Here is a 108,783-nt window from a genome sequence, read left to right on the forward strand (position 1 = left end):
CTAAAAATCTTCCCTTTCTAAAAGAAAACTGGGGGGCTCATCTCTGGCCTATGTATGAACTCTGTTGGCCAAGGGTCCTGCACCCAGCCCATGGGGGTAACAGGTTTTTCAGTGCTGCCCCGATACCTGTTATTCCCTCTGCCCATGGGTGAATCTGCAGGTGGGAGAAGGTGTGTGCAGGTATGGGGAGTGGTGGGATGTGGGTGCGGAGGTGGGGGTGGTGCAGATAAAGTACAGAAAAGTGAGCTGAGAAATGGCAAGGTGGAGGGAACATTCACGGAGGTGGGTTCTCATTGGTTTAGGCTCTTGTTTCCCGTTCTCATCCCTGAGAATATATATATATATATAATATATATATATATATAATATATATATATATATATATTTTTTTTTTTTTAATGGAGGTACTGGGGATTGAACCACCACTGAGCTATACCCACCACAAACCCACACCCCCTGCACCCCCCATCCCCACGCCCCCATCGGCTCACCCCACCCTCCCTCCAACCCCTGCCAAGAACATATCTTTGACCTTCCTACCCAAACAACAGAAACCAGTAGGCTGAGAGAGAAGACACAGGAAGGGTGGGAGGGGAGAGAAGAAGTAAGAGGAAGACGGGGAGGAGATGCTTGACTGCAGTGGCCTCAGGGCAGGAGTGGCCTTGACTATTTTCTGCAGTATCTTTGAGGGGAAAGGGCAAGTTTAAGCACTGCTGATAGCCATGTCAGTTGGGACAGCTTATTTCAGTAATTTTGTAGAGAGGTCAAAATTAACCCAGCACTCCCATTTACAGGAGTTTATCAGAAGGAAACATGAGCACAAGGCCACAGGGAATGAACACAAAGATGTTCTCTGCAGCCGTGTTAGAATTATCGTGGAACTGGTAATAGGTTAAATGTCCATCCACAAAGGAACAGTGAACAGGGAATAAGAATGGGGCAATTTATCCCACGGGGTACATACAATGTGATGCAAGTGTTTTTAACAAGTTGAATCTCTAGGTGTTGACACGGAAAACCGTGTGTGAGAAAAAAAAAGTGAGTTGCTAAACAATATGTAGAGTGGAGGAAGAAATGTCTGAGATACGGAGATTAGGGTGTAGACAAAAGTCTGGAAGGAGAGTCACTGTTTAGGTAACAGCAGTTACCTCTGGAAATGAGATTGAAGATGGGCTGGAGGAGACGCTTTCACTTTTATTTCCCTTTCTTCCCTGTGTTGGAATTCTTCCATACAGTTTGTGCAATACCAATATGTGGGCTTTTTTTTTTTTTTTTTTTTTTTTTCCTTTGGCTTTGGGAGCGTAGGGGAGAAGGAATGTAGAGGAGGAGGAGCTTGGTGGAACCAGAGCAGCTCAGCTGGGGAAAGGGTCAGGACGGGGGCTCTGCCCTGATTTGCTTGGTGCGCTGGGGCCAGCCAACGCCCCTCTCTGGGTGGGAGCCAGACACCTGCTGCTGAGTGTGCTGCTGGAGGCGGAGAGTGGGGCAGGCTGGGCTCCTCCAAAGCACATTAGAGCAGCAGGTTTCTAAGGCACTAGAATGACTGGGAAGTTGTTGACATCTTACTGGAAAGGCCACAAAGAAAGAAGCGCAGTAGTCAGACTTTGAGTTGCCTGCTAAGAAGGGAGGCACTGGGCAGAGCTTTTCTCACCTGTCCAGCAGGCCAGGCCCTGAGTTAGGACCCTCGGTCTGGGCACTTCAGATCAAGTAGGAGAAAGCTTGGAGTGAGCTGAGCCCTGGTTCCTGAGCCTCAGTTCTCTGAAGGGCAGAGTGGGGCATGGGTCTCCTCTCAGGTCAGTGCCCAGGCAGTGCCAGAGCAGGGGAGCTCTGGGCCCAACCTTTGGCTCAACACAAGAGAATGCTAGATGTGTCAGGCTGGCTCCAGAGGGAGTGCACTGCCCCTCCCCAGATGTGTCCACGAATGGACTAATCACAGAGGCTGGTGGTCCCCATCTGGGAGAGTTTTGCAAGACAAGCCCTTTTCATGGTCGGTTCTCCCTGCTCTAGGAGATAGGGAAAGTGAGTCTGCTGATGGAGTCAGGAAAGGGTCTGTGGGAGAGCCAGCATTTGAGCTGGACTTGGAGAAGGGGGCTGGGTCAGGGGAGAAGATTTCAGAGAATGAAATGTGACAGTGTTGCAAGGGACTTCAGGGACCCTCCCTGTAAGGCAGAACACACACCATCATCACCGATTCACATGAGGCTCAGGGAGCTGGAGTCACTTGCCCAAGGTCACACAACTTAAGTTGTGCTGTCGCTTTTAAAAAAGGGTCCCCAGGGCAGGGCCCTGTGGAGGAGCCAGTGGGTGCAGACAGCATTGTGATTCAGGTCCAGCGGTTAATTAGTAACTGGAAGGTCCTGCAGCCAGTTCCCAGCCAGCAGCACTGGAAGGTTGAACTGTAGCTGGTTCGGGCGCCTGAGCGAGTGGGTGACAGGTCGCTCCTGACTTGGAAGGTTGTCCGGCAAGTCAGGATTGGGCTTCAGGCAGAGGGACCATGCAGAGAAACAAGAAGGCAGAGCTGTGCACGGGGCTGCTCCCCAGGACCTGAGCTGCGACCCAGAGCTTTCAGGTGAGAGGCTGAGCCGTGAGCAGGACACCTGCCTTCCAGCCTGGTGATCTGCCAAATTTAGGAATTAGTTACCCAGCTAATTTCCTTCCTAACTACCCTATTGACTTCCTTCCCTCCCCAACACCCTCCTTCCTAATTCCTCCCTTTCTTTTTGATTCTTAACTCTCCCCTCCCTCCCTTCTTCCTGTTTTCCCTCCTTCCCTCTCAACTAACTTTCCACCTTCTCAGCTGCCTAGTTTTCTTCCTTCCTAACTAACCCATTTAATCCTCACTTCCTTCCCACTAACTTCCTTCCTTCTTTTTCTAAATTCCTAACTTCCTGCTGAAATTCTAGGCCATGGGCTCTGGAGTCAGACTGCCTGGTTCAAATCCCAGTCATATCATTTACTACCTGGATGCCGCGATCAAGTCACTTCACCTCTCTGTGCCTCAGTCTCATCCTCCTTAAAACAGGAATGAAGCGTTCCTCACCCATGGCACTGTGGGAACAAAATAAGATCAGTTGGCACTTGGTACGCACTGTCATTGGTGGGCACTGGGCAGGCAGGCGTGTGTGAATGAATTACAGTAGGGTGAAGACAGGTGTGATAACAGAAGTGGGCACAAGGAAGGGAGCTAGGGTTCATGGGGTTGGGGGTGGTCTGGGGAGGCTTCTGGGGAAGACAAGTGAGGACAGGTGCCAAGGGTTAGCTGAGCAGATCAGATTGGGCAGGGGGTTGTTCCAGGAAGAGGGCACTGTGTGATCCCCATTCCCACCGCATTCAGCAGATCCATGTAGTGATGGGGGAAGAGGGATCCAAATCTAGGCTGGGGCAAGTTTGGGGGAGGATTGGGGGAGGGCTGACGGAGGAGCTAGGACCACCCCCTGGGAGTGGTCTGAATTCTTGTTGGGAGAAAGTACTGATGTTCAGTCTCTGGCCAAAAAATCAGAGAGCAGTGGTGCAAGAAAGAAAGATGCCTTAGGAGCTGAGAGTTGCTCAGGTGTGGGAGTCACAGTCAAGGCGATGGGAGAATGTGGTAGTTGGCAATGAACACGTCCAAGTTCCCACCAGGACTTAGTACCGAAGTATTAAGTGAACAGCAACACTTTGAGAATTTTTATGCAATGGTACAAAGATAAAAAATAACCTAACCCACTATCACCTTGGATTGTAGCCCTCCAGGCTTTTTTTGGTGGCTATGTGTATTCACATCTTTATTTTCTTTACAAAGATGGTATTCTTGGTCACCTATCATTTTGAAACCTGCTTTTTTTGCTTGACATTGTATCACATATATGTTCCCATTTCAATTTATGTAGGCTTGTAAATGGTTTTTTAGTTAATTTTCCATTTTATATATGTAATATAATTTATCTTATATGAATCAATTCATTCTTTGATTCAGAAATCAAATAGGTACTGAACACCAACCATATTCCAAGCTTTAATCTAGGTGCTGGAGATTGAACACTGAACCAGAAAAGTCTTTGCCCTTGCAGAGTTGATGTTCCAGTTGGAGGCAGAAAATGAACAATGAAAAGAGTTCCATGATAAAGTACCAGAGAGTGATAAGTGTTACAAAAGTAAAACATAAAGCAGAAAATGTGGATGGGGAACAGGTGGGAGTGGCCAACCATCCTGGTTTGCCCAGGACTGTACTGGTTTAAGCACTGAAAATCTCATATCCCAGGAAACCCTTACGTCCAGGACAAACTGGGACCATCAGTCATACGTAATCAGAAAAGACCTCTCTGAGAGGTGACATCTGAGCAGAGACCTCTGTGATGATAGCAGAAGCCAGCCCTGCAGCAGACGTCCAGGGGAAGAGTCTTCTAAGCAGAGGGAAAGGAAGTAAAAGAGGCGGGAAGCCAGAGTGCACTCTGTGTGTTCAAGGCGCAGCAAGAAAGCCACAGGGGCTGCAGTGTAGTAAGACCCAGAGCCCAGAGACCAAGGTAGAGATGGAGTCAGGAGCCAGGGCATGTGGAATCTTTTAGACCGTGGTAAAGACTGGATTTTAATCCTAAGTGTGATGGGAAGCGACTGGAGTTTTTTGGCAACAAAGTCACATGATCTGACTTACATTTTAAAAGAATCATTCTGGTTTTTGGTGAAGGAAGAGTATAGAGGGTAAAGGGAATAGGGCCACAGTAGGGAAGCTATTGCAATAATCCATGCACATGATGATGGTGGCTCGGGCGGGGTGGTTGGAGCAGTGGTTTCTGGATATATTTTGAAGGTTGAGTCTAATGGAGATTTCACGGTCAAGTGGGAGTGGGGTGAGGGTGCAAAGTTTCTGGCATAAATTCCAAGTTGCTGGCTTGGACTTTTCAGTAGGTGGTAGTGCCACTGGCATGTTGGAATGATAGCCTCTTTGGAATGGCTTCAAGAGAGAAAAGGAGAAGGAGTGGAGACTGAGTCCGGACAACTCTCTCAGGGAGTTTACCTGAAAAGGGGAACAGAGAAATGGGACAGTATCTCAAGAGGGATGTAAGGTCCAGAGAGGAGCTGTTAGAGTCTGCGGGTATTCTGAAGTGCCCTACAGTGGGACCTGGAGATTATTTTTATTATCACCATTGTTTTCCAGTTCTAAGTAGTGCTGCCAAATGAAGGTCACATCAGGGTCTTGTCATTGAAAAGAGATGCCCTTGTTCTGGGCATTTGTTTTGTCAACATGATATCATACTCATCTGTGTATTGGTTCAACAATTCTATTTCCTTGAAAGGTTGGAAGGCTCTGATACTGTTCACTTGGGTTTTCCTTGTATGACACCCTCACTTTCAAGTCGACAGAGAACATCTGAGGCCACTGGGCTCAGGTCCCTCTCTGACCAACCCACTCCGACCCTAACCGCACAGGTCCCCCCGCTGTGGTGAATTACAGAAGTCTGGGTGTGGTATGTGGTAGCCACACAGAAAGTTCCAGAAGGGCAGAGGCTGTGTCAGGCCCTGTCAACTCCTTCATTCCCTAGAATACTCCTCATTACCTCCAGGAGAGAGGAAGGGAACCTGTGAGTACTTCATTATCCCACCAGGCAGCAAGGTTATGAGCCAGGGTGCTGGCTGGGATGCTGCTTCCTGGCTCTTCCATAGCCAACCAGCCCTGCCCCGGAGACAGTGGTACAGCCCTGGAGGGCCAGCAGGGAAAGGCCCAAAGGGCCAAGTGTTCAGCAAAGACCAAAGCCAGGGGGACTGAGCCAGACACCTGGCCTCTGAAACACCTGCAGTTTCTTGGGAGGCAAACTCCTCTCAGCTGCCATGATTGAGGTCTCTGGAACCTCATCTTCAGCCCTAGATGGTCTGTACCAGGCCTCGGTAGGCCCTGGGGAATGTATCTTCTCACAGGCCGGAGCCCTACACACACACACACACACACACACACACACACACACACACACACACACACAGATATACTGACATACACCAATATGAACACACACACACAATGACTACTGTCACACACATATTCATAGACCTCACACTCATACACACAACACATTAACATATAGAGGTAACACACTGACGTGTCCACACACTACACAGAGACTCACTGAAGCACATCTCTACACACACACATGCAGAGTGAGAACACACAGTCATAGATGCACAGAAACACCTACAAAATTATACAAACGTAGTCACACTGAGGCACAAATACCTTGACATCCAGAGAGACACTGATACAGCAGACAGACAGACACACTGAAGTGCATCTCTGCGTGAACCACCTGCACACACACCCCTGCCCCCTCACGCGCACGCATTCTAACGAGCCCCCCGTGTCTCCAGGGCTCTCCTGCAGCTGTGCTCACCCCCTTCCACCCACACGCCCAGGGGGAGGCGATGTCCCCGAGGGAACAGAGGTCTTCGGTCCCATCTTAAGCCCTGCTGGCTCCCGCGTGACACAGCAGTCCCCTCGCTGCTGCCGGGAGTCGCAGGCTGGGTGCTGGGGCCGGGCCGGCGCCAGGCACAGACACTTCGGCCCTTGTTGGGAGAACAGAGAGAGACTCTCTTGTCCGCTGCCCATCCTCCGGCTCCAACTGCTGCTTCTCCCGGCGGCCTCTCCTCAGGCTGTGCAGGTACGAGGGGCCAGGGAGGTCAGAGCCAGGCCAGGAGAGGGTGTGGGTTCTCTGCGGGAGCGCAGACCATGGGGTGCTGGCTGAAGCCAGGCTGCAGTGCCTGTTTGGGAAATTCTGCGGCTCACTCTCTCAGGGCTCAGCAGGGCTGGGCCCACGGAGCAGCCTGGGCAGGGCGATCCCCTCACTTGCCCCGTGGTCACTTTCTCAGCTCCCAGGAAGGCTGTGGGGTGGTCGCTCCAGGACCTCCCTTGTAAGGGTGAGTGGTCTGTGCTGCTGTGAGCAGGTGAAGGCTGTGGTCTTAGGATGCACAGTACCCAGCAGCCCCGAGAACAGTTCAGTTCTCAGATGAGATCTTGATTTTTGGCCTTGACCTTCCAAGCAGGAGTGGGGTTGTGGGTCCCTGGGCATCCTGAGCCAGGGCTCAGATACACCAGCCTCCTCCACCCTGCAGGCTGAGGGCAGGGAAGGTATATGCTCCTGGTCACACTCTCCACTGTTTCATCTCAAATAGACATAGACCAGTGGGTCTGTCCATGGCTCTGGCCCAAGGTCCCCAGGGCAGCTGCCCTTCCAGGGCATTTTAGACGGAAGTCCTTGTGGCAGAGAGGTAAGAGCCAACACAGAGCCCAGCCTTGGGCTGTCAGCAGGAATCCAGGGTTGCAACATGCCCATTTGGGGGCCTGCCCCTCACAAGCTGTGGGACCCTAGGCAAGCCCCATTCTAGGCCTCAGGTTTCCCACTTGAGAAATGGGGGGACAGGTTCAGACTTCATGCTCTGCAAGGGTCCTTCCAGCCCTAGCCATCCCAGACATTCCAAGCTGCCTTGGCCATTCCCAACCCTTGAAAAGACTCAGCCTGGAAGGGGCCACCTCTGATCATCCTTCTTCTGTCCCTCTTGAGATGTTTGGAGAGGCTGGGTCCAGGGAATATACCTTGCTGGCCTCGGGTGGGAGATGCTTGGACTATGGAAGGTGCCTGGGGTTGGGGAGGGGTGGAGAGGACAGCGGTGTTTAAAACCCTAGACAAGTGACAGTAATTCTCAACAATAGCTCTCCCATCCCACTCTTCCTTGTGCCCCCAGAACCCACCTGATCACCGTTACAGGATGGACTCTAGCCCAGCTGGGACCCCCAGTCCGCAGGTGAGTGGGTCTTGGTTCCCCCGCCCACCACTAGGAGGCTCACCTCCCAAGGCTGAGGAAATCCATGGAAGCCCCAGTCAGTTGGGCGGGAAGCCCAGGACTGGGGAGCCAACAGGGGTCACTGGGAGCTCATAGAACTGGGCCATTTGTAGGGCAAAGAGAGAAGAGATTTGGGCAGAGGAATCATGAAGTAAATGGGGTGGGAAAACCATGGGGTTGGCCCTGAGGACACCTGGGTTCCGATGCTGCTGGGGCTGCCTGTCAGTCCTTGGTCAGCTCTTCTCTGGGCCTCAGTTTCCTCACCCTCACAATTGGTACCACAGCCAGCAGCCTCCCAGGGCTGCTGTGAGAAGCAGGTGAAATGGTGGATCAGTGGGTGGGTTGGTGGATGGGTGGAAGAAAGGCAGGCAGGCAGGCTAGTAGAGATGTTGGAGAAGGAGCAGGGCTTGGACCAGGGGAAAGGGTAGGGGCCGAGGAGTAAGGAACTGTTGATCTTAATCACTTCTTTCTTTAAATGTCTTTAGCCCCCAAGGGCCAATGGGAATATCAACCTGGGGCCTTCTGCCAACCCAAAGTGAGTTCTGGTCTCTCAAATAACTTTCCTCCTTGGCTCCCCTCACACCTGACACCCCTTGCCTGGGGAATATAATCCAAGTTCTCTGATCTAACGTCAAGAACCTCTGCCACCTGGACCCAGGACCGGCTCCCATTCTTTATCTCCCACAAATTCCCCAGCCTCTGCCCATGCTGAGCCCCATGGCTGGGATATCCCCCCAGAATCTGCATTATTAGCAGCCCCCCACCCTCCAGGCCCTTCTCAGTCTTTGGAGGCCAGATTCCTTGCCTTCTATACAGTTGTGCCTGGTTTTCTCCCTTCCTTGCCTGTTGCTTACTTGATTATGAGAGCTCCAGACACAGGATCCAGTTTTATAAGCCCCGTCTTGGCTGGGAGAACATGGCATTCTCCAGGGGCAAGGGGGCTTAGCTCTTAGAAAGCTTCCTGCCTTTTCCAGCTTCAAAATTAAAAAGGAGCTGTGATTTCCAGCTTCAAAATTAAGAAGAAACTCAGATATCAGTTTCCCCAGGCTTGCAAATGCTGACCCTCGTTCCTCCCTCTTCCCCCAGTGCCCGGCCCACCGACTTCGATTTCCTCAAAATCATTGGCAAAGGAAACTACGGGAAGGTAAGTGATCAGTGAGTGTGGGAGGCCTGGGTCTCTCCTTCTTTGGTCTCCTCCACCCTCTGCTGTCTCTTGACTTGCAGAGAGGGAGCTTACAACCTGCAGAATCATGGTTGCAGGGCCAGGGCTGGAGGCCTGAACTGCTGTGGAGAAATCAAAGCTCAGGGGAGTGGTCACCTGTGGGCTCTGTGTTTGTCCTTCTGCTCAGGTCCTACTGGCCAAGCGCAAGTCTGACGGGACGTTCTATGCAGTGAAGGTGCTGCAGAAAAAATCCATCTTAAAGAAGAAAGAGGTACCAGAGCTCAGGGACAGCCATCTCCTCTCCTGCTTCTCAACCCCCAGTCAGATGGCCTCCCTTCCGAAAATGGGTCCCAACTCTGGGTGCAGAGGTGGTCCAGCCAGAGGCGGAGGGCTGGATGGATCCCAGAATGCTGACCCTTCTCCAGGAAGGCAGGCTAACTGCCTTCCAGTTCTCACCCTCTGTGCTCCCCTAAAGAGTCAGGGCTCCGTGGTGGACAAGTCCTCCACCCTGTCGAGGTTCCTGCTTCTTCATCTGTGCAATGTAGGGGTCACACTTTAGACTCTCCAAAGCCCCTACAAGCCACAGCCCTCCTGGAGTTCTAGATGCTTCTGCTGACTTGGGTCTCTTTAATGCCAGCTCCATAAGGAGGTCATAGCAGGCCCTAAGACTCAGGAGAAGGAATTAATGTTAACAAGGCATCATGGGGCAGGTCTTTCTGAAAGAGGTAGCCTTGAAGATAGGAATTTGAAGGTCTGAAAGGCAGGTATCCAGGCAGGGAAACAGCAGCAAAGGCCTGAATGTGAATAATGCATAGCTTTTTTTCTCTCAGAGATTTATCCTTGGGACTCGTTTGTGAAGTAATCATGTATAATTTTCTTATCACCCTGGGGTGGGGGGCCAGGGATTTGGATCCAGGGCCAGAGCTGCACCCATGTGGACTGGCAGGGGAGGAGGTGGACCATGCAGAGTCCTGAATACTAGGCAAGGCGCCTCAGCTTGGCTCTGAGGGCAATGAGGAGCCACAGTGAGTGTTTGAGCAGGGGCATGAGAAGGTCCCAGGCCAGGCAAGTCCCACTGGTGAGGCCCTGTGGGCTGTGCCAGGGTGAGAGGGGCTGCGGTGGGCTGTGACACGGCCCCCCGTCTGTGTGACTCCACAGCAAAGCCACATCATGGCGGAGCGCAGCGTGCTCCTGAAGAACGTGCGGCACCCCTTCCTCGTGGGCCTGCGCTACTCCTTCCAGACGCCCGAGAAGCTCTACTTTGTGCTCGACTATGTCAACGGGGGAGAGGTGGGTGGGCCCACAGAGTCTCTGACTGGCCCTCACTGGGAGCCACCTGTCCCACATGCCCACTGTGTACCAGGTTCTAGAACCATCTCCTCTCATCCCTGTAACAGACTCATTTGCAGCTGAAGAAACCGAGGCTTAGAGCAAGAAAGTCACTTGCTCAAGGCCCCCCAGCCTGTACCTTTGAAGGCAGGTCTGTCTAACTCCCAGCCATTATCATTTCCTGACTTCCTCACACAAAGCAGCCCAGAATCCCTTCAGTGGACCTGGGAAAGGTCAATGTTAAAGGAGCTCCGTGGTCAGTATTTCCAGGGCCACTGCGTGGGAGTGATCAGTCCCTGCAGAAAAGATCTGAGGCCACCTGTTGACCCAGAAGCTCAGCCAGGATAAGCTGGACTCCCTCCTTTGTCTCTTTGGGCAAGATGACAAAATGTAGTGGGGCACTTCTCAGTGACCCAGATTTAATCAGTGGGGCCTCATGCTGTTTGCCCTGATGCTAAGAGGGGAGTTTTTGTCCTATATGCTTAAATTCCTTGGTGGAAGTGAAAGGCTTTCTTTGCCAGCAAAATAGACCAAAGCAATTGGCCCAAGGGCAGAACTAACCTGGGCTCAATTCAACCATCATAATCATTTTATTACTTGGGTTGGAGGAAGAGCACATCTTTGACCCATCTGGATTCAAATCACAGCTCTGCCAGTTACAGCTCCATGACCTTGGGCAAGTCACCTGACTGCTCTGACTCTCACAGTTTCCTTTTCTATGAAACTGGCCTCATATTTAATACCTGGAGGGTAGTCAGGAGGATTAAAGGAGGTAAGAGACATGAAAGGGTCTGTCTGGAGCCTGGGACACAGTAGGTGCTCCATCCCTGCGTATTCAGCTGTCCTGCTAACACTGCCAGCTCTGTGGGGGTGGGGGCTGGCTGCCCTTCCTTGTATGTGTACATTGCATCTTAGAGAGGGGGTGATTTGGCCAGCCGCCCCCACCCCGCACTCGAGGAGCTCCCCTAGAACCCTCTCACACGCCTCCTCCCCCTCCAGCTCTTCTTCCACCTGCAGCGGGAGCACCGGTTCCTGGAGCCCCGGGCTCGGTTCTACGCCGCCGAGGTGGCCAGCGCCATTGGCTACCTGCATTCTCTCAACATCATTTACAGGTGAGGCCTGCCAGTGGCTCAGAGCCAGGCCTGGCCCTTCTGCCTCAATAGCCAGGGGGTGTATGGACCCCTAAATCCTGATAATATTCCAGGGAACTTGGTCCTTTGTCTGAGGAGGAGGGCCCACCAGTGGGTGGGAGCCTCCTCCTTTGCAGGATTGAATGCCCGTCTTCCTTGGGCTCTCCCTGTACATCTCCGTGAGCCTCCATGAACAGTCCTTCTGCAGGACCCCAGGTCCCCAGCTCTCCTCACTTGGTGGCTGAGACATCACAACACCCTTTTCTCTCATTTTCTGCAGGGACCTGAAACCAGAGAACATTCTCTTGGACTGCCAGGTTGGTGTGTGTGTGTGTGCACATAGCTGCGCATGTGTGCTGTGTGCCTACGAGTGTGTGTTCATGCATTGTACATGCACCATATGCGTAGGGACGCATCCAAGTATGTGTGCACATGCATGCCCATGCCTGTGTGCATGCATGTAAATGTGCACCATGTGTACATGTGACCGTGTGTACCTGCCCACCCATGTTCATGTGTGTGTGTGCAAGGTCTGTGGAGGGGGGCAGGGGTGGAGCCAGGTGGACGCTTGAGGATTTTGTAGTCCTTCCATGTCTTAGACTGGATTCCCTGGAAACAGATGCTGAGATGGAGCACTGGGTGCAGAATGTTATTGGGGTGAAGAGACCCAACTTTAAGGGGGTGAGGAGGCAGGATTGGACAGAAGCAGAAGCTCACCTGCACTGTGGTTGCAAGTGAGGCCGTGGCTGATCTCACAGGGGTGGAGTGGACCTGAGCTAGGATGGCTGTTTAGAACTGTTCCAAACTGAGGCATGGAGGCTGGGCATTTGTGCCCCTGCATTGACCAGTCATTGGATGGGGACTGCCCCTTGAGAGGAGCATGACCTTGGATGAGGGCAGTGGCCCAGCATGGAAGGATGGGCACGATGGCTGGTAAGAGGGGACCTGGGCAGAGCCCGTGGTGTCCACCCACTCCACGACCACCACCAGCCACCCTCTCGCCCCACTGTCACAAGGAATGGCTGCTTTCTGGTTCTCAGCCCTCCGTTAAGGGGGCTGCTTCCACCAGGCCCCTCCAGTGAGGACATTCTGGAACTGCTGCTGTTTAGGGTGTGGATCTGAGCCTGTGACGAGCTGGGGGCAGACAGTGGAACATCCTCCTCTCCCCGCCTGGCCCCCTGTGCTGCTCTAGGCATCCAGGCTAGAAGCACTGAGTCTCTGAGTGGAGCCTCCAGCCTGTGCCTGTGCCTGGGGCATCAGACCCCACAGCCACTGCCCCGGATGTGGCATCTGGGCTTTGGGGATAGACCCAGCCATACTTTTGGCTCAGGCAACCTTCCCACCCCTGCCCTCCCTCCTCTACAGGGACACGTGGTGCTGACAGATTTTGGCCTCTGCAAGGAAGGTGTAGAGCCCGAGGAGACCACGTCCACGTTTTGTGGCACCCCTGAGGTAAGCGAAAGCTCCTAGGACGGGTGAGACCACAGCTGCTGATTAGAGCCACCAGGTTGCACTGGAGGGGCTCACTCCTCCCACCCAAGCACATCCCCTGAGCTGGCTGGGTGCTTAGCCTTGGTTTCCTCATCTATGTCATGGGGGCACCAGCTCGAGGGGCTGCTGGGACCCAGCTGGTGAAGCTCTGCAGCAGTGCTGTCTAGCAGAAACAGAAAGAGAAATGCAAACCATTTATGCAATTAAAAAATCTCCAGCAACCACATTTAAAAAGTAAAAAGAAAGATGAAATCAGTTTTTATAATCTGTTTTATTTAGCCCAGTATAGACAAAATATTATCATGTCAACATATAATAAATGTAAAATTGTTGAAATATTTTACCCTTTTTATTACTAACTAAATCTTTGAAGTCCAGTGTGCATTTTACACTTACAGTCCATGTCAGCTCAGATCAGTCACGTTTCAAATGTTCAGTAGCCACACATGACTAGTGCCTACTGTATTGGACAGCACTGTCCTACAGGGTGAAGTCCATGTGCCACAGGAGGGCCTGGCCTGACAGTTAAGTTCAAGGTTTGCAAGCATAAAAACACTGATCTATCTACCTCTTTCTTCCCGACACCAAGAGCCTGGAGGGTTAAAATTTGTGGGTCTCAGCAGTAATTCACATGTGTCTCTGTCCTGCAGGCCTCCCTGTAGCTTTGGGGTTTAAAACTTTTCCTTAAACTCCTCCCAATGTTGAAACCTGGCCCTTAGCCCTTGGACCCAAAGGGGTTCCTAGCCCCTTGGACAGGTGTCTGGGTAGGGGGTGGGGGCGCTGAGGCTATAGGGCAGGCAGGTCCTTCCAACCTGGCATGAGACAGGATGTTAGCTGCTATTTTTCTCCATATGCTTGAGAATCTGGGTTTCAGATTCAGCTGAGCCTCCTCAGTTTGGTTTTAGAGGAGCCAATGGACAGATGACCTCTGTAGGCAGCAGCCACTGTCTGTGTTTGTGTATTGGAGGGTGCCCGCTGGACACAGCTGGCCTCGCAAAGCCTGCCAGCCTAGCCATCCCTTCCTTGGATACTGCCAGGGGCGAGGAGCAGGAGACATGTGGCCCTAACTCATCATCTCTTCCATGACTCAGCCACTGCTGGGGAGCACAGATGAGAGTAACCACAGTTGCTCCCATTGTTCACAGGCCAACACATATATTAGCCCCTGTCCTGAACACACCCTGTAGGGGGGCGATTCTGCGACCTCATTATGTGGATGAGGAAACCAAGGTTCTGGGAGGTTCAATGACCTGCTTGTGACCACACCCCCAGTAGGGCTCAGGTCTGTGTAACTCCCTGCCTCTCTCCACACCCACACAGTCTCTCACAGTGGCTTTGTCTGTTGCTGAGACCCCTTTTCTCACTGGCAGAAACACCAGGTTAAGGGGTCACCAAGCCCTTGAGTTTGGCAGGAAGCACAGCTCTGGCCCACGTTCTCTCCTTGTGCGAGGCACAGACACATGGCATGTATTCGGCTGTCAGTAGGAACTCCAGTGTTGCTTCCTATTTCCTGACTCCTCTCCATCCCTCCGTTACTAAGATTTCTAGTGCAAGTACCTGCCACATTGATTTACGCTTTATCGTTAGTCTTCCCACTGCACTGTGAGTATTCCCGGGGCTTTCCTAGCCTCAAGACACTGATTGGATGCTTTTGAGCAAATTAGATGAGGGCACCGGCTCTGGACAGACTAATTAGAAAAAGTTTCCCCTTTAAACACATGTGAGATGCTAGATACAGCCCTATACTAGGGTTCTGGCTTGCTGAATTGATCACAGCCAGGCTTGCATCCCTCTTTACCCCTTTGACTGGTACTTCTGTGTGGTGTACAACATACACAACTGTACAGGGCAGTTGTGTGATCTCCTCTATGTCCCTAGCACATTGGCAAAGGGCCCTGCACAAAGCAAGCCTATGGCAAATGGATGCTGATTGGATATATGCACAGCCAAGTAAATATCACAGCAGGATCAACCCCTGGTGATTTTTTTCCTCCAAGCGCCTTGTTCACCAATGGGGAGAGGCCGAATGTCTTTCGTATAAGTGTGTTTCCCCTTAACAGTACTTGGCTCCAGAAGTGCTTCGGAAAGAGCCTTATGATCGGGCAGTGGACTGGTGGTGCTTGGGGGCGGTTCTCTACGAGATGCTGCATGGCCTGGTGAGTGGGGACACAGCTGTCTGCAAGGGACTTCTGACTCAAGGAGAGATGGGGATGGATCTCTCTCTTGTGTGGCTCGCTCATGCTCCTCAAGGAACTGAATGAGCCATCTCTTCTCTAAGCTATAAAAGATGCTGCCGGTGGGGAGAGAAATAGCTCAGTGGTTAGCATGCACTAGGTCCTCGGTTCAATTCCCAGTACCTCCATTAAAAAGAATAAATAAAAATTTAAAAGATGATGCCAAAGTGAACACAAGGATTAGACGTATTTTTTCAATAATGTTCAGCACTTCGTAATATACTGTCTCACACGTTACTCCTTTGGTGCCTCAAAACAGCCTTTGGAGGCTGGCACTGCAGAAAATGGAGTTGTTCTTATTTTACCGAGAGGGAAACTGACACCCAGAAAGGTCACAGTGCTGGGAGGTTGTGAAACCAGCTCCTGGACGCAGTCCTTGGCTGCCTGCTTAGGTGGAGACTTGTGTAGACTTGCTCAAGCCTAGACTTTACTCTGGGGGGTCTTTGCTGCACAGCTGGGTGGATATGAAGGAAGAGACTCTGTGGAGTCGGGAGAAGGAAGAGCCAGCAAAGGAGGTGGGGGAGATCATCAGGAAAGAGCAGTGGGCTCAGGATACGGTTTGGGGCCTGGCTTTCTTTTCTTCTCTCTTCATCTCTCTGAGCCTCTTCTCATCTGAAAAGTGACAACCTGTCTCAAAAGATGTGTGTGAGACTGGGATGAAAGATGACACAAACAGTGTTAACTTTGCAAAGTGCAAAACTGGTGCATAAGCTGGATTAAGAGAGGTGGGAGAGAGGAGGCACCTGGGGGGTCCATACGCCTCACACTGGTGGGGAGAGACTTGGCCTTCTCAGCAGGCTCGCCACCATGCTGGAAGCACAGGGATCTCTGTCTCCCTCCAGTCTGCCACGTGACACAAGACAAGGCAACCTGCCATTGCACCAGACACAGGTCTGGCTGAATCTTTCCAGCTACTCAGTGTTGCTCCAAGTGTCCCTGAGAACTGTGCCCGCTGTAGCAGGGATGACCCTCCCATCTCTCTCCCTCTCTCACCAGCCACCCTTCTACAGCCAAGACCTGTCCCAGATGTACGAGAACATTCTGCACCAGCCGCTGCAGATCCCTGGGGGCCGGACGGTGGCCGCCTGTGACCTCCTGCAAGCCCTTCTCCACAAGGACCAGAGGCAGCGGCTGGGCTCTAAGACAGACTTTGTAGGTGACCTGCCAACAGAGCACTGGCCCCTCGTGGGGCTCTCTGAAACTAGGAACTGCTAATTCACTCATTTGGAGATTCACAGCTGCTGCTGCTTATTTACTTCCTTCAGTCGAATGCTTTTATTCAGTCAGTATTTATTTATTGAACACCTACTATGTGCCAGACATTGAGCTAAGTGCTGGGGATTCAGTAGACTGGGTCTCTGGCCCTATTAAGTCTATGGGGGAGGTACAGGGAGGCAGACAAATAAACACATACAACTATTACAGAGTGTGACAGGATAAGAGGCCAGATGAGAAATTCAGGCAAGGCTTTACTGGGACTTGCATTGCAGCACCAGGGGGTAAAAACAAGTAACAGGTGCCCTTGCTCGCTCCTGAGGTGGGGAGTGTGAACTGGTTCCTTAAATGGGGTGAGTGGAGGGGCGGACCAGTGGGTCGGGCAGGAGGGGTGGCTGGGGTGGTCTGCCCACCCCCTTGGTGGTGCTGTGTGCAGGGATCATGTGCAGTCCTCTGCTTTTGTTCCCTGTGCCTCAGAAATGGCAGTTGGTTTTTGGCCTTTTTGTATCTTATTGTTCATAATTTGTCCCAACTGTGCATAGGTAAAGTTATTTTTAGTCCCTTATAATGTCTTTGTATTCTGTTACTTGAGGAAATATTTATCTAGTGCAAGCATTCCAGTAAATGGTCTCAGGTCTCAGAAAGTCATGAACAATGAGTGGAGATAGACAATAATGGGAGGAAGTCACACTGGCATGGTCAGGGAGGTCCTCTGTGAGGAGGTGACAATTAAGATGACATTTGAAGGATGTGAAGGAGCCACCCACAGAGAAGGCAGGGAGGAGGCATCCCAGAAACAGGGGCACAGCATATGCAAAAGTTCTGCAGTAGGAACAAGGTGGACAGGGGTCGTTCATCAGGTAATTAATTAGGGTACGTTGAGCAGGGGAGTCACAAGACCCAATCTAAGTTTTAAGAAATTCCTCTGGCTTCTGTGCAGAGAGTGAACTAGACTTGCTTTTCACAAGCATCTGAGCCCTTCCTCCTTGCCAGTTGCCCAGGGTTGGGCATCTGAATAGAGGGATGGATAATTCACAGTCTGTTCTCTTAGCAAGTCCATGGCATTTTTAAAATTAAAGCAAAACCTTAACAATAAAAACACATTCTTTACTAAAGAATTCTTTACTATAAATCCAAAAGAGCATTTGGATTTATAAAAAGACCACAGAAGTTTGTTTTACTCCTGGAATTTTGTTCTTTCTTCTAGTGTAGTGGTTGATATGCATGGACCATGAGACAGACTTACTGGGTTCAGATTCCTCCTCCATTAGTTACTAGCTGCAGGACCCTGGGCAAATTGCTTAACTTCTCTCAGTTTCCCCATCTGTAATAAGAGCACTCAGTTCATAGCTCTTATGATCTAGTATATTCAACCACTTAGGCCAGTGTCTGACACATACTAAAGGCTTTTTATGTGTTTGTACAAACTGCCCCACATGCCAGAGACTGTGAAGTGTAACAACATTTAGGGCACTTGCCTACGCATCCCTGCACAGTTTAAAGATCAGGGCTTTCATGAAGATTGGCCCCCTCCTTCCCATTTGCATTTTAAAAATATGTATTGTTTTAAAAATAAGGTATACATTCCCATAGATCAAAATTCAAAGGATATTCAGAAGAAGTCCCTCCAGCCACTCAGTTTTGTTTTGTTTTAATTTGGAGGCAACCAGTGTTAGTTTCTTGGATAGTCTTCTGGAAATAGTTTGGATCTGACTTTTTAACAACCCCCCAGGGGGTTCTGATATAAGGGCCAGAGAAATCAGTCTTCAAGAAACACAGATAGAGGGAAGGGTCTGCTGGATCAGGAGGAAATTGGTGCCAACATTGGCTTGAATTAGGAAAGATGTGGTGAATCATGCCTAGGGCTGAATCCTAAATTCTGGATCTCTGGGAACCTGCAGCTTTTCTTGGGGCTTTATTTCCCAAATCTTCCTTTGTGAATTGATTTGGTCTATTTCTCTGATTAGATTTCTGGAAGAGTCAGGATGCGCTGATGCAAAGTGTGGGGGAAGAGGGTCCCCAAGGTCCCCGGGGACCCCCAAGAGCAGGTTCTGCAGTCTTATTCACTGACATACCTCCACAGCCTAGTATGCTGCTGGCACAGAGCAGGTGCTCAGTAAATAGCAGTGGAATAAACAAATGCTATAGGGGAGAAAGTTTGGGTTCTAGATAATGGCGAAGGGGAGAGGTCTGACTGCAGATGAGACTTTGTTCCAGGAAACCAGCCAGAATGGCAAGTTACTTTCCCAGTAAAGATGTTAGGTCTTGATGGCCAGTTGCCAGGAGAGTTGGAGCTCCAAGGCACGTCAGGATGGGATGGGAGCGCCTATGGAGAGGGTGACTTCTCATCTGCACCTTCTTCCTGCAGCTTGAGATAAAGAGCCATGTATTCTTCAGCCCCATAAACTGGGATGACTTGTACCACAAGAGGCTGACTCCACCCTTCAACCCAAATGTGGTAAGAGGTCATCACATTCTAGATTCTCGGTTCCCAGGGCTGGTGGAAACTTGGAGGGTATCTGGGCCAGCTCTCTTTTCACAGATGGGAGAACCGAGGGTCCCAGAGGCTCAGTGATTTGTCCAAGGCCACCCCTAAATTAGAGGCAGCATGGATCTAGAACCCGGAAGTCCTGACTGCCAGTTCAGCTCTGTGTGGGCAGCCAGGTTGCCGCTCCTTGACACTTAGCACCGATAACCCTCGTTACTGAGCCCTTTAGTTTTCAAAGTGCACTATGTCATGTGACACACCCAGACAGAGCCAAGCCCTGCTAAGATTTGTTTTCTATGTTTAGCTTTCTTCCTGATAATAAAAATGACACGTATTTATTGTAAAAGGTGTGTAAAACAGAGGTTTAAATTATCAAGGAGAAAAAGCTTATTATCTCACCCCAGAGAAAGCACCGCTGGCAAGTTTCCTTCAAGTCTTTTTCTACATGTTTTTATATAGCTCGTCATTTATATATCTCACCCTCCCCCCAAGAACCCTAAACTTTTTGCTAAAAACTATGCCATTATTCCCCTAAGTCGTACAAGACTTTGTAAGTATGATTTAAAGTGGCTGCATAGTATTTCAATCCTATTTAGATAGCATAATTTATTCAGCCATGCTCCTAATGGTGAACTTTTTAGGTTATTACCATTTTTTTATTATAATGGACTGATGAACATCTTTAAGTGTACATCTTCGTCCAAAGTAGTTCTGATTATTTTCCTTAAGATGGATTCCAGATGTGGAATTACCAAGTCAAAGAATGTGAACGTGTATTTTTTTATTAAGGTATAGTTGACTTATTAGTTTCAGGTGTACAACATAGTAATTTGATATTTTTTATAGATTATACACCAGTTACTATAAAATATTGACTATATTCCCATATATAATGTGCTGTACATTACATCCTTGCAACTTATTTATTTTATACCTAGTAGGTTGTAACTCTTAATCCCCACCTATTTTGCCCTTCCCTCCCACCCTCTCCCCTCTGGTACCTCTCATGTTTTCTGTATCTGTTGTGCATGTATTTTTAGGTTCTTGACTCACACTGCCTTCACTGCGTGCTAGGGAGTACAGTTTACTTCCAGCAGTGTCTGGAGTGTTGAAGTGGAGCAGGCAGGGTGCCAGGTAGTGGAGGAATTGATAGGTAGTTATTGGACCTACTGGAATACAATGACTAATGTAAATGCATGAATAAGTGACAGTTAAGTAAGGGTGTCTGGGGGGGGGACTCGGGGGGGGGGGCCCTAACATCCCTCTCAGGGCTTGTGGGCTCCTTTGGCAGCTCTGAGTGTTCCCTTCTCATTATTGGCTTATATTCATAGGCAGGACCTGCTGACTTGAAACACTTTGACCCAGAGTTCACCCAAGAAGCTGTGTCAAAGTCCATTGGCTGCACTCCCGACACTGTGGCCAGCAGCTCTGGGGCCTCAAGTGCCTTCCTGGGATTTTCCTATGCGCCGGAGGATGATGCCATCCTGGATTGCTAGAAGTGAAGCATCGTGAAACCACTGAAGCCAGCTGGTTTCTGTAAGGAATTATCCTCAGCTGCTAGTCACAGAGACCCAAAGTAACAATGGCTTAAATAAGAGCTTTTTTTCCAGCACATAAAAGGAGGATGGTGTTAGGTGGTCCAGGACTGGTACAACAGGTCATCAGATACTCAGAGGTTTTCTGCTCTGCCATCCTTGGCAAGTGGCTTCTACTGTTAGGATTATGATCCTATCACAAGATGGTACTGGTGCTCTAGTCACTGCTGCTGTGTCCTGGGCAGGGAAAATGGAGGAAAGAGCAAAACGGCACCTTCAGAACTTCCCCAGAAGCCACACCCAGTGACTTCTGCTTGCCTCACTAGCCATCCACTCTACCTGTAATGGAGGTTGGGCTATGTGTCTAATTAGCTGGGCACATTACTCCCCCTAATAACACAGGGGTTCTGACACTAAGGGAGAAGGGGAGGCAACAGGCTCCTCTTTACCAGAGGGTCACTTGGTGTTTGGATTTTCATCTCAATGTGTAAAATGAGAGATGCAACAAGCCAATAGGGTACCACCCAACATCCTCTTATTTTCCTATGTCAATGGTGTCTTTCTAGGGTGGTTGGTATTGGACATTTAAGTTTGTCCTCCTGGCATGTGAACCCCTTCAGGTAATCTACTTTATGAGCCATGATGAGAGGGAAAAAGTACCTCCACTTACAGTAGCTGAAAATGCTAGATACTGACTTTCCCAGCCTCCCCTGCAGTTTGGGCCAGGCATGTGGCCCCAGGATGCACCTGTGCCAGATTTTTGACTCAAAGAAGGAATGGTGAGCTCTCTTTCATGTGGTAAGTGTGGTGACAAAACCCACAAAAATGAGTTCCTGGTGTGGAAGTGGCAACAGTGCAAACTGTAGCAATTGGTATATATTGGCAGTATCAGTTTCCCCATCAGATCAGTACTGCAGCAGCATTCCTGGGAAGCCTTCAGTTTCTTTCTCTAGCTTTCCTAACGATTTTGAGCTTCTGATTCTGTTAACATACTCTTTTTTTGCATAACTGGTCAAAGCCAACTTCAGAACACCTGCCTATGCTGAATCAGTTTCTGTACTAAACTCTTTCAAGTCTATTATCAGTTTTCATCCAAACAACTCTAAGGTAGGAACTATTACTATTCCCTTTACCAATGAAGAAATAGAGGTAGAGAAGTTATTTCTTGCCTGGAGGTCACAGAGCTAATATGGGCCAGAGCTGGGACTTGGAGCCATATAAACTGACTGCAGGGCTCTCACATGTAACCTTTGTGCTAGTCTACCCTTCACTCTGGCTGTCAGGTCTAAGAATGACTCAAAGTCAAAATCTCAAAGGAGAGCCAAGCCAGGAGTTGGCTGGAACAAGCCAGGTGATGGGAAATAGGGTCTTGAAGAGGAGGCATTCGACTAGATGCTTGTGGTCTGGGCCTGGCTTCCCAGCTCATGCTATGCTCCACCTCACATGCCCCTGTATGCTTGGTAGGTACAAGGCCATAGGGAGCCCAGGCCTTGGACAGAGCTGGAGGCTTGTGCGGGCCTGGTGACCAAAGCTTCCCAGCCACATATAGAGACCTCCATATATTCAAGATTAGCCATTTCTGAAAGTAATTCTGACTAGACAGAACGTGAGGATATAACACCTTGGGTCCAGGACATGCTGCACTTGTCGGATGAATCATGCTAACTTACTTCAGTGAAAGTCTCTTTTTCACAAACCTGTGGTTCATGGTCTACTTCAGGGTGGTCTTATTAACTTTTTGGTTTGTGGACAAGAGGGGAACTTTCTGAACATCAGTGTGTGCTGGTGACTTTATTGCCTTTTCCTCTTAACTCAGTCCCATTCTTTGCCTTACATTTTTGTTTACCCAGCCCCCTGCCCCAGAAATTATGGGGGATGAAGCTGGAAGACCATGGAAAACACACCAATGACACTGACACTGACCTACTGGGGATCACAGCTGGGTCAAGAAGAGCTACAGCTACCCTTTGACATGTGCTGAGAATTCTGAAAGAAACACTCTGATTTCATTTCCGTGTTAATGGCATCTGCTAATAGACAATGGTGGAACACGATGAGGGGGAGGCCAAAATCCCAACTTCCCAAAGCAAAAAGCAAGAGTGTGTAATTGTCAGAAATGTGATAGTGCTCTCAAAAGCACACAACCCACTAGGGGTTGTGAAACACATAATAGTTCTATCTGTTCCAAGACTGTAAAACCACAAAATTTTCACCAGGCTAGAAAATAAAAATGAAAAAATACAATATTGAATTGATCATGCAAGACCTCCATTTATTGAGCACATTCTGAGCTTCATATGCATTATCTACAATCCTCACAATAAGCAAGCATTTTGAAGTTACTAACCTCACTTCACAGATAAACAGAGATAGTAAGCAACTTGCCCAAGGTCACCTAAACTGGTACAAGGCACAAGTGGGAACTGAACTTGGTGGTAGCTGATTCTAAGGCCCTTGCTATTTCTACAACTTCTAACAGTGGAAGAAGTGCTATGGGAAGTAGTTTTTTTGGTCTTCTAGCAAACACTGACTGCAAACTGTACTCATCCAATTTTGCATCAAAAGACAGCATCCCGAAGAAGAGAAATCACAATCATCCTCTTTTCGGCTTTTTAGCTTTGCAGTGACAGTAGCTATGAAAAGGCAACAAAAGTGGTGTGTGTTTTTTAAGACCCTAGAACGCCAACTATGCTGTACATGCTGCAGACTGTCATAGACATAAGTCAAAAAGTCTCTGCTCTCATTGGTTTGAGGCAGCAGCATTGCACACATGGCCACACTCCCTTGGGGGAGGCACTGAGCGCCCCCTCGAGAAGGTGGCCTGTTTGTGATTACCGGCGTCTGGTTTCTCATTTTCACAGCGACTGCAGGGCAACCGGAACGTGGCGATGGTTCTTTCGCATAAACAGTTCCTTCTGCACGTCACCAGACCCTGCCTTAATGAACCATTCTTCTTTCACTTCTCTACTCAACAGGGACCCCTGTCTGCCCAGCCCCAGCCCTTCACAGCTCCCTTAAAGCAGTTCACATTTTTTACTTTTTGGTTGTATCTGACCAGGTCTAATTCCCCGCCTAGGGATGCTCACAGGGCGGGTCCACCGCCTCATCCCGGGCCTGGCACCGTGGCGCTCAGAGATGCGGGGCTAATCAAACAGAAAGATCTATCTCGTGTTCCCATTCTCACCACTAAACCTGCCCGCCCTCTTCCGCGAGGTTCTCCTCGGCCTTCCAGGGCACCGAAACCCTCCCAAGGCACGCCTCGAACCGCTCAGTCCTGCATTCCCATTGCTGCGACCCACCAGACAACATCGCAGCCGCAAGGCTCCGCCCTCCTCCGGGCCGCCGCTCTGCGCCTGCGCTCTTGGGATCGCGGCTGGGCCTTCTGCACTCCCCCTCGAAAGCCTTCACTGTTCTCCTCGCTCGAGGTGAAGCGAAGTTTGAGACCTTGGAGCCTCTAACTTTTATAATTATTAAATAAGACTTGATATTAAAGGATAAAATTAAGTGGGTTTATCTTTGGCCTAAAGTTAATCCACGCTCTATTTGGATTTACCCCTCATCCAAAATAATGGTACAGTCCTACATTAGCCCTGCCCCCCCCGCCCCCACCCATACTTCCTCCGTGACGCGGTAGGTGAACTTGCGTCATCACGTTGCCCCGGAAGTAGATCCACGCCCCGGTCCACGCCTTCTTAGCGCTCCTCTTGCGGTTGCTAAGCGGCCTTGGATACCTGGCCGCGGGATGCTGGGCGGCGTCAGGTGAAGATGGTGGTCAGTGGGCCTCAGGTAAGACAGACTTCGACTGGGGTGGGCCGACCGGGGCGTTGAGGCGGCCTGGGAGCTGGCGAGGGCCTCGCCTGACTGCCCTCGAGGCCTCTGGCCCTGTCGGGAAAAATCGAGGTCTGCTAGGATAAAGTAAAAGGAGGGCGCAGATATAGGCCCGGATCCCAGACCTCAGACTGCACTCGAATCTGAGTCGCCTCCAGCTGGAAGATTTTTAGTCATCCTGTTGACTGTGTAAAAATCATTAGACAAGAAACCGTAACTTAACATCCTAGTCTCATTCTCTTTTTCTAGGAATCTTGCTATTAGGAATCTGTCCTATGGTAAAAAACTATTAACGGCAGAAGTAGAAATGTGTAAATTTCAGGAGTATCTATGATGGCAAAAAATTGAAAAGTATAAAGGCGGCGATTGAACTTATTATGGCATAACCATGCAACCACTAACCTAATCAGAAGGCAGAGTACATTGTTGTATATACACACTGTGAAGATAAGCATGGGCCTGCATGGAATGGAACATGAACGGACAGAATCATGGGGGTATTTTTTTTAACCTGACAAAATGATTTTAAAGATCAACCTGAAGAAAATACCTGGGACCAACCTGGAAAATTCTAAAAATTAAGAGTAGTAAGAGGGATTAACTCTATCAGCACCACCAAATATTATAACATACATATTATAAAGCTATAGTACTTAAAGTAGTGTAAAACTGAGCTGTGACTTACAGACAGATAGAATATGTAGAGTTCATAATAAAATTTAATTTTTAGGGATTTATTGTATAGGCAAGGTGGTATTTTAAATCAGTATTGAAAAGATGGAATGGTTTCAGGTGGCTTCCTAGTAATTAAAAAAATAACAAATTAATTTTAAACAACAAAATAAATTCCAAATGGACTAAAATTTAAATCTTAAAAATTATGACATCATAAAACTACTAGAAGGAAGCATTGTCAGATGTATCTATAATCTTAGCATGGCAAAAACTCTTCTAAATATGTCACGCAATCTAGAAGCCGGAAAGGAAAAGATTTAATACTTTTGACTCTATAAAACTTAAAACATTCTGTATGGCCTGCAAAATTCAAACAAATTAAACCCAAAAAGCTACCAGTAGCTAAGTCTAAAAACAAAAAAACTTATGAAAATACTTGTGTCATGATCAGTTAAGAAAAATATTAAACTCAGTAGAAAATTGAGCAGACTATATGAACAAGAAAATTAGAAGATATACAAGTGGCTAATGTACACAGTGAAAGATGGCCATCTCACTAATTTCAAAGTGCAAATTAAAATAATAAAGGGTTTTTCTTATCTATCATATTAACAAAGATGAAAAAATTAAAAATAGATAGGATTGTATGGAAACAGAAATGTATTAGAGTTAGTGGAAGTAAAAATTAGTACAATTTTTTTGGAGGGCAATTCAACAGGTAGGAATCTATTCTACAGACATGCAAAGTACACAAAAATATCGTGTTCAAACATGATGTTTGTAGTACTTTACTAGCAAAAATTTGGGGGGAATAGCAGATATCAATCAGTATATGACTGGTTACATAAATTATGGTACATCTATAAAATGGAATGCTGTGCAGCCGTTTAAAAAGTGGTAGATCCATGTATAGTGACATGGAAAGATGTGAAAGATACAGGTTAGGTGAAAAAACTGTGTTGCAGAATAGTGTATGTGGTCCTATTTCATAAATAAAACTGTAAGTTTAACATATGTATAAAGAAATTTAGAAAACTATACCCCACATTTAACAGTAGTTAGCAGTGAGGAATCAGGTTGGATACATGGTTCCCCACATGGTAGGGTGGTGGCAGCCATGGAAGTGGGCTGGTGGGAAGGCTAGGGTTTGCCTGGGGTTTCTGCAGCTGTCATTTCACTCTCAGCCTTTGGGAATTGTAGGGAAATTGTAGGTTAATTGCAGCTGTATACCTTTTTTTAATCAATTAGAGGAAGTAGACTATTTTAGGGTTTTCCTTTTGGAATGTTGTTTCCCTTTTTCTGATCCCTTCTTTTTTCTATAAGGTAACCATGGAGAAAGAGCTTCGGAGCACCATTCTTTTCAATGCATACAAAAAGGAATTATTTACCACCAGCAATGGGTATAAATCCATGCAGAAAAGACTTCGGAGTAATTGGAAGATTCAGAGGTGACCATGTGTATTGTTTTCCCTTCTAAGTGATGGTAACAGCCTGCTGGTAACACTGAAAAGTCTTTATTTTCTTACATAAGATAGATTGTTTTGGTGAGTGGAGTTCCGTTTAAAGATCGTTCAGAGATAAATTATTATTAAAACATCTCTTTTGAAATTGGTAATTAGCATATTATTAAGTTGTCCCCAAATCACAAATCAAAAAAGTATTCTAATTATAAATATACAGGTTTTTAAGAGGTTAGAGACTTCCTCCATATTTTAACTTGGGTCAGTACTTCAGTTTAGGGAAAGGAAAGATGAGAGTAACTGTGTGTGTGTGCAGTTTTTCTTAATGGGTAAGGATATGTAATCATATAAGCTAATTGTAGGACCGATTGAATTAGTAATTCGAGGACTTCTTTATGCTCTAGTATGGTTTAATTTGGTCACCTTGGCTTATAGGTAGTATTTGACCAGTGGCTGATGACACTGGGGCAGGCCTATTAGAGGGGATCTCACTTTGGAAGAGAGGCTTGACCAGGTACCTCTAAATCTCTTCATCTCTGGGACTCTGTAGCCTCTGGTTCCATACAGTCTAGATGCTAAAATAGCTCGTAAATTGATTTAAATAATGGATCTAACACTTGCTTTTCAAATCATGTTTCTAGCTTAAAAGATGAAATCACATCTGAGAAGCTAATTGGGGTGAAACTGTGGATTACAGCTGGGCCAAGGGAAAAATTTACTGCAGCTGAGGTAAGAATTGTTCATAAAGAAGAAATGTAGTAAGAGAGTGAGGAGCATGGGCTCTGAAACCCTGGATTTAAAATCCTCCTTCACCACTTACTGTGTCGCCTTAAGGTGGTACTTTCATCTCTCTTCATCACAGAGTTGTGATGATTAACTGAGTTAATGCCTGTGAAGTGCCAGACACATAGTGCAGGCTAGTTAAATATTAGCCATACTTCTTTGCCATTTTTTTTCTTTAAAAATAGGAAAATTCCAGTTAAAATTAAACTTTTTTATTCTATTTCATGGATAGACAGTTATTCCAAGCATAAATAACAAGTGTTAGCAAAGATGTGGAAAAATTGGAACCCATGTGTACTTCTGGTGGAAAGGTAGATGGTACAACCACTATGGAAAACAGTACAGCGGTTCCTTAGAAAATTAAAAATAGAAATTTATATGCTTTAGCAATCCAACTTTTGGATATATAATTCCAAAAGAATTGAAAGCAGGATCTCAAAAAAGAGGAATTTGTTCATCGCAGCATTATTCACAGTAGCCAAAAGGTGGAAGCAACCCAGATGTCCACTAGCAGAGGAGTGGATAAACAAAATGTGGTCTATACATGCAATGAATTATTATTCAATCTTTTTTTTTTTTATGGAGGTACTGGGAATTGAACCCAGGACCTTGTGCATGTTAAGCATGCGCTCTACTGCTGAATTACCCACCCCCTCAAGCTGCCTCAGTCTTAAGTAGGCAGTTCTGATGCTTGCTACAATATGGATGAAAATTGAGGACATCATAAGTGAAATAAGCCAGTTACAAAAAGATAAATGCTGTATGATACCATTTATATCATGTACCTAGAGTAGTCATATTCATGGAGAGAAAGTTAGACAGTTGGTTGCCAGGAGCTCGGGGGAGGAGGGAAATGGGTAGTTTTTTTTTAATGGATATGAAATTTAGTTTTGCAACTTGAAGAGTTCTGTAGAATCACTATGAACAGGACAGCCTATTGTGTGGAGTCCAGAATCTGTGAAATTCTGTCTCATTTGTGAGCAGACCCCCTTGGAAATGTTAATTGTTGCACTATACTTTCTATATTTAGGGGGTTGGAGGAGTGAAAAGAATCCAGGTTGTATGCAAGAGCAAGAGGGTCGTGCATAGCAGAGCTGGTCTGGGCCAGTGGTTTCCAAAGTGGGGTGCATGTGATGACCCACTGGGTGCCAGAAGGAAATTATATTTATTCTTCGTATTTCTTTATCCTTAAAAATTTCCTTTGAGGAGTATGTTTTATAACTATATAAATATACACACTTTATATACATATTGGAGTGCACATTCGAATTTTTTTCTAATGGTGTCTGATTGGAGAAGACCTATGAGCTTCCTTTAACTAATAGTTTTCCACTTTTGTCTGTTGTCTAGATAGCTTGGAAAATGGCATTTCAGTTTGAGTATTTTAGAGCTTTATGCTTAAAGACAAGCATGGAAATCCTATGTAGAGAGTAAATTTTATATTATCTTAAATACATTTATATTTAAGTGCCTTTATAGTTTTGAAGTGTTTCTTTTTCAGCTATTTAAGGTCTTATTCATTATTATTTTGCACAGAAGTCTTTTGTACATATTTATAGGTTGTTTTTTTCCTTTGCATAGTTTGAAGTCCTGAAGAAATACCTTGATGGTGGTGGAGATATCCTTGTGATGCTAGGAGAGGGTGGGGAATCCAGATTTGACACCAATATTAACTTTCTCCTAGAAGAATATGGAATCATGGTTAATAATGGTAATTATTATAATTACTTTAATAGAAGCAGTGATTTCCTATTTATTATTCATACTGTAGCCCTCTGGCCTAATAGTACAATTGGAAAAGCCCTGGGCTGTGAGGGTGCATGGTTCAGCATTCTGGCCTGACCAGCAGTCTGAATTTTCTGATTCTAGGCTTCTTCCATTTATAAAATGAGAGGGACTGGAGTATAGTTCCAGGTTTCCTTTCAGGTCAAAATTTGTATGTATCTATAATATCTAACTTACTTCTGATCTAAGATATATCTTCCTTTCTTTTCCCCTTAAAGATGCTGTGGTTAGAAATGTGTATTATAAGTATTTCCATCCTAAAGAAGCTCTTGTCTCCAATGGAGTCTTGAATAGGTAAGCATGGAAAGCAGAAATGACTTCGCGAATGACTCTCATCTTTCCTGCAAGAATCTTCCCTTCTCTCTTCTCACACATTCTTTTCTTTGGCCCCTTTTCCTTTCTCGCCTTTCTGTTTTATTTTATTACATCATAGCTTATTTTATTATAATACTTCTCATCCATCAGATTATGTTCCTCCCATCTTTTGAAACCTTACTCCACATCAACTTTAGGTCAGTTAGAATACATTCAGTTGCAAGTAACAGAAAACCCTATTCAAATGGGATTAAATAATAAAGAGACTTTGTTGATTCATGTAACTGAAAACCCGAGAAATACGGCAGACTTTGGATATAGATTGACTGAAAGATTCATAATCTCATCAGGGCTCCAGTTCCATTTCTCTGCAGTTCTCTTGGCTCTGTTCTCCTCTGTGTGTGGGCTGAATAGTTTTGACAGTTCCCAAATTTGTATCCTCATGTGATACCATTTAGGGCAAGAGCACATGCCTTGGTCCCAGCTTTCCCAGAAATAATAGAACTGACATTTGCTCTGTTTGAGCTGGCCTACACCACCTGCCCATCACGCCTGGTCACTGTGGCAGAGGGCATAGAGTGCCATGATGGCACAGCTGGGTCATATTATTCTCCACCCCTGGAGCCCGGGATAAAGTCAGTTTTTTCTCACCCACTGGATCCTAAAACATAAATTAGGGGCTTTGAGAAAGTGGGAAATGAATGCCTGAGGGAGCAACGTCAGGTGCCCTCTGGGAGCTTTTCCCTATATTCACAGCGGTTCATTCCACACTTGAACTTGCTATATGCCAGGCACTCTGCTGGGTCTGAAGATACAGAGTCTAGAACACAGGCCTAGAGGTATAAGTCTAGTAAGTCTATGGACCCTTCCCTCAGGACTCAAGAAAGAGCAACTGATTCTTACATTTTAATGTTACTTTTATAGGCTTCCCGAAAGAGGTGTAGGTGTATAGGTGTACCTTTATTTAATTTTTAAGAATTGTATTTTGAACAAGTCTGCATAGTTCTTGTGTCTAGTTCATACTTAACTGTTAATGAAAGGATTGTGAAATTTCTAAATTTTTTTGTTTACTGGATTTTTAATTTTTGTCTTCAAGGGAAATCAGCCGAGCTGCAGGGAAGGCCGTACCTGGAATCATTGATGAAGAGAGCAGTGGAAACAATGCCCAGTGAGTGTGTTTTCTGAGGCCACCTGAAAAGAATGTATTTGTCATTTTGAAGAGTTTTCTTTTTCAAAATGAAGAGTTTTCATTTCTTATTACAAAAGTAATTCTCACCAGAAAACCAATTTGAATGGTTCAAAAGGAAGAAAACAGAAATTCTCCAGTGTAACTCCATGCCTCTCTCCCCAAAGATGATCTTTCTTAACAGTATTTAGACATTTTATTTTTTTTAATTTATAAAATAAAGATAGGTACCTTATTCTTTTAATGACTGAGTTAAGTTGGATATGTCCTAATTTAACCAATCTCCTATTATTGAACACTTAGGTCATTTATAATATTTCGCTTTAATAATGCCACCTAACGTTTATTGAGCATTTACTATGTCACAGGCAGGTTTTATTACCTCATTTAATCCTCACAACAACCTGTAAGTTTATTGATGAGATAACAGGTTAGTTTTCAAGCTCACTTGACTAGTAGTAAGTGTCAGACCTGAGTTTCAAACCTCAGTCTGCTCCAGGGCGTATCTGTTATATAAACAGTTTTGTATTTGTTATTGTAAATAACAAAGCACAAAGTGATCATCTTTGTACATACAACTCTTGTGCACTTATGCTAATATCTTAGTAAGCCAGATTCTTAGCATTCAGATGTCTAGGTCAGAGGTCTTCTAAGTGATGCATTGCCACGTTGCCCTCCAGGCATTTGTAACATTTACAGTCCCTATGAACACGCCCCTTCTTCCTCTCTCGCCAGCATGGAATACTCTATTGAAAATGGTACCACTTTATTTTAACTTTCAGTTCTTTGATTATTAGTGAGTGGGGTGACCTTTAAAGTCTGTTGGCTGATGATGTTTCTTCTGTGAATTTCCTGCTTACTGCTTTTTGCTATTTTTCTATTGATGGTTTGTCTTTTTTTTATTCATTTATAAGACCTCCATGTGTTGCAAATATTTTTTCTGGTTTACCTTTTTACTTTGGGGTATTATGCCCCATAGAAGTTGAATGTTTTTATATAATTAAAGCCTATTACAAAGTTCTAGTAATTAAAATAATGTGGTATTAATGCAGAAATAGTGAAAAATAAATTTAAAAAATTAGAATCAGACCCAGAATATATATAGAAGATAGGGGTTATTAGTTTGTAGTAAAAGTGACATTTCAAATTATTGGGGAATGGATAGCATAATTTTGGCTAACCGTTTGGAAAAATGGTTTCATTTTTATGCCACAAAATACATTACAGATGAATTAAAATTTTAAATATTAAAAATGAAACCATGAAAGGACTAAAAAAACTATAGATGGGTATTTTATAATCTTAGGGTAAGAAAGACCTTCTTAGTATGAAACCAAGGTAAAGTCATAAAGGAGAAAAATATATAACAACATATATCATAAGTTAACATTTTTGACATTCAAGAAATCACAATCTAATTCTTGGTAAATAAATGAAAGAACTGTGGACTTGGAATTAGAAGGATTTAGAAGTTCCTGATTTCATGTCTCACTTTCAGGGTGACCCAGGGCAAAGTAATTGTTACCTTTGGTTGCTCTATCTGTGTAATGGGAACAATATTAATCTCACAAACTTGTTGAGAAACTCCAATGAGGCAATACTTGTGGAACTGCTCTGTAAGGTGTAAGGCATTGCTGTTGAATTATTGCTTCCTGGTAGTTGTAGTGAAGGGCAAATGGCTGGTTGTTTGTTTTCTGGGTTATCCCGGAAGCAGCAGTGTCTTGGGAGGCTTTGAGGTGTGGATAAACAGTCCTGTTTTGTGCTTTGAAGTATCTTGACCTGTTGGAGTCTCAGGCTCTCATTTAGCCTCATTTTTTATCATGTCCCCTTTTCCTTCTCTCACTCTGCTGTAGCCATACTGATTTTGTTTGAATTCCTTAAGTACGCTAAGCTCGTTCTCACCTTTGGATCTTTACATTCCTGTTCCTCTTTCAGGAATACGCTTTCCCAAACTTTCCACCCAGCTAATCTTACTCATTCACAGGTGGTTAGGAAAAGTCTTGTATTTGTTTTGGGCATGGGTGTTTTTAGGGGTGGGTGTTTAGCCTTATGCTTAATGTCAGTCTGATTGATTTCTTAATAATAATAAAATAAACAGAGGAGTGTAAATACTAGCTGACAACTTTCATTATATAACTCAAGTGTTCATTCTCCCTTCCTTCCTAAGAATTACCTCCCTTGAGTGCACTGGAGAGAGTGTGGGGAAGGATGTGCCCTGATATCCACAGAACTATTTCTCCCACTTACCGTCTCTTCCTCCTTGACAACTGCTCATTTCTTTCTGCTCTTGCCCTAGAAATCATGGGCTGAAGCCCCGCTTACTGGGGTACTCCTGGGCTAGGGGTGGAAAGGGGAGAGTGGGGAACGTGGGGCAGGCATCACTTCTCAACCACAATGTGACACCAAGTCATACGGGTGGATGAGACTTTACTGAAGGAACGGGGGAACTAACAGTGGAAGGAAATAATTTAAAACTTAAGCTAAAAAGAATTGTCTCATGGTCTAAGAGCAAGGAAAATTAAAATCTTTATAGGAAATTCTTCATGGGTGCTCTCTCTGCCCATCCCCCCAGTCTTCTAATTTTATGCTTTGTTTTTAAGATTCTTGTTTCTCTGCTTTCTGAGGACACTTCCTTCAAACAGCTACTTTTCAGAGCTACATCTTTCTTTCAGTAAAACTGTTCCCTCGTGCAGGGATTGGCTTCATCCTAGGGTCTGCAACCCACCTTTACCTGCCTCCATCCCACACCCTTTCCGGAAGTATATTGCCCCATGTCAAGCTGTGTCACTCTAGATACTCAAAAGTCTTGGCTAGGACAGTGGAAAGTAGAGGAAGGACTCCAAGGCAGGTCTGTGTGGAAGTGTCCAGTGTCGGATAAATATATGCTGCTCTTCATGTAAGCACTCAGCCACTAACTGGCCCTTCTAATGACAGATACTCATTCTTGGAGGTAACACCAGTCAAATCTGTAAGGCAGAGGAAACTAGCTCCCTCTAAGACGTTGTTACATAGAGCAGGCTCATGTGTAGCGTTTGTTCAGTTCTTAGATGAGGCCCCTCTTCCTCCTCCTCCATAGGGGCTACTTTAGTTCTTCCAGTTACAGTCATTTATAGGTATGATTGTAAATTGTTAATTTAGATTCATATTTCTTAAAATGCTTTATTAAACTTGTAGCTAGAGTTATACTAATTTTTTGAGTTAACATACCATAGCTTATAGTAGATTTTGTGTTTGATTGTGAATTGCTCAAGAAACACTGAGATTGTCCTTAAAATTTTTTCACTTTTAAAAAGACTGGAATGCTTCTTTAATTTCTTACAGGGCTCTCACCTTCGTCTATCCTTTTGGTGCCACATTGAGTGTCATGAAGCCAGCAGTGGCTGTTCTGTCCACAGGCTCTGTCTGTTTCCCGCTTAACAGACCCATCCTGGCTTTCTATCACTCGAAGGTACAGCCTTTCTTAGATATGGGTGGATATGTTATTTTTATTATTGAAATAGTAAAAACGACTTTACTATTTCTGTAGTGGTTTCATATATTTTCTCATTGGTCTTCACAACAGTCCTGTGAGGTAGTATTTCAACTATCTGCATTTTACTTATGGGGAAAGAGTGGATTGCCCAGTAATTGATGGAGTCAAGACCTGTACCCAGCTCTTATTCTAACATGAGGCTATCTATAGTATAACTGTCTCTGACTACGAGCTCTTACCCTCAGTGTAAGGAAATCCATTCAAGGAAAGGTTGAGTTAACAAAATGCATGGAATTGTGCAGCTAGTATTTTAGTTTATCGCAGGAAAACATATCAGAAGACTACTTGTCTGGTTCTCATCCTGGAGACCCCACAACATGTGGGAACAGGTGTTCCCAAAGGACACAGCCCTCCTCATCATCACCCCACATATCCACTGCCTTTTAATTCATGTTGGCTGAATTCACCTTCACCTGTCTACCAAGACTTAGAATTCACCACTGACCTCCCAGTTTTTCTCCAGAGACCTAGATGTCTCTTGCTCCTCATGATCCTGTTTTTCTTTGTGGGACCTACGTATTACTTTTCCCTCTCATATTTATAAGCTCTGACATCATTTTATTAGAAGTAAATAAACGTCTATGCTGTGTTTGAAAGATGATATTTATACGAAATTCATGTATCTATTACGGTAGTTAGTCTCTCCTAAACAGTTGGAAATACTGTTTTAAAATTAAAGAGTTGTTGAATGATTCAAGATGTGGAAATAATTGGGTGAAATGTCAGTTTGTAGGCACAAAAGTAATGCGACACCATCTGAAAGGGGCCTCTAGAGTATAATACTGGAATTATAATTACTTGATTTTTCAACTGTGCACAGAGATTTTACCTGGCTTAATCAGTGGATTTTGATGGAGCATCTGTTGGGTACAGAATTCTGTGCTAAGTGTGGTGGTTCTTCTAGAACTCTTGAGAGTATTGTCTGCTCATTACCTGGCTATTTAAAGCCCATTTTCTCCTCCTAATAGGCTTTTGGTCCTGCCTTATAAACAGTTTTTCAGAGAGGTTGTTGCCTGTCACTCTTGTTTATAAGAGACCAAGCAGTGATCCCATAGAGGAGGCCGCTCTCTGTCAGGAACCCATGAAAGGGCCAGGCTGGCACTAGGAGTTCTACATCCTTGCCCAGGGCCATTGCCTTCACTGAGCTTTATCATGAGCCTTTCTAGGTCTTTGGTTTGCTGGGATAGACTCAACATTGAAGGTGCAGAGTGGTTGTTGAGTAGACATACTCTTATTTAATTGAAACAAATTATAGACAAATGCTGGAATAAGAAGCTGAAGACAATGGTGAAATCTCAGTCAGGACAGAACAGAAGGACTAAAAGAGGATCTATAATCTATTTGAAATAAATGAGATGGGGAAAAGGAAATACAGCTGACCCTTGAATGATGCAGGGATGAGGGTACCGATCTCCTGTGCAGTCGAAGATGGTGTGTAACACACAGTCGGGCCTCCGTATATGCAGTTCTGCACCTGCACATTTAACCAGCTGCAGATCATGTGGTCCTGGAGTATGTACTATTGAAAAAGTTTTCTTATAAGTGGAACTGTGCAGGTCAAACCTCTGCTGTTCAAAGATCAACTGCATTTTAAGGAAAAAAACAGAAGTCTAACTGGGAGTAGAAGTATAGGTATTTACCTACCTACAAGGTTTCAAATCGCAGCCCAGTTCATCCAGTCCCTTCCCTGGTCTTTCTGTAGAGTTCCACCAGGTTCACTTCCTGTTCTCAGTAACTGATCTGTTTGCAGTGGCTATGGTATACTAGTCCTGTTATTTTTCCTCTGAAGCGTTTGCTTTTCAGGTGGGACAAGTCAGTTTGGTTTGTAAATTTTATTTATGGACTTTGTGTATTTGTATCTCTTAACATCTCTGGCTTAGATGTCATTCTTTCCCGGTGCCAGTATGACTGTGCCTGTTCCCTGTATGTGTTGTTGCTAGAAAAATCTGATTTCATTTTGTATTTTTAATATTGCATTGTTTTCCTCATTACAAAAATAATATATGCTCATTATAGAAAAATTTTAAAATACAAAAATGGAGGAAAAAAGAATGCCACCCATTTTCACTGCTGTGAGGCAGCCCAGGCTGGTGATTTGATCATTTTCTCCCACTTTCGCTTGTGCCTCGTTTTTGTTTATTTGCTTCATAGGCTTTAAGCTCTGATAACTGTACAATTTGATGGTATACATTTTTTTTAATCTAATGTTGTGATAGAAGCATTCTTGCACATTGCTGAAAACCCTTTCTAATATATAATTTAACAACTGGAGGAGGTTCCATTATTCTTAACCATTTTCCTATAGTTGAACATTTGGATTTATTTCTAATCTTTTGTGTTTGTGACTATAAAATTGTGCAGAGTTTTTGGTATATTTCTGCAACTGCTTTCTTGCATATGTTGACAGTTTCAGGAACAGTATGTAAAAGAACTTAACTAAAACTTGACCAACATTAATAGTCATTTTTTCCTTATTTATTAATCTGATAGGAAAATACTTTGTTTTTGTTTGTTTGTTTCAACCAAAGTCCATAGTTTACATTAGGGTTTACTCTTAATGTTTTGCATTCTATGGGTTTTGACAAATGCATAATGACTTGTAGCCACTATAGTATCATACAGAATAATTTTATTGCCCTAAAAATCCCTTGTGCTCCATCTATTCATACCTCCCTCTGTCATTCTCCCCAAACCCCTGGAAATGACCATCTTTTTATTGTTTCTGATGCTGTGCCTGGAAAATACTTTGTTTTGATTTTTCTAAATTGCTAATACTGACTAACAATGGGAAAATACTGTTGAACCAATTCACATTGCTTTTTGTTAAAGTCAAATAGAAGTGTCTAAATTGAGAGGCAGGTTGGAATATAGTTGTTATCATAGTTTATATTTCTAGACTGTTAAAATACTCATGAATTGGCACTTCTTAGTATATGAGACATTTGCTCACATGATTCTGATGAGTTTGGAGACTAGGATACATGTGGCACATTTTGGTATCTGAATTTCTTACGCAGCTTTGTCACCAACAGAACCAAGGTGGGAAACTGGCAGTGCTTGGTTCCTGTCACATGTTCAGTGACCAATATTTGGATAAAGAAGAAAATGGCAAAATCATGGTAAGCTCTTCTTTTTTATCATACTAATGAATATTGTTTGTGATTTTCATGTCTTTTAAAAAAATACTGCTGCATTTATCTATTCATTTAAAACCAGCTATTCAGAGCCCATTATATGCCAGGCACTAAGGATACAAAGTTGAGTCAGGTGTAGTCTCTGCCCTGAAAAAGCCTGTAGTACATTGAAGAGCGAGCATGAGAGACACAGAAGTAAATCCAGAAGGATGCGGCGAGCGTTTGTAAGCGTGCCACCTTGGGGTGGGAACTACCCTGGAGAAGTGGGGAGGAGCGAGCCCAACTAGGGTCTCATATATAAAGCCGAAGATCTTAAACTTTCTTCAGAAAGCCTCAGGGAGCCCTTGTAGAGTGTCCAGCAGCCTTGGGCACAGTCAGATCTGTGTTTTAGGAAAACTCCGTCAGTTGTCTGGAAAATGGGAGGGAGAGATCAACCTGGAGCCAGTTAGGAGGCTGGTAGAGTCAGCCATGCAAGAAGTGACAGTGACCTGAATAGAGGCAGTGAAGGTGTGAGTGCGGGGAGGGGCTGGCCAGCACGAGTGGGATGTAGGAGGGTTATGATAGGACACATTCTGGGGGGAGCTAGATATATTCTACTTTTTAAGTTCCGACTGTCATCAGCACATTAAGCAGGGGTTGTTTCAGGACTGTGAATAAATTTTAATAAATTCTGGCTTGTGCTTAGAGAGGTTAGAGTGCCCTAAGATAAATTATAAATTTTCTGTGAGAAAAAGGGCACTAGGGTGAGGAAAACTTTTAAGTTTTCATGTGATTTCACCAAGAGAGACAGATGGCTATTCTTTTTCCAATCACTGGTGTAGTCTCTTTCCCTTAATCATGTTTTCTTGGTTGATTTAATTCTCTAGTCCTACCCTCAGCTTTCTCAAATAACCAAGTGTCTAATTTTGTGTTTATTTTTTAAAATCCAGGATGTTGTTTTCCAGTGGCTCACGACAGGAGACATCCACCTAAACCAGATTGATGCTGAGGACCCAGAGGTAGGAGGTTGTGAATCATTAAAAAACTTTGAAATGAAAAGTGGGTCCAAGTTCTCAGCACCACTTCTGCCAGTTCCAGGGGAATATCTATCTTTTACTTTATTTGTAAGACAGATGGAAAGAAGTGATGCTCTTTAGGGAGATGAAGGCCACGTTGTAAAAAATAACAAATCAATAAATTACATAATTTGTTACAGTATTCAATGGGACAGGAACCTCTGTAGATGTAATAATTGGAATTTAATATATGCTCTCTGGCCCAAACTTTCAAAATCAGTACCTGTAGAGAAATATGTTTTTCAAAAATATGTAAGATATAAAAATAATTTTATCATGAAGAAACAAAGATCACCAGAATTTGTTTTAAACTATAATTTCGTTGCCTTTAGGAAAAACCATCCTAAAGACATTGTGATAATAGTTATCAGAGAAGGGATAATGGTGAGACCAGCACTGGAATGGGAACCAGTAACTATATTCTAGGTCCTGTTTCATCACCAGTCCTGGGACCTTAAGCAGTTTATTTCGGATCTTTTTTTGTCTTAGTTTTCTCATCTGTGAAGTGGGGGTGCTAATATACCTGTGTTCTCTGTCTCACAGAATAGCTGTGAGGCCTAAATTAGATGTAAATGTACTTATTAAACTAAAAGGTGTAAAACGTGCTGTATATCTAGCAAGATTTTTTTAAATTCTTGTATTATATACCAGGCACTGTGTCCACATAAATCATCTTCTTTAAACCTCATGACAGCCCCAGAAGGTAGATGGTCTTATTCTTGTTTTATAGAGGAGGAAACCAAATTCTGCAAGATTGCAGCTTGCTCAAAGAGCAAGAAATTGCAGGGCCAGGACCCATAACCCAGCTCTCCTGATTCAAAGTCTGCTCATTCTACAGTTACTTCTCAGTTTCTTAAACTCTGAAATGTCAGGATAATAATTTCTTGGCTGTAGACAGCAGGAGGTGGTCAAGAGGTGATCAGAAATGGCTGTCCACTGACTACTGCCCTCGACTGGAAAGCCCTATGTCTAAAATATCCCCTTATGTGGAAACATTAAGAGTGTGGCTGTTTAGCTTAAATTCCTCCTGAAAAGTGATGTAAGCCCCCAAAATGAAAGAACTGGGGTACAGCTAGGAATACACTTTTCAGCTCTCACAGGACCCAACTCTGAGTGGATGGCATCTTTGGCAGCTGCCAAGCTGAGTTAGTGTTGTGGGTCAAGGGAAGCAGCACTAAGATGCTGCATCTGCTTCTGTTCTGTGTGGCCACCTTGCTTCTGCTAAGTGTCTGTCATTCCTGTTTTCTAGTTGAAGAAGTTGAAGTAAGAAAATTCTTCAAGGTGCCTGCTTAGATTTAATACCTGGCCATGCCATTATCAACGCCTATTTCAGGCTGATTCTGGAGCCTGTGCCTTTTCTGCTGCCCTGTTGTTCACTCTCTTAATACACGTGACGCTGGGCTGGTTCTGAAGGGAAGCATCAGTAGAAAGCCAGAGGAGGGGGATGTTGTTAAGACCTTTCTCTAAGACCATGCAGTTTTGTGTATCTTCCAGATGTGAGACCTGGTGAAAACTGTCCTTTGTATTGCAAGGCTTTGGAAAGTAAAATACTGGATCCAGGAACATTTCACAGTAAGAAATTCCAAAAATCTGAACTGCCTAACTATGGTTTCAGATTAAATCTTGTTAGGTTGGAATGGGTTTCAAACCCAGAAATAGATCAGTTTCAAATGATAGTTAATAAAATAAAATGATAGCTTGATAAAGGGCTGAAGGAATTTATGTAACAAGTTTTAACCTCAGCATTTGCTAAGAAGTCATGAAAACCAGTGGTTCTGGTAGCACTCTTTTAATGTTTCTGTCTGGATGTCTAAGGCCTTGTTAGTTGTCTGAACTAGGATTTTGTAGCAGGCTTCTGTGCAGAGCCGAGAATCAGCCGCAGGACCTTTGGGATTGCTGGCCTGTTACTGATCTCCATGCCACGTCCCAGGTGTGTGTCCTGCCCCAGTCAGGGCCCTTGCTACTGCTCTCACCTCCATCCCTGTCCTATTAGAGGGTTTAAGCCTCTGCAGCAGCCAGATAGTGCCAGGAAGGGCATCTGTTTGTTGATCCTTCTGCCTTGTTTCTTGTCTGAAAAAGAGTTTGAGGACTGGGGAAGTTTTTGACCCTTGGGATATAAAAAGAAGTGAGCCTGCTTGTCTGGACTTATTTCTGTAATGCTTAGGTGTCTTCTCAAGTGCTAGTGCCGGAGAATGTGCACGTTGTAGGTGACTTCAGAGGACCAGTTTTTAAAACGAGCACCAAGTTGGCCTTGTTGGAAGTCAAGCCTAAATGAGTTCAAAGGGAGATTAGGAATAAACAAGCCTCTTGTTGCCAGCATGCGTTCATTTAAATTTAAATTTATTGCTGGACTAGGTAGTGCATTCACATAGTTTGGAATTCAGAACCCTGCACAATGAAGTCTTCCTTCTGTCTTTGCCCAGCTGCTTGTCTCCCTAGTGACAACAATCTTAGCAGTCTCTCTTTTGTTCTTCCAGAGATGTTTTATACATAGATAAGCAAATTTGTGTGTGTGTGTGCGTGTGCTCTCCTTCCCCGTTTTACTTAAAACGGCGCTGTGTATGCACACTGTCTAGCACCTTACTTTTCAAAATTACCAAATATGTCTTGGAGGTTTTTCCATATTTATACAAAAAGAGCTTTCTTTTGACTGTTTTTGTTTTGTTTGTTTTATTTTTTGAAAGCTGTATTTTCCATTTCTTCTTACTGTAGTACATTTAACCAGCCTCCTAACAATAGGCATTTAGGTTTTCCCTGTCTTTTGCTGTTACCAGAGTGTCATCATCAAGCTCTTGTCATCATTAAGCACATGACATAATTAAGGGCGCCTCAGCAGTGCTGGAGGCATGTCCTCAGTTAGATGAGAGGGGCTGGAGTCTGGTGTCTGAGGAGGGGTTGTCTGTTCTGGGGTCACAGGCGGTTTGTACACAGGACAGAAGAGAAAGCACTGTGTGCAGCCCAGGTGCTGGTGGCTGGAGAGAGGATAGAAAGGACAGAGGTTGAAATGGGAGATGGAGACTTCCTTTTATGATTGCTTCTGTTTTCTCACTGAAGTAAAAAAATAAGGTCATCACCTAAAATTAAGAAAGGGAAAATCATTTTAGATGGTTGAAGTGACGGAAGGAAGGTGTTGCTGAGGAGAATAGGAGAAGGGAATGAACTTGAGAATTTAGCTGATGGCTGAGCACCCAAGATCAATGATCATGAGATAAAAAGGAGGCCAGTCAGCAGGGTTGTGCATTTCTCTGGCCATGTTCAGCTGTGTGCACACTGGTATGAGTAATTGCAGAACTGGATTTTGCCAGTGTTCAGGTTTAGCCAGGTGACCTCTGTCCTTCTTTCCTCCCAAAGTGGCTTATTTAAGATTTAGTTGTCAGTGATCGTGCATAGTGAAATCTCTTGGCAAGAGAGTAGAAATATTGCAGATTTAGACCTGAGTCGTCAGAGACCAGGCAGAGTAAATTCTTGCCCCTGATCTGCTGAAAGGAACCCTCTTGTGGCTTTCAGATTTCCGACTACATGATGCTGCCTGACATGGCCACTCTGTCCGAGCGGCTGCGAGTGTGTCTCCAGGAGGGCGATGAGAACCCGCGGGACTTCACCACCCTCTTCGACCTGTCCATTTACCAGCTGGACACCACTTCCCTCCCCAAGGTCATCAAGTCAGTACCACAGTTCTCTGCTGCTCTGCATTCCATTCTGAGTGTTCGGTCTGAAAACACGAGCCTGGGGATGGGAGTTAGGGTTACAGCAAGTGTGGTGTGCAAAACATGTTCTCAGCTCTGTGATGAGGTTGGCTGAGATCGCTGGGAGACTGGGGTGGGGGCTTGATGCAGAGAAAACCGCCAAGAGTTATCAGCCCCTGCTGTGTTCCAGGTTCTGTATCAGGCATATGGAGGAGCCAACTTGTCCTGGTTTGCCCGGGACTTTCCTGGTCTTAGCACAGAGCATCCCATATCCCAGAAACTGACTCAGTAAATCAAGACGGTTAGTCACCCTATAAGCACTCCAAATTGTTCCTTCATTTAATACTTTCAGTAGTCCTCTGAGTTACCTGCTTCATTTGGTACTTTCAGTAGCCCTCTGAGTTACCTATCCTCTGAGCTGAGGAAACTGAGGCTTAGAGAGGGTAGGGATTCTTCCAAGGTGGGAGCAGGGATTTCAAGCCAGGCCTGAGTGACTTTCAAGCTGGTGCTTGACCCTATTTCGTTGCCTGCTTTGTTATTGTTTTCCATCCCTAATGACAGGCACAGGGACTAACATTTTTGAGCATCTTTGGTCTGGCACAGGATGTACATCTGGATAAATCAAAGGCTGAAGGTGCAGCTACAGACGATTGTCTAACTTCCTGCCTCTGTACTTGTGTTCAGGGTCAGCAAGTACTTATAGAGCTCAGACTGTGCCAACAAGCACTGTAGCTAAAGTGTATGGTCTTTGGAGGAGCCATACAGAGGAGACAGACAAAAGCTGTGACGCGAAGTTATTATACTAATGCTAAATGTGGAAAAATAAAACTGGACGCCATGGGCATAATGAAGAAAGAGAATTCAGTTCTGACTGGGGTGAGTGGGGAAGGCTTTATGAAAGAGGGGTCCTTGTGGCCAGGCATTGATTATTTCAACAAACATTTCTTGGTGACTTGTGTCTGCTTGGCACTCTGCTGGGAGCTGCACTTTAAGGGGTGAGAGGAAATTTCAGGAGATAGTTGGGGCACTGGGAGAGAGCACTCTGCAGTGAGGTCCTTCATGAGCAAAGACAAGGTGAGTCCAGGCAAGGAAGTTTATTCCTAATTGCCCTTTGAACTGCATTTAGCTTTGACTTCTAACAAGTACCGTGTTAAGTTTTTTTAATGTATGTTGCTTTGTCATGTGATAATCATAATGCAGTTATTATCCCCTTTTTACATATGAGGACATTGAAGCACAGAGAAGTTAAGTGACTTGCCTAAGGTCACACAGTTAGTTTTCAGTGGGGCCTGAATTTGAATCCAGCCAATCTTAACTCTGAACCTGGGGAGAAATTATCTGGAGATTTGTTACCATAGGAGGTCACAGTGTTTCTAAAAAGCAGAACAGCACTGATGCCCCAGAGCTGCCAGGGCATCTCTGTTATCCACTCACCACCTGCAGCCTGCAGGTGACAGCCAGGTCATAAATCCTGGCTGCATGTTTGGCTCTTTGTTTGCCTGGTTTTGATCTCTGTTCTCCTTCTCATGCAGGGCTTTTCTTAGAATAACAAAAGCTTCATCAGGCTGCTCCACTAACTCCTGCCAGTCCAAACAGCTTCTGCCATTTTGGCTGCTTCATTCCTGATGTGGTAACAGGCCATTAAGACCCCTCCTCAGTGTTGAATGAGGGACTGATTGGAACTCTGTATGATTTTAGTGTCAGCAGAGTCAAGCAGCAGATGTTTTAGAGGCTCTTTTGGTTGTATTTGTCTTTCATACCACAGCAAAGGGCAGGAGTTTCTGGCTTACAGTTTCTGTATGGTGCTTTTGAGTAGTGTTATTTGCATGTAACATCTTTTGAATGCAATTTCTCTTTTTGACTGAAAATTCCATTAGTCTTTAAATATTTATGTCAACTGTAGGGTATTGCTCTAAAGTACCTTCATTTGTCCATCTAGTACTTCTTAATGCCTGTGGGACTTGAGGTGGAGACAAATGGTGTGGCGTCCCTGCCCTCAGAGTTCATGGTGGGTTTAGGAGTGAGACACCAGTGGTGAAAATGCAATGCTGAAGTTCAGGCCGGGGTATGTTGGCATATGTAGCAGCCCCATTCACAGATTTGTGTATAGTCATGACAGTCATTCTCCCCCTCTTCCTATACTGATCGTCTTTCTGAACTAGGTTTGGCTTAGTTTTAAGATTAGCCGTTTCCCACCCCCACCAAGTACATGTTGACTACTGGTAGGAGGAAGATTTGGGCAGGTGGTGAGCTGAGTAGAGAAAGGGAAGAGTTAATGGCATTTGTTTTATTATTAACATAGGCCTTCAGCACAGTCAGCTCTGTCTAGGGACAGAAAACAGAATCTCATGGTTGGAACGACCAAGGGCAGGACTCGGCAACAGGGTTCTTCATGTATGGGTAGTAGGACCTCTAGCTTAGAACTGCCTCTAACGTCATTCTGCCTTCTGGGTGGACTGAGTCGTGGGGCTTCTGGTTGGCAGGGATTGGCCAGGTCTGAGTTCTGATCTTGCCTTTGTTGCTTCCTAACCATGTGACCTTGAGAAGCTGCTTCATCTCTATACCTCTGTTTCCTGTTCCATAAAAGATTACACCCACTTCTCAGGGTTGTTTTGAGGATTAAATGGAATAAGTACCTAGCACAAGGTCAGGCACAGCGTGTGGCATGCGGCAGATACTCAAGAAAAGACTTCTCTCTCTGTGGGGATCTTCTCATTGCTGGGAAAGATGCTCTCCACACACCTGAGAAATGTAGAGGGGGTGACAGTGGTAAGGTCAGCTACCTGCTCTTCTGTAGTCACAGACCTCTCTCCTTTCTGAAAGCACCCGTACGTGGAAGGAGGCATGAATTTTGTCCACACCTCTTGGCATTTGCTTATTCAGATGCATTTTGAAAGGCCACCGTTGTGTGTACAATTTAAATTGAGTGAGTGTATTTTAATTTGCCTCATTCCCAGAGGAGGTCAGCCACCTTGCACAATTCTGTACAATAATGCAAAAAAGGTCAAATGAATATTTGAGAGAAGGGAGGCAAAGGGGAAGCCACAATAAAAAAAAATACCATGGGGGGAGGTCAGCAGTAGACTGGAAACTTGTTGCTACTGCTCTCCCTCCGTCGCAGCCACTCCGGCTGCCCTGCTGTTCTGTGCAAGTGCCTGGCACTCCTTTCCCTGTTCTCCTTGCTCTTGCCTCTGGCTGAGACACTTCTAAGGATGACTGCATGGCCTGTCCCTCCCTTCACTCAGGGCTGCTTGGACAAGCCATACTTCCTGCCCCTTCCCAGTCTCCGTCCCCCTCTCCTGATCCGCTTTTCTTTGTAATGCCTATTCATAGCTGGCGTCTTGGCTTTAGTTTATCATGTGCCTCTATTCCGCTGGAATATAAGTTCCACGAGGGCCTGCCTTGGACTCTTTTTTTCCCCTGCTACTGTACTCCCAGTAGATAAAGCTGCCTGGTACATAGTAGGTGTTCAGCGAATATTTGTGGAGTGAATGAGCACACAGCAGTGCCTAATCCTCCTGATCTGCACAGTTGCCAGAAGCTTACTTCAAATTTGACTCGTCTCTTGATGGTGAAAACAAATAAGGAAACACAGTGAGTTACAAGGTTCCCAGTGTCCAGTGGGTAAACATTAAAAGTCTGTTTAGGAGAAGCCTGATACGAAACTTGAAAGAACCTTTCCTTTCTGTTCTCAATAAAGTCACTCTGTCTGATACAGGAGAGAAGATTCTTGAAAGGATCACTGCATTCCATATAACAACTTTTTTGTGTGTGTTTCTGCCAAAGGGCTGAACCTCCTGACTTGGTGGAGAAGAGCACCATGTGATCAGTTCAATGTGCTTTGCCCCAGTGTCTCGTCTTGATTCCTTCCTTTTATCTTCTTGTTAACACAGGGCTCATGAACAGCTGAACGTGAAACATGAACCTCTCCAGCTCATCCAACCTCAATTTGAGACGCCGCTGCCAGCCCTTCAACCAGCGGTGAGTAGGTATGCAGGGGACAGCCCACTGCAGGGCCCTGCCACTTGCCCTTCCCTGGCCAGCTGGCCCCTCGTATGTAGGTCTCCATGTCTCTCTGGCTCTACACATGCACAGAGACCAAACCTGTTAGTTTTTTGTAGGAACTTGCATTTGGTGTCATTCCCAACTGAGAAATCAAGGTCATGGACCTTCCTGGCTGTTAAATACTCCCCATCTTCTGGGGTTGGAGGGCAGATATGAGAACTCCTCAGGGAAAAGGATGAAGAGCTTTGTGCTAGAAAACTTTGAGCTTTCTAGGCAGCAGGCACTCAGATTTATAGCACAGTTCTAACAGCCCTCGTGTGTCTAGAGGTTATTTTTCCACATCCCAGTCCAGCATGAACTCCACTGCCTTCCAAATTGTCTTATCCCACCACATTCCTAGAATGTTATGAGCCAGTTGGCTTCATCTTGGTAGCTTGAAGCTGGCCATGGTGAAAGTATTTACAAGACAAAATGACAAATGCTACAGATCAGGCCTTTTGTTTTGAGTGATAGTCAAACATTTATCAGCACACCACTGGTTCATTCCTGCGAATTCTGGCTCTAAGTTCAGCACTTTCTACATTAACCCACAGCTGTTTCCCCAATTTCTTCCCTAAAGAACTCATGATTAGATGAGAAACAACTTGTACAATCAAATGTTCAACACTAATAAACCTAATAAGCCCCAAGCTCTGTGTCCTTGCACGAGTTAATGGGCACTGGTACGTCAGCTTGGTCAGGTCAGTGGTCTGGTTAGAGCCGGTTCCACTGAGTTGCTTATAATGGACTGTTGTCTTGTTTGCTGTGGTCTAATGGGTCAGGGCAGGAGATGCTGGCGCTGGGTGGTTCATCCCAGGGAAGGGCTGAGTTGGCCTCTCATACTCCTTTCGTCTCATCACTGTTAGTTATGGCTTTGGATATGCTCTTTCATGAAAGACCTTATTGCCTTTTAGGTTTTCCCTCCGAGTTTCAGGGAATTACCACCTCCTCCGCTAGAGCTGTTTGATTTAGATGAGACATTCTCCTCTGAGAAGGCTCGGCTTGCTCAGATTACCAATAAGTGTGAGTCTTGTTTGTTTCCTTTTGTGAGTTTTATTGTGAATTTCTGAGATTAGCTGTGAGACAAAGCTTAGAGATTGTTTAGGAAGAACAAAATGTGAATGGGCATATAAAATTAGTTTTTATTTCATGTAAATGATGTTGATTATTTCTCTAGAGGCCAGTTAGCTCAGTGAGTTAGAACATGATGCCAAGCAGAAGCCAAGGTCTCAGCCTTAATTCCTGTGGGTGTTTAGTTCTGACCTATTGAGTGACTCTAGGATGAATTCTGACCTTGGCTTCCAGTTATCAAATCTAGGCCTTTGGTCATAGGAGCAGTTGAGTAAGAAAATTCAGTCACAGCCAATAAAATTACAGAAACTTCACATTGGAAGGGATCCTAGAGTCATATGTGCCCACCCTGAGCTGTGGATGAGGAAATGAGGCCCCAGGCCACTTGGATGCATGGTGAGTGGTGCTCCTGACTTTTAGTCCAATACCTCTCCTGTCAAGCCCTGTCTCACACAGCAGGTGGGCCTGCACATGTGTGCTCAGACACAGAACATTAACTATACGTTTTGAGGCAGTGATCCCACTCCTGGGAAACTAATCTAAGGAGTTGGTAAATGAAGGTACACAAATGATTACTACATTATTTAAAAAATAAAATACAATTGGGAATAGTCTTAATGTTCACTAGCAGGGGAACAGTAGTAAATTGTACCACGTTCAATCAGTGGGACAATACATAGTCACTGTAAAAGAGATTTACAAGCCCAGGGAGTGACACTGATACAATTTAAGCAAGATTCCTTAATGAAGAAGACATGATATAAAACTCTACTTACAGTAGGATCCCAACTATGGGAGTATCTGTATGATCTGTCTGTGTTCAAGGACTGGAAAGGAATATGCAAAAATGAAAATGGTTCAGTATAAGACACCTTTACTGCATCTCTTTTCTGTGCTAGGCATTGTGGTAGGTGCTGTCCAATCAGAAATTAGCAAGATCCAATAATTAGTCCAGTAGGAATAATAGACCTGTGAGGGACCAGATGCTTTGACCTAGCATTTCTGTTTCTAGCAATTTATCCTTCAGAAATCCTTGTAGAAATACAAAACAAAAAAAGATTAGCTACAGAGGTATTAATCATCGCATTCAAAAAATTGGCATCAGTCTAATGGTCCATCAATAGGATTGGTTAAAAAATATATCAAAGTGGAATATTATACATCTGTTAAAAGATGTGGAGCATAAGCTTTGACATGGAATGTCCGTGTTCTGTCGATAAATGATGAAGGCAACTTACACAACTATTGTAGTTTGATCCCATTTTTTACACATGTAAATATGTAGGCATACATGGCAGTAATTACCCTAAGTGGTGGTGGTGGGGATAGAGCTGGGGTGAGAGATCATAGCTATGATAACTATAAAAACGCAAATCAGAGGGGAAACAAAAAGAAATGACAATGTTATGTTGGAAAGGCAGTAATGGCTGTCCATCCTTGATACAGGCCTGGGGTGGTGTCACAGAGATACGCTATTGGTGGAATTGTGGGTGATATTTTTTATTTTTTCTTCATTTCCTATAATAAATGCTATTTAAAACACCCACATGTCCTTCTCATAATGGTCCTTGTGGCATTCGGAGAATGGTAATTTAATTTCCTACTGGTTTTTCCTGTTCTTTGTAACGTAGGAGTGTGGGATCTGGGAGTAGGCGAGCCAGAACCAGTCCAGCCTTATTCTCACTAGGTGTCACACTTTTGTCCTAACTTACAAAAGCAGCACACAGAGATCTCTACAGTTTGTCATTGTTTAAGTCCCTTAGTCACGTTACCCTAGGGAGAGGTGGGTGATCTTGAGACAACTCAACAGGGGTACCTCAACCACAAAAGTCTGTAGTTGGGAAAGGGCAGAGTTAAGGGTGAATCTAACTGCCCTCACTGTGCTTAGGTACTGAAGAAGACCTGGAATTCTACGTCAGGAAGTGTGGTGACATTCTTGGTGTCACCAGTAAACTACCAAAGGACCAGCAAGATGCCAAACATATCCTTGAGCACATCTTCTTCCAGGTGGTGGAGTTCAAGAAATTGAACCAGGTATAGCATCTGGAAGGCCCAGTGAAGTGGGAGCCCTTCGGATGGTGGTATCATCCAGAAACTGGACTTCTTGTGTTTAATGCCATTCATTCATTCTGCAAGTATTTTGGTATCTATTGGTGAACAAAACAGATAACAGTCCCTGCATTTATGGAGGGATTTAGCTGGAGGAGACTGTAAACAACAAACAATACATAAGTAAATCACAGGATATTCTAGGGGATGATAAATGCTATGGTAGAGAAAAGTAGAGCAGGGTGAGAGGGAAGTGTGGTGAAGGTGGCAGTGTGGATATTCAGAATAGGCTCCACTGGAGCAAAGACTTGAAGGCATTGAGGGATTTGGGGACTAGTGTCCGACAGAGGGAAGACCCATGCGGAGTCCCTAAGGCTGGGCTCTGCCAGGCATGTTTGAGGGACAGCAGTGATGCCTGTGTGGCTGGAGAGGACTGAGCTAAGGGTGGAGCAGTACAGGACGTAAGGTCAGCACCTTATATTAAGGATCATTTTGCCCTAGACTGAGGTCCAGGAGCTTAAAATTTTGCCTGGCCTTCATTTTGTCTATCCCTGGACAGGATTTCTAAAATTAAAAGCCCAACCGCTATTGTTAAAGGGGCATTCATTTATATACTACTGATGGGAGAATAAGTTAGTCCGACTTTTCTGGAGCTATTTTTTGTAATATCGTTCAGAAGCCTGAAAAATATATATACCTTTGACCCAGCAATTCTAATCCTCAAAATTTGTCTTGAGAATATAATACTGAATGTGTGTAGATTTACAGTCAAAATGCTCAGTGCAGCATTGTTTTAATGGAAGAAAAGTCTTCATCAGTGGGGAACTGGTTAAGTACCTAGGGTGTATCCTGTAAGATTAAGAATGTTTAGAAGAATGTTTAAGGACTTGGGAGGACATTTATGATACAGTAAATGGGGTGAGGTGGGAGGAAGGGCTATAAAACAGTATAAAGAGGGAGAGTCCGTTTTTCTTTAATATATGTACGTTATGCTGAGTAGAAAGACTAATTAGGATCTGAGCCACTACTGGCAGGGGGCTGGATCTGCTGGGTATTCATAGTATACACCTCACTTGTGCTTATGGTGCTAGATGTCGGGGCTACAGCAGTGAACGGGATGAATGCAGTCCTTGCTGTCTGCCTCTGAGCTCCGTGCAGTGGGGGAGACAGGAGTATACGGGCGAGGACGGTGCTCTGAGATAAATGCCAGGAAGGGAACTCAGGGGCAAAGTACTGATATACTTGCTCAGCACTGAAATACGGGATGGGGCTCAGGTAGATTCCCACCAGTACTTACCTGGGTGGCAAGGCAAGGAATGGCCCCCAAAGCCAAGGTAAGAAGTTTTGTGTGGTCTTTGCATCAGTATCTCCAACTGTGTTTGCTTCCCACTCATCATGAGGGGTGGTGGGCTGTGGTCAGAGCCCTGTCCTGATCATGAAAATTTGATTCTTGGTCTGGATTTAGCCTTAAAGCCAGAGATTACCTGTGTGTCCCAATTAAAGAGGATTTAGACTCTCTAATCAAAGCCAAAACAACAAAGAATTCACATTTCAGGCTTTGTACTGAAACACTAAAATTCTATGTCTTATTCCCTCATCCAGGAACATGATATTGATACAAGTGAAACGGCATTCCAGAACAACTTATGAGGACCAAGCCTCTTGAAGCATTTTCTGCCTCCTGATTCTCTCTGTAAACTTTTTGAATTACTCCTTTTCAAAATTGTCTATACAGTTTTTCCTCTGTGAGCTGTGGAAGGTCCGTGCATCTTCTGTAGTGCCCGGAGAGGGATAACGTTTCTAACTTACAAGATCCTTATGTAAGATATGTTCCATTTTTTAAATTAAATCTGTTTGAATCTGTACTTTTATAATTTATGAATCAGTCTTTCATTGAAGTCTTTTCTTTTGACTCCAGTTCTAGATGTGAGTCTCTTTTATCAAAAGCATAAATAACTCTCAAGCTTCTGAATCCTTATAGCTTTTGGACTATCAAAAGGATAGAAAACAAACAACCCACAATCTGTTTGCCCCACTGTACCTAATGAAAAAGATTAAATAGTAGATAGGTACCTTCCTTACATAGACCGCTCACTCCTTCTCCCAGCTGTCCACAGGCACAACCATTTGGAGGCTGTTGTCTCCATCCTCACTTTCATCCCCCTCCTCTGAGCTCCTGAACCGCTGTATTCTATCATCATTTTCGGTTATGATGCAGGGCAGAATGTGATCATCCGTCCCAAGGACAATGGGAGAGATTGTACCTGCTTGAATGGGGCAGTTGGCATTAAAATGTACAGCTGGGTACTGGATACATTGAGAACCACCTTTGGCGAATGCTGAAAGCCAGACAGAAGATTGAACACCACTGCCAGTGTGTAAGAGATGTGGTACAGTGGGAATAACCTAGCTGGTGGTTCTCTGAAGATGGGAACTGTGGAAGGAAGGTCCTTTGTGGGAGATTGTGAAATAACTCCAAGAAAAAGTAATGAGGATGTGGACTTAAGGTGCTGTTGTAGGAGAGGTGGCATTCTGAAATAGATTTGGTCTGGGGGTTGAAGGTCAGGTTGGCAAGATTTTTGAGCCTGATTGCTTGGGACAGTGGTGGAACAATTGGAAGATGGCGATTCCGAAGGGTGAGCTATTTTGGAGCAAAAGAATCTAATTGAGACAATGGCAATTCATGCAAGTGGTAATAACCAATAAATAGCATAGCAAGACATCCCTAACTGAGGGTTAGAAAAGATCCAGTCTCAAGATACAAGTTGTTCACATGGAGTTGATAATTGAAGCCAGGAGAATAGCTTGTCAAGGAATTCACATTTTTGGAAATTTAAAACCTTGGGGAGAAAGGCTCAAATTACATCCTGAATTTCAAATGATTTATTTGTATTAAAGCTCTGTTCATAGGCTTCCATTCTCTCACTCTCAACCCTAGTGCAGGGCTTATACAGAGTAGCCAAACCAGAGCACAGAGTTGGGGATGGGAGAAGCCACTTTGCTCAACGCACAGAATCTCGGAACCAGCTGAGAAACAAGCAGCTATGGAACAGCAGGGGAGTGTTGTGGAAATGTATTTGGAATACATTCTAAAAATGTACTCAACAATTAGCTCCCAACCCCTGTGCTCTTCTCTTACACTGGGTTTGGTGCTCCTGCCATTAAGAGGTGAGGTCTGTGTTCCCTCTCTCTGAATCTGGCATTTATGGAAGTGACACTCTGTTGACTTCTGAGGCTGTGTCATAAAAGGCTGTACAGCCTCTGCCTTGTCTTCTTGGGACACTCACCTTTAGAACCACAAGCCTCCTTGGAAGAAGTCTGAGGCCACTTGGATAGACTACGTGGATAGGCCATGCATAAATGTTCAGGCAAACAGGCAGAGGTCCCAATCTTTACCAGCATCACCTACTAAACATGTGAAGAAACATGCCTCCAAATGATTCTTGCCCCCAGCATCAAGTCACCCCTAGTTGTCATAGCGGAGGTTCAAGGCATCATGGAGCAAAGACAAGCAGTCCCTGCTCTGAACTCTCTGAATTCCTAACCCACAGAATCTTCACTTTCCCTCAACTTCACTTCCAAAGGGGATAGAGGCCTAGGGAGACCTAGGGGCAGAGAACTGACAGCCCGCCTGCTTATCTGGGCTTCCCCCACCACAGTCCTGAATTGAGAAGTTACCTTGGAGGGGACAAGGCTTCTGCCTGGGTCAGTGGGCTTTCCCCCTTCATCTATGAATGACTTGTGGCAAGGATATATGTTTTTGTCCAACGTCTTATGAAAATTTTGAAACAGAAAAGTGGAAATAGTAAAACAAACACCAGTACCCACCATCTACTTTCAAGTTAGCATTTCCATATGCTTTATGTATGTATAATTTTTCTTACTGGGTATCTGAAGTTAAATTTCAGACATTACAACACTTTACCCCTTAATGTATATCACCATATATCCGTAATATACTATTATCATACCTAGTTTTTAATGCTTAATCAGATGCTCCCTAAATGTGTTTTATTTATGTTTTTAATAGATCGAGCTCCTGCAGCTCAATCTAATCGGGGAGAGAATTTAACCTCGTAAGAGTAGCAAATGGTGACAAATAGCATAAGGGAAACTTGCAGTGTTAGGATCCTGTCCAGGGCTGAGCCACACCGGGAGTCAGGGAAGGCTCGAGACAAGCGGGTCAACCGGACTCTGGGTCATGACCGCCGTAGCGTCGAAGGTTGGTGATGTACCCGCTCTGATCCCTCTCCTCCGCTGGGCCTTTCTTTCACCCGTCTTCCCACAACCCGAAACGGCACGCTCCCAGTGACCACTTCTCCGACGGCGCGGGACCGGCGAGATCTGCGGGCTAGGCAAGGGCGCGGGGAAAGGATGCAGGAACACCAGAACCCAGCAGCGACGCTCCAAGCTAACACCAAGCGCCCGCGCCCTCTACTGACGTCAGGCGCCGCGACTCCCGCGATGCCTCGTGCGACGCTCTAACGTGCACGCGCGCAGAAAAGTGGACGCGCTGTGAACTGAAGCGTCAGCCCCGCGGTCGGACATCCTGGGGCCTTCCGCCTCTGTTGACTAGGGGGGCGCCACGAAACAGGTCATGTCTCTTGTCCCTGGTCACCGCGGGCGGCCAGGTGGATTCCAAGGCCGGATTTTGCCTGTTCATCTTCACAGAGGAGTGTGATGTTGCCTCCAAGTGCGGCCGCGGAGTCTGGCCAGGCTGCGCTGTCCAGGTGGTTTCCACTGGCCTCTGGACAAGGCCTTGGCGTTGGCACTGGCGGTACCCTCCCTGACTTTGTGCCCTCCCTGACTTTGTGCCCTAACTCCTTAATCTGCGACTCTTTTCCTGCTTGATTGCTGAACTGCAAGTGGCGACGTGACAAAAGGAAGAACTAAGTGTTTGCGAAAGCTGATGTCCCAGAAAGCCCAGGGTAAGAAGTCAGAGATATGGGCTGGACGTGGTCTGTGTATAAAGCAGCCCATATATAAAGGGTCCTGGCCTTATAAATGGAATCACACAATGCTTAATCTTTGGCTTCTTTCAACGTAATTATTTTGAGATTCATATTGTAGGAATAATTCCCTTTTATTGTCAGAGTAGTATTTCACAGTGTGGGTATATTTGTTTTATATCTGGAATTTGTTTATCCAGTCACCTGTTGATGGATATTTGTTTTTTTTTTTTTTTTTCCCCAGTTTGGGGCTGTTACAAATAAAGCTATGTAAAAGTCTCTGTGTGGACAAATGCATTCATTTTTCTTGGCTCCATATGGCTGGGTCATGTGGTAGGTGTTTATGTTTTTAAGAAATTGCTGAGCTGTTTCCAAAGTGGTTGTACAGTTTCACATTCCCACCAACACTGTTTGAGAAGTCTGATTACTCCCCATCTTCACCAACATTTGATGTGATTCATCTTTTTAGTCAGTCATTCTAATAGGTGTGTAAATCTCATTGTGGTTTTAATTTGCGTTTCCCTAATGACACGGTAGTGAGCATCTTTTCATTTGCTTTGCCACTGGATATACTTTAATCTAGTGTTTGCGGGTAGAGCCAATAGGGTTTGCAGATGGATCAGGTAAGTGATATGAGAGAAGAGTCAAAAGTGACTTCAACTCTGGTCAGTCCCTGAGTACTTCCTAATATTTTTCTCCCTGACATGCACTGGCTATTCCCTCTGGCTGCCTTGCTAATTCTTAAATCAGCTCTGAAGAGCCACTTTTGTCGATACCCGGAGCCCCTGCCTTTATCTTCACCCTTATAGGTCTAATTTTCTGTTTATTCATTGTCAGTCCCCTATCAGCTGATGAGCTTCTGAGAAAGTATGGATGGTTGGATTGTCTCCTGATGATTAGCCCCTGGTGCAGCCCAGCCTCAATCATTTCAGCATATTTTCACAAACTGTACTCTCAAAATTTACATTTCAAAGCATGGGTGCTTTGCTTCAAGCTACTTGCCCGTTTGCTGTGTGATCATGGCATCTTAACATCTGTTTGCCTCAGTTTTCTTATCTTTAAAATGGAGAGCCTATTGATACTTGCCTCCTATATTGATGAGCATTAAATGCAATGCTTAATATGGTGCCTGGCACATGGTGTCTTTCCCAGTAAAATCCAGCTATTATTTTCTGACCTGAATATTTTGCTAGTCCTTTGCTGGAACTCAAATATAGGTGCTTTGCAAATAGTTATCCATAAAATCTCAATCTTTGGCAAAGTAGGTGGGGAAATTTCTCTGTTGAGGTCTGATTACTTGAACCAGATAATTGAATTGCTCTCCTGCTTTGGGATCCACCCTGTTGTCAAAAGCGTCCCATTTCCAGACCTGGTTCTGGACATCTCATCCCTCTGGCCATTTAACTTCTGCCATGACTGTGTCCTCTATACTGATGCCCCTGAAAGTGAGGCAGAAGTACCTGAAAAACATTACTTTGTTTCAAAATCTCTTGATGGTCCTTATCTCTTAGCATTCCAAGTTCTTTCAGTTCTGTTCTGTGCCCTCCTAACTCTCCAGCCCAAATGTTAGCTTTAACATTTCATTCCTTCAGTTAAAAAACGTGTAAAATCCTTTCTTTGAGTACCTTCCAGGAACCAAATATTATAGTAAACATCTGAAGCTAAATTTGAACATGGGGCTGGCCCTGCTCTTGAGAGAGCTGTAAAATTATGGGCAGAGGAAGTACGGTGGGAGGACAGGGTGATACAGAAGGTGCTCAGTAGGTAGAGGGGAAGATGTCAGGCAGAGGGACATGTGACCCTATTTTTCATTTGCTTGTTATCAATCAGTGTTTTGTGTCCAGCCTGATGCTGCATCTTGAGCTTTTAATAAGTAGATTTGTATTCCCAAGATGGGGGCAGGCCCTGGGTCTGGAGCCTGGGGTGGGGCAGATTGTGGAATGACCAAATGACTGGATTCTCCCTGTCCAAGCAGGGCATGTGCAGGAAAAGGTCCCCGGTAGAGTGCAGTCTGTATATTATCAGTCCTGGGCTCAGGGACCACTCCCAGCTGTGGCTCCACCAGGACACTTGGAGTCCTCTCTCCAGGGATGTCTGTTGGTGTGATGATAACTGGAGAAGAAATGCTTGTGCAGATAACGAGATTCCATCTGGTACCAGGGTGATCTTTCTGCTCCCTGACTCATAGAACTGACTCCAGGCTTCTTAGGGTCTAGAGTGGACCAGGAAAGTCTCCTGTCTTTTCAGTAAACAAAGGATGTTGGGGCCATCAACCCAACAGCCATTGCAGCTGCCCCTGACAGTGCACTCTGAGGGGAATTCAGGATGGAAAAAGAGGATACTGGCCCTAGATAGTTAAGGTACATATCAAAGGAATAATTTCAATAAGTCCAGACTCTTGCATCTTCTTATACATAGAAAAAGGCTAAATTCATTAACTTGAGATGTCTGGTTTTCTTTAATTAGCAGTAATCTTTTGATGTTCCAATTACTTGTTTTTCTTTTCTTTTTTTCCCCTCCAAACTCCTATATATCCTGGCTTCTCTTCAGAACAGTTCCTCAGAGCTATCTAAGTGGCTGAATCCCAGGCTTAAGTCCTCAGTAAGTCCACCGAATAAAACATAATGCTCAACTTTTAGGTTCTGCATTTTTTTTTAAATTGATAAGTGAATTGGTCAACTGGCTCCAGCAACTGGAGACAGCTGTTCCTCATTTCTTGCCTTGGGCAAATACCTTGCCTGAGCTGTAAGGTCCTGTCTCTCTCCTAAAATGGGACTAAAAATCCACGTGAGAGTGTGTCCAAAGCAGCTTCCTAGACCTCAAAAGACAAGCATAAGAGCAGCTGCAGTTACAATAATAACGACTATGATATTAACAATAACAAAAAAAACCAATAACTCAATTTAATGATTATGCCAGGGATTGTTCTCAGTGGTTTACATATATTTATTTAGTCCTACAACCACCCCACAAAGTAGGTATCAGTGTAGTGATTAAGAGCACAGACTTTAGAACTAGACAGCCCAGGTTTGAATCCCATTTACTAGCATTGTGACCTGGGGGAGGCCTGTGTATCAGTGCCCCCATCTGCTAAAAGAAGATCATACGAATACTACGTCATAGGGTTGTTATGAGAATTAAATGAATCAAAATTTATAAAGCATACAGACCAGTGTCTGGAAAAAGGTCTAAATTTGATAAATCTCATTTTTATAGGTGAGAAAACTGAGGCACAGAGAAGTAATTTGCCTATGGTCACATGACTAGTAAATGATGGAGTTGGGAAACAAACCCTAGGCGGTCTGGCTTCAGAGCCTGCACTCTTAAATATGATGCTCCAGCAATGAAAAGGGGATGTCCACATGAATTACTTTATGAAGGAGGTGGGTGGGGGAAGACCTGAATTAATTGATGTGGAAGCTTCTATCACGTAAGATGTACGTGCTCCTTCCGCTGTGGTAAATGAAGTTTGCAGCAGTTGGTAGACTGTCCCCAGGTGACCAAGTTTCTGGAAGAAGGATCTGAGGCATAAGCAGGGGCTAAGAGGCTGAGAGGCTGAGCCAGGTCTCCCCAGGCTTCTACCTCATAATTCACTTACCTTCCTTTTAGCATTCCTTCCAGGATGTGGCATGAAACTCAGGCGGGGTACTTGGTGAATGGCAACTTAAAATGCAAAAATCCTTGCTAAGCTTCTAGGATTTTAAGTATGTGGTAAACAGAATTCAAAGCAACAGTTGAATTCTGGGCCCTGGGGATACTGCTGTGAGTTGAGGGGCCATTTGGACCTAAGCCTGTAGTTCAAATGGGGAAATGCACAAGTCAACAAGCATATTGTGGGTTGTGGACCCTAAGGATAAACAGGAACTAGTCTAAGATGGGAGGGGTGGGAAGTGTTCCAGGCCCAAGTAAAGGCCAGGAGACTAGCAAGTTACCTTTGGCTAGGGGCAGGATGGTGATCTGGCAGAATCCTATTAATCTGATTATAGAATATTTTACCCTGAGGGAGATAACAGAGGTTTTAAGTTCTGAAAAGGAAAGATCAGGTTAGCATTTTAGGAGGCTCACTTTGGGTCATCAGGAGTCGAGCTCAGGACCTGAAGCCATTCAGTTCGAGGCTGGAGGGGAAGCAGGGAGCTGGTTCGAAGGTGCAGCCATGGTCTAGGTAGTGGTAGGGGGCAGCTTTGGGGTTGGGGCTGTAGGGACACAGGAGCGGCTTGGAATAGCGCTGGGATTTTTGCACAGGCGGTTTCTCCAGCCTGACTTCCATCCTTGCGCCTCGCTCCCTTTCCTCAGTCTTTCTTCCTGGGCCGCCCGGGATCACCCTCGAAGGGGAACAGGCCTTAGTCACCTGGCGGCCGCTTCAGAACAGCACCCAAGACCTCCCTGCCCTGCGGCTTCAAGGGTCTGCGCGGGTGCGGCGCCCTCCCGCCCTCTGGCCCCGCCCCCGCGCAGCCCACGGGCCCCGCCCACCCGTTGACCCCGCCCCACGCGCACGCCAGCCCGCCGGCGCGCCAGGCCCGGGCGGCGCCGACGCGCTTGGCGGGAGATAGAAAAGTGCTTCTGTGAGCGCCGGCGGCGGCCGCAACCCCTGCGAACAGCGGCGGGACCTGCGGCCACGCTGACGCCTCCTAGCGCGGCCCCGAGGCCGGGAGCGGCCGGAGCAGCCCGCACTTTGACCCCGGCCCGGCTCCCGCTCCGGGCTCAGCCGGCTCGCGGGCGAGCGCGGCGCGGCCCGGGCCGGGGGGATGTCTCGGCGGACGCGCGGGTGAGCGGACCCGGGCGGCTGAGGGGCCCTCCCCACTTCCCCATCCTCAAACCCCATTCCCTCCACCTCGATCTCTACCCCAACCCCATACTCGCCTTGGCCCCTCTGAGCGGGGCGGGGGTGGCGTCCGCAGAAAATTCAATGTCCTGGGTCGCCTGACGCGGGGGACGCGCGCGAACCCAGGGGCTCTCGGGGCCCCTCATTCGGCTCCCCGGGCCTGCTGGGCCTCGGAGTTGAGGCGGGCGGGTCTCTTGGGACCCGGGCCAAGCCCTGCATGATGTCATTTTGTCTCCCGCCTAATTGTGGGGTGGGGGTGGGACGGCGGTGTCAGCTGGAAGGGCCTTTACCGGGGAGGGAGGCGACCCATGCAGAAAGAGATTCTCCAGGTCACAGCGAGCGGGAGGCCGAAGCCTGGAAGACACTTGTTCAAGCCCTTTTGGATTCAGGTTTGCCGGTGGGCATTTCTTAACATCGTGGGAAGCACAGAGCACCCCAAACCCTCTCGCCCGACCTAGGAAGGGTGCTGGGGCGGGGAGGGACTCTTTTGTGACCCACCAGCTGGGTTCCGGGCCCCAGCTCGGTTTAGTTTCGGAGACCTGTCTTCCTGTTCCACATGACGAGTTTGGGGCAGCTGGGGTTGAAGGCGAGGGGAAGAGAGACCGCTGTGTATGAAGACCGCTCTGTCAGCACCCCTGGGGCGGAGGCAGGAACTGCGGTCTCCATTTTATTTATTCCCCCAGAGAATTAATGACAGAGTCGTGCCAGGAACCAGGTCTGTGGGCTCCAGGTCCCTGCCTTACACTTTTGCACCTGGTGCCTGAACTCGGGTTTTCAGCCAGCCTGGGAGTCACGGAGGGCAATGGGTTTCTGCCGTGTGCCCTCTGGATTCATGAGACCCAGATAATCTTAAACTCTCCATCAGGTGGTTTTTGCCTCCTCAGGCCCAGCATATAGACCTGAGAAGCAATCGTTGCTGGCTTTCCCTAGATAGAGTTCTCTCAGCGAGGAAGCATCTTATCCCAGGACAATGCTTAGGCACAGGGTGTGTCTTCCCAGGGCAGCTCCAATTCCCAGGAGTTGTTTTCTGGTCAGGCATTTGTCAAACCTTTTCCTGATTTCTGGTTCAGGAAGTATTACTCCAGGCAACAACCAAAGCCCCAGACAGCCCCTAGGTCCTCTGCCACTTCTCCCCTGGGGCTTAGTGGAGGAACCCTCCCCCTACCAGGTGAGGAACAGGTTCTGCCCCCTGGAACCCCATAACATTCAGTTTGATTTTTGACCACTTGCTGCACCAGTGCCCTACTTCCTGCTCAGCTTCTGACTCACCCCACCTGGAGCAGAGCCCAGCACATGGAAGGGCATAGAAAGGGTGTGTTGGACCTATATGTGGTTGCCACCACTGACTTAACCTCTGCTTTTCCATCTGAGATTATGAGATGAGGACTTGAAGGTGCAGGTTTGGAGCCTGGCTCTGTGGACTTGGCAAGTGTCATAACCCCCATGAGCCTCAATTTCCACATCTAGTAAATGGGGATAATGAGAATGTGTGGGAAGCAGACAGCACGTTGGTGATAGAAGAATATTATCTCACAGAATTCTCCCAGCTGTCTGGGTTGCTGTCCTCATTAAATAGAGTATTGGAGCACCAGAGAGTGTTCCCACAGAATCTGTTTCATTCTGAAGGAACATTTGCTGAACTTCTATTAGGAGCTGGGTACTGAAGAACCAAAGATAGTTTCTGTCAGAATGGAGTCTGGGGGCAGTTGATTTTTAAAACTAGCTTCCTTTTATTAGTATCTTGTAGAATTTTTGCCTCCCACTTTGCGATGGTGGAGGAACCCATGAACTGGGTTGGAAATGGCAGGACAAGGCTGAATTCCAGTTCCTTCTGTGACTGTGTGTATTGCTGGGTTTAGACACCATCCGCCCCTTTCCGACTTCTAAAAAATTTACTTATATTAGCATTTGTTATCGACTAATAGGCAGCAGCTTTGCTTGGTTAGTCATTCATTCCTGTAGCCATTCATTCCCGGAACAAACATTTCTTAAGGTATTTTGGTGCCACCCCCAAAAGGTCCTACAGATTCGGAGGTGGAGCTGACCTCTGTCCATGTTGTCAAGGAGACGGGCAGTTGCAGCCTAAGGGCCTATGTTATGAGACAGGATTTCCAAGGTGCTGTGGGAGTGTAGGAGTGACTAGGAAGATGCTGAGAAGGGGACAGGAACATGGACACAGAAGGAGGACCTCTTTCTTCTTTTGGCACACGGCCTGTGCTTGCCTTCCTTGTTTGGAGATGTGTAGGCTTTTTTCACTTACAAATGCCTGACTTAGGTATGTACCTGACAGAGGTGACCTGATGGATTTGGCGAAAGTGCTTCTGTGAGCACCTGACATCCCTGAGAGTGAACAGCATGATCTCCATTTCTGTAACCACTAAACCTGATAAATAGGAAGGTTTTGGAGCAACTTGGAAAATTACTTGTTGGAAAATAAAAGCATCCAGAATTTTAAGCTTGCTTGTACTTTGATTTTTCCCTCTGTAAACTAGGCTTGTCTGTTGGCAAGGATTGACAGGGGTTATGCAAAAACGGACATAGTTACTGAGATAATGTTTTAAAAATATTTTTCTCAAGTAACCAATATTTCTTAAAATCCTGGTGCTTAATAATTACATACTTTTATCATCAGCTTAATCCTTAAAATATCCATGCAAGTTTAAAAAATTTTGTTACGGAAAAGAAAATATTAACTTGGTGTCTGGTACTGAATATTATAATGTTCTTGATAAAGTCTTAACTTTTTTTCTTGTAGCTTTTGAAATCATTAGGGTGTTACTGAAAATAAAAGAATAAAGAAAAAAATAGCCCATAACCCCATTTCATTAAATTTTTTTTTTAAAAGGAAGAGATGGAAATACCTACATTTTACCTACAATAAAAGCCTGCCTCTCCAAAACCTTTGGCTGCTGCCTCCACTGTCCATCCATTGTGTAGCATCAGGTGGAGACACATGTGCGTGACCTTTAGCTTGTTCTTCCTGCAGTGAGGAGCTGGATGAGCTACACTACCAGGACACAGATTCAGATGTACCAGAGCAGAGGGACAGCAAGTGCAAGGTCAAATGGACCCACGAGGAGGTGAGTGACACTGAGGGGCACTTGTGGGGCGTGGGGGTGATGGCAGCGGAGGGGCTGGACTGCGACTGAGCCTGGGTTGTGTCTGCCTGATGCCCAAATGGTGCGATGAAGAGGAGGAGGCGGTGAAAGAAGCAGATGGGCCCTCTGGTTCTCCCTGATGCATCTCAGAGCATTCCTGGGCACTCCCAATATTGAGGACTCTTGAGGGTATGTGCCTCTCAGACCTCAGGGCCAGCAATTAATGTTGTGTCTGTTGGAAGCTGGCATGTTCTGCATCATGGACATTAATTGTGCTTCGTGTCCTTTAACTGCTAGGAGGTTTAGCAAAATCTGCAACCCTTCTTCATTATTATTTTTAAAAAAGTAATTGTATTGTGTCTGTGATACCGAGCTCTGTTCTTTAATCAAGTTTATGGAAATATAATTTATATACAATCAAATGCACCTTTTAAAAGTGAACAGTTCCAGCAGTTTTGACAAATGTATATCACCCATGTAAGCATCACCCTGATTATCCCCATAAGTTCCCTTTATGGTCCATCTTTCCCAACTCCAGGCAGTCACTGATCCAATGTCTCTTCGATTCGTTTTTCCTGTTTTTGAATGTGCTATAAATGAAATCACACAACTGTACTTTATTTTTGTCTAATAAAGCTACTTTTTTGGCTAAAGAAGTAGAACCAGAGAAAGGTTTAGAGATGTGTTCAAGATTGCCCAAGAAAGCCAGCAGTCAAGACCAGAAAGCCAGGTTCCCTGGATCCTAATACAGGGCACTTGCTACGATGACCTGCTGCCTTTGTTTCACCTCATAAACACTTCGAAAATTATTGTGGAAATTATTATGAAAATGGAACAGAGAAAACCTAAGAGAATACAAAGTATGTTCCTACAATTTCTGTTCTTTTCCCATTGATGTTATCAGAATATTAAAAAAAACTTGGAGGTGTGTGCATAGATAAGGAAGAAGGGAGGCTTATAGTTAATGGATATTGTAGGGAAATTGCCTTTTCCTCAGGCTGTAATTATTCACATTATGTTTGAATGTATGACAGCTGTATTTTTATCTGACTTCTTTTGTTCAAGCATAATGTCGCATGATTCAGTAATTTGTTCATTTTTTATTGCTGAATATATGGATAGACCATAGTATGTTTCACTTGTTGATGAGCATTTGGGCTGTTTCCAGTTTTTTTGGCTATTGTGGATAGAGCTGTCTGTGTCTTTTTTGAGGATTATGTTTTCATTTCTCTAGAGAGGGTATTTAGGTATGCTCATGGGGTAGGTACATGTTTAGTTTTGTAGATACTGCCAGATCTTTTTCTAATTTTGTTGTACCATTTTAGACTCCTACTAGCCTTCTCTTTTTATTCTGCCTCTGTTTTCATGGATGTGTTTAGTCTTTTTCTTCTCCTTTTTTTTTTCTCCTTACTGTATGAGTTGTAAAACCCTCTTAAATCAGAAAAGCTGTTTCTTCAGAGGACTGCCAAGCTAGACTTTTCTGTTCATCCCACTGTGGACCAGAGACTGTATTTCACTCTTGCAGGCTTAGAAGAACAATCAAGACGGAGTCTCTACTCCAGAGCATCCCTTTGCTTGGGATGGAGAGATAAGACCCGGCACAGGCCGTGGACGTGCCAATGGCCGTCACGGTGCTGGCAGGATTGGCATCCTTTGTGCCCACTATGTTGTCTCTTCTGTCTTACACTAAGCCTCCCAACACGTAGGAGGCACATAAACTTGTCAAAATGCCTTTAGACGTTAAGGTTACTGTTGTCTGAGAGGTTAGGGAAGTTTCATGGGTGAGGATTTGGGAATTCAGTCAGGGAGGTATGCAAAACTATGGATAAGTCAGAATAGGAAACGGGTTGTAGGTGGAGAAAAGCAAGTAGAGGAGCCCCAGTTTGGCTGGAGGGAAATGTCCTTAAAGAGGAAGAATGGTTGGTGTAGATGGAAAGATTGATTAGGGTCTAGTCCCAGAAGACCTTGAATGTTGGGCTCAGAAGGTAGCATGGTTTGGCTGGTATTGTGGAGCCACTGAAGGTTTTTAAAGCAGTTGAGTGACGGTAGCCAGGCTTCAGGGAGCTAATCTGCTGTGGGTAGGGTGGATTTGGAGTAGAGATTTGGGGGCAGCCTGAGCCCGAGGGAGTGGGGAAGGGGGCCATGCTGGGCAGGCAACAAAAGATGGCTGTGAAGGGAACAGGACCAGGACAGTGCGGGAAGGAGGTGACAGGTGGAGGAAGCCCATGGGGTCCAGGAGGAGTTGGAGACGTAACATCAAGTGTCCTCGTCAGTTGTCAGGGAGGACAGTGGTGCTGGAGGGGGACCTGGGGGACATGGGCAGAAGGCAGGGGTTGGCCTCGCCAGGTTGGGTGAGCAGCAGAGGAACGCAGGGTGTCCGGGGCTGGCTGTGTCGGTGTGGGCTGGCTCAGCTACAGGATTTATGGGAACTTTGTCCAGCTGGTGCTGGGCTGTGGCCAGGCTGCAGTTGAGGGTCTGGATTTCTGTGGTGGCCTTTTTTTCTAACTAGGAGAGAGAGAGAGAAAGAGAGAGAGAGAGAGAGAGAGAGAGTGTGTGTGTGTGTGTGTGTGTGTGTGTTAACACCTAACATTAAATTTACCATCATAACCATTTTTAAGTCTACAGTTCAGTAGCATAAAGTATATTGTCATTGTGCAACAGATCTCTAGAACTTTTTCATCTTGCAGTACTGAATCTCTATACCCATTAAATGCTGATTTCCCCTTCTTCTCTCCCCCTAACTCTTGGCAGCCACCTTTTTTACTTTCTGTTTCTATGATTTTGACTGCTTTAGGTTCTTTATGTGAGTGGAATCATACACTGTCCTTTTGTGCCTGGCTTATTTTGCTTAGCATAATGTCCTCAAGGTTCATCCATGTTATATTTTGTAACAGAATTTCCTTCTGTTTTAAGGCTCAATAATATTCCACTGTATAGATATACTACATTTTCTTTATATATATAAAATTAAAAAAATTAATTTGAGGAATACTTTATGAACAGTCAACTACAACGATTAAAGTACAATTCGATGAGTTTCCATGGGCGTATACCATGAAACTACCAGCATCATCACCTTAAAGAACATTTCCATTACCGCAGGCATTTCTTGCTCCCCTTTGCTGTCCATTTCTCCCTCCCCTAACCCCTGACCTCAGATACCACTGACTGTCTTTTTGCCCTTATACCTTAGTTTACGTATTCTAGAAATTCCTATGCGTGGACTCATGCCATGTATGTTTTTTTTATGTCTGGTTTCTTGTCCACATCATAAGTATATTGAGATTTTGTGTTGCGTGAATCAGTAGTTCATATTCAGGGGAACATTTTAACAGTTGTTTTCCCTTCTAAGTGCTCTTGATTCTGCCCATGATCCCCCATCTCCAGTGCTGAGTCACTGTCATCTCTGGCCTGGGTGCCTGTAATGGCCTTCTCTCATCCATTCTGCCCTCCTGTAGCCCCTCTTCCTGCAGCTGCCAAAGTGAGGTTCATAACAAGCACGTTGTCGGACCGTGACCACCTAGTGCTCTAACGCATTAGTGGATTTGCATGATGTAGGAGGCCGATCTAACCCTGTGTGTGGTCTGGCCCCTTCCGTCCCCTCCAAAATCCTCTTGCATCCTTCTCACTTCCTTCATGCATTCTAGCCTTCCTAGACTTCCTTAGAGCCTGTCTCTTAGTCCCCTGAATAGGCCTCACCATCGACCTCGCCATACCCCCAGCACAGGGCGGCTTTCCTTTTGTTTGCAGGAGTCTTTGACGAGCATCTGCTTCCCTCTGCGCCCATCATAAGTCGGGGCAGCTCTGTTGCAGCCTGCTGCCATGCTTAGCACATAGTAGGCGCTCACTTTGTGGCTGAATGGATGAGTGAGGCTGCTCCTTTTAGCAGCTGCTTTCTTATTATACATGTGTGAGCTGAGCCCTCTGTCTTTCTGGCTTTGGCAGGACGAGCAGCTGAGGGCCCTGGTGAGGCAATTTGGACAGCAAGACTGGAAGTTCCTGGCTAGCCACTTTCCCGTGAGTACAGCCCCTCTGTGGCACCCTCCCTGAGAATAGTGGGCCTGGGACAGACTTTCAAGGAGAAGAAAGGGGAGTTCCTTACCAACCCTACCCCCCACACCACCCGCCAGCTCCCTCAACAAAGCAGCCTTCCAGCCTTCCTAGACCCTTTTTTCCCAAACTGGAATCTGAGGCACCCTGGTACAAGCATCTCCACATGGCAGCTTCTGTGTGCCTGTGGGTCTTAGGCTCTGTGATCATGCGAGCAGATCAGTGGCTTATTTGCATTTCTTCCTGCAAGTCAGGAGTGAGTTGGTGCTCGGTTTCTCAACCGTGAGACTGAAACTGAGCGGGCTTCATGATGAGGCCCATGCAGAACTAGCTGGTGCCACCCCATCTGGCATTTAGAGCCTCCTGGTGATGTGGGTCCCCCGTCCGATCCCCCACCCCTAGCACTGCAGGCATCTACCCTGGCAGGAGCTGCTGTCTGGCTTACTTCCTGGGTCACTCAGGCAGCCTAGGGCCCAAGTCACCAGACCCTTCTGCCCAATTCCTCATCTTTCCCTCCTTCATGTGATTTGAAACCTTCAGGGAAATAACCACTCTCCCAGAAGCAGGCAAGGATCCCTGACATAGTCCGCAGGCTGGTATGGGGCAGCCCCCTTGTGGCAGGGGTGGCAGACAGTGGCTTCCCCCCAGGTCCTGAGTTTTCCTGGTCCCATCGTGCCCTCTTGTAGCAAACGGAAACCATGCTGTTCTGGCATGTGGGTGTGTAGTGTGTGATGGTGCAGGGGACAGAACAGAACCCCTCTGAGGTGTCCCCTGAGCTGCAGTCCCCAGAGCCCAGTCCAGGGTCACCATCCTAGGAGTTCTCACAGATGCCTGTTCTCTTCCCAGAACCGCACTGACCAGCAGTGCCAGTACCGGTGGCTGAGGGTCTTGAATCCAGACCTCGTCAAGGGGCCATGGACCAAAGAGGAGGACCAGAAGGTAGCTCCCGGGACAGTGCCTCAGGGTCTGAGGCTGCCCTTGGGGTTGGCTGGGTTGTCCAGTTGAACCTTGGATGTGTGACATCCCACTGGTCAGTTGGTCGGCCGTACCTCCCAGGGTGTGGTGAGGCACCGCCCAGTGAAGCTGCTGGGATGGGGGAGGGGCAGGTCCTGCTGGCCTCATAGCAGCTTTTCTCCCAAGGTCATCGAGCTGGTCAAGAAGTATGGCACGAAGCAGTGGACACTGATCGCCAAGCACCTGAAGGGCCGGCTGGGGAAGCAGTGCCGTGAGCGCTGGCACAACCACCTCAACCCTGAGGTGAAGAAGTCCTGCTGGACGGAGGAGGAGGACCGCATCATCTGCGAGGCCCACAAGGTGCTGGGCAACCGCTGGGCCGAGATCGCCAAGATGCTGCCAGGGAGGTGAGCCGCCTTCTGGGGCCAGGGCGGGCAGGTGAGGGCACCCACTGGCCTTTAGGGGGGTGTTCCAAGGCCCAGTCTGAGTTCTCTGGAGTTGTTCACTTTTCACAGAAGCAAATGAATCCTTCAGATTCTTGTCTTTGGGGGCATGGGTCTCAGCTGCCGGGAGTCTGAGCAGGGTAGGGAGGGGGTCCTGGGAGCCCCCCATTCACTGTGCAGATTCTCATCTGGTCCCCGTTTCAGCTCTGTGTGCCATCCTCCCTCTGCTGTGGCCAGGATTGCCTGGTCATTTTTTTAAAGAGAATAGGTGTCTTTCTTCCTGCCTGTGAGATCAGGGCCAGGATCTGGATGTCTGAACCACTGCTGTTTTTTCACCCTGCTCCTCAGAGGGCCTGATCCTTCCAAGCTCTCGGCCTCTTGGGGTTCTTCAGGGAGCGTCTGGATGACTTGGCTCCATTCTTGCTGGAATCTTCCCCCAGGGTCACCTTCCAGTCTCCTGAGTTGCTTACTGCTCTCCTAACTGCTTTCCATTTTCTGGCAACTTACAGAAATTTCTCACATGCTGCTATCTTCTACCCTGCTATCTTTGTCCACGTGCATTTTTACCGTATTTTATTTTTAATCCTTTCTTTGCCATGGCAGTGCAGTCCTGAGAGGGAGCAGGATAAAATGCCAGATGGTCTTTCCCTTAGAGTCTGGAATCATCTACTTCCAAAACTCAAACCAGAATGTGTTATCCTTTGGGTGTTTCTTCTCACACTTGGGTTGGAGACTCAGCCCTCTTCCCATGTGGCCAGTCTGGCCCAGCTAATTCCACCTGCCTTGCCTTGATCCACTGTCACCCTTGCTGACCCTTTTGGCTTTAGCTGCTCCACCCTCCTGTCTCAGACATGGTGAACTCACTTCTGAGAGCATCCCTGTGCTTCCGTCAGCCTGGACGCCTCTGCCTTGTGCCCGTCATGTAGTCAACATGCTCTCATCCTTCAGTCCTCGGTGGGGGTGTTACTTCCTCAGGGAAGGTTTCTCTGTTCTTCCCGACTGTGGTCGGTCCCTGGCCATCTCCCAGTAGTGCCCAGGCCCCTGCCAGGTCAGTGCTGTATCCTGACGGCCTGCAGTGGGAGTGATCAGAGTTATAGACCCTCCCTTTAGACTGGGATAAAGTCAAACTGTTATTTTCTGTTCATAGTTCAAGAGAAAAGCACTCTGCTCAGATCCCCAAAGAAGGCAGTGCCTTTGTGTGTTGGCACTTCTCCGCTGCTGTAGACCGCTGTGCTCTGGCACAGCTGTGCCCACCCGTGCTGCTCACTGCTCTGCTGCTCTGTCATTCCTTCTGCACTACTCTGCTTCACACTCCGGTGCCTTCCTACTGCTCTGCTATCCCGTCCTTCTGTCCTGCTATACCAGTCTGCCTCCACCTCCACACTTCTCTGCACTTCTCTACCCCTGTGCTCAACTCTGCTTCTATAGTGTTATACTGCTCTGTGCTTTATGTGACTATGTATGTTTTCTCTTTAATATTCAGCAAGTGATGGAGGATGAAGTAGTCTGCTTCTCCAGATAAACCAAGGTTTAGAGTGGACAGTAGTGGACCCTCTGCCTCTAGCTCTGCCCTCTTCGGCCATTTGTCTCCCTTAGGAGGTGATCAGGGCTTCTGTTCTAGGTCACTGAGCCTCAGGACTGGGGCTGGCAGCCAGCAGCTTGCTTATGGTTTCTACAGATGCAAAATGAGCAGGAAAGGGCATGAGAGTTCCCAGAACATGTCAGTGTTATGCTTTTTACCCTGTAGACTGAATAAAACCTTTGCTTATTTCTCAGACATGTATAGAAATGCTCAGAAAATTGTTCTGGGTTAGAAGCATGTCACACTTCATCTTACAGCTGAGAGACCTTAGAGTTCCTCAGGTTGAACCCTTATTTACGGAAGTGAGAACTCAGGGAGGCTAGTGATGTGCTTGGTGGTGCACGGGCCACCGGGCTGGGGTCAGAGCTCTCCTGTTGGCCCCTGCAGGACGGACAATGCTGTGAAGAATCACTGGAACTCCACTATCAAGAGGAAGGTGGACACCGGAGGCTTCCTGAGTGAGTCCAGAGACTGCAAGCCCCCCATGTACTTGCTGCTGGAGCTGGAAGACAAGGATGGCTGCCAGAGTGTCCCCTCCGCGGAAGGCCAGGTGAGCTGGGCTGGGCGTGGCTGGCTTGTTTTCACATATATCCGACACCATCTCATCAACACTGCTTCTCTCTTTTCACCTGTTCCACAGCTGTTCATTAGCCCTGTCACAGGATCTCTGTGTGGCCACGTGTCTCTCACGAGGGTCTCTCCCTGTGACACCCGTGCCCACGCCTGGCGCTCATATGCCCACAGGTGAAGGTTGCCAGAGGTGACATCAGATTGAGGGTTAGGTGAGGAGGTCTCAGCCTCCTCCTGTCTGCGTCTACAGCTTCCTTCCTACCTGTTGCTCTTTCCAGCCTTTTCATACTGAAAGCATGTTTGCAATTAAAAAAAGAAATCAGATTTATTGAGGTACAATTCACACACAGTAAAATTCATTATTTTGTGTACAGGTCTGAGTCATTACAGAAACGGTCATGTAACCACCACCACCATCAAGACACAGAGCATTTCCATCACCCCCCAGATTCTCATGCCTTCTCCCATCCTTAGCCCCTGGCACCCTCATCTGTTTTCTGTCTCTGTAGTTCCAGACAGTCACATAAATGAGTCATATGGTGTTAGGTTCATAATTGTCGACATCTTCCACCCCACACCCTGGAGCACACTTTTCAAAAAAACTGAAGTATAGTCGATTACAGTATAATATTATTGTCAGGTATTTATTGCTATTTTTAAACTATGTCTTATGATTCATTCTTAAGAAATGAAGGGGGGATTGAATAGCTCAGTGGTAGCATGCCTGTTTAGCATGCATGAGGTCCTGCATTCAATCCCCAGTATGGATTGGAGATTAACGAATAAATAAATAAATAAACCTAATTGCCACCCCCACCCCCCAAAATGAAGATTTGGAGCCCATGGGTCAGTGTGAAGATATGATAGTGCTGGGTACATGGCTGGTGACAAGCTTCGTCTACACTGTTTTCCAAGGTTTTCTGTACTTGTGAACTACTGAATAATCCTTTTTAACACTACCCCTTCCCTTTCGAATGAGCTAGATAATAACTTGTTCACTGCTCCAGTTCTTTTACAGCACCCTGCTGGAGCATTATATAATGTTTTTGCCTCTATTTCCTGATTTTTCAATTTCAGAGACTATCGCTTGATTCCCAGATATGAAAGCATCTGTAGGGTGACGGTTGAGAAAGGTATAAAGTGTAAAGTAGGATGACTTCTTCCTCCCGTCTGGACTCCCCACGCATCCCCTCACCAGAGTTCACTTCTCACGGTTTCTCATGTGCTTAAGTAAGATATTTTCCAGGCTTTTACTTCTGATTGAAGAAAAAGCACCCATGCCAGAAGGAGGAAACAGTGGGCAGCAGCAAACACGGAGAAGTGGTCTTTCAGGATAGGGCAGAGTGGACAGTAGTCTCTGAAAACCCTTTCTGCTGAAAGTCATTTTCTTGACTCTTGTTCTCACCCCTCTGACACTTAGTGTCTGGAAATTTGGCCCTGCTGGGTCAGGAGGAGCCCCAGAGGGGGATCCTGAGCAAACTCTGGTCAGCCTAATGTGGGTTTCAGATTCACCCATTCCTCTCCAGTGTCATTTTAATGGTTTTATTGTGCTGTTAATTTATTTAATTAAGGTTTTATCCGACTTTTTGTTGTTAGAAACAAAACTTTAATGATTGTCCTTGTAGCTCAGAAGATCCTTTGCTCAGTTATTTCTTGAGAAATTCTTCGAGATGGATAGATACATTCTTTAAAAATTTTAATAGACTTTTTTTGCTAGATTTTGCTAGTTTTTTTTTTTTTTTTTGATTGCCTGCCAGAAAATATTTGTCTCTTTTGTATCTATGGGACTACCTCATTGGTCAGGGCTTGCAATTATTAATTTTATCCTGTGCTTCAGAAGTAATACACAGTCATTGTGGGATTAGAAACTTTAACAGAATTGAACAGTGCTGAAGGCCAAGTCTGTAAATCTCAACTTCCAGAGAGAACTGATATATTATTTAATATATTTGCCAATATTTATTACCAAGGGTAATAAGTGTAAAATGAAATTATATCTTACCGTCTTATAAATTTCTTTTTCTACTTAAATCTTCCACGTTGTTATGTGCATGCAGATTTTTACACCATTCCTGAATCTGTCGTATCTTATCTTGTCATTATCACCTATTGATGAATGACTGTCACCATTTCCATCAGTATGACTGTCACCATTTCCATCAGCATGCTGCAGTGATCATAGTTCAAATTCTTTGTACATATACCTATTTATGTGGTTAATTTTACAAGTGTGGAATGCTTGTGCTGTAGGAAAGGGAAATGTCATGGCAATAATGGCTACTAATTGGGCTGAGTGGTTTTCACATAGTCGTTGATCTGTGTAACCTCCCTGCTCAGTGTCCTCATTTTATAGGCAAGGAAACTGACCCTCATCAGACCGCTGGCCTGAGCTGGGAAATGGCAAAGCTCTGTCTGCATCTAGAGCCCGTGTCCTCTCACCTATTCCCTGGTGCCCTGCCATTAACATGGGACCCTGCTCCTGGATCTCGACCAGGCCTTTGTTAGTCACATGTACTGTTTTCAAGGGTCTGTCGGGTTAACATGTCAAGCTTGTTTCCAAGGTTCTGCCTGGAGAGCTATTGCCACAAATGATCTCTGTTTTTTTCTGTCACAAAATTAGTATCCACTCATTTTTCAAACTTTCATTTTGAAATAATAGTAAGCATTAGGAAAAGTTGCAGGAAGAGTATTCCCATATACACTTTATTGTCTTCACTAATTTTGAATATTTTCCAGATTTGCTTTTATCTTTCTCTATATACGTATTTTTTTAATCTGAGCTATTTGAAAGTTGGTTCCATGTATTGTACCTTTTATGCTTTAATATTTGAATGTGTTTTTTCCAAAAATAAGGACATTCACCTATGTAACCAAGGAATGTAGTTGGAATTTAGCATTGGTTCCGGACTTTTAACTAATCTGCCATCCAGATTCCATTTTTTCTGCCAACGATCCAATCCAGGATTAGACATTGTGTTCGTTGTCATATCTCTTCCATCCACTTTTATCTGGAATGGGTCGTCAGCCTTTCTTAGCCTTCCATAATCCTGATTTTTTTGAAGTATACACTAAGGCCAGTTATGTTATAAACTGTGTCTCAGTTTGGGTTCACTGGAGTTTCCTTATTATTAGATTTGGGTTGTGCATTTTTAGCTAGAATATGGCATAGTTTACATCTCTTAAGGAAAAAGCCAAGCCTTGTGCCCTGTGTCCCCCAGGGAAGTCTTGTGACCAACTGGCCCCCAGCATTCCCGGCCATGAAGGAAGAGGAGAGCAGTGAGGAGGAGGCCGCGGCAGCTGCCCCTTCCCAGGAGCAGGATCCTGTCCCCGCAGAGCTGGATGGAGTGCGGACACCAGAGCCCCTGGAGGACTTCCCCAAGCGTGAGGACCAGGAGGGCTCCCCACCAGAGACCAGCCTGCCCTACAAGTGGGTGGTGGAGGCCGCAAACCTCCTCATCCCTGCTGTGGGGTCCAGCCTCTCTGAAGCCCTGGACTTGATCGAGTCGGTAATGTTGGTCACAGCGCGTCCCAGTGGGCCCAGAGCACCCCCAGCAGGGAGTGCTTTTCTCCATAGGCAGACGTCCTTCTGCTCACTCCTTGTCTCTCTGACATGGCCGAGGCAATCCGAGTGCCTGGCCCAAAGCCTGGGCCTGGCGACACCAAGATAGTTGCCATGCAGTCCCTGCCCTCGGGGAGCTTCTGACTCACCTGTACAGCACGGATGGGCTTGGAGGGCTCCCCGGCAGAAGTGGCGCTACAGAGTCCTCAAGGGTGTTTGGGAAGGGTATTTGAGACCAAAAACAGCAGAGGAGAGGGTGGTGTTTGCAGCAGCACAGATGATTGGGTGTCCCTGGTGAGGGCCCTGGGAAGTGCCAGGGTTTGGGCCTGGGGATGGAGAGGTGAGTGGGGATTACGCACTCTACCTGCTGCTCTATCTGCATACCTTGGGGGCTGCTCCAGCTGTGGGTTGTGCCCTTTGGGGAAAAGTACCCTGATGGAGGTTGCACCTCTGGGTATGACCACCCAGCTCTGTCAGCCAGCCCTGTGATGTGGAGTGGGTTTCAGGAAGTGGTGAGCAAGAAGCCAGCATGGAGGGCAGTGAGGTTCAGTGGGCGGTGTCCACACTCTCCTTCCCACTTGTGCTTCTCCTGACTGGCTGAGAATAATGACACTGTTTATTGAACATCTGCTAAATGCCAGGCTGTGGCTTAACGTATCCCACATGGTATCCTGTGAGGGGTGTCCTTTCTGTGTTTTGTAGATGAGACTGGGGCTCAGAGAGATCAAGTAGTGTACCCAGGGTCACACAGTGAGTAAGGTACAGTGGTCTTAACTAACCGTCGTGCTGTGCTCCACTGTCCTGCCCAGTGAGGAGTTGGATGGTAGAGTCAGTCTCGGGAGGGCCTCTGCTCAGATCCTCTGGCTCTGGGTCTCACCTCTTGTCCCTGGTGGCTGGGACTATGGTGTCCCCTCCATTCCATGGGATGCCAGGGTGGTGATGTGTTCCTCAACCTGTTCAGCAAGTAGCCCCAAGGCCACCATGGGCTGTCCTTCCTTTGGGCTCTGGTGGGAGGGTTGAGGTGAGAGTGGGCCCACTCTGTGTCCCGCACTTCATTGTTGCCTCCCTCCATCCTCAGACTGTTCTCTGGAGCACCCTCTGGCTGCCAGGCCCAGTGCTTCTTTAGTAATAGTAGTATCTAACTTCTGAGTGCCTGCCACATGCCAGGCTTATTACTTGGTACCTCTCTGTATGCTCTCAGTCCTTTAACAGCCTGTGAAGTGGGTGGTGGACTCATCTCAAGCTCAGAGCATCACACAGCCGGTGAGTGCCGGGGCCAGGAGTCAGGCCCTGCTGTCTGGGTCTAAGCTCTGGTTCTCTTGACAGTGACCTTCAGTAGCTGACAGGAAATTCCAGTATTTGCAGAAACGCTGCCGACTGCCTTTCCAGCAGGCAGTCCTTGTCACATGTGCTCTGGTCTGTTAGATGCCATCAATTTTGGGGCCTTTTCGATGTCAGGGTTGGCTTCTGGAAGGTGGGCCTGGATTCAGCACTGCTGAGCTGGCCTTCACCCTTAGGAATTGACTTGCCAGGTTTCTGGGAGCCCCAAGGACCAAAAATCACCACTAGGAACTGGGTCTATTCAGGGGACCAAAGTGGAAACTTCCATCTCCAGAAGCCCTTTGACTGGGTTGTAATTTACTGGGCAAAGGCAGAAAGACCTGGGCGCCTCTCAGAATTGCTCTTAGAAGCTTAGTGCCCTCGGGCTGATGACACCTCCTCTGGTCTGGCTCCCTCAGTGTGAGAGGGGACAGCAGTGCTTCTCTGGCAGGGTGACTAGGGGGCTGGAAACAATTCAGGTGAAGCACCCAAAGAGGCACCGTGATTGACAGGGTTGTGGAGCACAGAGGGGCCTCCTCTCTGGGAGCATGGCTGGCAAATGAAGGCCCATGACTTCTACTTCCAGCTCTCTTTTAAGGAAGTAGCTATAAATGCAGGAGATTCATGTCCAAGATGTTTATAAAGATGTTTTCTTCCTTTTTCTTTAATGGAGGTACTGGGGATTGAACCCAGCACCTCGTACATGCTAAGCATGCACTCTACCACTGAGCTATTACCTACCCCCTAAAGATACTATTTTTAATTTTTGAGAATTAGTGGGGGAAACCTAGTGTCCTACAGAAGGGGAATAATTAAGTAACATATTCAAATGAAGGAATATTTTGCAGCCATGACAATTATTATAAGTGACTTTTTTCCACTATAACAACAACTAATATTTAATGATAGTAAACATTAAACTCATGGATAATAGAAGGAGGTACTATCGTTATTCTAGCTTTAGAGAAATTTTAAGTGGAAAAAGAAATGATACAGAAATGATTTGCACTAAAGTTAAAAACATTGAAAATATTAAATATTTAGAGACGTGGTAATTTTTAAAGATATGCATTAGGATGGTAAATAACCAAATTCAGGTAGTGGTTTTCTGTGTGCGGGAGACGATGTATCAAGTGGACCTGGAGCTTTAGTGATAAGGTTTTATTTCTCATGCTTACTGGTGGGTATCCGAATATTCTCTGTATTTTTCTTTGTACTTTTTGTATGTCCTAAAAATAGACAGAACAGTTTTGTAAAGAACAGTAAGAGGCCATGCGCACAATATGACTTCAGTTAGGTTTACAAATAGAGACACACAGACTTAGAAGAATCCTTGGAAAGCCAGGACAGTATTAACGATGATCATTCCTGGGCTGTGGGATCACAGTTGATGTTCGTGTGTTTTCCTTTAATGAATGAGTCCTGTCATATGGACTGGTAGAAAAGCAGAGTCATGGCAGTTATTCCTAACCCCCATCTCTGGGCAGGACCCTGATGCCTGGTGTGACCTGAGTAAATTTGACCTACCTGAGGAGCCGTCTGCAGAAGGCAGCATCACCAACAGCCCAGTGCAGTCACAACCATCCCAGGAGCAGCAGGAGCAGCAGGCCCCACCGCCCGGCCAGCCTGCCGCTCCAGTGCCCAGCGTGACCGAGTACCGACTGGACGGCCACACCATCTCAGACCTGAGCCGGAGCAGCCGGGGCGAGCTGATCCCCATCTCCCCTAGCACTGAAGTAGGGGGCTCCGGCATTGGCACACCACCCTCAGTGCTCAAGAGGCAGAAGAAGCGGCGTGTTGCCTTGTCCCCCGTCACTGAGAACGGCGCCAGCCTGTCCTTCCTGGACTCCTGCAACAGCCTTACCCCGAAGAGCACGCCCGTCAAGACCCTGCCTTTCTCGCCCTCCCAGGTGTGTGGACCCCACCCCACCTGCTCTCTGGGCACAGATGACAGCCCCCAAGTGCTCGGTACTGTCCGTTCATTGAGTGTCTGCTGTGCACGAGGCCCTGTCCCAAGTGCTGTGGACGCTGGTGAGCAAAACCAGGCCTGACTCTGCCCTCATGAAGCTTATGCACTGATAGGAAGACCAGTTAATTTAAAAATGACCCAAATGTGATAAATGGAGTGAAGGAGAAGGCTCGTGGTACTTCAGGTGCGTCACCTTGATGGACTTGCTCAGTGGATCCCTGCTGATCTGCCCTGGCCTTTACTCTCTGGCACCTGCGGGTGGGGAGCTCCTAGGTCAGGGTGGACCTCTGTCAGAGAGCAGCCATGTCAGGGGAAGGTCTCAAGGATCTTGCCCCATCCCCACCCCCACAGGTCATCACTTTGTCTTGTTTCCTTTGTCTTCCTGGCAGTTTCTGAACTTTTGGAACAAACAGGACACACTGGAGCTGGAGAGCCCCTCGCTGACATCTACCCCCGTGTGCAGCCAGAAGGTGGTGGTCACCACGCCGCTGCACCGGGACAAGACGCCCCTGCACCAGAAACACGCTGCGTGAGTGCTGTACCCCCTGCCCCGCCTGCACTGGGCCTGCCCCTCCCCCAGCAGTGGCCAGTCTGGCGGGGACAGGATCTCTGGGGAGGGGCACCTTGGAAGAACACCCAAGGCTCTGTTTCAAGAAGGTAGCCTCCTTCTGGTCACCACACCTCTTCCCTTTTTTTCCGTGGAGTCTGGTGCTTCACCTTGGTTCTAACTCTTTTATTTTTTAATTGGATGGTTTTCTAACCTCAGAAGTGGAGAGTCCACATTGCCATGAAAAATTTAATCTCTGCATCTTGTATGAGGTTCAAGTGCAGATCCACTGTGATTGAGTAGCCCGACATGAAGGACGAAAGGGCCCCCGGTTCTCTCCGTCTCTCTGGTGCTTGGTCAGGAGGGATAGCTGTGTCCCTGCCTTTGAGCTTATACAGCACAGTGTGTCACCTTCAAGCCTGTAGGGTTGCTTACCTGCATGCTTCTGTGGGGGTGCTTTCATGTTAAGTTTACTTCCTTGTGTCATCATGAGTCTTCAATTCGAGGTAGAGAGAGTTGCTTAACTGGCCTTCTGCTTATTAAGTACATTTGCTGGGGGAGAAGCATTGCTATTTGTATTTCACGAGTTAAGCTGTAATTCAGGAATCAGTTCAGGAATCTTACCTCTTGTAATGATACATGGTTTTAGGAAAGATGTATGAATCCCTTGGTCAGAAATCAGTCTCTCAATGGTTGATCTAAAATTTAACATAGATAGGTTTCATACAAAATGATTCTCCTTTCAAGCTGAAATCTTGGACTTCAAATCAAAGCTCTTAAACCTATCCTGGAACCAAAAAAAAAAAATTGATACTTGAATACGTTTCATGAGAAATGATTCTCTATTCAAGCCAAAATCCTAGACTTTAAGCTCTTAAAGAGATGGCTGAGACCACGAAAGGAGTCAATACTTCTCTTTCTTTTACCTTCTCATCTGTGTTCCTAATGCGCTGCTGCCGGCTCAGATGTCTCTGTTTTCTTCCACACAAAGAAGCATTTCCAGTGCTCTTTCTTCGTCTGTAGATCCCCATTTCCCTCTGGCAGTATGTATGTTCCTTCTGTCTGAAGATCATCCTTTAATGTTTTAGTGTGGGCCTGAAGGTCATGAGTTCTTCCATGAGTTCTTTTGTGTGTCTGAAAAGTTACCTTAATTTTTGTGAGAGACTTTTGCTGGGTATAGAACTCTAGTTTGGCAGTTTTCTTTCAGTGCTTTAAAGATGTTGCTCTCCTGCCTTGGGGCTCTTGTACTGTTTTATCATCAGTGTTGAACAATTTGACTATGATGTGCTATGATACATTTTTCTTTGTTTCTTATCCTTGGTGTTCACAGAACTGCTTGGATCTGTGGTTTATAATTTTCATGAAATTCAGAAACATTTCAGCCATTATTTCTTTGAATAACTTGTCTGGGCCCTCCACCCTGGGTCCTCTTCAGAGGCTCCACAGTTACACACATTAGGCCACTTGAAGTTGGTCCCACAGCTTACTGATGTTATGCTTATTTTAATTGTTCATTCTTTTTTCCTCTCTATTTCATTTTGGGTAGTTTCTGTTGCTTTGCTTCAAGTATACTGAGCATTTTTCCTTGAGCATATCTAATCTTCCAGTAACCCCATTTCAGGCATTGTTTTCCATCCCTAGAAGTTCAAGTGGATCTATTAAAAGAGCATCCCTGTCTCAAACTTTTCAAACATACGAAATACAACACAGTGGATTGTCTCCTGACTCGCCCACCTGCTGAGTCAGTCCTCTGGCTTACACAGTGACGTTTTTCTCATCTCCATGCAATCTTGTATGTTCCCTTACCGAGTTGGCCTCCCTTAGTTTTTCAATGTTTGTCCTCAGTTCTTACTGACGCTGTGAATTAGAGACGTTTTGGGCGTTTTTCTCACGTTCACGGCAGAAGCTCCGTGTCCCACAGAGATGTTGGATCCCAAGGCTCAGTTCATCCCTTTGAACTGTGGTTCGAACTGTGAGCTGCTCACTTCTGACCAGCGCTAACCTGTCTTTGCTCATCCTTACAGAGGGGACCCCTGTGTCCTGTGTGGGAGATAAGGATTTGGGAAGAGGTTGTGGATCCCTGTGTAATCTCTCAGGCCCCAGGAAGGAAAGAAAGAATGGTCTGCACTTGTCCTAGCTTTTTATCTCCCATGGGGTGGACAGCAGGCTGAGCAAGTGGCTGGAGTGACGGCCCCAGGCAGCAGGTCCAGTTATTGGCCGCTGCACCCAAGCTCCTGGCTACCTGAGGCCTTTCCTGGGTTTCTCTCTGCCAAAGCTTTCCTTCCACATTTCTGCCCCCACTGTGATCATTTTGAGGAGACTTGGGAAAAGGGTAAGTTAAGCACGTGGTTTGGCCTGACTGTCTCGCTGCACGAGAGAGGTTTGGGAGGGGCGTGGTCTTCTGGATTCCCATCTCCCTCCCCTGCCCCTCTCCCCGGGCCTGAAGTATGGCCACAGGCTGGCCTTGTTTTCTGGGAAATCCTGGTAACAGCAGCATTCTTAGCCGTTCTTCCACCTGCTTGGGTCTCTTGGACCCTCTCTGACTCTTACTGAGGATGGCACTTCCTCTCAGCCCCTTGGTAACTCCCCTTGCGGGTGGGGAGGTGGGTAGGTTGGGGGGAGTGCAATGGGAAGAGAGTGTGCCGGGGGTTGCCTCCCTGCTGCTAAGGCCAAAGGTCAGGCGGAGGGCGTGGGAGTCCCAGGCAGCCTGGAGCAGAGTGGCTGGTGTCTGCCCCCAGCCCCGTCACTCAGCTGCCTCCTCTGTCCCTGGCAGGTTTGTTACCCCAGATCAGAAGTACTCCATGGACAACACTCCCCACACACCCACCCCGTTCAAGAATGCCCTGGAGAAGTATGGACCACTAAAGCCCCTGGTAAGTGCTGTGGCCAGGCCGGTCATCCAGCTGTTCACAGCTCACAGGGCCCAGTCCCTCTGAGAGCCTGTGGGATTCTCCCAGCCACCCTGAGAAGTTGCAGATATCCTAGTTTTATAAACAGAGACCCCGAGGCTAAGTTACCAGTTCATCAGACATTTCCTGAGCACCTACAATGTGCCAGGCAGTGCCGGCTGGTGCTGGAGACACAATGGCATCCTGGTGAAGCTTGGAGTTTGGGATGGTGGAGGCCAACATTAAGAATGTGAATGCTCATAAATGACTACTCAGCACATCTTTATGGTGGGCAGAACACGGGCAGGTGTTTGGATGGAGAACTTGCTGGGGCTGATTTCAGGAAGTTGCGAATTGCTTTTCAAACCTAAGTCTTTTGACCGACTGCAAAACACAGGAAAGCATTCATGGGTGGGCTGGAGATGCCAGCCGGTGGGGGGGGGTGCCTCCTGGGGTTCTTCCTCAGCAGTGTGCACACCACCCTTCTCCCCCGAACTCTTCCCAGTTCACGAGACAGTCTTGCTTTCCCCAGTGGAAGGAGGGCTGGCAGCCTGGGTTTTCTAAGACAGGCAGTGTCTTAGAAACCAACCAGAGGTGGGAGAAAGGCAGGTCGTAGAGAAGCATTCGGCCTGTGGACAAAGCCCGCAACAAGCTCCCCTGCTCACTGCATGGGGTCCAGACGGCGGGATGTGCGCTCCCCATCCTGTGATGGAGCTGGCTGAGTTGCAGAGGTTGCAGGCCAGGCACTAGTCAGCATTGCCCTTTCCTGTCCAGAGTGGGGTTCAGCTCCCAGATACTAAGATGTCTGTATGCTCTCCAGGCAGGTCTGAGAGGGAGAATCTGCCCTTAGTAGTGTGGTTAAAGTACGTGGGGGCTTTTAGAGTGACTCCTCAGGTGTCAGTGTGCCCTGCACCTTCTGCTCCGTAGCTCTCCCTCCCCTAGTCTCTGCCACTGAGGGAGAGAAAGGGAAATGGAATCAGTATCCCTGTTAGTGCGGGACAAAAGGGTGTAGGGTTTGAGTGTGTCCAGGTTCTAACCTCACAGCTGTGTGGCCTTGGGCTGGGCTCTCGCTCTCTCTGAACCTCCGTTACTACCCTGTGGAAGAGACAGCTATTGCCCGGGGCTGTGTGAGGGTTGCTGTGGTAAGGTGGGGATGCTCCTGGCCCACTTAGCCCTCAGTGAGTTGAGGTCAGTGCTTGTTCCAGGCAGGATGGTTAATGGATAATGTGTATGAGGCCAGCGTCCTGGCACCAGGCCTCCTTCCTGCATTGCTTGGGGCAGGCTGAGGTGTGGCCAAGTCTGCCCGCTGCTCCTAAGGCCTGGGTGCAGAGCCTCACACTGGCTATCCCTATCCCTGCCCGTAGCCCCAGACCCCGCACCTGGAGGAGGACTTGAAGGAGGTGCTGCGCTCGGAGGCCGGCATTGAGCTCATCATTGAGGACGAAGTGAGGCCCGAGAAGCAGAAGAGGAAGCCTGGGGTGAGTGGCTGGCAGAGTGGGGAGCCCTTTGCTGCCAGCCTGGGAGGCCTGGGCAGGGGAAGGTGGAGCCATGAGGGCAGGCGAGTGACAGTGAGGCTGGGAATGGGTCCTGGGACAGCTAATAAATGGAAGGCACAGGGGGAAGTGGAGCTACAGCCCCCAGAGTAGTTATCCTTGAAACCAACCAAGCTAAGACCTTGGTGCTTGGGATGCTCCCATCTTCCCCTTTGAACTGGTGCCTTAGTTGTTGGACATTGTGTGGACCCCTCTGAAGTGGACTCTGGACTGGGGCAGGATGGATAGAGCAGGACTGAGAGGTGGTCTCCCTCCTGGAGTTCAGTGAGTGGAGACAGCAGACAAACACCCTAGTGACTCAATACATAGAGCATCAAGGGGGTAGAATGGGCACAAAGGATTTCACGGGAAACCCTTCAGATGGAGCTGGCCAGGACAGTGGGTTCAGGTGAGGTGAGGAGCTGGCCGGGATAGTACTCAGTGACACTAGGGCGCAGAGGGCAGGGCAGGGCCATACTGGGCAAGCCTTCCCACTGCCCCGTGTGTGTTGTTTCCTGACAGCAGACAGCTACGTGTCCCCTTTGTCTTTGTGCTCCTTTCTTCCCAGACACTCTCCTCCAGGGAGAAGGGAAGGTGGGAATGTGCCAGGGTGATGGGCAAGTGGGGAAGATGGGCAGTCAGGCTGAGAGGGACCTGCTGGGCTGGGCCCGTGGGCGTGTAGGTAGAGTGTAATCAGGACCCTCCCTGGCCTGTGTCGGAAGATGGTTCTGAGCCATGATAGCACCTGTTGGGGGAACACTGCTGGGTTGGGGGATGACTGTTAGTCCCAGAGCCCCTCCCTGGTGTTGGAGCTGACCTCTGACCTACTCATATGAGGTGCCGGGGTGGGGTTGGGCATTCCTGTAACAGCCTGTGTCCCGTGGGGTTTTAGGTTTCCATATCCCTCACCTGCAGGTGGATGTTTTAGTTGTAACTTGGCTGTTGGGGAGTGTATTTAGTGTGGTAGAAACTTGGGGCTGTGCTTGGTCCCTTTGGGGATGAGGTTGGGTGGGGGATGGCACTGTCCTCGCTCCTTGTTGTCGCACCTGGCAGGACAGTCTGCCTTGGGTGCAGAGGTGCAGGGTCTGCAGTGGGGCCAAAGTGTCCTGGTCCCTCACTCCTCCCGCAGAAAATCCTTGCCAGCCAGGCCTGCTCAAGGGCTGGCCTGTGCCAAGGCCTGGTTCTGTGACTACAGCGGCTGGAGCTGGCGTCCTCAGGCGCTGTTGGTGACCCAAGGAACCCCAACGCCTGTTCTGACCACACACTTCTCCCCAGCTACGGCGGAGCCCCATCAAGAAAGTCCGCAAGTCCCTGGCTCTTGATATTGTGGACGAGGATGTGAAGCTGATGATGTCCACGTTACCTAAGGCTCTGTCCTTGGTAAGAGGTCTGGGAGAGAAGCCGTCCTGTCAGGCCACCCTCTATTCCCCCAGCTGCTGGGAGGATGGAGTCTCCCTTGGGGCCCTCTGCCTCCAGAGCCATTCAGCCATGGGGAGGACCCTGGAGGTAGAGTTGCCTGGTGGTTCTCGGGCTGAGCTTCCACGTACCAGACTCAGCAGGGAGGGCAGATGGGGAAGATGGAGCTGGGCACTCACCCCTGGCTTCAATCCAGGCAGCCCTGCCTGTGTCTTTCACAGAAAGGTTTATTTGGCAAGAGTTGCATTGCTAGAACACTTTGACCACTGTGGTTCTGGGTCCCAGCACCTTCCTTGCAGTCTGCTTGTGGGGGTGACCCTAGAGAGGGTCAGTGATGTGCTTCAGGGCACAGCCAGGTAATTGGGGCACCTCATCCCTGGCATGGGTGCTGCCCAGTTCCCTGGCCGACCTCAGGAAGGGGGCTGCTGTCTATGCAGAGCCTGGGCCCCAGAAACCACATGCTGTTGATCCTTGTATCTGACAGCAGGGTAAACCCATCTTTCGCTGGCACCTATCAGAGGCCGTGAGGGCACCTGAGGGGATTGTGTGACCAGAGCCTGCAAATATGATGGCTGCTCTCACAGTCCTTGCAGAGAAATCTCTCTCTAGCCAGGGATCCCCGCCAGGCTGGGGACTCAGTGCCCTCCAGCCAGACCTGCAGCCAGTATCGCCTCGGGCAAATAAAATAATTAGCAGAAAGAAAAAAGTTATAGCAAGTGGTTAAGAGCACAGGATGTGGAGTAGGGGACCTGGGGTTGAGTCCTGACACTGGTACCTGGACTCTGGGATCTCTTAGGTCTCCCTGAGCCTTGAGTTCTTTCCTGTAATAAGGCCCAGCAGCCTGTTAGGGAGGGTAAAGGCTGAGCAGAGCCTGGAGGCTGGACAGGCCTGGGGGCGCTTTGTGCAGATCCCTGAGGATGCTGGTGGATGCAGGCACCTCGGCGTGCTCGTGGATGTTTCTGGTCTCAGGAGAAGCTGGAGTATCCTTGTCTCCACCTGGGATGGGGAGGAACCAGTTTCATGTAAAGGGAACCAGCATTATTGGGTATTTACTAGGTGGTAGGCTCTGAAACAGGCACTTTATAGCTATTTAATCTTTAAACGAATTCCCACCTGGAAGGGGAAACAGACTTAGTGAAGTTAATGTCTTGCCCATGATGTCACCAGCCAAGAGGTGGTGGGAAGTACCTACAATTTTGTTTTCTCATTCCCACAAAGAGCTTGTGGCAAAATGGTGAGCTTTTGACTTGGTTTTGGTTTCAGCCGACGAACATCCCACCAGGCTCCTCTGGCCTCACCCCATCAGGCAGCAGAGAGGACAGCAGCTTGCTCAATGAGGGCTTCCTGCAGGCCAAGTCCGAGAAGCTGGTGGCCCAGAAGCCCCGAGGCCACTTTCCAACTCCTGCCCCTGTGAGTGCATCTCCCTGGGGGATCTGCTCTGCTTGCACCCTTCCTACCTCAGGGCCTTTGCACAGGCTTTGCCTCGCCTGATGCTCTTCCGTGGCTCTGCTGCCTGATTAACTTGGGCTTCAGATCTCAGTCCAGATGCCACTTCCTCGGGGAACCTGTGTACTGGAGGACCCCCACACAAGCCCCTCCTTCAAGGCGTGGTCTCACTTGTAATTAAGTCTTTGTCTCTGTAACTTCTGTCCTCGAAGGCAGGGGCTGCCCTGCCTGCTCCTCTCAGCATCTGCAGGTGTCAACCCCTCTCTGCTCCTCAGCAGCCTGGGTGTCTGTAGCTTTTCCTTATATGGAGGCTAGTGCCGCATGGTGGGGAGGGGGGAGGCTTGTGTCCTGGTCTAGCCTCCTTGCTCTACATCTGAGGACTCCCAGACACAGGAGTGGCTTCCCCAGGTCCACCAGAAAGGTACAGTAAAGCACAAAAAGACTTGTGGCTTCTAGAGGGAGGGAGAGTCATAGAAATGTCCCCACCCCTTCCTGGCCAGGGTCACTGGGCTTCCCTGGGAGCATGCTGCCTCTGCCTGGATGGTAACCCTCTTGCCTCCTCCCAGATGACCAGCGCCTGGAAGACAGTGGCCTGCGGGGGGACCAGGGACCAACTCTTCATGCAGGAGAAAGCCCGGCAGCTCTTGGGCCACTTGAAGCCCAGCCACACTTCTCGTACCCTCATCTTGTCCTAGGTGCTTGGCAGTCACGAGCCTGTTCTCATGTTTACAGGGGGCTGGGGGAGACCGAGGCTGGGCTGTGAATTTGAGAATTGCACTCAAATGACTGCCTGCAGGGAACCTTCTGCCGCCAGCCCCTCCCCAGACTGCTCAGGTGGAGACAGAGCAGGGCCACCCACTGTCTTGTCTCCAATACCACCTGCAGCTGCGGGCGGTTCCTGGTGCTAATAGAACAAAGTCCCACCCCTGAGCCGACCCAGTCCTCTCCCCAGTGCCACAGGGAGCCCAGTTAGCTTCTCTCAAGCCCATCAGGCCTGGCCTCATCTCAGACCCCTACTTAGGACAGGGGTCTTGGCCAGCTTGCTCCTTCCTTCAACCTGTTGGTACATTTTCTTGAAAGAATAAAATTGCCTTTCTCCTGTGCTCTGGACCCCACCTTCCTCCTGGGCCCTGCTCATGGTTCCCTGGTGACTGTGCATCCCCAGTGACTCTTTAGGGCACCAGTCCTCAGAGGGCAGCCTTGTCTGCACAGCCCAGGCCTGGCTCTGGACTCTGCTGCCCCTAGGGTCCCACTGTGCTGGAGGCAGGTTTTTCTGCACCCAATGGGTGTCTCTCAAAGCTCAGGACTCTTGGCTCTTAGGTGGGGTCAGGGGCAAGGTGTATCAGTGACTGGCCCTTGCTGAGGATGGCTGACCTGGCCTGCAATGAGCTTCGCCCCCAGATCAGACTGGTAAACAAGGTGTGACCAGCAGCTGGGCAGAACCTTCTGGCCACAGTGGCCCCAAATTCCCAAGGCCATGGCAGCAGTTGCAGACTGGGTTCTTACCCACCCTGGTTATGGCCCAGTGCACAGACTGTGGCACTTGGCTGGTAGCTGGGAAGAGTCCCTGGGAATTGAAGAGGAGCAGGTGCCAGATCTGAGAAGGTCTAAATCAGGGAGTGATGTTTTCAGCAGTAGGGTCCATGGGCCAGGGCACGTGGCCATCCCAGGGGCCTGAGGTCTTGTTTCACTGCAGGAGGGCATCTGCTTGGGTCAGGCCCATGTTCACACTGTGCTTCAGTGCCTTTGGTTCCCAAGGGAGACTTGGGGCAGATCCTCTTTCCTGGGGCCCCTAATCTCTAGAGAGGAGACCTGGGAGTTAGGCCACCAAGGGTCAAGTCTGACACTGACATGCCCCTCTCCTACCAAGGCTGCACACAGGGTCTTGTCCCTTGACAGCCTCCCTAGGCAGCCCCAATCTGGTTACATACAATCCAGCCTTGTTTGGGCCTGGCTGTGTCCTGGTCCCTGTTTGAAACCCAGGATGGTCCTCCACTCACTCCTCCTGCCTGCCTCCTGCAGCCCACATGGCCGAGCTGGACACTCCAGCCGGTTCTGTGGCTGGCCCCTTTCTGCCTCAGACCCCTGTGCCTTTGTTTATTTTTGGTCTGGACACCCCTCTCTCCACTTCCAATTTCCTTCCCCTGGTGGCTTGCGGGACCCAGGTTCTGTCCCTGCTCCCCTGCAGGACTCAGCATTAATGGGTGACCCTGCCCTGTGGTGTGGGTTGGGGGCTGGGGTACCTTCATCGCTAGGAGTTGCACAGGGCTCTGTAGAACATCCACGTCAGACCCAGATGCTGCTTACCTTAGGACCGACCACCTACTCACTGGTGCCCCCCTCAACCCTGATTTCATCATAGGCTCCTGGGGGTGATTCACAGGCAGGTGGTCAGTGGCTACACTTCAGGGAACTGGCCTGCAACCCACCAGGGTCTTCAGCCCCAGCGTCCCCCTCCCTGCAGATCCATCCACCCATCCACTCGGGGCTTATCCTGAGGTTCTTCCCTGACCCTCGAGGGAGGCTGCCTTGGTAACATGTTAACTTGCCCTAGAGCTGTTCTCTGCTTTGTGCATGAGACAAACAAGCATCCAGGGCCTCTCCAACCTCCCCTCCTGGGTGAGGCATGGTTCTGTTGCTGAGGATACAAGAATAAATAACTGCCCCAACCGCACCCCCCCGCCAAACAACCTTACTCGCATGGACCTTAGTTTCTAGAGAGGGCAGATGAACAATAAATCGACAAATTTATATACAACATGCCAGATAGGGACTTTGAAGAAGGAAACAGCAGGGAGGGAAAAGCATGAGGGCTGGGCTGTCTGCTAAGAGGTAGGGGGAGATTTGGGAGAAGGCTTGACCACCATGTGGACAGGGAGGGAAGATCTCACCTGGGACAGTGGGGACTGGGTGCCACTGCATTGGTGCTGAGGGCCTGCTGTGGTTTGACCACGGGTTTTGGGGCACATGATGCTCCAGTAGAGTCTACAGCCCAGGGATCTTGGCCATCTGGGTTGATCCAGAGCCCGGCGTTTCGAAGCCAGTGTGGCAAGCAAGAGGGAATTAGCTGGCAAGAGGCCAAGGTGCCGAACTATATACCCAGAAGTGGGACTGAAGGATCATATGGTATTCCTGTTTTTAATTGCTTTAAGTTTTGTTTCAACTAGGTTTTTGGTACTTTTAGGGAAAGCTATTCTGGGCTATTGAAGTGTTTGCAATGATGGTGCAACTCTATCGCCACCTGGTGGCCATTGGTGTGTTTGCAGCAGCAGGTAAAGTTGTCCGTAGAGAGGGTTCTTGAAGGTCTTGAAGTTTTGATTTTCAGGTGCCTTCCTCAGCATCCACATCAAGCAGTTATCTGGCCTTTGCTTGAGCACCTCCATGGATGGGGAGAGGTGACTCTATTATTTGGCAGCCAACTCCATTGTTGGATTGCAAATGAGAAGAAAATGATTATTTATCCAGAGGAAAAAATTTCCCCCTTGTAATATTGAAAACAATAGGGAAGCTAGTTGGTGGGGAAATCAGGGTCTCAGGGCAGGTAATTGATAGGTCAGGATTAAGTTGGGAGTGTGATTGTGTAATAGGGAAGAACAAATCCGACTACATATTAGATCTGTTTCTTTAGCTCTAACCCTGTGTTCTGCTTCCTGTGTTTAGTCTTACTGGTTCCGCACATTTTGTAAAAAAATGTTGCCTATATCCTGAAATTTACAGGATAGTCCATTCTCAAGGCTTTGACCTTTAACAGTGTAATACTTTCCCATTCATCTGGAGATAAAAAGTTACAGAACAGAGAGTAACATTTGTCTTGTTGGAGGTTTAATTTACAGGAACATCATGACCTGACCTAGGTGGACAGCGGCAAGAACAAAGGATTTTGGCATCAAGAAGTTTGCACCAACCAGCCACACCTCCTCCTCTTTTTAGTATAAAAGGAACCTGAATTCTGACTTGGGGAAGATGGTTCTCCAGGACATTAGTCCCCATCTTCTCAGTCTGCCGGCTTTCTGAATAAAGTCATTATTCCTTGCCCCAGTACGTCATCTTCTGATTTGTTGGCCTATCGTGCAACGAGCAGAACGAGTTTGGACTCTGTAACAGTTGCCTGAATGAGCCACTTTCTTGGCAGACCCCAGGGTAAATCAGTTCTCTGTTCCAGCTATTTCCAGAGATCACTAAGGTTCTGATTCAGTAATGACAGTGATTTAACCTCATTTAAGATGTATTTTATGCTTCTATCCTTGGCCAGATGTGTTTGAAAGCAACTGAAGCTGAGTTTCGACATGAGATGAGAGCTGAACTTTTCCCTGATACAGACTAGTGGTCTCAGCTGGTCAGGATGAAGGTATTTTTCTTGTTCTACCAGGGCTGACCTATAGGTACTTAGGTTACAGTACTTAATGAACAGAACAGTCTGACAAGGACAGGTGCAGAGCCTGAGTCTCCAATGCCCTTTGGGAAGGTGGGGCTGGGGGATGTCTATCTCCTCTGAGAGCAGTAGGCTTGGTATCCAGTAGATGCTAATTAATGTCTCATCCTGTCATTATGTGATGCGGCAGAGAGAAAAACCTAGGGCAGCTAGGAGTAGAGGAGTGGGGAAGGCTTCATCATTTTTTAGTGTTGATTCCTTAATTCTTCTGTGGTCAGGGAGCATGATCTGTGTGGTTTCAAATCTTTGAAATTTGTTGAGACTTTATGGTCAAGCGTACGATCAATTCTGTCGTTTATGCATCAGAAAAGAATGTGAGGGGGGAGGGTATAGCTCAAGTGGTAGAGTGCATGCTTAGCATGCATGAGGTCCTGGGTTCAATCCCCCGTACTTCTCTAAGAATAACTAAACAAACCTAATTACCTCCCCATACCAAAAAAAAAAAAAAAAAAAAAAAAAGAGAGAGAGAAAAGAATGAAGTCTGCAGGCGTGGGGGCAGTGTCCCATTTTTGTCATATGCTAATCCTATGGTCCAAATATCAAATATCCCTTTTTTTTTTTTTTTTTTTTGGTCTGCTACTTGTTGTGGACCTATATTCTACCCCAAATGGCACATGATTAGAATGTTGGGATGGTTTCTCACACAGCATTGATGTGGTGTAACTAGCTGCTATTGGAAAGTAGACTTGTGTGAGCTAAAGAGCCCTGGGGAAAATGAACAACGTACTGTGGGGGCCACAGGGTGGAGGGGGCCCACCACTTAGGACTCTTGGAATTTTGTTGGAAGTGAGTGGGAGGAAGAATTCCGGAATCCAGAGCCACTGTGACTGTGCCTGCCTCCTGATTGTTGCCCAGTCAGGTTTTCCAGGGCTCTCCGGGCAGCTGTGGATAAAGTTCTGACTTTGAATCAGACAGACCTGGTTGTGAATCCAGGCTGGCTGTGTCTAGCTGTGTCTCTTTCCTGCTTTAAGCCTTGGAGTCCTTGGCTCTACAAGGGGAGAGTCTTTCACCTTTCAGAGTTGTTGAGGGGTTGGAGAGCTCATACTCGGGACTCAGAAAACGGGCTCTTGTGATGTTATTACAAAACGCTTTCTCCTTCCTTCCTTATGCACAACAACCTTGAAAAGGAGAAGTTCGTGTCCGTGTTTCATTTGACTGTTCTGAGTGGGAAATAACTGAAGGAGGTCAAGTCAGGACTTGAGCCCAGTCTTGGACTCGAAGGCTAGCACTTCAGTGCCCTGTTATGTGTAACCATCTGTTTCGTAGTTATTGGCCAGGGGAGCAGTGTGGTGCAGTAGAGGGAGCATCTACACTAGGTATAGGTTCAATTTTTCAAGACTTTCCATGGAAGTTCAACACACGGGAAAGCGCACAAATCCCAAGGGAACAGTTGGATGAATGTTCACAAAGTGAACACACTCAGGTAACCAGTATCCAGAACAAGAAATAGACCATGACCAGCACCCCAGAAACCCACTTTCTACCCTGCCAAGAGTAACCACCACCTGGACTTCAAACACCATCGATTTTTTTATTATTATTACTTCATTTTTTATTGAGTTATAGTCATTTCACAATGTTGTATCAATTTCCAGTGTACAGCACAATTTTTTAGTTATACATGATCATGCATATATTCATTGTCACATTCTTTTTCACCGCGAGCTAACATAAGATCTTGTATATATTTCCCTGTGCTATACAGTATAATCTTGTTTATCTATTCTACATATGCCTGTCAGTATCTACAAATTTCGAACTCCTAGTCTGTCCCTTCCCACCCATCTCCCCCTGGGCAACCACAAGTTTGTGTTCTATGTCTATGAGTCTGTTTCTGTTTTGTATTTATGTTCATTTTCTTTTTTTTAGATTTCACATATGAGTGATCTCATATGGTATTTTTCTTTCTCTTTCCGGCTTACTTCACTTAGAATGACATTCTCCAGGGACTTCCATGTTGCTGCAAATGGTGTATGTTATCATTTTTATGGCTGAATAGTATTCCATCATATAAATATACCACAATTTCTTTATCCAGTCATCTGTTGATGGACATTTAGGCTGTTTCCATGTCTTGGCTATTGTAAATAGTGCTGCTATGAACATTGGGATGCAGGTGTCTTTTTGAAGTAGGGTTCCTTCTGGATATGTGCCCAACCATCAATTTGTTTTGCCTTTTTAAAAAACCATTGTGTAAACTGAATTTCACTTTATGTGAGATTTACTCTTATTGAGGGTGGTTATAGCTGGTTCATTTTCATTGTGGGGTTTTTCCATACTGTACCCGTTCTCAAGGGCATGTGGAGTGTTTCTGGATTGGCATTACAAATAGTGCTGTTGTGAACAACTGTCCTGGTAAACTCATGTACATATTTCTGGTTTATACAAATCAAGGAGTGGAATTGCTGGGGATGGGTTCAATTTCCTTAGGCCATTTGCCACTTACTAGTGCTGTGAATCAAGGCAAGTTATTTAGCTTCTCTGAGACTTCCTTTTCATATCTGTACATTGGAAATGCAAATACTTGCCCCTAAGGGTTGTGGCCGGCACTTAATACCTGCAAGGCGCCTGGCCCCAGGATAGCCCCACTTCCTTTTCTCCTTCCTCTGCTGTGCCAGAGCCCCCTCTGCCCAAGCACACAGCTCTTCTGCCAGGTGCCCCCTTTGCCAGGAATTCTCCGCATGAAGTTGGAAAGCTTGCCTGCTACCCAGGGCTGGTGGGGCTGCCTTTCCTCTGCCCATTTGCAGGCTCTCCTCTGTGATTCAGGCACTGGCACCCAGCCCACCAGTAGCTTGCTGTGGTCACTGTTACCACTAACAAGTGTTTTTATGATGGTTCCTGCTAGAGTCTGGCTTGCTACGTATGTTTTCCTGGAGAAAGGCCCAGCAGAAGCAAGGAATGAAGAGGGGAGGGGAGAGCTGGCTGAGATCAAGCCCAGGAATCTAGAACTGGCTTTCCTCTCTTACTGGTCTTTCCCCACAGATCTCCAGACAGAACTTTTTCTTAAGCCCCTGTATTTCCCTATCTTCCTGGAACACCTTGAGTTGGGAAATGAGGGAAAGAGTGGGCCAAGTGGGGAAACTGCCAGGGGGTGGGGGGTGTTTTGTCAAAACAGAGATGACTTCTCTGTGTAATGGCAGCCTGAAGCCTTGCGTTGAGAAGGATTCTGAAGGTATTGTCCAGGCTCAAGAAAGAGTGCTATGATTGATTGGTTATGTCTGTTATGTGCATGGGACTTGGTGGTGATGGTACACATGTCATGCATGTATTTTCTGTGATCTCTGGCTTAAAGATGTTGGTAGTGTTGGTCAGAATGGACATGTATTTGATTTAGAAATATAAATAGAATTTTTTAATAGGTGAGTTAAATCCCTTTACATTTGTATAATTATTGGTATATTTGGTTTTATTTCTACAATTAAACTTTGTGTTTTGTCTTTACTGTTCTTTTCCTTTTCTTTATTGATTTTACAAAGTTTTCTGTAATCTCTTGGTTTCTTTTCTCTTCTTAGCTGGTTTTGTAACATACAAAAATATTTATCTTATTTAGGAGCTATTTAAAAATACTTTTTAAAAAAATATGGAATGCTTCACAAATATACGTGTCATCCTTGCACGGGGACCATGCTAATCTCTGTATTGTCTCAGTTTTAGTACATGTGCTGCTGAAGCAAGCACTAAAAAATTTTTATGTGTATCTGTTATTCAGTGTTTCTACCTTTCTGAACAATGCCCTCCCTCCCCTACACTGTTTTTATCTAGAAGCTTTATCTTTATTTTTTTAAGCTTTACCATTTTAAATGCAACATTGATGATGATTTTCTCAGTTCATTAAATTCGTTTATATATTTTATAATGTACTTGCTCATCGTTTCCCTTAGACATTACATTTTCTTTTTGCCGACTACCACCACCATTACTACTAGTAGTGGTTAATATTAACTGAAGGCTTCCTTTATACTAGACAGTGTCCTGATAATCCTACATGTGTTGAATCCATGATCCCCCACACCATCCTGTGAGCTTCTCACCCCTCCTCTGTGGGTGAGGAAACAGTCACAGAGAGGTCAGGCAGCTGCCCAAGGTCAGCAGGAGGTGGCTGAGAGTCCATCCTTGAGTCTATCCTGTGTTTAGGTTTTGTATTCTGAAATCATTTCAGATTTACAGAGAACTTGCAAAAATGGTACAAAGATTTCTCTTGTACCCTCCACCCCCAACTTTCCCTAATGTTAACATCTTACAAGACCATGGTGCACTTAGCAAAACTAAGAAATTCCCATCAGTACGGTACTACTGATTAAATTACAGGCTTTATTGTATTTCACTGGTTCTTCCGCTAATATCTTCTTCTGTTCCAGAATCCAACACAGTATATACTACATTGCACTTACTATATATGTATTTTTTGTTTGTTTACTAGCTCTGTATTTTTATATAAATTTCAAATCTTCTGTGATATATATATTTTAAATATATATTACATATAAATATATATTTATATATTTAGAACTATTTTTATTAAAATATAACATATATTTATCCATAATATATAATATAATATATATTTATAATATGTTATAAAATATATTAAAATAAAATTAAAAAATTTTTATTATGGAAGATTTCAAATTTATATAAAATACATTTAAAAATTATTTAAAAATATAGTATATAATTTATATAAATATATAATATTATATGATCTAATATATATTTACATTAAAATATATAATAAAATATATTAAAGTGTATTTTAAAACTTTTTATTATGGAAGATTTCAAATTATATTAAATATATATTTGAAGCTATTTTTATTAAAAATATATATCTAAATTACCTAACTTAGATATACTATATAATATTGTATGATATAAATATACATTTATATAGAATATATTAAAATATATTATAAAATATATTAAAATATATTTTCAACTTCTTCTTATGTAAAATTTCAAATTTATATAAAAGTAGAGAATCGTAAAATAAACAAACTTATATAAAAGTGGAGAGAATAGTAAAATTTATCCTTAACTTAGCTTCAACAATGACTAACTCATGACCAATTTATTTCATTCACACCCCAAACCAAATTACTTTTTTTTCTTGGTCCTGTTGGCCTGTAGTTGGCAGACATGTGCCACATACATCACTTTCTTATTTCACCTGCTTCCTATATGACAAGTCTCCAATCCATGCATTTTATTAACCACAGAGCTTCTTTTTACCAAGAAGAAATCTTTTGTTTTTGACTGTAGTGAGTTTGATATTCTTATATATTCTTTTTTTGAATTTTATTTTATTGAGTTATAGTCAGTTTACAATGTTGTGTCAATTTCCAGTGTAGAGCACAATTTTTCAGTCATACATGAACATACATATATTCATTGTCACATTCTTTTTCACTGTGAGCTACCACAAGATCTTGTATATATTTCCCTGTGCTACGCAGTATAAACTTGTTTATCTATTCTATATATACCTGCCAGTATCTACAAATTTCGAACTCCCAGTCTGTCCCTTCCCACTCCCCTCCCTCCTGGCAACCACAAGTTTGTATTCTATGTCTATGAGTCTGTTTCCAGGAAGAAATCTTTATGTAATGCTTTGTAGAAACAGTTGAAGGGATCAAGAGTGGCAAAGTTTGATTACTTAAAAAAAAACTTAGTTAAAATTTCCTCCTGAAAAATTTTCAAAAGATTCATTTTTTGCTGTTTTAAAAAGTGTGTATTTTAATTTTTTGACCAGACAATGCATTCATGTGTGTTCACAGATGAAAGTTATTATAGGTAAAAAGTCTCTCTTCCCTGGCCTGAAGTCACTCAGCCGTCTTCTCTGGTGCAGCTGACATTAGGGAAGAGAGCAACATTTTCTATAAGGGATCAGATGGCAAACATTTTAGGCTTTGTGGATGGACCCCTGTACTAGTGTATACTTGAAGAGAAATTCTGTGCAAGTTCAAGCACATCCCTCCACACGTCCTCTGCCACAAATCAACAAAAACAGTGGCATGGACTTGGCTTTGATCAGTTAAACCAGGGCTTGACAAACTACAGCCCACAGGCCAAATCCAGCCCATCACCAGTTTCTGTAAATAGTTTTGTGGGAACATATGTTCATTGTCTACATAGTGCCTTGTGGCTGCTGTCATGTTACCAAGGCAGAGCTGAATAGTTGTGACAGATACCGTACGGCTTGAAAAGCCTAAAATATTTACTCTTTGGCCCTTTAGAAAAAAGTTAAACTGGTCTCTGAGTTACACCACATGGCTTAGCCTTTCCACGTCAGTACAGAAAGAGCTTCCTCATTCTTTTCACAGCAGCATACTGTTTCATCACATGGCTGCATCATAATTCCTTTAACCAAATACTCCTAATGGACATTTAGATCATGTCTGACTTTTGCTGCTACAAATAATGTTGCAGTGAATACTTTTGTACTTACCTCATTGTCCACATGTGTGAATATATTAATAGAATATATTAGGAGTGGAATTACTCCCTTATGTTGATAATTTTTATAGCCAGTGTCAAATTGCCCTCCAGGGAGGTTTACCAACTTATTCTCACCAATGTTATGAAAGTGCCCTTTTTGTCCCACTTCTGCCAGCAAAGTGGCCTTACGCCTATCTGTCAGGTGGAGGAAGAAAAGCATCTCAGTGTAGTTTAGCTTGTACGCCTTTTATTCTGGTGAGTTGCGTCTCCTTTTGTGCTTTTAAGGAGACTGCATCTCCTTTATGCTCCTGGTGGTTTACTCTCCTGGTCTGATGATCTTCTGGGAGATGGTCAGGAATGGCGTGTGGTCCTCTCTCTCTGACTCCCCTGTGTCGCTATCACAGACAAGCTTCTGGGGGACAAAAGTCTTAAGGACGAACATGGGATGGCAATTCGTGCTATCGACATTCCAGACATTGGGGTTGGGGAGCCTGGGGGACACCGGAGGGGTGTTTCCGTCCTGCTTTGAACTTGGAAGGCTGACCTTCAGAGGGCTCAAGCTGTCCTCTTCCTCCGCTGTGCCTCTGTTGACACAGGCAGCCTCGTGCTCCTCCGGCTTTTTGATGGGGACCACGTGGCAGGCGTTGTATTTGCAGCTGGCCATCTTTTTGGCTTTCTTGGGGTTCTTTCTCCTGCATGATGCCAGGTGGTACTGAAATCTGCTGAGTGGGATTCAGTGGTGAGGATTGTAAGGGCAAATTTCTAAGGCTTCTGGCTCCATGGGAAATAGTTCTTGAAGCAGAATAGCTCACTGCCATGGGTCAGAATGAAGTGCCCTTCATGGAAAAGCCCTTTGGTAAGAAGGATGGAACAATCCTCTGCACCAGCCCGGCCCTTGGAACTTACGGGCGAAGCTCTTAACTCATGGTCCCTGTTCTCTGGGACCTCTGAATGGTGGATAGGAAGAAGGACAAGGTGCTGTTAGGAGCAGCACACAGAGAACAGATAGTTATCAAATGGCACATGAGACGGAAGACTACACAAAGCAGGTGCAAGGGCCAAAATCCACTGCAGCCCCTCAGGGAGGTAAAGAAGGTATATGCCAGCCCGCCCATGACTCAAAGCCACAGTTTGTGATGTTGCTGACCAGTCACAGATGGTCACAGTGGGCAGCGTGAGTCATCAGGAAAAGGCTGCTTGTTGTCCATCACTTTCAAGGGACAGGGCTTCAGGAAAGCTGCCTGCCGTTCAAAGCTGTTGGTGGCATGTCTGTTGTCATTTACCTGTCTTTATACTTACATGTTTAATATAATTTCTGATATATTTGGGCTTAAATCTACTATCTTATTTTGTGCTTCCCAACCTACTCTTTGGTTTCTTTATTTTTTTTCTCTCTGCCTCCTTCCCAAGGGAGAAAACCCAAAGTCCTGACTCATTGTGGGGGATAAATGCTTGGCCAGTGCTCACTGGGGGCTTCTCTGGTTCCGGCAGACTCTCACTCTGCACTGGTGGAAGTTCTAGTGCCTCCAACCAAGCTGCCCGCTGTAAGGAATGAGAAGCCCACAGAGCCACGCTCACTGTGCCATCCACTGCATGTCCTGTGCACCAGGACAGCTCCTCATGTACTCTGCTGCAAAGGATTCCTTTGTAAATGGTAACTCCTACAGCCTTCATGCGACAAGGGCCCATTTTCTCCAAGCCTGCCATCCAGTATTGAAGGAACTATGACACTGGCCCTACTGGGAGTTAACAGGTGGCCCAGCCCCTGCTCTCACGTGTCCCAAGAGTCCAGCATGGTGTTTGTGAATGATGCTGACAGTGTTTTTTTGTTCCCAGTCCTGTAGCCTCGTTCATGCTCAACCAGTGATGGCCCAGGCTCCAATGGTTCACGCAGCTGTCAGTCTGCAAACGGAGATGATAATGAAAGCACATCTTCCGTCATTAAAATCCACATAATAAGGAACAGGGCATTAGCTGTTTTAGGTTTCTTTGTGGTCAAGCACCCATTAGTGAGGCAGGTCCACATTCAGTCCATTATGGAGAGAGAGGAGGCTGGGCTCGTTAATGATTCTAATGGACATCTTGAATGGTCCTCCAGCCTGCAGTCTTCTCCCAGCATTTACTTCGAGGCTGGGATCTCGGAGGTCGCTCACCATGGCAACAGGAAGGGAGAGAGGGATGCAGACACACCTGTCTGGGCAGCACTTCTCAGGCCTGTGCACGTCTGAGACCAGTAATGCAGGCGAGTTCAGATCTGCTTTCTGCTCCTTCCCTTCCCACACTGATCATCTTGAGAGATGCTGCCGACAGCTGAAGGTGCAGGCGTGGGGAAGAGGTCGCAGAGTGTGCAGGAACAGTGTTTCCCGAAAATGAACGCTTGTGTGTCCTGGCCAGTGAGTCAGCCATTATTAAGGGGTGGGATGGAGGATCCAGAGTCACTGTGAATCTGAATTCTTCAGGCTCTGATGCCCTTCAGGCCAGCTTCTCTCCCAGTGCCGGCACCCCCTCCCAAGCATCCCTGGAGGACGGTCATACAGCGACCAGGAGCTCCCTACCTCCCCAGAATGTTCCCATGTTAGGTTTCTCATGCTGAGCTGAGCTGAGCTGCCTCCTCATGGCCTTTATCAGTTAGTGTGAACTCTGGTCCCAGAACACCCTCCGGGGTGTAAGGACATCCTCAGCATGCCAAACTCATGCCATGTGGACGTGGCACTGAGGTGGGGGAGCCCCTCCATCTCTGGCTCCTTGCATCTCCTTGCATGTCCAGCAGGCAGGTGTGGACAGCCTAAGGAGCCATCTGAGAAGCTCTGGTCCCTGCTTCTCCACGCTGTCCTCCATGGGCAGTCCTTGTCCGTCCGTTCTCCTTCGCTCCCTCCCTCCCTCCCTCCCTCCCTCCTTCCTTCTTTTCTCTTTCTCTCTCTCACTTGCTTCCTGCTCCCTCCCTTTTAATGGGCTTCTACAAGTCTAGGTACCTTACCGCTATTTACAAGTAGCTGCATCTTAAATTCATCAGTTCTACGATTTGTATGTTTTATGTCTCATTAATTTTTACCTCTACTTTGAATCATCTCCCTAGGTTTATCTTGTTGCTTATTTTCCAGCCTCTTGAGTTGGATGCTGTGTTGACTTGCAGTTTCCGCATTGCATAACACACCCTCTGAGATTTGCGACGTGGTGTTCCAGTTGTCATTATGTTCTGAATGGCCTGTAATTGCCATTTTGGTCCCTTCTCCAATTTGAGTTATTTAGGAATAAATTTCCAAGTGGTTTAATTTTTTTTCCTGTTTATCCTTTTGTTTTTAATTTCTGTTTTTATTGCTTTGTGGTCAGATAATGTGGCCGGAGAAAGACTTCTTGTTCGTACCTCGGAGGTTTTCATTGTGCCCTAGAATGGCTTCTGTTTCTGTCATTTTCTTACTGATGCTTGAGTGTAATGTCTTTTCTGTTTGTATTTACTTATGACACGGAACTTACTTTTTCCAAGCTGGCATACCTTGGAACACAAATCCTGCAAGGAGCTCAGGGGGTACTGGGGCCATCAGCAGGGACCCAGGAGGTCCTGAGGCCGACCCACCGTGTGCCCTGGTGCCACTCAGTGTCTCCTGGGTGCGGCCCCTTCTCCCAACACCTCATACTGCCTGGGGCAGCTAGTGCTCCATGGAACATGGCTCAGAAAATTCTGTTTTAAGGTTTTCTCTTATTTCTTGAGGAACAACTATTTATGAAGGGTCATGGTACAGGCATTCCTCATTTTTATGGCACTTTGCTTTCTTGCCTTTTTTTTTTTTTTTAAATCAGATTAGAGGTTGGTGGCAACCCTGCATCCAGTGAGTCTGTTGGTGTCACTTTTCCAACAGCATTTGCCTGCTTCATGTCTCTCGGTCACGTTTTGGTAATTCTTGCAATATGTCAGACTTTTCATTGTTGTTGGATTGGTTATGGTGGTCTGTGTGATCAGTGGTCTTTGATGTTACTATTGCAGAAAGATTACAACTCTCTGAAGGCTGAAATGATGGTTAGTGATTTTTAGCCATAAAGTATTTTAAAATTGAAGTGTGTACATTGTTGTTTTCTTTTCTTTTTAGTGAAGTGCAGTCAATTTACAATGTTGTGTCCGTTTCTGGTGTACAGCATATTTCAGTCATACATATACATACATATATTCATTTTCATTATAGGTTACTACAAGCTGTTGAATATAGTTCCTTGTGCTGTACAGTAAAAACTTGCTTATCTATTCTATATATAGTATTATTACCTGCAAATCTCAAACTCCCAATTTATCCCTTCCCACCCCCTTCCCCTACTAGTAATCATAAGTTTGTTTTCTATGTCTGTGAGTCAGTTTCTGTTTTGTAAATTTCATTTGTGTCTTTTTTTTTAGATCCCACATATAAGTGATATCATATGGTATTTTTCTTCCTCTTTCTGGCTTACTTCACTTAGTATGATGATCTCCAGGTCCATCCATGTTGCCGCAAATGTCATATTATTCTTTTTTATGGCTGAGTAATATTCCATTGTATAAATATACCACAATTTCTTTATCCAGTCATCTGTCAATAGACATTTAGGTTGTTTCCATGTCCTGGCTGTTGTAAATATGTACATTGTTGTTTTAGATGTAATTGTGTGACTAGTGCACACTTAACAGACTACAATGTAGTGTAAACCTAAGTTTTATATCCATGAGAAACCAGAAGATTTGTGTGACATGGGTTATTGTGATATTTGTTTTATTGTGGTGGTCTGGAGCCAATCCTGCCATATCTCCGAGGTCTGCCTGCACACATTCCTCAGGTAGGACCTCTCCCTTTGGACCTCTGAGCCTATCCATGAGTCCTGAGCTGCTTCTCCCCTCACTTTTACAGAAGGAGGGGAGTGTCCTTGTGGGATCTGCAGGATGCTGTGTCAGTGTCAATTCAGGTGAGATTTACTGTCCTTTTGATTTGCAATCTTGGAGGCCCCATTGCCTGAGGGACCCATCCGAGGAATGAATGTACATGGCAATGAATTCACTGCTGTGCCCAAAGTTCTCTCTGTTTGCTTTAGCAGCCTGAAGTTAGCCAGACCCCTTTCCACACCTGGCCACAAGAACAACTCAGACCTCATTCCAACATCAGTGCCAGGGGTGTGAAGTAGGGCCATGGCCTGAGTTGCCATGAGCCAGCCCTCCTGTACTCCCCCAGGGGTTACTTCAACACTGAATGTTAGTCCCCTATGGCTGCCCTGTGGATTTGCTTCCTTGCCCCCTGCTGCTTGGAGCTCCCCAGTCTAATGGCGTCCTACAAGGGATGTGACTCTGTCTTCACTTGGGTTCTCCCAGAAGCAGTTGGATTCTCCCAGAAGCAGAGCCTGAGACAAGGATTCAGGTGCAAGTAGTTTAATCAGGAAGTGCAGGTAAGGATGAGGAAATGAGGTACATTTGTATATCCACTCACATACAGATACTAAAAAAGAATGAGACAAAAATCAGGATGGTGTATTTTCTACACTTTCTAAAACTTCCACTGAGCATATTTTCCATAACAACAAAAAAAAAAAGCAAAAATCATACTTAGGAAAACATTTATGGAAATGAGTAAAGACTTACGAAAGTTAAGGTGTGAATGATCAAGCCAGCTACCTTGTGGGCATCTGAAGGCCTTTGGGGGTAACTATGGGAAATGGTACAGAACATACAACTCAGAATTACCCCAGCCAAGGGATGAGGGAGCTGGCGAATGTATATGCCAACTTCTAAGAGAGTCATTTGTTGAGGGCTGTTGTGGGAGGGTTTGTAAATTCCTCAGCACTTCCACCCTGACAAGCATGGGCAGGTCTGTGAACAAGACCCCCCACACAGAGATACAGAGCCAGGAGGTGGAGATTTTAGGGAATACTGAAAGTCCCCATGGATATGGGTAGTGTAACAACCACTTCAACTTACAGAGATTTAATTCTTATTTGGTGATTTATGGTGCTGTCAGTCCGACCAGCTCTCAAAAATTTTTTTCTGATTTGTAGCATCTGCCGATTTCCATGGTGTAAACACCCCTGCCATGGCCAATGTCAAGCTACCGATGGTTTAAACACCAGCTCCCAAATTTCAGCTCTTGTGAGTCAGTGGGAGCTCCATCCAGCACTCCGACAGTCAATGCTTCCCTCACCTGGACCTTCCTGGTGTTACATTTCACTGCAAGGTTGCGAGCATGTGGGTAGAGTTTCTCCCTGGTTTACACGCTTGTAGAGAATTTCCTGTGTTTTTCCTTTGACCGTTTCAGCAGACATCCAGCAAGAGCCAGTTAAATGCATTTGAGGACGAGGAAGGAAAGCTTGCTGCCCTTGGTTCACTCCAGCATCTTCCCAGGAGGAGCTGCTGACCTCATCGGCCAGATTGCAGATGAGTGAGTCCACTTTTACTCGTGGGAAGGTCACCTGATCTTCTACGTACCCCCCTCGTGTGGCTGGGTGGGTGCTGTCTTGCTCTTTCTTGGATCTCATTTTCTCATACACTTGCTGTGGTTTGCTGCGTTGCTACATAAAATACAGGACATCCAGGTAAATCTGAATTTCAAATAAACAATGATACTTTTTTAGTGCAAGTATGTCCCAAATATTGCATGGGACATACTTATGCTGAAAATATACTTATGCACCCCAATTGAATCATGTCTCAATACACGATGGCTGCATTTTTCCCATGTTAGAAAGATCCTAATGAAAGCACCTATTTTTTTTTTTTCTTTTAAAGTTCGTGGAGGTCTAGTTAGGTCAAGTATAGAAATTTATTTCCCTATGGGAATGGGATCTTAACCTCAGCCACATTATAGGAGGAGGGATAGTTGTGGAATTTTCTTAGGAGCTCAAGCTTCCTAAAACAAGTAGTTGAAGCTGGGGAAGGAGCAGATAAAAATAATAAAATTAATTGTTTATATTCATTAATAAATGCTGTTGTGCCTAGAGACAATCAATCCTATAACATGCCAGTTTTGGGGATTTTATTATTTTTTTGTCATTTATTGTGTTATTTACATTTCTTCAAAGCTAAGTAAATATTGTTTTGATTTAAAAAAATTAAGCACTATTTGGTGTTCATCTGAAATTTAAATGTAAATGGGCATCTTGTATTTTCACTTGTTCTGTCTGGCAACCCATGAGCTGGTGACTTGTCTGAGGGGTCCCCTAGGACAGCTGACTATCAGATCTGGATCTAGCTTTCCATGGAGCCTCTGGTTAGGGCTTAAGCTTAATCATAATAATGTGGAAACTTGTTTTCTATTTTCTTTTGTTTTTGGAGAGTCTGTCCCCCGGGAACTTTACAAGGAGGGGCGGTTGGCAGTGCAGGATTTGGTATTCCTGGGTCCTCCAGCAAACCACCATCAAATATCAGGAAAACCTCACTAACAATTTGGATTTGCAGTGGGGAGGATATAGCTCAGTGGTAGAGCGTGTGCTTAACATGCATGAGGTTCTGGGTTCAATCCCCAGTACCTCCACCAAAAATAAATTTTAAAATCTAGTTACCTTCCCCCCAAAAAAACAAAAAATAAAAAAAGAATGCCTTGTTTAAAAAAAATTTGGGTTTGGGACCCAATCTAAGTCTTTTATGAATTTAATATGTGTACATTTATTGTGTCACCTGTCATGTTTGGTTTACTTCTGTCATTTTGTTTTTAATGAGCCATGCTTTCTGGAATTGGTTTTCTTTGGTTGCTTAGAACTCATACATCTTGTTATTTAACTAAACCAGAGGTTGTTTTAAACACAAAAATCTTGATTTCCCATCACATGCTTTTCCTTCCTCTTGTATATCTCATTTTTTGGGGAAATAATTTGGGATTTTTACAGGCAGATGATTATGAACATGGTTAGTTATAATAAATTATTTAACATAGTGTGTATTTTCAGCTTTAATATTTATTTCTGATAATTGGCAGTGAGTTTCATGCCTCATTATTTGCAGTCAGCCCTGCATTTTTGCATTCTGGCTGTTACGCATTCTGGTTGTTAGTTTCTATTCTCTTTGTACTGTCTCTACCCTGTGCTGTTTGGATTCTTCAATCCTACCCTCTGCCACCAGACCATCAGATGCGGGAGTCCGCTGGGCTCCATTTTCTCTTCTCACTTTTACTGTCTGTATGCAGACAATGCACCAGTAAGCATCTCAAGATCTAAACCACCTGCTGAGTGCAAATCCACGAATCCACCTTGTTAATTAGCACCTCCCTTTGGACGTTTCATGGGATCCTCACACCCAGCCTACTCCAAACCGTCTAAAAACAACCTTCCTGCTCTGCCTGGTCCTGTGTCAGCCAGCGATGCCACCACCTGTCCATTTCCATTCACTCCTGCAGAACAGGGGCCCTGACTCCCGCCCCCATGTCTGATCCATCTCCAAATCCTGCCACTCTTAACTTCAGAGCAACTTTTGAATCTATACGATTTTCTTCATCCCATCACCACTGCACTGACCCTAGTGACTGCTGTCTCTGGTCTGGTCTAAGGTCTCCTAACTAGTTCCCCACCTCCCCTCTGGCTTCTTGTCTAGACCAGAGAGCCAAAGAAAGAAGGTGGCAGGGAAGAAATATCACCATTTCTCTCTCCTTCCAGCTTCTGGGACCTGGGAGCCAGCCAGCAAGTGTGTCTGGGTGGTCCAGGCCACAGGGGCCAACTTCCGGGGCACAGAGCAGGGCAAGAAAATGGGTGGGGTGGAGTGGGGTTGGGGATGGAGAAGAGCTAGCACACCCTTCTGACTGACTAGCTGGGGAAATAGGCCCAGACGGGGAAGGACTTGCCTAGGGTCACTTAGCAACTGAGGGGCAGAGGACACCCTGCCCGACCTCCTTGGATTCTCATATCAGAGCACATCCCAAACTGCGCTGCTGTATTTCCTTAATGCACAACTGTGTTCGCTCATTTTCAAACCTTATAAAAAGGCATCAGAAAATGCAAAAATGTAGAAAGAAGAAAACCACATGTTGGTGTCTATCCCTCCAGATTTCCTCAGTCCGCATGGACACACACATCTAATAAAAGTGGGAGCAGGCTTTATTAGGCGGGACAAGGGGGGACCAGCAGGCAGTGAGTCAGCAGCTGGGTTCCTTGGCAGAAAGGCACTCAGAAAAGAGGAGGAAAATGAACAAAACAAAACAGGAAACACACAAAAATCCAGGGGAGAGAAAGAATGGTGGGTCCTGGGGCCAGCCTCAGTTTCCCCAGCTGCTCCTTGGCAGGGGTGCCATGAAGATTAGATCAGAACCGTGCAAACAGCAGAGCGCTCTCGAGATCCCCAGGGAGTTCTCTTCCCCCTTTGGGCCTCAACACGCTCATCTGTACGGGAAACCTCCCAGCTCCCATATTCCTTTGTACGGGGCTCCTCGCTGGTGATTGCCTGGCTGTGATGTTCCGATCCTTAAAGCCGCACTGGGAGGGGGCCACGTAATGCCTCCTGCCCTCTGAAACTCCGTACATGTCTGACTGGAGGTATGTAAGTGATGTTCAAGTGATGGTGTTTTGATGGGCAATTTTTATGTTAATAGTCACATACATGCTTTAATGAATTTTAGCAGGGCTGGTCGTAAACATATTTGACAACTGGTGTGGCCGCAGGACTCTACCAATCAGAATGGACGGTGGCAGTAAATAACCCGAGAGTGTCTCTTGCTGCCCATAACAGAGCAGCCCGATTTTCCCCACCTGCCTGGTGACTGGGGTGCTACCTGTCCCCCGAGACTGGGTTCATGTCTTTTTCACTACACTGGCCCCATGAACCTCCTGCAGCAGCCGGGGGCCCTACAGATGCACTCCAAGCTTTGAGCTTTAACCATGGGGCCCCCAGGAGGGTGGGCTGGAAGGATGAGGGGTTGGGGTGTGGTGGGGGTGCTTCTTCCTGGAGGAGAACCCTTGTTGGTCAGCCTGTTTCTGGGGCACTTATCCAGGTGGGGCTCCTGGCCCTGTCCAAGCTGTCTTATCAGGAAGCCAAGGGCTCTTCCCAGCATCCTAGAGCCAGGGAGCTCCCACCTCACTGCTTCTGCTCAGTGTCATCTCCCTTATTTTTAGGTGTGTATTTGCAAATTGCTTGTATTTCACTGCTTATTTTTTATTTCCATCACACTTTTTATTGTGAGATGAAAATACCAAAAAAAAAAAAAATGCATTACAGCTCATATGTCCGGGTTAACACATGATTGTAACTACTTCCCAGATTAAGGAGAATTGGGTTTGTGGGAACCCCTACCATCTTATCCCAATTACAGCCTCCTTCCTTCACACAGAGAAGACCCCCATCCTGACTTTTATGATAATAATTTCTGTGCTGTTACTCACAGTTTCACTGCCTGGGCAAGCCATTATTTATGTTTGTTTGTAAAATGGTAATCTTTTTATTTAAAAAAATTTTTGGTAATCCTTGTTCCCCTCTCCCCAAATCCTCCATATCTCTCCCCCCCCCTCCTATTTATGGTAAGTGAAACTGTTTTTTTCCCATCTACTTTGGGAATTCAAGTTTCTCTTTTAAAATGAATTATTTTACAAACATTTAGAGAAAAAAAAAGAGTTCAGGTAGTGTATGAAATGGGCAAAATGGTGGTGTTACCCAAAGAGCCGGAGTTTGGGAAACACCATGTTCCATTTATGAAGAGAAGGAAGTCCTGGAAAGGTCACTGGAGAGTCAGGGAAGGAATGAAGGTGCCCAGCCGGCAGGGGCCACTGTCCTTCGGGAAGGCCCGCAGCTGCAGCGCCGCCATGACCACCAGAGGGCAGCACGGCCCCAGCTTCTGATGCCCTCACAGCTTCTCCCGTGGGTGGCGGTGGGGGTGGAGGGCTGGACGCCTCACTCCGTCCTTACGGTCTCCCCAGGATTCACCCTGGTCTAGGGGTCTTCGAATGGAGGTCTGGGACACACGCCCTTACAAATTATATGGCTGCTTGTCAACAGTGTAGATTTGGGAGCCCTTCTAGATCCATGGGAATCAACACATCTGAAGCCCCAGGCTTGTGGGTCAGGGGAGGGGTGTGGGGAGGGGAGGGGTCGAGGGGGCGGGTTGGACTGTAAGGTTACCACCCAGAGAGATTTGAGGGCTACTGCTCTATGGAAGCGGGCCTAGGCTCCCAGGTTCAGAGTCTGGGGTGCTATGTGGAGGGTGGCAGTGGTGACGGGAGCAGATTATCACGCAGAGCAAGTTTGACAAGTCAGACGCCCTGGGATTGCGTTTTGGCCCTATCTCTTACCCGGATGGATGGAAAGTGTTGGTTTTTTGTTTGTTCTTAGCATTTCTCAGTCATCCATCATCCATCCATCTGCCCATCCAGGCATCATCCATCCAATACAGTAACAAAACTCTTATTATATGTCCTTCTTAAGTGTGGGGACAGAGTGATGGACAAGACACCCCATCCCTGCCTTCCTGGAGTCATGCTTTTGTAAGAGTCAGATAACAGCAAATGATCCCGTGAATATGAAATTGCTAGTTAGCTGCTTTGAAATGAGAGGGAGGCAGGTGTGGTGAGTGAGGAGCTATGGGGACATGTGGGAGGGGGTTCTTCCTTTAGGAAACTGTGCTTGGATTGAGATCTGAAGGGCGAGAGGGAGTTACCTAGGCAAAGGGTCAGGAGGAAGAGTGTTTCAAGAGGAGGACTCTGCACATGCAAAGACCCTGAGGTGAGAATGAGCTCACTGCCTTTGAGCAACTGCAAAAAGGCAGCATGGCTGGGGTGCAGGGAGAAAGCAAGAGAGGGCCTGGACCTGGGCTTTGGGCAGTAGACAGGGACCCTCAGGCTCTCAAATTTTTCATCTCCAAAATGGGGCAGTAAGGTTTGTCTTGCAGAGATGATTAAGTGCAATGATGGTTCCAAAACACCTCGTACAGTGCCCAGTACGCAGTTGGTGTCAACAGATATGAGTGAGTATGAGGGGATGGCATCTAAGGGGCACACAGCCTGGTTAAAGAGTGAGCCTTGGGAAAGCACCGGCCAGGTGCAGGGACCGGAGCTGTCTCTGTTGATGGCTGGGCCCAGCTGAGAAGCATGTTTTCATCATGGTGAAAATTACCGTTGGCATCACTCTCTTGTTGAAAACAAAGTGGAGTTGGAGAACATACTGTTGCCTTTAACTAGGCCAGGATGACTAATTAGTAGACTCATTTTCTAAAGGTTACCATATACAGACATGCAATTAGCTGGAGAGAGGAGAGTTGGAAACCTGATTCATTCTGAAACCCCGATACATGGAACGCGTGCAAGGTTTCTGAGCAGAATGACTGTGAACATTCAGTTTCACTCAGCTGTCACCACAGGCATGACACAAAACAAAATGTTTTGCATGAGCTCCAAAGAGCATCTTGGGGTAGCTCATGGCAGCACCTGGGGGCATCTCTGTCCAATTGTAAAGGCTGTGAACGTGGGAGCTAGTTTTGGGCAGAGAAGGGAGCACCAGACTCTGAGGGATAGCTGTGACTTTGACACTTAGTGACCATGTGGCCGTGGCTAATCAGCTCTCTTCTTTCTTTGGGGCTTGATTGTCTATCTGGGAAAAGGAGAGCCAGACCAGATGCATGAGCCCAGTGTGGTCCAGTCTGGGGATGCTTGAGTCCACTGATTCCCAATACTCAGAGACTCAAGGGGCCCCTCAAAAGTCACTTCCCACCTCTGGGACTTGCAGTGGAACATTCACAAAGCCACTATCAGGACCAAACATAGCTCAGGGCTTTCTTTCTTTTTAAATGGAGGTATTGGGGATTGAACCCAGAACCTGAAGCATGCTAAGCACATTCTCTACCACTGAGCTATATTCCCACCCCCTACTCTGGGTTTCCTAAGTGCCAAGTGTAGCACTGGGTACTTGGACATACATGATCTCATATCCTTTCACTTGGCTTTTCACAATGAGGCAGGTACCATTATTCCTACCTCTGAGGCACAGAGGGGCTAAGCAATTTTTCCAAGCCACGCAGTGAGTACAGGGCCGAGGTAGCATGTTTACTCAAGCCTATTTGATTCCAACCCTTCCCTAATTTTGAAAATGGACTCCATATCTCATTTAATCCTCATAACAACAAACAAAGCCGTTAACATATATCAAGGTTTAGAGGCTTCATAGCAAAACAGTGGAGCAGACCTTGCCGGTAAGCAGGAAGCCTGGTGGTTTCCCCACCCATCCTCCCCTTCCCGGCCTGGGAGTTGAAGGCAGAGAGGTTTCTGTGTCCATATGGCTGCATGGGACTCTCCATTGCCCCTTCCTGTGGTCAAACTCCATGGTGCCAGAGCCTCACTGAATAGGGCTGAAGCCATTGTCTGTCTGCTAGATTGGTTGCCTAAAGCATCTTCAATGGTAGTTTTGAAAACAAATTTTTGCCTTAAACATTGGCCTTATGACTAAGCCAGACACCTGCATACCCTGAGTGTACTTAGTGCCATTTGGATACCTGACACCAAGTAAGTGGTTGGCTGTCTGGACCTGAACCTCCCCTCCGAACAGAGGGGTTGCCCATGATCAGTGACACAGGGTGAGTGCTCCCGGGTGCAGCACCCTAAGCTGGTCCTTCTTATCAAGATGAGAAAGGTGCTAAAGTTGGACATAAGCCACTATTTATCATCAGCAATATATTTAAGAATATAAAGCATAATTTAAAGCAATATTTAAAGCAATGTAAATGGTTCAACACACATAAAACATTGTTGCTCCAAGTAGATCCTTGATACCTTCTAGAGATGGATGGGAAGTTACCCCCCAAACCCCGGACATATGGCTATGTTTTTTAAACTACTTCCCAAATCTGACCAGTCCTCACCATTTCCACTTT

At 46.4% G+C, this 108,783-nt stretch overlaps 4 protein-coding genes and 2 non-coding genes across 12 annotated transcripts; 4 read left to right on the forward strand and 2 right to left on the reverse strand.

The window, feature by feature from the left end:
- The first annotated feature begins 2,303 nt into the window (after nucleotides 1–2,303).
- SGK2 (serum/glucocorticoid regulated kinase 2) lies at nucleotides 2,304–22,638 on the forward strand. Of its 3 annotated transcripts, XM_010958729.3 has the most exons (15): nucleotides 2,306–2,566; nucleotides 6,379–6,623; nucleotides 7,705–7,764; nucleotides 8,289–8,338; nucleotides 8,890–8,947; nucleotides 9,153–9,236; nucleotides 10,124–10,255; nucleotides 11,294–11,406; nucleotides 11,705–11,741; nucleotides 12,790–12,876; nucleotides 14,976–15,071; nucleotides 16,146–16,301; nucleotides 18,733–18,822; nucleotides 20,184–20,388; nucleotides 22,238–22,638. In XM_010958729.3, the coding sequence occupies exons 3-14, from the start codon at nucleotides 7,729–7,731 to the stop codon at nucleotides 20,346–20,348; spliced, it is 1,104 nt and encodes a 367-aa protein (XP_010957031.1). In that variant the 5' UTR covers nucleotides 2,306–2,566; nucleotides 6,379–6,623; nucleotides 7,705–7,728; the 3' UTR covers nucleotides 20,349–20,388; nucleotides 22,238–22,638. The 3 variants fall into 3 exon arrangements, with proteins under 3 accessions (XP_010957029.1, XP_010957031.1, XP_074203410.1); XM_010958727.3 differs by lacking the exon at nucleotides 6,379–6,623 and having other exon boundaries at nucleotides 2,304–2,566; XM_074347309.1 differs by lacking the exon at nucleotides 2,306–2,566 and having other exon boundaries at nucleotides 6,334–6,623.
- A 1,380-nt stretch (nucleotides 22,639–24,018) lies between these two features.
- On the forward strand, nucleotides 24,019–50,855 carry IFT52 (intraflagellar transport 52). 4 transcript variants are annotated; one of them, XM_045519361.2, is made up of 14 exons: nucleotides 24,019–24,173; nucleotides 26,214–26,338; nucleotides 26,992–27,079; nucleotides 28,715–28,844; nucleotides 29,137–29,212; nucleotides 30,330–30,401; nucleotides 33,741–33,867; nucleotides 36,969–37,070; nucleotides 38,015–38,083; nucleotides 41,648–41,802; nucleotides 45,720–45,807; nucleotides 46,785–46,893; nucleotides 48,830–48,975; nucleotides 50,593–50,855. In XM_045519361.2, exons 1-14 carry the CDS (start codon nucleotides 24,153–24,155, stop codon nucleotides 50,638–50,640), a joined length of 1,356 nt encoding a protein of 451 aa, XP_045375317.1. In that variant the 5' UTR covers nucleotides 24,019–24,152; the 3' UTR covers nucleotides 50,641–50,855. The 4 variants fall into 4 exon arrangements, 3 of the variants coding, with proteins under 3 accessions (XP_045375317.1, XP_010957028.1, XP_045375318.1); XM_010958726.3 differs by having other exon boundaries at nucleotides 36,984–37,070; XR_006726258.2 differs by lacking the exon at nucleotides 50,593–50,855 and having other exon boundaries at nucleotides 45,720–45,815; nucleotides 48,830–48,976.
- A 7,595-nt stretch (nucleotides 50,856–58,450) lies between these two features.
- Nucleotides 58,451–85,238, forward strand: MYBL2 (MYB proto-oncogene like 2). 2 transcript variants are annotated; one of them, XM_074347311.1, is made up of 14 exons: nucleotides 58,451–58,704; nucleotides 61,748–61,841; nucleotides 65,805–65,876; nucleotides 66,756–66,848; nucleotides 67,050–67,270; nucleotides 69,276–69,438; nucleotides 72,677–72,964; nucleotides 75,825–76,247; nucleotides 76,696–76,835; nucleotides 79,627–79,726; nucleotides 81,106–81,219; nucleotides 82,549–82,653; nucleotides 83,953–84,099; nucleotides 84,702–85,238. In XM_074347311.1, exons 1-14 carry the CDS (start codon nucleotides 58,685–58,687, stop codon nucleotides 84,828–84,830), a joined length of 2,109 nt encoding a protein of 702 aa, XP_074203412.1. In that variant the 5' UTR covers nucleotides 58,451–58,684; the 3' UTR covers nucleotides 84,831–85,238. The 2 variants fall into 2 exon arrangements, with proteins under 2 accessions (XP_074203412.1, XP_045375316.1); XM_045519360.2 differs by lacking the exon at nucleotides 58,451–58,704 and adding an exon at nucleotides 59,055–59,158.
- A 6,903-nt stretch (nucleotides 85,239–92,141) lies between these two features.
- Nucleotides 92,142–92,245, reverse strand: LOC123617967 (U6 spliceosomal RNA). The gene has a single exon (XR_006726293.1). It is a non-coding gene; the product is annotated as a U6 spliceosomal RNA (small nuclear RNA).
- A 3,073-nt stretch (nucleotides 92,246–95,318) lies between these two features.
- Nucleotides 95,319–95,783, reverse strand: GTSF1L (gametocyte specific factor 1 like). The gene is given in 2 exon segments (XM_045519397.1): nucleotides 95,319–95,429; nucleotides 95,505–95,783. Coding segments are annotated over 2 exon segments (390 nt in total).
- A 6,624-nt stretch (nucleotides 95,784–102,407) lies between these two features.
- Nucleotides 102,408–102,480, forward strand: TRNAV-AAC (transfer RNA valine (anticodon AAC)). The gene has a single exon. It is a non-coding gene; the product is annotated as a tRNA-Val (tRNA).
- Nucleotides 102,481–108,783: the final 6,303 nt, after the last annotated feature.

Source organism: Camelus bactrianus, chromosome 19 (assembly GCF_048773025.1).
Source record: "Camelus bactrianus isolate YW-2024 breed Bactrian camel chromosome 19, ASM4877302v1, whole genome shotgun sequence".
Lineage (NCBI taxonomy): Eukaryota > Metazoa > Chordata > Mammalia > Artiodactyla > Camelidae > Camelus > Camelus bactrianus.

Bases quoted from the DNA above. Each gene is read 5' to 3' on its own strand.
- SGK2 (XM_010958727.3), top strand. From the start codon at position 7,729: ATGGACTCTAGCCCAGCTGGGACCCCCAGTCCGCAG. The intron at 8,339-8,889 runs GTGAGTTCTGGT...CTCTTCCCCCAG, and splicing joins GGGCCTTCTGCCAACCCAAA to TGCCCGGCCCACCGACTTCG. The intron at 16,302-18,732 runs GTAGGTGACCTG...TTCTTCCTGCAG, and splicing joins TGGGCTCTAAGACAGACTTT to CTTGAGATAAAGAGCCATGT.
- IFT52 (XM_045519361.2), top strand. From the start codon at position 24,153: ATGGTGGTCAGTGGGCCTCAG. The intron at 26,339-26,991 runs GTGACCATGTGT...TCATGTTTCTAG, and splicing joins AGTAATTGGAAGATTCAGAG to CTTAAAAGATGAAATCACAT. The intron at 30,402-33,740 runs GTGAGTGTGTTT...AATTTCTTACAG, and splicing joins AGCAGTGGAAACAATGCCCA to GGCTCTCACCTTCGTCTATC.
- MYBL2 (XM_045519360.2), top strand. From the start codon at position 59,070: ATGCAGAAAGAGATTCTCCAGGTCACAGCGAGCGGGAGGCCGAAGCCT. The intron at 66,849-67,049 runs GTAGCTCCCGGG...TTTTCTCCCAAG, and splicing joins CCAAAGAGGAGGACCAGAAG to GTCATCGAGCTGGTCAAGAA. The intron at 72,965-75,824 runs GTAATGTTGGTC...ATCTCTGGGCAG, and splicing joins CCCTGGACTTGATCGAGTCG to GACCCTGATGCCTGGTGTGA.